Below are 144,179 nucleotides of genomic sequence, written 5' to 3'. Positions count from 1 at the left end.
AATGAGTGTGTAGTTCTATTTAATTGTGATTTTAATTGCATTCTTCCAATGACTAATGATGTTGCACATCTTTTCACATGCTTATTTTCTTTTTGCATATCTTGTTTATTGAAGTGTCTTATTCAAATTCTTTCCCATTTAAAAAAACTTCTATTGTAAGTGTTCTTTTTATATTTTGGATAGAAGTTGTGTGTGGCTTTTCTTTTCATTTTCTCATCTGTCTTTTGAAGAACAGATATTTTAATTTTGATGTTTGATTTTTAAAATTGATTATGGATTACTGTGTTATATATCTATGAACTCTTTGCCCGACTCAAGACTGCAAAGATTTTCTTTTATATTTTCTTCTAGAAATTTTAGAGTTTTAGGTTTTTTATTTAGATCTATGATCCATTTCAGGTTTTTCAACTATGGTGCAGGTATGTATGGATTGAGGTTTACGTTTTTGTGTTTGGGTTATTCCAGTACTCTGTTGCAAAGACTATCTTTTCTCTATTCAATTGTCTTGGCACACTTGTCTTTTTCTGGAATTTCTACTCTGTTCTATTGATCTTTATGTCTGTCCTAACATCAGTACCACAGTGTCTTGATACGGTAGCTTTATAGTAAGTCTTAAAATCAGGTAGTGTGAGTCTCCAACTTTGTTCTTCCTTTCCAAGATTGTTTTGGTTACCTTACAGTCTTTACTTTTTCACTAAATTTAGAATCAACCTGTCAATTTCTATAAAAACACCTTTTGGGATTTTAATTGGGATTGAACTTAATCTATAGATCAATTTGAGGAGAACTGACATCTTAACAATAATTTAACTAAGTCTTTTAGTCCATGAGCACATATTTTCATTTATTTAAGTCTTCTTTAATTTTTCTTCATCAAGCTGATAAGTTTTGGGAGGTTTGTTAAATAGAAGCAAATAACCACAAACATCTGCTCTGTCTACTATTTTATTCTGAGAAATTAGAATAGTTTCTAGAACATTTTTTGGCATATAGTTAATGCTCAGTGAATATTATTGGAATACAGAAAAAGTTGATACACAAGATAAAACTTATTTGGTATTCTGAGAATATGCTAATATCTACTCCACAGGATTGTTAAACGAAAGACATGAATGAAAAAAGTGAGAAACTCTTTGAGTTCTTGACAGTATTGGCACTAAGTAGATATTAATTATGTGAAAAGAAGAGAAAGGGCAGAAAAATAGTTTCATATTGGCTAAGTGATCCTGCATTTTCCAAAGTGAAGAATAAAGATTAACAAGCATTTTGAGATAAGATGAATGATAAAATCTGGGTAAGAAAAGTACCTTGATCCAAATTGGATAAACTAGATATTTGCATATGTCTCCTTGTTGATATCTGGGGAGCCCTTGTCATTGGGTAGATGTTTACACTTTAGACCAAAGCAATTCATCTCTTTTGGTCCAATGGTGGGCAGCTCTGTGAACCTTCTGTGAGGAATGAGTGTTGCAGTAAGTCAGGATTCACCTTATGGGAACTACTTGTCACAGCAGGGCACTTCAGTCCTTCGGGGCCCTCCCACAATGCTCCATTAAAACATTCCAGAGGCTCCTGGGTGGCTCAGTTGCTTAAGTGTCTGACTCTTGATTTTGGCTCAGGTAGTGACCTTACGGTGTGTGAGATCAAGCCCTGCGCTGGGTTCTATGCTGACAACATGGAACCTGCTTCTCTCTCTCTTTCCCTCTCTCTCTGCCTCTCCCCCCCCCCCCAGGGTGCAAGCTCTCTCTCTCAAAATAAACAAACATTTAAAAAAGTAAAACATTCCAGAAAGCTCAGTCAAAGCAGTGCAGTTGGAAAGCAGTAAACAGAGAGTGCAGGCTCTGAAGTTACACATATCTACATCTGAGTCCTGGCTCTACCACTTACTAGGGCTAGTTATTTTCTCTGAACCTCAACTTCCTTACCTGTAAAGTGGGGAAAATGATAACTGCCTTGACCTAAAGGAAGTAATATATGAAAAATGCTTGCAACAGTGTAGCCACTAAATAAATGATAATTATTCCATAAAACTCACTACAGCATTCTATGAAATTCATGCTCAAAGCCCCAAGAACGCCCTGTTCATACAGGCAATCTTTACATTATTAAGATTTCCTAGGTTGTTGATAAATACCTGGTTAAATTTTGTCTGCTGAAAACAAATTTTGGTTTGAGCGAAACTTAAAACAACAAGAAGCTTCTATTCAACCCAGAAACTACAGCACAGGCATCACCCCACCCCTCAAAAAGTCCCAAGCAGCAGCTACATGGGTCTCTAGACTTGATATAGTGACTTTTTTTTAGTGAGGTCCATAAACAAATTCTACTCCCCTCTTAAGTTTTAGTGGCTTTGTTTTTCTGCAGTTTCATGTGGTACCTTTTGCTTCATTCTTGGAAGCATTGTTATTAAATGCCGGAGATGGATAGTTGCTGTGGATGTGCACTTCTGTCCACTTGGCTAAGAATGCTGAGCTGTAAGCACTTCCGTCTTTGGGGCTAGAGACTGGTGAGGGAGGATGGGAAGGTGGGCAGGTCTAGTGATGAATTAGTGAGCACTTTCTGAGTGAATCCTTTCCACTAGAAGGGAAAGCTGGCACATTTCAGTGTTTTCTGAATCGCTCTTAACAGTCCTGGGAGTAGATTTACAAAGAGACATATGTTCTCAGTATTTGACTAAATACAGACAGGCACTAAAATATGGTATGCTCACAAGCTGTTTACAGGTATTGGATTTTAAATAAGTGACACTCTTGGGCGTCTATTCAAAGAAGACTCCAAGCTTTCAAAACTGTAATCTTGTAACATAGGCATGAAAGACCCTCCGTAAATGCTTGTGGAAGGAACAGGGAAGGGGCAGGCAGAGAGGAAGGGATGGAAGACAAGAAAGAAAGAAAGAAACAAAGGGGAAAAGAAAAATTATTAAATTGCACAGTGAAAACTCTATATCTGTTACCCTTAAAAGAACATGTTACAATCATGTACGTGTTCCCAGGATCAACACCCAAAGCCACCACTCATATCCAGAGTGCTTCTGCAGAACTAATCTGGACCTTCCTTTGCCAGATCCATATTCCCCATCTCTCTCTTATGGTGACTTGACCTTAAGTTTGGCTCTGTCCTTTGTCTTTCATTGCTGTTCACCACTCTGACCTCTGAACTTATGGTCTTAGAGACTTATGCTTAGGAAACTCCTCTGGTACTTGGTGGCTGGTCTCTTCCCTGTGGCTTCACATGTGCCTGGCAGGGGAGCTCAGGTCCTGCTGCAGGTTGGCTTCTTCCACAGGGATATTCCCTCATGTTGATTTACTCATGGCCTCATGGGAGATGCTACACCGAGGACCAGCCAGACATCACTCAAGGGCCCACAGGCCCAACAGCTCCTTTTTGATGAGAGAAACTTTCTGGGAGAGGGGCCGGCCATCTGAGAGAGCAGCTAAATGGTCTTCGGTGTGGGTCCATGGAAACGAGTGATGAAGACACATACGAGAATACTTACACTAAAGAACTATCCCCCGGACTTCCACCCCAGACAGCAATCTCTATCACTTTGCAATTTTAGTTCTTTTCCCTTTAAAACACATTTGTGGCAGTTTCAACTACCAGGCATAACAGGCTCAAGGGATGACCCTAATTAGTTAATTGATTTCAAAGTGGTGAATGGCATAACAGCTAAGATTAAATTGGCCTCACTTGTACCAGTTATGAACTCCTGATGGTTCAGAATTGACCATGACCCCCAAGAGCATGAATGGTGACTTTATCACAATTCCCCACCCCCCACTGCAGACAATGCTTTTTCCTCTTCTCTATCTGGGAGCAAACCTTACACATTGGCATAGTCCACCAAGGCCTGTTGATTAAAGCTGTAGCTGAGCATCCAGTGACAGTTGAATCTGCATAGGGTCCTCAGGCAATAAGGATGGAAAAGGCTCTTGAAAGAGCTGTCCATGAAGCCCTGGTGCTCTGGGAAGGAAGTGGCCATCCATATCCCTCTTATGATACTAGTACCTCCTCTCTTTCAGGCAACTGCTTTACTTCCCTGACTCCCACTTTTAACCAAGAGGTTCTGATAGAACTGTACGTTATAGCTTCCCTCCCCAGGCATTCCAAGCAGAGCACTTTTGTGGGAGAATTTGAATTTGAAGTGAGAGACAGACATCATCACCTTTCTGGCAGCAGCACTGGGGAGATGTCAGCTCAGGGATAACCTCAGATTTTGTTCTAGTCTGGCAGAGAAAGCCATGTGGTGAAACAAGGTAGAGGAATCCAAGGCAGAAAGAGAGTCCTTGTTAATTGATTAGAAAATAATTATGCATCAATGCAGAAACCAGTTGTATTAGTTTCCTATTGCTGCTGTAACAAACTAAGACAACTCAGTGGCTTAAAACAACACGAATTTATTATCCACATTGCTGAAGGTCAGAAGTCTGAGATGGGTCTTATGGGCTAAAATTAGGGTGTTGGCAGAGCTGTGCTCCTTCTGAAGGCTCTAGGGGAGAATTTATTTCCTTGTGTTTTCCAGCTTCTAGAAGTTGCCTGCATTTCTTGGCTGGTGGTCCCTTGCTCCATCTTCAAAGTGCATCTCTCCCATCTCTGCTTCTGCCATCACATTTCCTCTCTGAAATTTGTGCCTTCCACTTATAAGGACCCTTGTGATTACATTGGGCCAGGTAATCCAGGATAATCTTCCCATCTTAAGGTCATCTGAAGGTTGATTGGCAATCTCAATCCTTCTACAACCTTAATTCCCTCTTGCCACCTCACATCCTATTCACAGATTCTGGAGATCAGGATGGGGACATCTTTGTGGGGTCGTTATTTTGCCTATCACATTAATAGATAACAATAGAGGCTAAGTTAATATACCTCAGGTTGCAGAGATACAGAGGAAGGGGTGTGGAAGTTACAATGGGCTTAACCAAATAGGGCTTCCAGGGCTGAAAGTATCCTTATTCACAGGTGAATCCATGCTTCAACTGATCACATTTCTTCCCCCACCACACACATGTGCACATTCTGAAATGTGCAGGCTTGTCATCCAGTTCCCCAGGCTGTAGAATCTTTCACAGTCATACTCATCAAAGATCAGGACACTTTTCTCTGTCTTATTTATCAGCACCTCAAAATGTCATAATTCCTCCATCTACTGTCAAGTTTTTCAGCCAATTCTGAAATTCCCTTGTGACCCTGAGATGTCCTTGCTCCAGGCCTAGTGATTGCTTACAACTTCCTTAGCTATTTAGGCTTCATTTCCTTCCAGACTGTGGGTGTTCTGACTGTTTTAAGTGGAACCATGTGGAAGCAAACCTGGGTCCTGTAAAATTAAGGTTGAGTGTGTCCCCTTTCCTTCTGTTTCTTGTTGTATCATCAGCCCCCTGTTTGTTCCTTACAGGTTCATCTTGCTCTAAATATGGTTTTCAAAATCTTCTGTTCTCTAATTCTTCATGTGCAAGTTTTGTTCATGAGAAGAACTCTTCCTGATACTATTTGTTAAGGTTTTTTCCATTCTTTTGTATTTCTTCTTGATTGTATGTTCTTCCTCTTACATTGTGTGTGTGAACCTCTTACAGGTTTCTTTTTCTTTTTCTTTCTTTTTCTTTTTTTTTTTTGCCTCCTGAGTAGCTGGATGAATTGATGGTGGAGGAAGCGGCTTGCCCAGCCCTCCCCAGCCCCCGCCCCCCATTAGCTAGTAGGCACTTGACATGAAGCATTAAAAGAAAGCAGGGACTTACTTACTGAATGCAGAGGATGCTTGATACACATCATAGTTAATATTCTTTGAGTACTGACACCAGGCACCATGCTAAGTGCTTTATGTGTATTATTTCTTTTAAAGTTTCAACAACATTCAGCAATATTAACCTCATTCTATTGACAAGGAAACTGAGGCACAAAGAAATTACTTTGCTGAATGTCACAGAGTTTTAAAGTGACATGGTTCAGGCAGCCTTCCCTGTGCTTAACTGTCCTCTCGCCCCTCAATAAAAGAGAATGTGGGAGAGACACCCATCATCCGTGCCACATATATCCTGTTCTTAGTAGGATGCCCTGAGGTCCAGATGCTCTTCCTGGGGGTGGGTGAGTTTGAGATGCTTGCAGCATTAGTGATTCTTCTCGGTCCATGGCTTGCCTTGAGCTGGGTTCCTGCTAGGGCTGCTTGTTTTGGAGAAAGTCAGGAGGTTGATTTGGTCTCCCAGAATCACCTGCCCAAGCAGGGGGGTGGTGTCAAGGAATCCATAGCTAGGCTGATCTTCTTAAAGAATTTCCCCAATCCATCAGAAATAGGGTCAGCTTGGGGTGCCTGGGTGGCTCAGTTCGTTAAGCATCTGATTCTTGATTTCTGTTCAGTCATGATCTCAGGGTTGTGAGATAGAGCCCTGCATTGAGCTTCATGCTGAGTGTGGAGCCTGCTTGGGATTCTTCTCTCCCTCTCTCTCTGTACCTCCCCTGTTCATTCTCTCTCCCTCTCAAAATAAATAAATAAAAATTAAAAAAAAAAGAAAATTAAAAAAAAGAAATAGGGTCAGCTATTTGCTGATGTATCTTTCCCATCAGAGGTAGGAGCTTGGCTCTTATGGCTTATTTACTTTAAAAATCAACTCATCATTTGTGGGGGCCAAATAATTATTGACTCGACATTTTTATCTTGCTTAGGGGGAAAATTCATTAACATCTGTATTAGTTTCTGCAGATGCTGCAGCAAATAACCACAAACTGGGTGGCTTAAAACAACAGAAATTTATTCTCAGTGTTTTGGAGGCTAAAAACCCAAATTAAAGTGTCAGCAAGGTTGTTTCCTTCTGGAGGCTCTGAGAACCTCTTCCATGCCTTCTCCTCACTGCTTGAGTTTTCTGGCACTCTGGTGTTCCTTGGCTTATAGACATATCACTCCAGTCTCTGCCATCACTGTCCCATGACCCTCTTTCCTCTATGGCTGTTTCTTCATAGCACCTTCTTATATTTTTTAACGTTTATTTATTTATTTTGAGAGAGAGGGTGGTAGGGGCAGAGACAGAGGGAAAAAGAGAGAGTCCCAAACAAGCTCCGTGTTGGTAGCACACAGCCCAAACCATGAGATCATGACCTGAGCCGAAATCAAGAGTCAGATACTTAATCATCTGAGCTACCCAGGCACCCCCATAGGGCCTTCTTATAAGGGTACTGGTCACTGGATTTAGAGTCCATTGTGATCTAGTATGACCACATCTTAACTAATTATATCTGTGAAGACCTTATGTCCAAATAAGGTCACTAAAGGAAAAACTTTCTCTACTCACAACACTTCTGACACCAAATGTTTCCACACCAAGCAATTTTCCAATTCTTTGTGGACACCAACTGAATGTCCTACAATTTAGTTCAGTTTGATGCTAACTACCTGGAATTAGTGTGGACCCTATAGATCGAGGGCTCAGTCTCATAAGACTCCCCTCTCCCCCACTTCAGAAGCCATTTGTAATTCTGTGTCTCCCATATCTGACCAACTGGCTATACATCAGGGGTTCCCACAATGCCCTGCTTGGGTTCAATTATCAGAGGACATAATCAAGAGGATATGACCGCTGGTTGACCCTCAGGCTGGACTTGTGCTATCAGAGGCCCCTTACCCCCTCCCCTGTCCTTGGAGTGTATATTCTGCCTACTATTCCCACAGTGGAAGCTGTTCCAAGGACATAGCCTTGAGAAAGCAAGGTGTTGTTGAGACTCTCTAGACTGAGTACGTGACTAAATCCAGGCAAGGCCTCTACATAAACATTTAAGATTTTTTTTCTCTTTAGATGATTTTTATTTATTTTTTTAAAAACATTTAAGATTCTTATAGGTAGGTGTGGAGACCTACTCCTCTTTCAGATGAACAAAATAAACCTTGTAAGTAAGTTTCCTTGCTTTTTAAAACCTACCAATCTGGATTGGCCTGCCTCTTTCTTTGGTCTTTCCCTACCCTCCAGGTAGCTGGCCTAGTTTTCTAACTAGCATGAATAATTTGCTGGAATGGCTCCAGAACTCAGAAAAACACTTTATTTGCTATTACTGTTTTGTTATAAAGGCTACAATTCAGGAACAGCTAAATGCAAGAGTTGCAGAGGGCGGAGTATGGGAAAGGGGTGTAGAACTAACATGCTGTCTCTACTCACTCCATCCCTAGCACCTCTATGTGTTCACCAACCCAGAAATTCCCAAGCCCCTTTGTCTATGTTTTTTTAAAGAGGCTCCATTACATAGGCATAATTGATTAAATTATTGGTCATTGGCGACTGAACTCAGTCTCAGCCCCTTTTCCCTTCCTGGAGGTCTGGGGTGTGGGCTTGAAGTTCCAGCTCCATAATCACATGGTTGGTTCCTCTGGCAAGCAGTCCCCATTTTGTTTTTTTTTAAAATTTTTTTTTTCAACGTTTTTATTTATTTTTGGGACAGAGAGAGACAGAGCATGAATGGGGGAGGGGCAGAGAGAGAGGGAGACACAGAATCGGAAACAGGCTCCAGGCTCCGAGCCATCAGCCCAGAGCCTGACGAAGCAGTCCCCATTTTGAAGCTATCTAGGGACCCACTGAGTCACCTTATCAGCATAAGCTCAGGTATGGTCGAATGGTGTTTATTGTAAATAACAAGAGATGCTCCTCTCACCCTATCACTCAGAAAATACCAAGGGTTTTAGGAGCTCTGTGGCAAGAACAAGGAACAAAGACCAAATATATACTTCTTATTATATCACAACATCATTGTATGCTCTAATGTGTGTGTGTGTGTGTGTGTGTGTGTGTGTGTGTGTGTTTGTTTTTGAGAGACAGAGAGAGACAGATCATGAATGGGATAGGGGGAGAGAGAGAGAGAGAGAGAGAGAGAGAGAGAGAGAGAAGCAAACAGAATGTGAAGCAGGCTTCAGGTTCTGTGCTGTGTCAGCACAGAACCTGAAGTGGGGCTTGAACCCACGAACCATGAGATCATGACCTGAGCTGAAGCCAGATGCTTAACTGACTGAGCCATCCAGGTGCTTCAACATCATTGTTCTGAGGTTTCAGGGGGATATGAATTTGGCGGGGGAGGGCACACTATTTAACCCAGTACAACATCAAGACTAAACCATTATTTAGGCAATGATTAACAAAAATTGTTACTCATATTTTTCTACAACACTCCTTGATTTGCATGAATAAGCTTTCTCTTTTCCTCATCTCTTAGAATGAAATAATCAAATGAACTTTAAAAATTCCCTAAACATTCCTCTTAAAAGTCCTTATAAGAAGTTTCCTGGACAGGTTTACCATCTGTTTTCTGCTACAACGCTATTCTCTTGGGGTTATTTGTAAGTAGACAATCACTTTAAAAAAATCATTTAATAAAGTATACAACCTCTCACAATCTTTATCCAAGGGACTATAATTATAAATTATTCTATAAAATATACACTTTCTCACATCTCCATCCAAGGAAATGTAATTTTCCCACATTCTCTTTTCCTTCTGCCTTTCTGAAGTCTAATGCAGACAGCTGACTACATGTATGACCCTTCCTCTAAGCTGTCCTATTGCTAACATGATCTGGCCCTTTATCCTAAGATTCTATTACTTCTCTATTACTAACTAGTGTTTCCTTACTGTTAAGAATCAGAATCAGAAAATTTTCTTCTCTTTCTATTTACCTTTTTAGATAGAAAATTATTAGCAAGGAGAGTCAAGAATTAGCCAAAGAAATTTGTATCAAAGTGTTCATGTCCTTTGAATTAAAAGTGTTCATGTCCTTTGACTTGGAAATCCCATTTTAGGAATGCCCCCCCAAGAAAACAATTTAGGCCATATACAGAGAATTAGCCATGACAATGCTCATCAGTGCATTGTTTGAAAGGGAAAAATATTGGAAACTAGACATAAATAATAATAGGAGTTTCATTAACCATATTTCTTTCTTCTTTCTTTAAATGGCTGTTACGCAGATATTAAAATGTTGAAGGAGAGTATTTATTAAAGTGATGCCCATAAAGTTGCTTAAGATTAAAAAGTAGATAAAAAAAAGATATGACAGTGTGATCCTATTTTTAAATAAAACTGAAGAAAGAATATATTTGTGTAGATAAAGCATGAGAGGATGAGGGCACAAGCTTAGAGTGATTATCTCTGGGTAGTGTGATCAAGTATAATTTTTGTTTTCATCCTTTTGACTTTCTCTGACGAACTGTTATTACTGAGTGATAAATTTAAAAAGCACATTAAAAAAGAATGAATACAAAATTTCTAAAACCCCAAGTCTGTATGACTAAAATTGCATATCAGGAAACTATGACTTTAAGCTAAAACAAAAGACGACGCCAGCAGCCCCTTTCTTCTCTGACTTTTTGCCTGAAGCCGCCTCTCTTTCTCACCTTGGAGCAGTCCAAATACAGACTCAGTGCTTGCCCTCAGAAAGCAATCTTCACTTTGCTGAAGTCCTCACAGGGGCAAGAGAAGAGGGGATTTACACTACACATGTGTAAATTCAACTAAATTTCCTTCTTAGAAATTTCTCCTCACCATAGTTCCTGGCTTCATTGGCACTTTCTCCCCCTTTCCCTCCCCACTCCAGATTTCTCTCTCTTCTAATACACAGAACAATTCAGCCTGGGATCATACCCACAGATTCCAACTACAGAGTGGACTGTTTTAATTTGAATCAAAACCCTGCCATTTACTATGTGACCCTGAGCAAATTACTTAATCTCTATTGGCCTTAATTCCTTCATCTGTAAAATCGGGATGATAGTATCTTGGTGTGAGGATTAACTGAAGTAAGTCATATGAAGAGCTTAGTATAATGGTTTCCATACAATAAGCACTCATAAACATCAGTCTTCACAGAACTTCGTTCTTCCCTCTCTTAGGCCACCAGAGCCAGTCCTGCTTCTGTAACCATTCTTTTTTGTCTATGAATCCAGCAGAGACTCCAAAGGTTGAGAATTGAACAGCTGGTGCCAGGAGTCTTATAGCCTAAGTGGGGGAACCAAGCCATTGTGTAAGATAGGACAACAGATTGTGAAACTGGCTTTGTCAGCAGAGATCTCTACCACCTCTGGGCTACATAAGGAAAGGTTAGGAAGTGGGAAAGGTGGGAGAGGGAATATTTGGAGAATGTACCTCAGCTAAGAGGTTTCTGTTGACTACTCAGAGTGGGGGAGGAGATGCTTCCTCCTCACCTCAGACCATGTAAGAGGAAATTTGAGTGCACCATTTAGCAGCATGGCATGTGTCTACTAGAACTGGGGAAATAGGATCTATATTTTGACTTGTATTTGAAGAATCTAAAGGTGAGAGGCTGTGTCATGGATTGAAAGAGCCAATATTGTTCAAATGTCCATACTACCCAAAGCAATCTACAAATGTAATGCAATCCTTATCAAAATACCAACAACATATTTCACAGAACTAGAACAAATAATCCTAAAATTTGTGTGGAAGCACATAAGACCCCAAATAGCCAAAACAATCTTGAAAAAGAACCAAGATGGGAGTTTCCCAATCCCAGATTTCAAGATATACTACAAAGCTGTAATAATCAAAGAAGTATGGTACTGGTACAAAAATAGACACATAGATCAATGGAACAGAATAGAGAGTCCAGAAATAAACTCATGCTTATATGGCCAACCAACCTACAAAAAGAATGCAAGAATATACAATGGGGGAAAAGATAGTCTCTTCAACAAATGGTGTTGGGAAAACTGGACAGCTACATGGAAAAGAATGAAACTGGACCACTTTCTAACACCATACACAAAAATAAACTCAAAATATGAGACCTGAAACCATAAAATTCCTAGAAGTAAACATAGGCAGTAATTTCTTTGACATTAGCTGTAGAAACATTTTTCTAGCTATGTCTCCTCAGGCAAGGGAAACAAAAGCAAAATTAAACTATTGGGACTACACCAAAATGAAAAACTTTTACACTGTGAAAGAAACCACCAACAAAACAAAAAGGCAATGTACTTAATGGGAGAATATATTTGCAAACGATATATCTGATAAGGGGTTAATACCCAAAATCTGTAAAGAACTTATGCAGGTCACATCCCAACCAAAAAACAAATGATCCAATTTAAAAATGGGCAGAGGACCTGAATAAACATTTTTCCAAAGAAGACATACAGATTGCCTAAAGACACATGAAAAGATGCTCAACATCATTAATTATCAGGGAAACAGAAATTAAAACAACAATGAGATATTACCTTACACCTGTCAGAATGGCTAAAATAAAAAACACAAGAATTAACAAGTGTTGGTGAGGATGTGAAGAAAAGGAACCCTCATGCATTGTTGGTGGGAATGCAAACAGGTGCAGCCACTGTGGAAAATAGTATGGAGGTTCCTCCAAATGTTAAACATAGAATTACCATATGATTCAGTAACTACTGGGTATTTACTCAAAGAGGATGAAAACACAAATTTGAAAAGATATCTGTACCCGTATGTTTATTGCAATGTTATTTATAATAGCTGAGATATGGAAGCAGCACAAGTGTCCATCCATAGATGAATGGATAGAAAAGATGTGGTACACACACACACACACACACACACACACACACACACATACTGGAATAGTACCCAACCATAAAAAAACAAAATTTTGCCATTTGCAATATGGATGGACCTAGAGGGAATAATGTTAAGTGAAATAAGTCAGTAAGAGGAAGACAAATACTGTATGATTTCATTCACATTTGAAGTTTAAGGAACAAAACAAATGAACAAAGGAAAAAAGAGATAAGCAAACAAAAAATACAGACTCTTAAATACAGAGAACAAATTGGTGGTTGCCAGAGGGGAGATCGGTGGGGGGATGGGTGAAATAAAGGAAATTAAAAGTACACTTTTCTTGATGAGCACTGAGAAATTTATAGAATTATTGAATCATTTTGTATACCTGAAACTATTATAACACTATATGCTAATTACATACATACTTGAATAATAATAATAAAAAAAAGACTTTTTCAACAAATGAATAAATGAATGAAACTTGCCTGGGAAAAATCAGAAAAAAAATCTAGTCTTAAGTGAAATCAAGTAGAGCAAAGTTGAGATTAGCAGCTATTATCTATAGGAGGAAATGAGATTTTTTTTTTTTTTTTGCTTCAATTTTAGACTTGGAAATTTATCAAGGTGAGGTCATCTTATCCACCAACATGCTACCCATCAGGGCCATCCATCAAAGGGAACTGCCAGTCTTCCTCTTAAAATTCCCTGGAGCCTCCCACCTTCATCCCTCATCTCCATGGCTTCATAACCACAGGCCCACAGATCCTACTCACCATGACCCAGATGTCACCAGGTCTCAGCAGCCTGCAAAGCAACATTCATGTTAGCCCACCATTGGTATTCTTTCCTTCATTTACTCACACAGAATCTCTATTCTGTAAAATCTTCTTGCTCTAATACCTGGGAGTTCCTGAAGAGGAGACTCAAACCTGCCTGTGGCGACAGTCATCACTCATTGCCAGCCATGTTTACTTTGCTCTGGGTGCCCCTGGGGACCTGTGCAATGTCTGATGCCTGTAAACTACTAGTAGGAGCCTCATGAAAGCCAATGTTAATAATTTAGATACCTGGCCTGGCATGAGATCTCTGGATGGTCCCCCAATTTCCATTTCAGTGTTCTACACAGAGATGGCCTACTCTGAATAAAGATGAATTGAATACAATCAGGATAATCTTGTTCCCTTTTGGCAGATACTCAGTTGTCCATCATCATTTGCAGTAAAAGTGAACATGTAGTGCAGTTCAGGACAATGAAACTTTGTTGGAAGAGGTCAAGGTCATCAAAAGGGCAAGGGTGTGACCACAGGTTGGCCCTAGAGCTGGACCCAGGCAATTGGAAGCTCTTCATCCCCTCCCCTGTCCTTGGAATTTACATTCCACCCACCATTCCTACTCTAGGAGCTGTTCCAAGGACATAGCCTTGGGAGAGTAAGGTATTGAGACCATCTGGACTAAATATGTGACTTTATAAACTTTTAAGATCTTGGTGGGCGGGAATTTACTTGTCCTTGTGACTGCCCAAGGCAAACCCTCATATATAAGTATCCTTGCTTATTAAATCTGCCTTCTACCAAAGAAAGAAAAAAAAAAGTGGAAAAAAAAAGTGAGAGGCTGTGGTGGCTCATGCTGCCCCCTGTGGCAGAGAGGAGAGAGTGGTCCACACTGGTTGCAAGCTATACTTTCAGCAGGTTGGGGTCAAAGAGTGAGTGTTGTAGAAACCAAATGTGGACTCTTTGGAGACAGACTCTTAAAAGAAGTCTGTCAAGGGAGATTCCTGGAAGGGTTAAGGGACCCTAGCAGAAGAGCAATGTGTTTTTCCTACTGCTTCTGTAACAAATGACTACAAACTTAGTGGCTTAAAACAACATACAAATTTTTTTTTCTTATAGTTCTAGAGGTCAGAAGTGTCAAATGGGTCCTCAGGACTGAGTTCCTTCTACAAGATCTGGGGGAGAATTCATTTTCTTGTTTGTTTCATTTTCTAGGGGCCACCTCCATCCATGGCTCGTGGCCCCTTTCCTCCACCTTCAAAGCCAATAACATAGCATTTTTCTCCTCTCTGACCTCTGCTTTTGTCCCCACATCTTTTCCCTACATGACCTTCATGTATCCTTTTTATAATGACTCTTACAATAATACTGGGCCCACTCAAATAGTCTGAGATAATCTCTCCATCTCAAGGTCCTTACCTTAATCACGCTATGTAAGGGAACATGTTCACAGGTTGCAGGGCAACCTGCAAAAATGTGGACATCTTTGGGGAGCTATCAGTCAGCCTGCTATACGCAGACTATTGCAAACCAGTCTGGGGTTGAGGTTCAGTTAGCTGTCTGGAGGAGAGGCACTGCCTAAGCCAAAGGAGGCATCTACAGAAGTGCCCCAGAAAGAGAGGGTGGGGGAGGAGGGAAGGCACTTGCTGATAACTGTACTTTGGTCACTCTAAGGGCACGGAACTCAAGTGACAACAGTAAGACATACAAAGTGCCCCTTTTCCATAACCTTCTCTCTCCTTGAACACATATCTGGAAGGGCCAAAATTTCATCTGGCAAGTCGGGGAAGAGGTGTACTAGATGCTAATTTTAAATTATGGAAACAAAATGATGTTGTGATTGAAAAAGCCCCAAAAACCATGAGTCCTGTTTGAGATTTTATTGTGATGTAGAAGAGAATGAATCAGAGCACAAAGAGAGATCCTGAAGTGACTGAGATAAAATGAGGTTGGTTCCTGCTTATACCCTTTCAACTTCCTGGTTTAATAAACAGGCTATGTCTGTATACAATTCTGAATTCCATCATTAGCCCAGAAACCACTTGAAGGCAAGAACTGGCTCCTTTATCCTTCTTCCCTCCAAGCCTGTATGCTAGATCCACCTGACATAAAGCATGGCTCTTGAGAGATGGTCAGGAACCATATGCTACTGGGAGATAGGATCCAAGTCCATTTGCAAATGTTCCACTTCTCTCTCCCAGTGATGTCAAGACCGCTCAGTTCCATGAACAATTTATGCCTTCAGAAGCCACTAAGTGAAGTGATATAGACATTTACCCACAGCACACGCAGGTGATAGAAGGGGCCTCAGAATCCAGAATAAACATGACCACGGTTGCTGACATCAGCTCCCACTTGGTCTGACTCTGTCAGAAATAGTCTGCATCGTGGGTGGTTAGTGAGCCATTCCAGCTTGTCACCAGTGGACAGAATAATGACACCTTGAATTAATTTATATGATGATCCAAGAGGTGCATATATTCACACCTCTGCAGTTCATCTGTACTTGTCCCCACTGAGGAAGTTGCTGTTAGGAACCTTGGGAGGCTGGACAGGTTAATGGTGAAGAGTGCAGAGCCCGTAGCCACACTCACCTGGATGGGAATTCTGGTTTGCCCCACTTATTACCTGTGCAACCTTGGACAAGTTAACACAAGTTAACACACTGAAGCTGGAGCCTCAGTTCCCTCTTCGGTTAAATGGGGAAATAAGAAAATTCATATAAAATACTTATTACAGTGTCTGGCACACAGTCAATACTCAAAATATATGTCATTCTTGCTACTATTTATTGTGTGGCACAGAGTATTCACTTAATAAATGATGATTTGATGAATTAGCAGGTAAAGATGGCTTTCTAACCACACTCCTCTCTCCCTGTTTAAAATCCTTCCAGGGCATCTTACTTTACAGGCTATCATGGGATAGATAGAGCAGCTATTTGTGGGTTCCATGGTCATCTCTGGATGCCACAGCCATCCATCTGCTTCCAGGAGTATGATTGGAGGACAGGGGGGAGATGAACAGGGGGATATTAAGTAAATCAGGAGGGAGGTGTGATGTAGAGAAAGGGAATGTGAAGGGAAAAAGAAGGAGAGGGAAGCTCCCAGGCCTAGCTCAGTCTTTTCCCTCAGGGCCAGATTCCTCCCCCTCCCTGCTCCTCCCTACTTACAACAGGCTCCATACTCAGGATCCAGCCCACCAACCCTCCTTCCTCAGTCACCCTCCCTGGAGAAACCCAACACAGTGGATGGAGGAGCCTCAACTCTCAGAGGTATAGCAGTTGATGTCCAATGGTACAAGAAGATGGTGGCCATCTGTCATTCTGTTCCAGTATTACAATCTTGGTTTCCCGTCCCTAGGCCTCAGTTCTCCCATCTGACAAATGGGACAGTGGGATTATATTGTCTCTTCTAACTTTACCCTGCTATGCTATGATTCTAGGATTTCGCTTCAAAGCTCTCATTGCAGGAAGTCCATTCCTCCCTTCTCTGGCTTCCATAGTGCTTTGCTGGTCATCTGTGCTAGCATTTATTAAAGGCATGAGCTCTAATTGTCCCTCTGTCTCTCCCTGCCCTACTGTTATAGACTGAGTTGTGTCCCCCCACCCAAATTCCTATGTTGAAGCCATATGCCCTAAAGTGACTGACTGTGTTTAGAGGTAGGGCCTTTAGGGAGGTAATTAAGGTTCAATGAAGTCATAGGGTGGGACCCTAGTTCCATAGATTTGTTTTTATAAGAAGAGGAAGAGACAGCAGATCTCTCCCTCTGTCTCTCTCTCTGTCTCTGTCTCTCTCTCTGCATGCACAGAGAAAGCAACCATCCAGAACCTAAGGAAAGGGCTGTCATCAGAAACCTACCCTGAATGGCCCTTTCCGGTCTCCAGAACTGTAAGAAAATAAATTTTTATTGTTTAAGCCCCCTAGTATATGGGATTCTGTCATGGCAGCCAGAACAGACTATACCTGCTTTCCCAGTCTGCCTGCTTCCAGAAGCCTGTGGGCACTACATTCAGTCTATTTAGGGTGTCCCCAGGTGCATGCATGCACCTACACACACCACACATATTCCTCCTTATAGGTTATGGTGGCATGAATGAAAGAAAATACAGCCAGAAGACTGATGTCGGTAAAATAAACGAATAAGCAGGCTTTAGCCAAGACACTTAATAGGCTAAAGGGTAACTCGCAGTTGGGTGTGTAAACCCAGCTGTGAGCTTGGTGGCTGGAATAGGGGAATTGGGAGTGCAGCCAGAGGGCCTGTGTTCAAGCCCTGATTCTTCCCTTACTAGCTGGAGACCTTGGAGCAAGGTCCTTAACTGCCTGGATCTCAATCTTCTCAGTTGTGAAAGAGGCAGACCACCACCTGTCCCCAAGTAGGTATTAAATATTGTGTGGCACTACCATGTGCTCGCACACAGGACTGCTCCACTAATGAGAGCTATCTTATATTAGTATTATTAGTGGTTCCTGTTCCTTCACGTATAGCACCTACTAACTCTCTGAGTCTACGTGACACCGGCATTCAGCGGTGAACTTCACCACCTACGTCCTGCCTTCAGGGAGAGCACAGGGCTGATGACCCAAGCGCTAAGATCCCATTCAATCCTTCAACAACCGATGGGCCCAGCCGGGATCGCTGTCCCGGAGGTGCAGAGAAACAGGCTCTCGCCTGCGCAGCTCCCACTCGGGGTCACAGAGCCAGTGGAAGGATCCTTGAACAGTTCAGGTGCTGGGGCCCAGGAAGGGCTGGCGCGGGCAAAGGCGTGCCTACTGAGCTGTCGCCTCTCCTCCCCGCGGACCTGGGCGGGGGATAGCGCCCCGCGCCTCGAAGCCCCCTGTGCGCGCCCCGAGGCCCAGCGCCAGCCGGCACAGCGCCTCCAAGGCTGCTGCGGGGAGCCGGCGGAGCACGTCTCTGCGGTAAACGAGGCGCCGGACATGCTCGGCGGTGAACTTGGCCGATTTAGACACTCAGCCCTAATTGCGGCGAGCTCCGGCCACCGCATCCACGCGGGGCAGATGTGCCTCGGCGCCGCCCGGTCCAATTGCTCCCACTTATCCCGGCGTCGCCGGCCGGGTGGGGAGCGCGCCTCCAGGAAGCGCCTCTGTCAGCCGGCGGAGCCGCGGGGTGGCCGGATCGATGGAGCCCCCGCGACTCGCCCCCGCCCGCGATCAATTGGCACCCACCCCCGCCATTGCCTCCTAGCCGCAGCTGTGCACACCGGACGGGTCAATGCGTCTCGAGCGCCGGGAACCCGGTCCTCGCGGGTCCCCGCGGCCTCCCTGGGCGCTCCCGTGGGGCAGAGGCCGAGCGGTGCCCCTCCTCCCAGGCCAGCTCCGCGGGACTCGGCGGCAGCCCTCGGGCTGCGGGGGGCTGTGGATGGGGCGAAGGACAGGGCTCCCACTGCTTCGAGAGCTGCCCTCACGGTCTCTGCCCTGTCCCATCCCTTTCCTGCTCTTCGCGCCCTGGGTGCCCGGCCACTCCTGTCCCTCACTTCTCCCAGTCTTCCTCTTCCCCACATTTCTTCTCACCTCTCTGGCCACCTCACTATGCGCCCTCCCCTCTTCTCATTCCATCTTAATAGCACTCCTCTTGTTTCTCTACCACCTGCCCTCACTTTCTTCCCCGCCCCTTCCCCTTCCTCTGCTTTCTATTTGCTTGTGGTCCCTTCCACAACCCATGGCGGTCTCTCTGTCACTGGCTCCCCTGCAAATACATTTCTTTATTCCCCCTGTCCCCATCTTCCTCCCCTCCCCCCCCCATCTCATTTTAATACAGACTGATAGATTTGAAGGCCTTAGCCGGCCCCCAGGCAGGTGCGGGTCCCAGGCACTGGGTAATTGCTTACTAGAGGGCGGGAAGACCCTCTCAACCCTTCAAGTAGAATCAGGATGTTAGCAGAATTAAACTCGGGCCCTCTAATTACCCCCTCGGCTCACTATTAATGTTTTCATTTGAGCTCATGGTGAATGAGTCTTTGTCAGAGAAAATCAGCAACACCCATCTGCAGGCAGCCAGAGAAATACAAAGAAACCACAGGACAGCAGAGAGATTTTTGGTTTAGAGCCCCCAAACCTTTGACAAATTACCCCATGGCTGTCTTCCCTCACTCCTCGATTCTCTTTCTTCTTAAGTTCATAAAATGAGGTCTTCCAATGCGTAGAAGGGGCACCAGAATAGGCCAGCTCACTCTCCTACCTGAGAAGCAATACCTGATTCTCAGCATTATCTTCCAAAGGGTTCTGTCTGCTCCCATCAGAAAGATACTGTCTGTTACAATGGGGTTTTCTGCTCACATTCATTCAGACAATTAAATCCTCAGCTCCTAAGATGCCCCCTTATAAAACCTTAAAGCAGTAGCTAAAGCTGCCTTTCTCTTAGTCCTGGAGAGGAGTGGCTACAAGGCGTCCTCAGCCTCACAGCAAGCTGCTCCATTACCTTCAAACCTTTCAGATTCAGAGAAGCAGGAAGGACACTTCAGATTAGAGTCCTCTACTGTGTTCAGAACCACCTGTGCCTGCTGCTTCCTTACCCGCCCTGGGTTATTTCTGATACGTTGAAAAATTAGCAAAAAAAAAAAAAAAAAAAAAAAAAAAACACAATTTTTGTGGTTAAAAGAACGTGGTTAAAGGGGTGACTGGGTGGCTCAGTTGGTTGAGCGGGTGACTTCGGCTCAGGTCGTGACCTTGCGGTTTGTGAGTTCCAGCCGCATCTGGCTCTGTGCTGACAGTCTGCTTCAGATTCTGTATCTCCCTCTCTCTCTCTGCCCCTCCCCCACTCACATTCTCTCTATCTCTCAAAAATTAAATAAACATTAAACAAAAAGTAGTTAAAAATAAGAACTGCAATAGGTGAACTTCCCAGACATCGCCCTCTTCTTCCCCCCGTTTCCTCCCTGAGTTCTATCTAGTTGGACTTGAGTTTGTGTAAGGATGGGAGCAGTGAGCCATTAGCCTTCTGCCTCGCTTTTACAAAAAAGCCACAATTAGACTTTTGATGTCATCTACTGATGGAGTCTGTTGTAAATTCACATAGTAACTTAGTGTCAATTACAGAAAGGCCTGTGTTCCACATGGCACTTGACTGCCAGCTGCCCGCAAATTGTCATGAAAACCATACAAGTCCACAGTAGCTGTGAGGAGAAGGGTGCCCCCCGGAGGCCGGCCAGCTTACAGTCAGAGGCCCACCCAGAGCACTGTGAAAACACACTCATCCCTCAGGAGGAAACGTGTGCACCGTTCTTGGAGCGCACAGCTGGCAGTGCTGTATGAATTAATGTTTTAAATCAACTCTGTATTTATCTTGTGATTAACATCATTATACTGTATTAGGTTCCTTTGTGTGAAAACATTTGCTTCTTGAAAGTATACATGGAGAATATCTCATTATTTTTATAATTGTCTTTTGGCATTTATTCATTTAGTTCAATATACCAGAACTCTCACATATGGACTTAACCTGACCTCTTCTGGTCTCTCATGGTTCCTTATTTTAGAGAAGCCTAGCATCCATCTCCCCTCCAGTATTTTTGTTGGGAAGCCACTTTTCCCCAAATCTTAGCCCAGGAAGTTCTGCCTGGAGTGCGTGTGGACTAGTTAGCCAATCAGAATATCAGATTCCCCTTGGGAGAACATGTGACCGAATTTTCTCATCGAGATAGAATTTCGGAGCTTTGTTTCAGACTGCTATAGGAGACTCTCTACTGTGTTCTTCTGGGCTGTGGGCTGTTAAGGCCTTGGGTTCCTGGCAGCCATTTTGTCACCATGAAGCAAAAGCCAGGCTGAGAATAGATCCAACACAGAAGATCAAGGGGTGGAGAGGGAGAAGTATCAGTCATTCCTGATGGGGTTTAGGAGTGATGGTGGGAGGTTTGGAGCCGAAGGCCAAGAAAGAATTATTACACCAAGTCTTTGGTGCAAAAAGGTGATTTTATTCAAGCACGGGGACAGAACCTGTGGTCAGAGAGGGCTCTACTGGGGCTGTGATGGGTAACTGATTATATACCCTCAGGTTGGGAGGGGATTAGGGGCAGCGCAAGTTTCTAAGGAATTTTGGAAGCAAGGTTTTCAGGACTTTGATGGGCTAGCTCTTGTCAGGAAAATGCCATTTACTACCATTTAGTAAAACCTCAGTCATGAGACCCTTCAGATATACATCAGGGGGCCATAAGTTTAGAGTATGATTACCAGCATGTATCTTGGAGGAATTGAGATAAAGGAAGTTTCCAAAGGAATTTTTATATGTTAAAGTAGACTTACAGGATCCTGGGGGTGGGGTGTCAGGATAATGTTAGGCCAAGATTCCTTTTGCCCCTAGCAAAGTGTCATCATCAAGGCAGCCAAGCTCCTAGAGGGAGGTAACTCTGCCTGTTTCAAGGATGTAGGCAGTAAAGGAATTTAATTTTTCATTTGCCTTTGTTTCCCACATCACCATGGCAAGCACTTAAAACCCCTTACATCTTGATAAGGGTGATATTAGGGCTCCAGGAAATGGAGTCTATAGGTGCCAGGCACTGGAGATTAGGCTATGGATAAGATTGCCTTTTTCTTGCAGTTTACTAAGTTATCTGTAAACTGAAGGAGACTCCTGTCCTGCATGACTGTGATGTCTATCAGTCAGCCATTTGCTTTCTTTCCTTTCCCTGTTCTTGGGCAGCTAGGAGTGTCTGAGGAATATCACACATATCCCACCTGGCTGGGGTGGGGGGTGCTGTTAATATGTACGTTGCCCTCAGCTTGCCCCATGCTCCCTCATCAATTCCTGCTGTGGATTTAAGCTGGGGAACTGCCCTTCTAGCTTGAATGGGAGTGCTGGAAGGGGATTTAGAAGTCAGAGTTCAATAGTCTCATCTTACAGAAGGGGGAACCAAGGCCTAAAGACCAGGAAGCTGGAATGAGTCAGAGCCAGCCTGAGAATCCAGTGCTCCTGTTCCTTTGTACACAGGAAGTCTGACCTGATGGACATGGTGGAGAAAAAGCAGAGTGTGGTAAAAACTGAAATTCAGACTTTTAATTAAACTAAACCCATCAGACATTTTGTTTTGTTTTGTTTTGAGCAGCTCTTATGTTCATACAGTGCCAGGCACTGTGCTAGGCATTGTGAGTGTCCAAATAGACTTAGGTACAGGGGCTCCTGGGCTGCTGGAAAGGGCTGTGCAGGTAATACACTGCCTAACACGAGGAACATCAATAGACACCCTATAGACACCCTAGCGTCATGCAGTGCACAACAGTATGGCAGCTCTGGTGTGTGGGGGGCATAAGTAGTTATCCCTGAATGTTGTCAGCCCCATATATGGGGATGCAGAAAAAAACGAGACTGTGCCGTGCCCTGTAGGAGTTTGGTCTACCACATGGGCATCTGTCTGTATAGTCCACTCGCAAGGAGAGCCCTTCATAAGCTCTAATTCCCTGACTTTAAAAACAATGATAAGAGTGCCAGGGGCACATGAGGAAAAGCTAGCTCATGCCCTGCTTAATGCCAAGCTTTCTTAATAATTTTCGGTGATTGGAAGAGGGGGATGGTGAGTGGGGAAGCCAGAGGGGAACTGGTGGAAGAGAAATGCTGTGGCCAATTAGCTGAAATGTTGCAGTCAGCGCAGCCCCAGCCTGATGGGCTCATTAAGCCACAGAGCTCCTTGTCAGTTTTTGGTTGTAGTCAAGAGCAGACGTGGACCCTCTGCCTTGCATATATGTCCCGTCGTGTGCTCCTCCGTGTGCAGGTCTGCCTGTTTCTCTCAGGTCCCCTGGTGTCGTCCCCTTCTGCCCCCCCGCCCCCCTGATGGAGGGTCTGTGGCTTGTGCTGACTGTTCCACCCTGAAGTCTTTCCCAAATACCAAATGATTTCTCTGCATGCGCAGATTATATTTTCCCTTTGAAAGTTTAATCTGAATGCTCAATGTTCAGTTGCCAAAGGCTGTGAACTAATTTCTTCTGTCATTGCCACTTGGTGAAAATGTCATCATTAGTGAGGCAGGAGATACTAAAGAAAGGCGAGAAGGGAAGAAGAGGGTGGGTAGGAGGGCCCCGGACCCTCCCGGAGACTCCTAAATGCCACAGCAATTAGAGACCCAGAGCTGGGGTCTGGGGAAGGAGCAGCCCTTATGGGGAGTCCAGGTGTGGGCAATGATGGAGGGACACTCAGGGGGCTGAGAGCTTGGCCCTGCTCCCTAGGTGGAGTGAGCTCTCTCGGCCAGCATGCCCTGGGGACAGGCAGCCAGAGTCCAGGGTGACCTCTATAATGAGAAACATTCCTAAACAAGAGTTCTGCCTTTTGCAAAATCACTGTTCACTCTGTGACCTGGTGTGGCTTATGTAAGGGTCCTTGCAAGTGTGACTCCTTGCAACTGGGCTGGGGAGACTTTGTGGACAAATGTGCCTGCTGCCTGTTACTGGTAAGTTAGAACTCAGCCCACAGCCAGGGTAAACTCAGAGCTAGGTTCCATACTCAAATGCTTTCTGTCCTGTGACGTCTGGGCATGTTCGTTTTGCTATTCCCCTTAAATTGTTTTTGCATCCCTGTCTTACATTTTAAGTAATTTTCTTTGTTTAAAAATATATATGAAATGAGAAATAATTTAATAAAAAGGCACAGAAAACATAAGTGATTCCAAATGACTTCCCCTATCTCCATCCCTGACACACACGGTGTTCTGATTTCTTTGTGCTAAATTTCGTACGTCACCTTGTAATTCCATTTGGATATGAGCGATTTACAAACCTAGCACAGACAAAATATTAGAGTGCTTACAGTGAGTGCCAAGAAATGTGCTAGACACTTCCATAATTTTTTCTTCCATTTAATATTCACAAACAGCCTGATAAGATAGGCACTATGGTCTCTACTTTTTTAGATGAGGCTCCAAAATGGTCAGTGATTTGACCCAGGGTTTGCAGTGTAGAAAATGGCTGAGCCGAAATTTGATCCTGAGAGTTAATCAACTTATAGTATAGTGCTCTTTATGCTATTTATACCATGTTTCCTGTTAGTGAATTGTAATCAGAACTGTTTTTGTTAGCTCTTGCCCTCTCTCTGGTCCTTAGTGCCCTCATCTGTGGAATGGGTATAATGTTCTAGGTCCTGCCTCCCTCACCAGGTGGTTATGAGGAATAAACTGGATAGCACATGGATAGAGTGGTAGCAAATGAGTGTTGGCAGCATGAGGAACATGACTGAGGTATTTAGAATCTTACCAACATCTTCCTAATAGCCCACGCCCTGTTGGCCACCATAATTGTGACCTGGAGCACCAGCCAAGGCTTGGGTTTGGAAGTCCAAATCCAGGACTGAAGAAGGGGTGGTGGATGCTTGGAAACTTCCTTCTCTAGAATTTGTATCCTCTAATCCACTGCATAAAAAGTGGTGATTCCGCTTTCAAAACTTGACTCCCATTCTCCCCCATCCCCTGCCACCTTCAGGAACAGTAACGACATTTCTGCAGCAGAACCTGCCTTCAGACCTTCTGACAGGCACCTTTCCAAGTTCATGGGCTGAGTCCCATCTTGGACCTATAATGGAGGAGGGGAATGAGATCCTTGGTTCCTGGTTGATAAGCACTGTTCAGATGTTCCCCATCACCTGGATCTTGTCGTGGGCCAGGTGGATGGGTGGTCTTCTTGGGGGCTGGCTCAACCATCAGAGCCTGGCCTCAAACTGCTTCCTTGTCAGGGCAGCGATCAACTCCAATTGAACAAGTAGAGCAGTGACCATGATCCTGGGAGCCAGTGGTTGGTTCCAAAGCTGCCCTGGAAAGATGCCAGGAATGTATTTTGAATAATTACCTTAGCCTTTGTTTGCATCTGCTGCTCTGAGCAGCTCCTGAGGCACCTAGTTTAAGGCCCCCATCAAATCAGGACTTTACATTGGCAACAAATTCCTTTCTCCTTCTGGCTCACATCCAGAGACCTAGCAACTTATTTTGCCATGTTGAATGAAGAGTTCAGGGCTGACAAACCTGCCTTCAAACCCAGGGGCCCACCCTGCTGTCTTCCAGTTGCCCCTACTCATCATCTTTGCTTATTTGTTTCTAGAGCACTCACCCCAAATACTCACCCTCCAAAAATGGAGAAAAAAAGAGAGCAAACTGAAGTGGCTACTCATTTGAAATTCCCTAAGATGTCAGACCTTCTCATCTAGACCCAGGCTAGTGTGTGGGATTCCTATGGGCTCTGAGTCACAGTCCTAGACCCTTGTTGTCACCAAGACAACTCCCCCTAGGCACCTTCTGGGTGAGTCCTCGGCTTCTTGTTGCTGGGACAAAGGAAACTTTTCCTTGAATGAGCTCTCAGTTGAACAGACTCCTGAAGAGTCAGGAGTGGGAGGCCCACACTTGGAAGCTAACTTTGTAAAGGAGGAGCAGTTGATAAGCAGGAAAGTAGGATGGCATCCTCTTATGCCAACTTTACAAAGGGTATTTTTCCCCCTCATTACTTCATTCAACCTCTCAATAACTCAGGGAGTCATCATGGGAAGAATTTATCCCCATTTCAGGAAACTGAAGGTCAGAGAGGCCAACTGATCTTTCCAAGGTCATATATTCAACGCAGGAATTGAAGCTGAGACTCAAATGTATTTGTCTGGTTCCAAATTCAACCAGTGGCTGCTTCCAAGGATCAGTGCTTCCCCTGGATATTTTGTGAATGATACATGTTGTTGGAGGTGTTTGGAGGGTAGAGAGAGTGCCTAAGGGCAGGGGTAGTCCAGGCAGGCTTATTGAAGGAGTGGACCGCTCCTGGGCCCTGGGCAAAGGAGAGAATCTGGCCAGGCACAGGGTGGGTGACCTCTCAAGGTTGCTCCCTGCCCAAGGTCTCTCTGATTCTGCAGGATCCAGATGCCTTCTTCGCCCCTATCTCCACCTCTCTCACCAGGGACCAAAAAGCTTGAAATTAAAAAGTCATCATCTGCTGGAACAAGGCAGCTTTGGGCCCTGGGGCCAGGCCGATGAGGACCATACTTGACGGTGCCTGTTCACAGCCTGCCTGGGCTAAGGGGATGGGAAAGTCATTACCATCTGGCTGCTGAACCAGACTGGTCAAAGGAAGGACACAGTGGCTCGGCTGGGGTCATAGACACCCAACTTCGGGCTGGAAGCTGCATCTGAGACTGTCACCCCACTTCATGCTGCTTCTTTCCAGCTGCTCCCAGATCCTTGTCCCAGTCTCAGCCTGGGCCTGGAGAGAATTATCGAGAAAGTCAGTTCCTACATCCTTATTTGTGTAATTTCCTGCTAAGGAAAGGAAGGGGAAAGGCAATACATAGACATTTTCATTTATATCAGAGTAATTTCCATAGCTTTTGCTTTGACCCTCATGTAATGATTGTTTCCTGAGTATCTACTCTGGGCTAGGCACAGCGTCTGTGCTGGATGTACTGAGATAAGTCAGACACTGCCTTTTCCTTTGTAGGAGTGTTGGGAAAAGATGTACAGAGGATGTAAAATTTCTGAAGGGTATAAGTAGAAATTTTTCAGAGTCTTAGGCATGCAAGTGAGAATGCAGGAGAGAGACATCCCAAGCAGAGGGACTGCTGTGTTCAAAGGCCTGAGACGGAAACATATTGACTTATTTGGGAAATGGCATGTCATTTGCTGTGCTTGGTGTTAATTATGGTAGAAAACTCAGGCTGTGGCCAGATTATTCATCCTTTATGCCATGCCAAGAAGTCTGGAATTTTATCCCACAGATCCTATTTGGAAGCAATAGGGGTTGGGTGGGTAATACAATTTTCCAAACTGACCTTCAGAATCCAGCTCAAAAATGTAGGAATGTGGACAAGATGACTTTGAAGGTTCCATCCCCCTCTGTGATCCTAAGCTTTGTTTTCTAGGTCCCCTCTCTTCCAGGAAGCCTTCCAAGTTGTCTATCCCAACAGCTTCTTTCCTTGTATATATGATCATAGTATTTCCTGTATGACTCACACAGCACCTGTCAGACACTCCATTTATTTACTCATTCATTCACTCACCAAATATTTATTTGGTACTTTCTCCATAATGGGTACAATGTTAGGTTTTGTGGATAAAAAAGATGAACAAGATGGACATAACTCCTGTTCCCATGGAGCTTATAGGATAGCAGGAAATTAAATCAGGATATAGGGACAATGTTATCAGTGTTGGAAGGAGACTTATAGGCATTATAAGAACATGTAATGAGGTGACATGATCTCTGCCAGAGGGTAGGGGACCAAAGATAACTTCCCCAAGAGGTGCTTTTTCCCCCAACTGAGAGTAAAAGGTTAAGTAGAAAGTAGGAGTACGGGCTAGCAAGGGTTCCGCAGGCAGAGAGAACAGGGTGGGCCAAAGCCTTGGTGGGAAGGGAGAGGAACTGAGCAAAGGGCAGTGTGGTTGAGGTGTGGTGAGAGCTGAGGACTGCAGAAGCAGGTCGAGTGGCCCCTGGAGGGAATGTGGGATTCATCTTGGGGGCAACAGGAAGTCATTGAAAAGTTTTGACATGATGCATTTTTACAAAGATCACTCTGGTTGTAGTGGGAGAGAGAGTAGGAGAGGCAAGACAGCAGAGTGTGTAGGAGGCCAGTACAAGTCCAGGCTGGAATGATTGTGGCTTGGACTACATGTGTCTGTGGAGATAGACAGAAGTGGACAGATTTGAGAATATTGTTTAATCAGCTCAGGAGATGATGGAGATATGTTTGTAGGACTTTTGGCTGGTGTGTGTATATCACATCCCACCAGGTGTTTAACAACCCCAGTGCCTCCCCATCTATAGAATAATTGATTTAGAATATTATAGGTACCTAATAAATGTTTTTTATAATGACAGCTTAACTGAGATATAATTCATACACCATTCAATTCACCCATTTAAAGTGTATGATTCAATGGTTTTTAGTACATTCCAAGATTTATGCAATCACCATGATCAATTTTAGAACATTTTCATTACCCCAAAAAGAAACCCTGTACCTCTTAGCACCTCTCTGCTCCTTCCCACAGCCCTAGATAGCCACTAATCTATTTGCCATCTCTACGGATTTGCCTATTCCAGATATTTCATATAAATGGAGTCAAAAGTATGTGGCTTTTTCTGTCTAGCTTTGAGTTGGCATAATGTTTTTAAGGCTTACCAACACTGTAGCATGTATTAACATTTCCCTCCTTTTTGCCAAATAATTTCCCATTGTATAGATAGACCAGAGTTTATTTATCCATTCATCAGCTGAGGGACATTTGAGTTGGTTTCATTATTTGACTATTAAAAATGGTGCTGCTATGAATACTTGTGTATAAATTTTCTTGTGGACATATATATATATATTTTAATTTCTGTTGGATGTATACTTGGGAGTGGAATTGTGAGGTCATATGGTAACTCTGTGTTTAACCTTTTGAGGAAATGTCACACTGTTTTCCAAGTGGCTATAACATTTTTCATTTCTATCATCAGGGTATGAGCGTTCAAATTTGTCCACATTTTCATCAACACTTGCTATTTTATATCTTTTTGATTACAGCCTTTCTAGTGGATGTGAAGTATTTCATTGTGGTTTTGATTTTCATTTCTCCAATGGCTAACAATGTTGAGCATATTTTCATGTGTTTTTTGGTCATTTGCATATTTTATTTGGAGAAATGTCTATTCAGATTCTTTGCCCATTTTCAATTAGGTTGTTTGTCCTTTTTTTGAAGTTGTAATAGTTCCTTGTATATTCTAGACGCAAATTCTTTATCATCTATATGATTTATAAACACTTTCTCTCATTCCATGGGTTCCTTCCACTTTCTTAGTTGTGTCCTCAGAAAGCTCAAAAGCTTTTAATTTTGAAGAAGTCCAACTTATCTATTTTTCTTACACTTTTATTGTCATATAAGAAACCATTGCCTAATCTGAGGTCACTATAATTTTTACCTATGCTTTCTTCTAAGACTTTTATAGTTAAACCCTTCTATTTAGGTCTTGACCCATTTAGAGTTAGCTTTTGAATAAGGAGTGATCTAAGGGTTTAACGTCATTATTATTTTTTTTAATGTTTATTTATTTTGGAGAGACAGAGAGACAGACAGAGTATGATTGGGGCAGGGGCAGAGACAGCGGGAGACACATACTCTGAAGCAGGCTCCAGGCTCCAAGCTGTCAGCACAGAGCCTGATGTGGTGCTCAAACTCCCAAACCATTAGGTCATGACCTGAGCCAAAGTCAGATGTTCAACCAACTGAGCCACCCAGATGCCCTGGGTTTAACCTCATTCTTTTGCATGTGGATATCCAGTTGTCCCAGCACCATCTGTTGGAGACTCTTTTTTCCTCGTTGAATGGTCTTGGCACCCTTGTCAAAAATCAGTTGGCCATAGATGTATGGGTTCTTTCAATTCTATGTATATGAATTCCATATGAGAATTCTATATGACTTTCAATTCTATTCCATTGGTCTGTGTATCTACTCTTATGTTAGTACCACACTGTTTTGATTACTGTAACTTTGTAGTAAGTTTTGGAATCAGGAGTGTGGGTCCTCCAAGTTTATTCTTTTTCAAGATTGTTTTGGCTATTTGGAGACCCTTGTAATTCCATATGAATGTGAGGATTGGCTTTTCCATTTCTACAAAAAAGGACCTTGGAATTTTGATAGAGATTATATTGAATCTGTATATTGCTTTGGACAATCTAAACATCTTAATATTGTCTTCTGATCCATGAGTATAGGATGTCTTTCCACTTATTTAGGTCTTCTTTAAACTTTTTCAACGTTTTGTAGTTTTCAGAGTATAAATTTTGTATTCCTTTTATTAAATTTATTCTAAATTATTTTATTTTTTAATGTGATCATAAATGAAACATACCCTATGATCTCTCCATTATGATGTCTAAGAGTTCTAAACAAACACGATACTCATCATAAACCAGGAACCCTATTTCCAGGAAATTCAGTGATGTAAGAGTGGTTTAGAACCTTAACTTTACTTGATCATATCCAACTGTGATCCCTGGGTCTTGGATGTCCTCATTATTGGCAAACATTAGGCATTTCCTCCCCTTTTATGTTTATTTTTATACGCAAGGTTTTGTTGACCTGTACACTTTCCCCTAAGTTTGCTAATTTAATTTATTTTATTTCTATTACCCTTGATAACTTTCTTTACCTGATGCAATAGATTCCCTATGGATCACTACTGTTAACACTTTTCATCAAAGAAAGTGGAGGTTTGCTTAACAAATCCACAGATGATACAAAGGTGCAAAGCAGAGCTTTCCAATTCAAACTGGGGTGTCAGAATCAAAATTTATAATTTATCATAGCTTTGAAAGAGACATCTAAACCAACATATTGAAACAAAACAGAAAGAAATATATAATCATACATTTAGTTTTAAAATAATCAATTGTGTAAAGGAAGGGTGAGACCTTTCATTTTCCAAATGAAAGCCATTTATGTAAGGAAGATCCAGAGGAGTTAGTTGAGCACAGGCTCAATATGAGCCAATTGTGTGATGTGTCTGCTAAAAAGCTCACACAGTTGTAGGCTGCATTAACAGGAGTATATAGTAACTAGACTGAGGGAGGTCATTGTGTTCCAGACCAGTCAGGTTGCATATGGAGTTGTTTTCTGGTGTAGGAGGAAGATAATAAAGTATTTGAAGCACAAAGAATGGCTGAGAAATCTGGGATAGTTGTCCTAGAGAAGAACAGACCAAGGGTAGAAAAATCACTATCTTTGGATACCTGTGGAGCCACTCTGTGGAGGAAATACAGCTCAGGGAAGCCCTGGGGACCAGGGCTGATCAGGTCTTAGCTCACATGAGGAAGCAAAATCAGAGCTGTCAAGCAAAACGAGGAATTGCTCTGAGCTCTCTGGAGTCTTCCTTTTGGAGCAGAGGGAGGATGAACATCTGTCAGGAATGTTCTGGAAAGCATTTCCAAATTCATTTCCTGAATTTGGAAAGAACTTGGACCAGATGAGCTCCTTCCAACCGGCTGACCAACCGATTTTGGTTCTTTGAAGTCCACTCAGGCCTCACATGAATTGTGTGAAGTAGGCAGAGTGGTGATGTGATTTCTGCTCCAAAGATAGGGGTTGAAGTGACTTGTCTAAGAATTGCAGAGGCATGGCTGAGCCAGAAACAAAACTCAGGCTAACTGACTCCTAGCCCATGGCTTTTTTCACAAGACTGAGGTTAGCCCTGGAAGAACCATGTGGAAACCTGTAGAGAGGAAAATTGGTTTTTATTTTATGCCTGCTGTGAAAGTCTTGGCCAAGAACCAGGAACTTCTGCTGAGCCAGGTCTAGGGAAGCCACAGGGGTCTTCTGGGGAGGGAGCTGCCACTCACTCTGACTTTCTGAAATTCAGGTTTGCTCTGCTCATTCTCTGCCTCCATCTTCCTAGCTGTACACACCTGGATGAGCAGTAAAATCAGTGATCTGCTGGGGTGCTGAGTGGATCAGTTGGTCGAGTGTCCAATTCTTGGTTTTGGCTCAGGTTGTGACCTCATGGTTCCATGGGTTCAAATCCCGTGACAGGCTCTGCAGTGCATATGTGCAGAGCCTTCTTGGAATTCTCCCTCTCTCTCTGCCCCTCTCTTGCTCATGCTTTCTCTGTCTCTCTCAAAATAAATTTAAAAAGAACTTAAAAACGTTTAAAAAAAATCAGTGATGTATTTCATGCCATCTTTCTGAGGGATGAAGCACATGAGGAGCCAGACCAAATGGATCAGGTGTTTACTTCTTGCCCAAATTGAATGCATTTCCCACCCTTCTTTATGCTTCTCTGGCTTCATGAGGCAGCAGACCTGACTCAAATGAGTCTTTTTTCCCCCCATCTATCTGGTCAGCTCCTGGTAGGAATCGTCCCTTGCCTGGCTGCAGAAATCTTGACAGAATGGGAACGATGGGTTTCAAGTAGGAGACCTATAGGCAGGGAGACCTTGTGAGGTCTTGGGGATAGCTGCTTGGGGTGTAATGAGTTGAGGGGTAAGGAGAAAGCAGTAGATTTGGGAAACAGTAAAGATGTGTCACCTGGCTGATTCCAGGTAACTTCCTAGGGACTAGAAGGATTGAGTGTTTAAGAGTTGCCCAGGGGAAGAATGTTGGACCCCACTGGTCCACCTGATGGTGGCCACATCCCTAACTTGGCAGTCTTTGGTGTCTCTGCCTCAGTGTCCCTCTGGTTTCTTTTGCAGGAAGGGGTGTCCTTCATGGGAAAGGCTTTGTGACATTTTGTTTCCCAAGAACCAGCTGGCTGAGGATTAGCCTTCATGTTGATTGCATGTGTGTTGACCCAGGTCTTAACCCCTCTGCTTCCCCACAACATGCAGAGATTGTGAAGGTGTATGCAGGAGCTCCCTGGCTTCTCTTTTCTTTCTCTGCTCCTTTTTTCCCCCAAGCAAATATTTCACATTTGACTTCCAGGCAAGGAGGAACCCATCCACCTCTTCCAGAAGAAAACTAAGGGTTGTCACTAGGCTGCAAATGAGCAGTTTCGATTGCTTGGGAAAAGATATTACAATTTTATCTCCTTGTACTGTTCAATAAAACATTAGTATCTCAGCATTTTTATTTAACAATAGGCAACCTTAGGCCAGTAATTATGCAACAATTATAATCATAAAAACTGTCCCCTGCTGCTCACCTAGAAACACGAATATATTAAACCAAGACTAACCATCTAAAAGGCAAGCAGCAAAGCCCCCTCATTTTTAATGTCCCTGCAGTGCACCATGGGAAGCTAATAATTCACCCTCTAATTAGTATCCCTTCTGCTGCTGTTGGTGCAAGGACAGACAAAGAGGGAGAGGCTTCGTTACAAACTCGCCTTGGTAATCTTTAAACGTCGGGATACTCTGCGGGTTGGCTGAGTGGAGGGGGCAAAATGGGGTGTGCAATTAGAGGCAGGCAGGAGTGCACCTTGTCCTGGCTGGGCATTCTTGCCCTAACGAGCTCTCGGCAAGCACCCCACTGGCCCATCCTCAAACCCTTTCCCTTTGGAGTCCTGCCATATTTCTTCTTGCCTGTCCTTTATTAAATCTGGCTCTGGGAAAGGGTTGGGTGGCAGTACTGATGGAGAGCATGGAATGTGAAGAAGTTAACAGCCCTTCTGAGTGCTGCAGTGTGTCAGGTCCCCCAGGTTGGAGCTGTTCATGGCAATGGCTTCCCTGCTGGATGCCGAGGGAGGCCAGTGGGCAGTGCTGGGTAGGCTCTGATGATGGCTGTGTGCCCCAGGGAGGAGAACATGTGCCTCTCCCTAAGCACCTCTAGAGTGATAGCTTGTGATTTACATAACTGTCCCAGTAACTCTGACCCCAGCCCACAGACTTCTGAGGGGTTGTGAGATCAGGTAGGGTTTCTTAAGGACTACAGATTTTGGGTTAGATTCTGGCTAACCCTGTCATTGTACGAATAAAAAGAAAAAAACTCAAAAGCCCAAGTCAGGAAACAGTCATCAACAGTGACAAACACTTGGGGCACCTGGATGGCTCAGTTGGTTGAGTGTCTGACTCTTGGTTTTGGCTCAGATCATGATCCCAAGGTCGTGGAATTGAGCCCTACATCAGACTCCATGTTGAGCATGGAGCCTGCTTAAGATTCTCTCTCTCTCTGACCCTGCCCCCACTTGCTCTCTCCCTCTCTCTCTCTTTCAAATTAAAAAAGGGTGTGATAAACACAAAGGACCCCTGTATTGAGGTTGCAGTAGGGAGTGGTGGGGGCAGAGGTGGGCTAGCACTCACACACTACCTTCACAGCAGCATCTGCTACTGACTTTTAGCAGAGCACAAACACAGAACGGGGCCTAGTATAATTATATTTTGTAAGAGAAACAGAAATCTAAATTTTTTTAGGGGAAATCTTCAGAAAGAAATGTTTTTAACTACCTGGAATTACATAATTAGGTAAAACTGCAGAATTTTTTTTTTTCATGCAATGCACTTCTCCCAGCCCAACATAGCTGCCTGCTTCCTGTATGGGACTTCTGGGTTTTGGGCCAGCATCTGTGGGCCACCTAGCCAGCTGACATGGGTTTCTCTGTGTTGAGTCCGGGGTCTAATTTGGCCAGTAATTGGCCTTCCCTGCACCGTGTCTATGTGGCCAGCCAGTCAGGCCCTCTCACTGGACACTCAAGACCAGGCTGGGACAGAGTCTTGCAACAACTGGGTACAATTAGGCAGCCAGGATTAAGCTCAGGTTTAAAAAGATGGGGCACTTTTCTCTCCATCACCAGCTCATTAAGCTTCCTGCTTTGACAGCTGAAGCATTCCCAAGGCTGGCCAAAGCCAGCTTTTTTTCCTCCAGAGCCAAATGAGAGCACCTAAGATTTGGTAACAAAGTTCTCTGACCTGCTCTGAGAGGGCAGGGAGGGCTGAGTCCTGGGCTCCTGGGGTTTGGACTGATTCTGAGCATCTCCTTCCATCTGGAGAACTGGTCTGGCCAGGGGATAAGGACAACAGAGACATGGGTTAAGAGGTCAGAATGGCTTTGTTTGGAAAGGGAAGAAGCCCCCATGCCTGTGTTAGAGGAGCCATAGCTGCCAAGGCCTTCTTGTGGCAAGTCTCCACTTTCACTGCTGTGAGCGCTGCCTGGGCTGTGACCAATAGGCATGCCTAGATCATCACCCGGGGAAGGAGAACCATGAATGGGGACAGCAGGAACCTCAGCAAGTTGGATTAAGGTTGAGGAGACATCACAAGGGCTTTTCCTGAGCCCCGAAGGAAAATAGATTTGGAATATCTGCCATTTACCCCAGATACAAGGAAACCACTGATTCTCTTTTCCTGGGGACTCCCCAGTATAAGGAGAATGCCATTTATTTGACCCCTTTATTTTTCTCAGATAGCAAAATTGAAAACAGTACTGGAGCTCTCCTCCTGGCTCGGGGAGGAGTTTGTGCCGGGCAGGATCATTTAAGCTGCAGGGGCAGCTGCTGCAGTAATTGGGTGTTAAGAGAACCGCCTGGGCTCTGTGGCTGATCTTTTGGCAGGAAAAGCTGAGCGCTCAGTTCTTGGGGAGCAGGCTGTTTTGTACTTTCTTTTTCTTTTAAAGCATTAAATTAAAAACATTTTGTAATAGGTTTGATTCAGGAAAACAATAGCTATTGGTGACAAAGGAAATATCTATCACATCCTGGACTTCTTGTTTCAAATATCTGTTATCCAAGGGAACAGAGGGTAACTGACATTTGTGTACTCTGCTATTAGGGTTTAAGTCCTGTTTTCTCGTTTGCTTTCGTACATTTTTCTTGTGAGTTATATTTTTTCAAGATGTAGATATAATTATCCCCATTTGCAGATGAGAAAACTGAGGCCCAGAGAGATTAAGTAACTTGAACCAGGTCACATAGTCGGAAAGAGGATGGAGTCAAGCTTTCAATACACGTAGAGAAGATTCTAATCCATGCCCTCCAACCATCCTGGGCTGTCTCCTCTCTTTTCACCTGGAGTATGTGTCTGAATCAGGTTCCTGTCATTCATCCCAGCGTTCCTGAATCATAATAACAATATGCTGGGTTTCAGCTTTGTATTTCCTTGTAAGATGTCACAAGAGCTTCTGATGCACACCTCTGAATGAGATCCACTAGTTTAGAAAGAAGGACACTACATCTGGAATCAGAAGTCCTGGTTTTGAGTTATCTAGCACCCCTTCTCACCTCACCTCAGTTTGTCATCTTGAATCACATGAAAAATGCACTACTGTGGAAGGTTGTCCCAGGAGTCAAATGAGATTCCACACATGTAGGTACTTTGTTAGTTCTAGAGCATCTCTGCAAAGGTTACTCATCTTTCTTGCAGTGAGACTTGGCTCCAATCATTTCCCCCAGAGTTACAGAAGCTCAGGGTCACACTGAAACTCTTAGCCAAGAGCCCATATTTGAAAATCCAACAACTCAGCTTCTTCTCTCCGCATAGTTGTTTGTTGATGATTAGATTATTGTAAATTAGTTTTACTTGTAGTATAATAAATGCCATTAGCATGACTAATCACACACCTGATTAGACAAACCGCCCCTCCTCCCCTAGTGTATTTCCTGGATCCTACACCCAATAAATCCAGCATTGATGCAGCTCTTATTAGGCCTGATGAATGGAGCAAGGGGATATTTGTTGGGTGTGTGCTCTGGTGCTCCCACAATTGGAAAGACCTTTAGAGAGTAGTCACACACCAGGAAAGAGATGCTCAGGCCTCCTGAAGTACCAGGTTAGCTCCTGCTTGTTTGGCTTAGTTTCTAGGCATTACTGTTATTATTGCTATCATTTAGTGACTACTACCACCATTTGTTGTGTTCACTATGTATCAGCCACTGTGTTAAACCCTTTTAAGCCCATTATTTTGTTCATAGATGTATTACTTATTTCTTATGATTTCTTCTGAAGGCAGAAACCTTATGATGTGGAGATTGCTATTCCCATTTTATGGAAAGGAACACTGAGTCAGAGAAGTTAAGTGACTTGCTCACATTACCCATAAGGAAGTGGCAGGAAGGTATGTGCTCAAGTCTGCCTGCTTCAAAAGCTTATGCTCATATCACTTTCCCGTACTGCCTCCCTTGTGTCAAAAGAAATTTAGCTAGACTTGCACCACTGGTAGATTTGTGGAACTCACTTTGCTTGGTAAACGGTGGAGATGGGTAAACCAAAGTTATGGAGAGCTGACAAGTGTGTTTTCCTGGCTGTTAGTGGAGCAGGTGGTGGTGTGGCAATGTTGTTGGTTGTGGTTATCTATCCACAGTGGGTGGGTGGCTACGAAAAGGCAATTCTGTGCTATGCAAAGGACAGGATCTTCATGAGTAGACCTGCGTTCTGGTCCTAGCTCTTCCTCTTACCTTTGGTTTGCCCTTAGGCTTATCACCTAACCTGTCTGGACCTCAGTTTTCTCATCACAGGGCTGTTTTGAGGCTCAAATGAAATTAAGGTTGTGAAAGCAATTTGTAAGCTGTGAAGAGATTTCCATATGCAAAGACTATTTTTAAGCTTCTCTAGTGAATGAGGCCATCCAGAACTTTAAGACCTAAAGCCTTGAGTCTTTATGTAAGTGGAGATTCACTGTCCAACTGAGCAAGTGGGTGTGTATGGGTCTGGGTGAGGGGTGGCAAGGGAGGTGGCCCAAAGCTGGTGTGAGGATGTCAGTTCTGGAGAGCACCCTCACTCCAAGGGCCCTAATTATGACCTTGTTAATGTGACTGTTCTGTGTTGCACAGAAGAGGTATTCTTGAAAGTAGATTTCTATAATGATTGTAGAAATAAACCTCCTCCCCCGCCCCCCCAATTTGAATGCATGGAAATCAGAGTTGTGTTTCTGCTTAGCACTATACCTTCCAGTTCTAAAGACAAGACAACGAGGCCAACTGGGTGGGATGAGTCAAACTGGATGAAAACTGTCCAGAACCTCTACAGTGTCCACTGTCCCAGGACAGCAACCCAGCCTGTCTCAGGCTTTGCATCCTTGTTTTACAACTTAAAAGAACTGCTAGATTTAGGCTGAAGGGCAGAGGGCAAGAAATAAAGGAAGACTGTGGTAGCAAGAGGTCTTCGGAGCTTAGTTTGGTTTGGTGAGATTAACCCCTCTAAACAGGGAGCATGAGAGATTTATAGCACTGAGAGATGCTTAGAGTAGACCTAGACTGGTTTTACAGCTGTGGAGCATATGTGCTGCTCATATATCTCACCCCACCTTTCTCTCCGTCTTTGATCATGGCGGACATCCTAATCAATAACAGCAACCTTTGTTGTTGAGCCACAGAACCCTTCAATTCTTCAGACTGGGCAGAAATCTTCAACTAGAACTGTCATGAGTAAAGAAACTCAGATGCCACTGCTCTGGAGTAAACTGTTAATTTTTAAGAATGGGGTTTCAAGTCCCAGAGATGGAAAGAGATTTGTTTGACATTACCGGCAAGTTAGAGCCGGAAGAACTCTCTTACTTGACATCCTGGGAACTCCAGTGTCTTCTAAATTTGTCTTCATACATACCACTGAATCCAGAGTCATTTGCTTATTAAGTTTTCACAAGCTCCTTAGGAGAAGAAAACACCTATGGTGTAATGAATGGAAAGGTAAGAAGGTGTATTAGTTATCTACCACTGAAGAGCAAACCACCACAAAACATCTTGAAACAATGACCATTTATTATTTCACATGAGTCTGTAGGTCTGTTGGCAGTTCTCCTGGGCTGGGCTGGGCTGGGCTGAGCTGATCTCCACTGGGCTTGCTCATGCTTTATGGTCAGTCAGCAGAACAGTTGGGGGCTAGCCAGTTCAGGATAACCTCAGCTGAGATAGTGTGTCTCACCTTCATGTGTCTCTCACTCTCCCAGGGTGAGAGCAGAGCAGGTTGGCCCAGGCTTGCTCTTGTGGCAATGGCAGTTTCCAAGTTGAGGCCAAGGCTCAGAATTGGCATGATGTCACTTCTGCCACATTCTACTGGCCAAAACAAGTCTCAACTAGGACTGAGACCAGGGTGAGGGAAGCAAGGCACCTGGGACATAACTTTTAAAGAGGCACTCACTATAGGTAATACTCACATGACCCTGATAGCAAGTGTCTCCTAAAATTTGGAGTCCTAGACACCTTTCTGGCTTCACCGTTTGTCACAAGACCAGCTCAGATTTAAGGGATGAAGAAACAGACTTCGCCTTCTAATGAGAGAAATTGCAAAATCACATTACACAGATTATCAATACAAGGAGAGGGAAAAAGCAAGATCTCAGTGCAATCAATTGACAGAAGGGTATTTCAGACCCTCCATCAGCAGGGTGAACCTAAAGTTTCACAGAGTTTGTTGGCAGTTGTGCTGAGCTTGTCTCAATTGGACTTGCTTATACAACTAAGATTTTTATAAACTTCAACTGAAGTTTAGATCCCTTAGCTTCATGATTTTCTCCCATCAACCTGATAGCCAGTTATCTTTTTTTTCAATATATGAAGTTTATTGTCAAATTGGTTTCCATACAACACCCAGTGCTCCTCCCAAAAGGTGCCCTCCTCGATACCCATCACCCACCCTCCCCCTCCCCTCCCTCCCACCCCCCATCAACCCTCAGTTTGTTCTCAGTTTTTTTTCAATATATGAAGTTTATTGTCAAATTGGTTTCCATACAACACCCAGTGCTCCTCCCAAAAGGTGCCCTCCTTGATACCCATCACCCACCCTCCCCCTCCCCTCCCTCCCACCCCCCATCAACCCTCAGTTTGTTCTGTTTGTTTTTTTTTAAGTTTTTTTTAATGTTTATTTCTGAGGCAGAGAGAGACAGAGCACGAGTGGGGGAGGGTCAGAGAGAGAGGGAGACGCAGAATCAGAAGCAGGCTCCAGGCTCTGAGCTGTCAGCACAGAGCCTGACGCGGGGCTCGAACTCACAAACCGTGAGATCATGACCTGAGCCGAAGTCGGTCGCTCAACCCACTGAGCCACCCAGGCGCCCCTCTCAGTTTTTTTTCAATATATGAAGTTTATTGTCAAATTGGTTTCCATACAACACCCAGTGCTCATCCCAAAAGGTGCCCTCCTCGATACCCATCACCCACCCTCCCCTCCCTCCCACCCCCCATCAACCCTCAGTTTGTTCTCAGTTTTTAAGAGTCTCTTATGCTTTGGCTCTCTTCCACTCTAACATCTTTTTTTTTCCTTCCCCTCCCCCATGGGTTTCTGTTAGGAGGTTCCTCAAAAAATTAAAAATAGACCTACCCTATGACCCAGCAATAGCACTGCTAAGAATTTACCCAAGGGATACAGGAGTACTGATGCATAGGGGCACTTGTACCCCAATGTTTATAGCAGCACTCTCAACAATAGCCAAATTATGGAAAGAGCCTAAATGTCCATCAACTGATGAATGGATAGACAGTTATCTTAAAGTCATCTCAAAAAGGCTTTTTTCCCATCTCCATTTCATTGTTCCTACACACTTTTGCCAGTACTGCACTAGTTGGAGTGAACTGGGTATAGTCTAAAGTCAAGGGCAATGGAATCAGTGTGGTGACCAGGACTGCTAAATACAATCATGGATTTTAAGTCTCCAGAAATTATAGGCTTAGCTACCAATTATTTTAAAATTGATTGGCAAAGATACTTTTGCAGAGTCAAAAGTGTGTGTGTGTGTGTGTATGTGCGCGCGCGTGTGTTTCTTTTCTTTTTTTTTTTTTTGGTTTGTTTGTTTGTTTGTTTGTCTCTTTTTTACGGTATATGTGGCCTCAATGTATTTGCTAAAATTTAGGCTGTGTGCATTCTCCAATAGGAACCTAGGAATCTAAAGCATTTATGGGTTTCAGTTGAGGAGATTTCCAAAAGATCCAGGTATCTGAATGCATGTTTATATCTAGACTTGAAACACATGGGTCCTTTGGGGAGAGAGGTGTTGTCAATAGAATCAGCATTTGGATTCATGATTAAGCAAGTAGAAGGTGTTTGGTGCATGATGATGGAAATTCAATGACAATGCATTGTTATTACAGTCAAATCTAAAGTCACTTTTAAGCCAAGAGAGTCAGGCTAAGTCAGTAAGGAGTGAAACTGATCAAGCTACTTGCTTGAGCAATGGCATCAGCTATGGTATGTTGTCTAGGATCTGGGTCCAGCATCTAACTCTGATCTATTTGTTTTGGAGGCCTATACTTGGCCTTTAAGGTTTTGTCTTCCTTTGTCAACCCATCCCTACTTTCTGACATATAAGCTGGGCCTGGGAGAAAGTTTGTCCCAAACTAAGCTCTAATCAGGTCATTTCACCAGTGCTCTGTTGCATCCTTATAGTTGGCCCAGATCCTTTTCTTTGGCCACATTTCCTCATGCTTCCTTTATATAGAACATGCTCCAGCCTAATTGAACTTCCCTTTTATATATGCCCATGGTTTCTCCTTGCCATACTTCTACTCATTCTATTTGCTTTCCTTGGAAAAGGAAATGTTCCTTTCTATAAACTTAAGTCCAGATTCTATCCATTTGTTAAAACATAGATTAGTTTCCACTTCTTCCACGAAGTTTTCCTGGATCTCTTTCTAGAAGTGATCACTTCCTCCTCTGAGCTCCTAAGACATTTCAGGGGTATTAAGAATATGATTAAGGGGGGAAGGGCGCGTAGGTGGCTGAGTCAGTTAGGTGTCCGACTTCAGCTCAGGTCATAACCTCATGGTTCGTGGGTCCAAGCCCTGCATCAGGCTCTGTGCTGACAGCTCAGAGCCTAGAGCCTGCTTTGGTTTCTGTGTCTCCCTCTCTCTCTGCCCCTCCCCCACTCACACTCTGTTTCTTTCTCTTAAAAATAAATAAACATTAAAAAAAATTTTTAAAGAATATGGTTAAGGGATAAGTCTTTGGAAATGGCTTAGAATAAAACACCAGTTCCATCACTTAGTTGCTGTGCGACCTTGGACAGTATTCTTAACTCTTCTGTGCCTTAGCTAGAAAATGGGATATAATAATATATAATCACTTCATAGGTTGTGGTAAGAATTAAATGCTTCATGACATGTGGGCTTCCAATAGATTCTGGTACATAATAAGTATGATGTTTTACTATTGCTATTTTAAAGTACCCAACAAACAGTTATTGAGCACCTACTATGTGTTCATCTACTAGGTATCAGGTAAGGCAACAGAAATATATAGTGAATGACAGAGGGCATCCTTGCCTAATGTTGCTTCCATTCTGACAGGTGAGTAACACAAATTGAACCCTATATTGTGATGGTTGGTCTATTGATTTCACCTTATTTCCTAGACTATGAAGGCATATATTCTCCTGAAAGTTTTGTGTATTTCATGCTTAGTAATTGGTATATCAACAAATAAAACATGACTAAAAACAGAATCAGTCACCAATGTAGGCTGGAGCTTTCCCCACCAAGAATTGTTTGGTATGGACTCTAGCTAACATGGAAAAAGTATTGAACAGAACATTTTGGCTGAAATCTTGGGCCATGATTAATGGATGTCATGTGGAACTGGTTAGAAGTAGGGACCAAAAGTAGGAGTCCTTTGTGATTTTTTTTTTCAGACATACTGCCCCAAATTCTCCTTGCCACTATGAAGTAAATATTTATTTTAAAAATCTAAAATGTGTAAAGCTGATGCAATTAGAAAGCTTTAGTTTAGGAGTCAGAATGTCGAGATTTCAATACAGGCTCTGTTTTGTACAGCATTTGTGTGACATGGGGCAAATCTTTCCCACCTTCTGAGCCTCAGTTTCCCCATTGGAAGAATGAGGAAATTGAATGAAATCCATAGGTTTTAAACTTAGCTTCTTTCTCTGTTCTTTTATTTGTTCTCCTCTTTATCTTCTTCCTATTCCTATTGTAGCCTAACCCATTTTAAAATCAATTCATATTCAGACATGTTCTGTTTGAAGTGAGATTGGAAAACCTGGTGCCCCTGACAATCAGCTCTCTGTCTCCCCATTTCCTACAGTGGTCTGAACAGCACTTCTAAAGATCCGCGGGGTTTCAGCTAACCTTGAGTATGCAAACTCTTGGTCTCTTAGTTCTTAGGGCCCTATGCTTCAGCATTCTATGATTCAGGGCAACAGAATCTAAATGCCTTTAATTAAAATCATTTCAACTTATCCCCATTAACTATGATTGATGCACCAACCAGAGAATAAGTGCATTAATGCCATAATTATCTGTTGAGGATGTTTTATTGATTCTGCAATGATATTTTAGTCAGTTTGTATTATTTAGTTTCTGACTTAAATCAGGAAGAAATGGCTATTGGTGAAGAAATTAATCATCTAAATCAAATTGTCATCGATGCTTTTAGAAATAAAAGTCTATCATAAGCCTAGCTGAGTCTCTTACTGGCTAATGTTGGTTGCTATGATGATTTATGATGTTGGCTGAGGGGAAGGCTTCAGGTGAAATATCAAGTCCCCTTTGGGCTTTTATAAAGTCTTTTCTCCAGCTCGGTCTTCTGGAATCCATTCTGGTCAGTAGATAGCTCCAAAGCAGGGCTTATTCTAACATTTGTAAGTTTTCAGGTCCTCAGGCGCTTTTCTGTCTAAAAAGCAACAGTACCTTTGCTCCTGATGTCTGGCCTCCTTCATCTCTTGAGGGAGTAATGGGGAAGGTCTGGGAGAATAAGAACTTCAGATTTTGAATCTGTTTCAGTGAGAATTCTTTTAGTTGCAAGTGACAGAAAAACCAATGCAAACAAACCTGAGCAAAGAGGAATCTGACTCTCATAACTGAAATGTTCAGGGAAGGATCCATCCGCTTGCAAAGTAGTTCGTTCCAAGCTCAAGTGGTGCCATAGGTCTGGCCTCTCTGTATGTTAGGTTGGTTTTTCTAGACATCTGGGCCTTATTTTCTAGCTTTGTTGTCGCAAGTAAAGAGCAGTAACTCCATCTTGTTTGAACTAGCTTCATACTGTGGGGGAAGGTTTCCGCTTTCTCTCTTAGGCCCCCAGGAGAAGGTGTACCACACCACACTGGCTTTGCTAAGCATTTCCCTCTCTTGTTAAATGTTGGTGGCTGTGGGTTGGCTGCAACTGCTGTGTGGTTCTTCTTGGTTGTTCTGAGCCCCCACCATGTCTTCTCATTCAGGCTGCAGAGACAGCCCCTGTATGTATAAGACCATTTTTTTTGAGGCAGAGGGGAAGAGCAGAAAACTGAGCTGAACCATACGATCAATTTGAAGCTTCCGTTCAGATGTGATATGTCATGATCATTTATATTGACCAAAGTCAGTCACATGGCTAAGATGGTACCATTGCGGCTGGGAGGTATGCTCTTCCAATGGAAAGAAAGGTGGGTGAGTACTTGCAAACAGTATTAGGATCTACCATAACTCCCAACCTCTACAGGCTGAGAGGGGAACAGGAGCTTTCCTACAGAAAAACCAGGGTGCAACTTTTCTAGGAGAATAGTAAAGATTAGTCACCTTCCTTTGATATATTATAATCCCCCCATCTAATCCTTGATGTTTCTCTACTGCCTGAAGTACCACACAAGGTACCACTCCCCCAAGAAAGAGGAACTCAACTTGTAACCTGCAGAGGAAACCTAGTCTATATTTTGACCACTCTGCCATTCCTCCAGGGGGAAAAAAAACCTTTCTTTAGCTCAAACTACTACTGTGGGCTTATATGAGAGGAGGGTGGGGAGAAAGATGGAAAAATAAAGACTTCTGTATGACTCATTTTAGGGGCAAGGAAAAAAAAGCAGGGTGTTGAAGGAGAAAAGCAAGATAGAAACCATTCTCTTAAGAGCTCTTTATAATATAATGCAAAACAGTGACAATGCCCTGCCACCCTCATAGATTTCTTAGACCAGAGTGATGGATTTGTAGTTCTGAGCAAAGGCAAAAGTCCTGGTCAGGGCAGAGGTCAAGTCCTTGATCAATGGGAACATGACTTCCTTCTATTTGATGTGTCTTTGGATGAACTATTTACTTGTACTTGCTTTTAATTTACTGGCCAACAATTAGAGATGGCTAACAGGCCAAAAAGCTGGCATGATGCACCCAATTATCTTCTGAAAATGTATTTCTGTGATTGGGGCTTTTAATTGCAGCTTAAATCAAATGCTCATGAACCCAGTTGCCATCGAGGGAATGAGACCAGCTAATGAAATAATGAGAGCTTTGACTCCAATTCAGGTATAGGGACACGGGGAAAGGAAATTATTTCTTTTTAAAATTTCTTACCCCCGCCTTTGTAAAAAATTGCCTTTGAAGACATTGATGTCATAAATTCCACCACAAGGCAGCAATGTTACAAAATGGGCAGCTTGTTCCAGTCAGACCACAAATGGAACATGAGCCTGTTTTGTTTCCCAGGATTCACTCTCACATTTTTGCCTGTTTGGGTTTGTGAGGGTGCCAAGGTTCTTACTCCAGATCAAACAGCTATGGCTTTGGAATTCAAATTTGCCAAATGGGCTCCCTTCTCTGAATGCCTTCAACCACTGATCTCAGATATGAAGTGGTGCTGCAGGGTCACAGGGGGAGGGAGCCTGTGTCCCTGACACTGACTCATTTATGCAGATGTGGCATATGCCCAGAGCCCAGAGCCATAGGCACCTCTCCTCGCTAACTCATGGTGCTTAATTCAGATTACTTCCCTCTTATGAAGAGCCAATTTGCCAATTATCCCTGAAATTTTTGATTAGGTGCCTTTTACCTAAGACACTGTGCCATGGGCTATGGACTTCTGAGGTTCATTTAGTTCCTGCTGAAAGATGATAGGGGCTTGGCTGAGAACCACAAGCACTCCACCATTTTCAGATACAAGCAAGTGCTTTTTTTTCTTAGATGTCTTGTAGCTTTAGGTTTGCATTTGGACAATGTGGATTAAAAACAGCAGCAGCAACAACATTAATAGCTACCATTTATCTAGCGAAGTGGCTGTCTTTCTAGCTGCAAATTAGAATCACCTAGGGAGTCCTAAAAAGTACTGATGCCCAGGCTCCCACCCTGAGAGGTTACAATTTCATGGGTCTGAGTTAGGGTTCAGACATCAATATTTTTAAAAGCTGCCTGGTGATTCTAATGAACACCCAGGGTTGAGAACCACCGATTGCATGCCTCCAACATGCCAGGAACTATGTGAAGAGCTTTGCACATACTCACAAGAACTTGAAGTATTATTATTCCCATTTTACAGACAGAGAAATGATGCCCAGAAGGGTTTAGAAACTTACCCAAGATCAACTAGCTAACAGGTGGTGCTGACAGGTTAATAGGATTAGATACTCTAAAGTGCTGTATTTAGGTATGTGTTTGAATAGTTGGAGGATTAAAAGCCAGAGGAGTTGAGACAGCATAAAAACTGATGGCAGAAACTGGTGAGTGGCAGCATTTTTCTTTGCCAGAGGTAGGTGTGAAAGTCCTCTGTGAAAGGGCACATACCCAGCACAATGAAAATATACATTGTGCTTTTGGCTCAGTATAAAGCAAGGGATTTTACCTGGTTTCTTTTTTTTTTTAATATGAAATTTATTGTCAAATTGGTTTTCATACAACACCCAGTGTTCATCCCAACAGGTGCCCTCCTCAATGCCTATCATCCACTTTCCCCTGCCTCCACCCCCACCCCCCATCAACCCTCAGTTTATTCTCAGTTCTAAAGAGTCTCTTATGGTTTGGCTCCCTCCCTCTCTTTTTTTTTCCTTCCCCTCCCCCATGGTCTTCTGTAAAGTTTCTTAGGATCCATATAAGAGTGAAAATATATGGTATTTGTCTTTCTCTGCTTGACTTATTTCCATGAAGCAAAGCTTACCCAAGAACTGGAGAGATGCCTAAAGAGAAAGCTACCAGCCACTTTGTTCCAGCCCAGTGTCCACCATCTCTACTTCCAAGAGAGCTGATTTTTGTCAGATAGGTAACACTTTTCTTCCTCTACCCTACTGGGGAAGAAGTCCTCCTTTTCCTGCTATTATGATCCAAAAGAGAAGCATCCAATGGCAACACGGAGATGACACAAGTTGGGAGAAGGAAGGCTGATGTGTGGCCCAGGAAATGGGTTGGGACAGAATGTGATGGAAAGTGGCTGGAGGATGGAACAAAGGGATGCTTCAGGTTCGCATGGTTGCAAAGGGGGTAAGAATGCTTTGAACCTGAACTGTTCCAAAAACCAGTTATAGAGTCTAGTCACCAACTTTGGCCACAGAGATTGACTACTGGAGTATCCTACCTCCTATGGACAAAGGGGCCAGCCCTGGTGCTGGCTAAGACCTTGATTTTTGTCTTATGATATTTGTGTTCAATGCTCCTCACTGCTGTTTCTTACCCACTTGTCTCCCTGCCATGTTCTCGTGGTTAGGAGATTGGCATATGTTTTAGAAGTCCTAGACCATGGAAATGGGGATTGAGCAGAAAATAGACAGGAATTATTGTTTTGCTAGTCTCTCTGCTGTATTCTTCTTGTTCCACATGCCAAGGATTATTTCTTGGTGGGATGCCAACAGTTCTAGACTCTTTTATCTGTTTTGTATACATAGTATATCTATCTATCTATATAGTATATATATATAGATAGATAGATAGATATAGATATATACACTATATCTATATATCTATATATCTATCTATCTATATATATACACACACACACTATATACTATATATACTATATACTATATATACTATAGTATAGTATACTATATATACTATATATTATATATAGTATAGTGACTAACCCACAGTAGGTACTCAATAAATGTATTTGAATGAATTGAATGTATTTGAATGAATTGAATGAATAAAGGAGGTGCAAAGAACCTAAAAAAAGTCCCAGAATCATCAACCCAGGGCTATAAATACCACAAGCCATTGAAAGCAAATTCTCCTAAGACTTCTCGTATTATGGAGCCATGTTGGGGTGGGATACAGGATTGTCATGAAATTTCCCAGATTTTATCCTCCATAATTTCCCATATCTACTTAGAAGTGAAGAATATTTGTGCTGGATCAATGTGATTCAATGTCTTCATGTGTAACAAGGAAATAATACCTTTCCCAAAGAGTTTGGGGAGGATTAAAAGAGTTAATACATATAAATTGCTTACCATAGTGCTCAGTGAATGCATTGAGTGTTTTAAATGCTTAATGAATGATAGTTAATAATTATTATCAAGAAGCAAGGTATGACAAGATGCCTGTTGGCCCTGCATATTAAGGATCATTAATTTGACCTTTTGGTTAGGTAATTGTGTTCTCCTAAGCGTCTTTCCTCCTGTTGACCATTCATTTTCTTATTTAACCAACTATACAGAGTATCTACTTTGTGCCATACTCTGAGCTAGATTCTGGGAAAGTAATAGTAAACAAGGCAGAGTATTCCCTGATGGTAGCATCCTTGATGCTTCCTGCAGAGACAACATACCCCCATCCCAGGATCTTCCCTTCTAGATCTTTCCCCTTTTCTCTGGTCATGGGAAGATCTAATCTTTCTGTTACACGATCTATAATGGCAGAAACTTGACCAGCTTGATTGGTGGCATCCACAACAGGGAAGATGGAGAGCCACTGTTCTTCCTGCTGAAATGCTATTTCCCTAGAACCTTGTTTGGCTCACTCCTCTTCACTTAGAATTCCACTCAAATGATGCTTCCTGGGGAAGACTCTGCATTCCCAGTCCCCTCTACCCAGTCACTATGTGCATCACCCTGTTTTATTTTCTTCATAGAGTTCAATGTCCAACATTATTTTATTCATTTAATTCTTTATATGTTTATAGTCTGTCTCCTTTTCTATAATATAATTCTGTAAGGTGGGGGGAAAATAAATGTCCTTTTAATAGTTGGTACAATTACACTTAGAATGGAACCTGGTGTATCATGGTTATTTTATACATGTTTGTGACTAAATGTTTTTATAGTCTGTCTCCAGACTCCCAGAGGCTCCTTTGGGCATCTCCCAGAGCTTCTGGAAGGTGGAATTTTCTATTGCAAGTTGATAAGGGATTCATCTGACAATAGAGTCAAAGAAATCAGCCATAACCAGCAGAGTTGACAGTGTCCTTTTAAGAGCTGGCATGGAACATTTGATAAAAATACAGTGAGAGATCAGAGCACAATGAATCATATTTAGGAGAAAATCTCTTTTGAAAAGCCCAGGGTAGGTCATGTTTTTTTCATGCTTGTCAACTTGGCTGAATAATTTGCTTAAAATAAATGGATGAGAGTGGTAAGTTGCTATGTAAGGAGAATGAAATAGAATCCTTGCTTCATATGCAACATGTCTCAGCCTCTGAAGGGTCTGGCTTGGGTGGTGGTGAGCTTTGCGTGTGGGGAGGTGGTTCATGCATTAAAACAGGTTCAATGTATTCTTGGCTTTAGCAGATTTCTGGAGCATCAGCACATTAGCCATTTCCAATGCAAAAAGATTTGATCCATCACTGTGGTTGAAAAAAAGCTCTACCTCTTAGATCTGTCAGTTTCTAAAACATGAACCAAATGAGTTAATATCTTCTCATTGTTGTCTTTATTAAGCCTTTGTTAAACCAATCTTAGATAATGATGTGTTTCCATCAGAGGTCTTTTTAATAAAGTAAGTGTTCCTTTATATAACCTCTCCAGGGAGAATGCTGTGGCTTTGGAAATACAGAGAGCCACGATGTTGAAACTGCAAGCAATAAGGCTAATCCCTACAGTACTAGGCCTGGGAATAACTAAAAATTTGTGGCACAATATTCAGAGGCAACATGCACAGGAAACTAGAGTTGGGTGTCCTTTAGGCCATAGGAGAGTATGGATGCTTTGGTGACTGGGACAATGGGACAACGCAGGCTTAGTGCCAGCTTTACCACTATGGGACATTCAGTTATCACTTAGTGGCAAAGCCATGGCCCAGAAACAAATGGAGAAAAACCACATGTACTGGCCCAGTTCTTTCTGTCTCCACCTGTCTACAAATGGGGATGCAAGGCTCTGGGAAGCCCACATTTGGTTTATTAGCTTGTTCACAGCTTGTTCACCAGAACTACCCTGCTAGGGTAGAGTCTAGACTCCAAAATTATCCCTCCTCCCTCTTTTAAAAAAATCTCCTTGCTATCACCTAACCATTTTGCTGCAAAGAGCTAAAAACTAATTCATACTAATGTAGTAATGACTTATGTAGTAAGTAGCTATTAAGATGGCCCTAATGATCCTTGCTTGCTGGTATTCACAGCTGGTGTAATCCTGTTCCTTGGAGTATGTCACTGCTAGCCAATAGAACCAATGTTGAGGGGATGCCAGTTCCATGATTAGATTAGAAAAGATTGCTGTAACTTCTGTCTGACTAGAAGACTCTCTCTGTTGCTTTCTCAGCTGGCAAACTTTTGGTAGAACAAGATGTCATGTTGAAGAAGCCCATTGGACAAGGAACTGAGGATGGTTTCTGGATAATACTCAGCAGCAAATATAAGCTCCCAGTCCAACAACCCACAGAGAACTGAAGCCTAACAATAACCGTTTGAGTTTGGAAGTGGATCCTTCCCCAGCTGAGCTTCCAGATGAGATCCTACCCCTGGACAACATCTTGACTATAGACTTGTGAGACCCTGAACAGAGGACCCTGCTAAGCTGTGCCCAGATTCTTGACCCATAGAAACTGTGAGATAAGAAATGTGTGTCTTTTTAAAGCTACTAAATTTGTGGTAATTTATTGTATAGCAATAGAGAACTGTACAACTGACACATGTACCTGTACTGAGCTAGAGTATATGTCAACAGGCACCTTAACCACAGGTGTACATCTCTGATGGTGAGGCATGGTGGTGGCAGGTTGGATAGTCCATGGAATACTGACAGGGAGAGATTATGGGAGTTTCTGGAGCTTGTTTTTGAGGTTTGCTGAAAGAGAACCACTTCACTCAGTTGTATGGAATCTCTGTTTCTTTATTTTTCTCTTCTGATGAAGGCCTCTCCGATTGGACCAATGTCCACCATGCCATTCTACAGAGGCAGATGTGATCTGCCTTCTTGGGTTTTCATGCTGACAGGGATTCGAATGCTCCCCGCTCAGTTGTTTGGCATTTGCTAATCCATGACCTCTCCCTCTTTTCCTCATCCATCAATACTCCTCCTTCTTTAAAATGGAAAGGAATGCTTGGGAAAAACCACATGCTAGAGCAGTTAGGAGGATGATCTTTGGAGCTGCATTCCCTGCTTTGGTCACTCATGTCCCTCCTGAGACACCTTCTCGGTATCTCAGTTTCAGAATTACAAAATAGGGTGAAAATCATACCTATCTCCATAGGGTCATTATAAAAATTAAATGTAAATCTCTTAGAACTCAGTATGTAGTACTTAGTAAATACTAAATAATCAGTAAATACTCCATAAGTGTTAGAGATTATTGTGGCTTTAACAGATCTTCCCCTGAATGTTTGCCTATTGCCAAGGCTCTGATGATAGAATACAGGCCTCCCCTCCAGAGGTGATCTTTGTCTCAAACTCATAAGTTTTTCACAGAGATGAGGATGTACCTGTGTCCCTGGGTTGCTGTCCCCTTCTAGAACACCCCCTTTACATTGTCCATGGATATTAGGAGAAACTAGGGTCTCATCCAAGGGCTGTTGCTTACCCCTGTGACTTGGGTATATCATTCTCCTTTCCAGACTTCAGTGTCCTCATCTGTGAGTTAGGACTAGCAGCCTGATATTCCTCCAGGGATTCTGGTGAGACTTACAGGGTGAGCATTTGAAGAGGACTAAGAGGTTCTCTGAGACTCTGAAATGGCATTAGCAAAATTGGAAAAGGAGGCCAGAGGTCAGGGGGAGCCTGAAGCGGGGAGACAGGAAGCACGGAAGAAGACCCCCAGTTTGTATGGGTCCTGGTCATCTCATCCTGGTCCCCAGAAAGAATGGTGATGTCTACCATCTCTCCATCAGGATGGTGGCTGCTTGAAGTAAAGGCTGTATCTCACCCATTTCTGGACCTAGAATGCAGGAAGCCCTTGGCCGATGCTTGTTGAGTGAATGTCCGAGTGAGTGAGGTTGTACATTTTCCGAGTACCTATGGCCCACCCAGGACAAACACATCCCTGGAAGCTTACAGACTGCTGAGAAATAAAGACCTGGACTGTAGGCTTTCTAGTCTGGACTCAGGTTTATTCCTGCCTTATTGAGGGCACACCATGATTTTCATTCTGGCAGTGAGCTTGTGGCTGTCTGAGCCCCTATTCCAGAAGGCAGTGGGTGAACCAGAGAATTTCATCCACTCCTGCTCCTGGGCAGAGAGGAAGGGAGTCATTCTGGCTAACCAGATGCCAAGGCCATTCTCAGTCTGATCAGGGTGTGTTCACCTGCTCAGGTGGATGTTTTGATGGTGATATCTGCTTTAACTAGTTACCCAGTACATGAGAACCTGAGATTTCCAAGTGACAGTCCAAGGTCAAAAGTAAGGGTGTCCCAAAAAGCCTGAGAGAGGTCTCCAGTGCCTCTGGAATCCCAGGAAGAAAGCCTGTGATCCTGCCCAGACCTGGTCACACTGAACACCACCTCCCATAGTTACACCAATGGTCCTGGGGGAACATGGTATGTTGGTTCATCTGTGTTCCTGATGCCTGGGGCAAGAGTGAGTCAGTGCTGAATGTGGAAATAAGTCAGTGAATTACTAACTGCATAGAAAGGTGTGTGGAGGAAAAGAACTTGTGTGTTCTGGGAGAATCCATAGCCTGGAAGTTGGGAGACCCTGCATTCTGCATGACCCAAGTCAATTACTTCTCTTCCTCTGATTATTGATTTCATTCTCCATAAAGAAGGGAACCAGCCTAGACTGGGTCACAAACTGGGGACTCACGGTGCCTTCAGGTACTTAATGTGTTCTGTTTCCAGCATTTGGATTTTTTTTTTTAACGTTTATTTATTTTTGGGACAGAGAGAGACAGAGCATGAACGGGGAGGGGCAGAGAGAGAGGGAGACACAGAATCGGAAACAGGCTCCAGGCTCTGAGCCATCAGCCCAGAGCCTGACGCGGGGCTCGAACTCACGGACCGCGAGATCGTGACCTGGCTGAAGCCGGACGCTTAACCGACTGCGCCACCCAGGCGCCCCGCATTTGGATTTTTAAAATATGAAACTTGTGTGCATTTAGGTATGGGACACATGCTCTCCCCCTGTCCACAGTAGTACTTGATGCCTTGCCTGCTTTACATGTTTATGTGACCTGCTTGGTCCCCAAGGGCATCTGAGTTTGCTACCCCTGGTGCCAGGAGCCCCTAAGGCATTTTTGCTTTGGCATGCTAGAATTCTATTAAAATAAGAGGGACAGCAAATGGAGTAAAGCAGAAAAGATGGGGGGCAGAGGGAGAGACAGGGAGAGAGAGAGAAGAAAAAGGAGAAAGTGGGTTGGGGCAGGAGAAATCTGAAGTGGAGGTAGATGGGAAGGAAGTTCTGTTCAAGACTTCCCCCAACCTGTCCCTTGGGTCAAAAGAAAACCCAAGGCTCAGAAGGAAACGGCATCAAAAGAAACAAGCAAATTCTGGAGTGGGAGAGACCTCCATTCCCCAAGCTCTCAGACACTACCCAGGGGGTCTGACCATAGGTTGGGTTTGGGGGATCCACTCATTTCTGCTGCACAAGGACTTCTTCTCCCTTGGGGGTCACACAACCCCTCAGATTTGACTAACCTTGGGAAATGGCACAGACCCTGTCTTTGGAGCTACTCATGGCTGTGGGGGTCCAGGCTGTTTCCAGAGCCAAACACTGGAGGAGCCCAAGCCTGGGACGGCCAGGGCCCAGAGGTTCTGCAACCCTGGCTGTGGTGCTGAATTATTAATGTTCATTTCAGTTATCCTTTGGTTCAGCAGAAATATGACAAAGCAATCTCAGATAATGAAATCACCCACATTTTCTGCTGTTCACAGCAGGGTTTCGGGGGCAAATTCTGCTCCCACCTTCACAGCACTGATTGAATTATACATTTGTGGTTGGGGGCGTAACTCCGTGTTATTGATTGGTGTGTAGTACATAGATTAAAGTGACCTGAGACCCTTCTTTCAGCTGGTCAGCAACTGCTCATGGTCAGCAGGTGGAAGAGGAACCTTTACAGAACAAGCTACTGTCACTTCAAAGATGGCTTCTGGAGGGGGGGTGGTGGGTGTCTGGAGGCCAAGCAGCCCTGGTCTAGTCTGAAAAATCTTCATTGTTCTCCCTGCCCCTCTCTCTCAATTTACCTGTCACTGAACCCTCACCGTCTGAACTGTGCCCTTTCACAGCATCCTAGGACTCATCTAAGATTCATATAAGCACTTTTATAGGAGGAGAAGGGACTCAGGTTAGAGTTCTGTTGCTTTCTTTTTACTGTTCCCTTCTTTCCCCTCTACTATCTCTTCATGACCCTTTGATGTTAATTTTTAAAAAATTTTTATTATTTTTTTAAAGTTTATTTATTTGAGAGAGAGAGAGAGAGAGAGAGAGAGTGAGTAGGGGAGGGGCAGAGAGAAAGGGAAACACAGAATCCGAAGCAGGCTCCAGGCTCTGAACTGTCAGCACAGAGCCTGACGCGGGGCTCGAACTCATGAACTGTGAGATCATGACCTGAGCCGAAGTCAGATGCTTAACCAAATGAGTGCCCCCATTTTTTTTAAGATCCCAAATCCAAAAACCAGAAAACTAAAACTACCATCATTCACCCAAAGACTCCAGGACCCCAAATCATGTGTAGCAGATTTTGCTACACATAATGGAATGAATCTGGCACTCAGTCATATTTTATTTCTTCAAATAAGGTAATCAAGTAACCTCTTTCAGGATTGAACATATCACCTGTAGTTGAATGTATTTTAAAGTTAGGAATATCACATAATGATCTAGAGGGATGGTTTCTCCTGCAATATCAGATTATCTGATAATAAAACTTAATGTCAGTATGTTTTACTTTTTTTCCAGTTCTTTGAACATTGGCAATGTATGCAACTTTAGAAAACTGCTTAACTAGCACCCATCATTCCCCAAAACCAAAAGGAAGGCAGAAGAACTTGGTGGGGTTTTCCATAAATATAAAGGGAATTCATACAATACTGTCTCTTGAGGTGGTTGTCTTCAAAGTGTTATTTCCTTTTGAAATATTAATAGCTGGTTAACCATTGTTCATAGACCTTAAATTACTCAATTTTAAACCTCTATAGGAGATAAGAATATCACAACCCAAAGAATAAAAATATTTTCCAGATCTAGATCAATGTCATCCTGGAGTGAGGAGCGTATTAGTCAGGGTTATCCAGAGAAACAGAACAAACAGACTAGAAATATTTATTATAAGGAATTAGCTTGCATAGTTATGGTAGCTGAAAAGTTCCATGATCTGCTGCTTGCGAGCTGGAGGCCCAGGAAAGCCAGTGGTATAATATCAATTCAAGCCCGAAAGCCTGAGAACTGGGGAAGCCAATAGTGTCAGCCCTGGAGCAAATGCAAGGGAAAACCAAAGGTCAAGTGGCCAGGCAGGGCAAATTCTTCCTTCTCCTTTTGCTCTATTCAGGCACTCAACAGATTGGATGAGACCCAGCCATACTGGCAATGGCAATCTGCTTTATGCAATCTGATTCAAATACAAATCTCATCTGGAAACACTCTCACAGACTCACCTGGAATAATGTTTATTCAAATATCTGGGTACCCAGTGCACATAAAATTAACCATCAGAGGGGGTAAAATCAAACTGAGGAAAGGTGTGGTGTGAAGCAGACGTATCTACTCAGAAAAGCTGCCATGGGTCAGTCTCATGGTGCTTTTGTTCTCCTGTTGGCATTGGGTGATACTTGGTAATTGTTTGCTATGCCATTCATATTGACTTTGGAGATTTTCTCAATTTTCCTTTGTGTCTTAACAAATCCTGATTCCTTAGTCTTGAGACTCTCTCTTTCTCAGGCTCCCTTGGTCCTGTAAGGCTAGAGACACCTTTGTGGGTATGGGTCCCGTAAGGCTAGAGACACCTTTGTGGGATGGAGTGGTTTGAGCTCCATCATGTCTCTGGCCAGAGTCAGGGCTGAGCAAATTGTTTTACACTGAGGCCAGGCTTGTGGCTTACAGTATCCACCCTACCTCATGAAATGGGAAGACAAAACAAGAACAAATACACAGAACATCATCCTTTTAAAAACTCAGGACTAGATCTTTGGCTCCCTGACATTTTGTGCCCCAAAACACCCTGGCAAAGACTCACACACCCAGAAAACAAGGAAAGACAACTACCACAAAAATTTGGGAGCACAGCTCTCTTGGAAGAATCTCTTTAGAGGTCATCTTGTCCAGCCTTCTGTCTACAGACAGATTGGCCCTGGCCCCACCTCAGAATGGTAGAAACCTTCCCACTTCACTTGGCCTGGACCCCTGCCTCCTCTACCAGTGCCCTCAGAGGTCATGGGGTAACACATCCTTCTGACAGCAAAGCCCTGTGGTTTGCCTTTAGGCTATGAGTTGCAGGACTAGTCCCTCAGAAGCCCCTCTCCTGCTTCTCCCTCCCTGGCAAATGTCTCTTTATCAGTTGTCCATGATCAGCTTCTCAGAGCACCTCTGGCTTTTATTTTCTCCCCACGAGCATTGTCTATTTGTCCAATTCATCCCAAAATAGCCCAGCCCAGCCATCCCATAATACCTCCAACCTGTGTCACTCAAAACAGGAGCCCTGCAGGAGCTCTGAGCTCTTCTTCCTGTCCTTTCTCTGCTTTAATAAGCACACCCCGGGCTTTAGTCAATGCCTTTCCTCCAGATTCATGAGTTGGCTGATTCTGCAGTGGGCCCTACATCCTGGCAGATAAATCTCCCCCAGACCTGTCGGTGCAGATGGAGGGAAGCGGCTCAGCCAGGCCCTCAGAGAGGTGACTGTGGAGATGCCAGATTTATCACCCATTCTGTCCCCTAGGGAGTGACCTCCTTGACCTTCGTATAAAGTGGGGGCCAGAGTGTGTTTTCTGCTGCAAGGACCTAGATGCCAAAGGCACTGCCTCCAAAAATGCCCTCCGCACTTGTCCTTGGTGACAAATGAAGAGCCTGGTTCATGGAAGATGGGAGGTGAGGGGCTCTTTAGCTCAGCAAGGAAGGAAATACTTTGCTGGCCTTGTGGGGGACTTGCTGGCCTTGCGGGGGACTTGCTGCCATTGAAGGGAAACATGCTGATTTCCAGCCCCACTCTCCAGGGTCACTCTGGGTTAATTTTAGCTGCTTCCATGCCCCTGGATGGACCACACATTTTTCCTCCTTAGCCATGTCCAAGGCTCTCTTCTCACGCAGCCCCAGAGCCTGCCCAAGCAAAATTGAGACATGTGCTTATGACAGTGTGTTTCCATGAAGACAGATCGCTCTCTCTCCAAGGTCAAAGCTCCCGCTGGCCAGGCTCTTTGGCAAACGATTCGTCAAACAGGGCAGCGGGCAGCAGACAGCCAGCTCACAGGCCCCTGGCCGGTCGACTCGTCAAAACCTTTCAGAGGATTATTGTGCCCTGTAGAACTTTTCTCCTTCCACTGTCTGTGCTTCCCCTGCCGGCCCCCCAACACAGAGGGATGAGTTGGCACAATATCGGAAATTATGACAGGGACCCAGAAGGCAAAACAAATCCTTCTGCAGAAATTGGGAAACTTTCTCAGTCATTTTGCAAGGCAAGAGCCACGGTCCCTTGTGAGGTTTAAAAAGGCAGAAAAGCGAAGACATCACCTGCTGTGCCTGTCCATTTACTTCTCCATCTCACACACCTGCAAGGGGGCCTGACTCTTGTTCTCCACAAGCCCATAGCACAGTGCTGGCTTTTGTTAATTTGTTTATTGACTATTAAACTACTATTCATCTGGCACTGAGCACATGATTCCTACCTTCATTGAGCTTGCCATCTTGTGGAAGGTGTCACACTCTAAGGAGGAGAACGACATAAATGAAAGATAAGGAATTGGTAGAGTGTTAATAAGGTTATTCTTGTAGGTAGCCTCCAAAATGGAACCCAATGATCCTGCCTTCTCTAATACCCTCCCCTCAAGCGTGGCCTGGGCCTAGTGACTCACTTCAAAGTGAAGTGATGTCACTTCAAAGATTATAAAATGACCATGACTTCTGTCATGCTTGTCACCAATCTCTCTCTCTCCCTCTCTGAGCCTGAACTCTGATAGGACCAGCTGCCTTGTGAGTGGAGCCCACATGGTAGGGAAATGACATCTGTGGCCAACAGCCAGTGAGGATCCATGTCCCCTCAACAGCCTTGTGAGTGAGCCTGGAGGTTGTTCCTTCTCTAGTCAACCCTTGAGATGATCATGACCTCAGTCAACACCTTGATGTCAGCCTGTGAGAGACCCTGAGCCAGAGGACCCACCTAAGCACGGCCGGATCTCTGAACCACACAAGCTATGAGATACTGAATATCTGTTGTTTTAAGCCACTAAGTTTTGGTGTGATGTTTTACCCAGCAATACTATCTAGTAGAGTTTTGGAATAGCGATTTATAGAGGAAGTCCTATTGAAGTGGGATGAACAGGAAAGGCTGCTCTGAAGACATCACATTTAAGGTAAGAATTGAAGGATAGGGAGCACCAGCCATACGAGGAGCTGGAAGAATAGCATTCCAGGCAGAGGGAACAGCATGTGCAAAGGCTCTTAGGCAGGAAAGGGCTTAGATTATTTTCAGAGCTTTGGTAACAAAGTAGTGCCTGGATGTTAAACTAACCCCTTTATTTTTCACTATCTTTCTTTCTCAGCTCCACCTTGAAAGTGGACAGTATCTTCCCTGCCACATTGCTGGGGAGACTGAGGCACAATGAGGTGCAGTCACCAGTCTAAATTCACACAGCTAGAAAGGGGCAGGGTTTGGAGTCAAGCCTGAGTTTTCCTGAATCTAGAACCCATGTGGTCATTCTACCTCTCATTACTATGTGACTTCACCCAGATACTTCTCAGACATTCCCCATTCTCCTGTTGTTCTTGGGACATGTGGTTCTTGTCCTGACGTAGCTTACAATTTGGAGGGAAAGACAGATGATGAGAAATACCATTTTTTCCAGGGCTTTACTCCTTTGTTCCTCACACAAACCTTGCGAAGCAGCTGGGGGTGGGGAAGGGCACCATGATTGTACCCATTTACAGACACGGAGAGTGATATTCAGAGGTTATGAATGGTCAGCAAAAGGCAAAATGAGATCTTGACCCCAGGGCCTCTGACTCAGAATCTCATATTCTTTCTTCTATCCCCCACCATTGTGATGTACACAGGAGCTTTTGAGAAGGGTGGAGAGTCCTTTCTAAGGCCTAGAGCACCCTGTTTGTAACCCTGCTCTAATATTGGACCTGATTGTGGGTTGCTCCAATTATGGTGCCTGTGTGTATGACAATTCTCACAAAGCTACTGAATGTGGAATAATTATGTATGTCATGTGAATGTCCTTATCTTTACAATTTTCACCACGGGCTCCCTTTAAATAAATAGACTTTCTGGTTCATTACTCTTCAGAACTCAAAGAATAATCAAAATTTGCAGGACTGCGTGCTTATGGCTCTCAAGGGCCCTTCACCTTTTCCCAACTACCTGCCCACTACCCTTTTAATCTTAATGTAATCATGACTCTCTTGGAAAGGCCTAGCTGGATTCCCAGTTGGAATTAGGGTTCCCCTATTAATCTCTCCCACAGCACCTACGCATCTCCTTTTCGATCTTACCACCATCCGTAAGTCTGTATCAACTCTGGTGTTCATTCACTCATTTTTGTCTCCTACATTCAGCCGCAAGCCTCATGCAGGTAAAGCCAGTATATTTGGAGCTTACAGTAGCCTAGCATAGTGTTTGCAGACCCAGTGAATTTTGTTAAATTAAAGATGCCATTGGACTCACCACAAACACTGTCTGTGCCACACTGCCGAGTTGTGAGCACAGGAGGGTGGAAGGAATATTATTGGAGTAGAGGTAACATTGCTCATGAACGCCTGAGTGTAACAACAAAAGTGATTATTGTAGCTGGTATTTATTGAGTGCTTAGTGTGTAAGTGTTTCACAGGTATCACCTGTTAAGTGGTTTCAAGGAATAAGTTAGAGACAGCTATTTTGCACACAGATATTCTCATGTGTAAGTGATAAGATGACTGACTTGTTCTCATTTGTCCATGACTGCCTCATTTTTAAAACTGAAAGTCCAGCCTCCTAGGGAGCACCTCAGGTTCAGGCAAAACAAGACGGTCGGTCAACCTAGTGAGGGAAAATAGTCACTGGACTGTTGCCAGCAAAATAGGATTTATAACAGAGAAGGGAGAGAGGAGAGCGAGAGAGAAAAAAAAAACTGTGGGTTTGGGAACAGTGAATCTTCTTTGCATTTGGCAGGGGGTGTTTGTGTCAGGGGAAGGAAGTAGTAAATGGGTTAGTTAGCAGGTAGAAAAGAGGCCAGGCTGGGCATCCCGTCCTTGAGCAGGACAGAGAGGGATATTAAAGAAAACAATTTTAATTGTTTAGCATTTCTGCAGAAAACCTGAGCAGTGAATGTGGTGGGCCACTCTGGGTCCTTCATCAGTACCCTCACCTAAGTTAGCCAGCTCCTCAGCATTTCCCTTCTGAGAGGTGCTCAGTAGTGTGTGCTGAGTACCATAGTGCAGCATAGTCACCAGGCTTTGGGAATGCAGAGCCAGGGAGGCCTCAATTCCAAGACTGGGGAGAGGAATTGGCCTTTGGGGAAGAGGTGTGTTTATTCCCCTGTGTTTTGTGTGGAAAGCCTCACCTGTCAGTTACTTGACCCAAAAAGATGTTGCTTTTGGTCATCAAAGCATTCCTGGGGGCTCTAGGTGGTATTTCTGGAACTTGTGGTCCCTTGGGGGAAGTTCTGTTCATTCACATCATGGCACTGGCAGGTGAGGGTTGTTTGGTTCTGAATGAAAATTCTAGACACCTGTAATGGTTGGGTGCAGAAACATTCCATGCTTTCAGGCAGCAGATAAAGAAGTGTGAAAATGAATTTCTCAATGACTTGAAAAACATCCTGAGTCCTTAAGGATGAGGGGTATTCTTACATATAATGAAAATTGATCCCATTCTTGTGTGGTTCTCAGGGAAACCAGGAGGCAAGGGAGAATGTTTTCTAATGGGTGGGCATGGACAGGAAGGTAGAGCGCTCCACTTGACTGGAATCCCTCACTCATCTTTGCTCATTAAAATCCACTCTTGGAGGACCTGGTTGGCTCAGTTGGTTAAACATCCGACTCCTGATCTCAGCTCAGGTCATGATCTCATAGATCGTGGGATCGAGCCCTACATCCGGCTCTGCAGTGACAACAAGGAGCCTCCTTGGGATTCTCCCTTTCTCTCTGTCCCTCCTCCACCCCTGAACTCTTTCTCAAAATAAATAAATAAACTTTAAAAAATCCACTCCTTTCTGCATTCTTTCATTTCTGTCCATTCATTCATTTATTAGTTCCTTTATTGCTCCATATTCATGGCTACACTTTTTCATTTGTGCTCTTCACATCCCCTTCTTGTAAGTTTTTACTGAGCACTTACTATGTGTTCACAGTTGTGCTGGGGGTTCTGGGTCAGAAGGGGTTGCTGTCTCAGGGCACTCTGCTTCTCCCTGGGGTGATAGATAGATCCCTCATAACCTCATAACCCTAATCCAAGGTCAGAGTTCTGGTGGCGGATGTTAGACCATGCCCACTTGGGAACATTGGTCACCAGAGATCCATAGAGGACTCCTGGATGCTCCCAGAGTCATGGGGAGCCTCAGTACAGTCCATGGGCCTTTTGAATGTGCCTCTGGGAATTGGGCCCTGGAGAGTAACCAGTAAGGTTGTCCTGGCCCCAAAATGGATTTTCTCTTGGCTGAGTTGTGTGGAGAAGGCCAGGTTTCCATTTCTTGGGTTTATTGGCCATGTTTACAAAGTAATGATAGGATCTAATTATATGGGTGGCCCAGGCCTCCTTTGCGTGTCTGCACAGCCCAAAGAATCCAAAGGCTCCAGAGATAGTATTTTACTTCTCTCACATTTCTCAAAATACAGGGAACCAAACCAAGTGGGAACTCAGAGACCAGGCATCAGAATTCCAAGGCAGGTGGGCCAAGGCCAGGTGTCCCATTTCTCTGTGCCCTGCTGAGCACTCAGCTGTGCTACAAACCAGTCCTAGGTTGACCATCATGGGGGACCTACTAGAGAAGCAACAATTCAGCCCTTCCTCTTAAAAGATGCAGGAAAATAACATGAAACACAAACATAACCCATGCCTATATACTGTATACAAAGTGCTTTATTATTTACCAAAAGCTTTTAAGATCGTTGTTCTCATTTGAGCTTCACTTGGGCTGTATCAGGAGGTGGAATATTATTTTCACCCTACATGTGAGGAGAGTACTTGGATTATGCAAACTCACACAGCTAGATGGCAGAGTCACAATTTGAACCCAGGCTTGTTTGTGTCTGTGCCATGAGCCCACACCACAGTGTGTATGTAACAGTTGAGAGCAGGGGCATAGCCTTCTTAGGGGAATTTGGAGAAAGGAGAGGTCATTGCAGCTAGGTGTAGTCAGGGGAGGCCTCTTGGAGGGCGGGCATTTTCCTTAGGTTGAGGAGTTAGCACTGGTCATGAATTTGTCTTTCCTGTTACCTCCCAGCCTCTTTAATGAAACAGGGAATGGAATTCACCTGCTGACTCCAACCTCTGGGGAATGGAAAACTTTTATTCCTCAGTGATTTTGAGACCCAGGCATGAGACCTGAATGGCTCAGAGATTTTAATCATTCAACAGGCAGCTTTGCCTAAGAGCAGAAATAAGAACTGATGCAGAGTCCTCTTTATGGGTAAATATAATTAGCCTGGCTATTATATTCCAAATCCTCCCTAAGCCCACATGCTCAGGCAGCAAAAGGAACCTGCTGGCTTTTGGTGACTCTGAAAACCAAGAATCTTTGCTGGGGACGCAGTAATTTGATTTATCCCAGAAACAGGCCAACATTACAAGGCTGGGCTTGCAATTTCAATATGCAGAGATTAATTTACATGCAGAGCTAATTAAGCAACTGAAACACCCACTAATTGATTATTACATGAAAACGAACATGTCAATTTGGAGAAGTACACTCTACAAGGTTGCACAATATTTGCAAACTTAATTGCCAAGTGGAAATTCCTCTTCTAGTGGCTAATAAATTTAACCAATTAACCTTTGCTGGGATATTCTTTAATTCCTGGAGTCCAGCAGCACTTGTCAGGAAAGCTTTGGTCTTCGTCTTTTCAAACTCAAAGTCAGAAGGGACAGCAGCTCTAGGCTGGCTTCGGCACTGAGCATGGGCGTGGAGCATATTGGGAGCTCATGACAGATGCCTCAATACACATCCAAAGAGTCTACAGCAGTTATTTCCCATTTTGTATTATAAGAATTTTGCTGGATGATATTCATGGAAGATAATATTATTACTCATCTACCACCTCCAATTCTTTTTAAAGCTACATAGCATTCATAGAAGTACAATAAATTAGTCCAGTCGCAAAGCTAGCAAGGAGTGGAGTTGGGTCTTGAATTCAGGTCTTCTGTCCCAGGTTCAATGCTTTTTCTCCATGTCAGGCTCTTTGCTGTGTGCAGGACCCAACCAAGGCTGTCTGCAAAGGTGGAACCAAATAGGCATGGGGAATGATGGGATCCACAAGTCCTCCAGCTTCAGAGCATCACCACCCTGGTTTGCCAGTGCCTGACTCCGCTCGCAGAGAGCTACCCCTCCTCACTCAGGAAGGGACGGATATAGGGTTGAGTCCTGTGTTAAAATGCAAAGGTCTCTTAAAGCAGTCACCATCAACCTCTCCCAGTAATTATTGCCCTAGCCCAGATTCACTTTTTAGAGGACAGCACAAACTACAAGGATCCAAGGGACAGATAGGTCTTGGCAAGTCAGATTGTATAATCATCTGGGTCTGTGGCCCAATGGAGTCAGGGTCCTGAGTTGCTAGGGTCTGCCCAAGGGCATGGTACATATAAGATTTTGAAACACAAAGGTTAGAAATTATGGGCAAAGGGACATATTCTTATGTCCAATACTGATGCTTTACTACGTCTGATGTGTGAGAAAGTTGTACAATGCCTCCAAGTTCTCCATTTCCTCATCTGCAAAATGGAACTCATGAGGCCGCCCTTCTGGCACATGTCAGGCTTAAATGAGCCAACACACAGAAAGCTCTTAGTGCAATATCAGGCGGGCAGGCTCTGGCCAGCACATGGTGGCTCTTATTGCAACTGTTATGGGCAGCTTATTGACCCAACACTGGACAAAGACTTGAGAGGACTGCATTCCAGTCCAGAGTCATTGACTAACTCAATGTGGATCCTTCATCAATAAGCTCCTCCTTCAAGCCTCAATTCTTCCCTTTATAAAAGATAGTAGTAGAACTGGATGCTTTCTAAGGGCTTCCGTATCCTATTTATCTTTTTATTGATTTGCTCAGTATTTATGTTTAGAGAGCCTACTGTGTGCCAGGGCAGTGCTAGGCACTGGAGATATAGCTTGAAGAAACAAAGTCTCTGCTCTAAGAGGGCTAACATTCCAGTAAAGGATCATATGATAAACAAGTAAGTGAGATATTTTCAGATGGTGATCAGTTCCATAAAGAAAAGCAAGCTTTTGTCTTCTTCCTCCACAAGATATAAGAACCAACTCTGACAAGTTTAAGGACAAAAAAAAAAGTCAGGGACAGGTGTGCATTGGCTCTATTATGGGTTCTCACAAACTCCAAAAAGCTGAACACTCAAACCTCAGGAAACATAAGAATCAGACAAGCTCTGGAACCCCACAGCTAGATTCTATGGAGCTTCCTTTCTGGAAAGCTCCTAACAGCTCACCCCACCATCTCTTTCCTTTGGTCTGCCCTGTACTTTAGCTTTGATCTTCCCTTTTCTTGGGGATTCTGTTTCCCATTCCTTGTAGAAGATATGGTGAAGGTCACATGCTACATCCCTCCAGAAAGAACCTGTCCTTCCTTTCTCAGTCACAATCCTAAATTCTCAGGGCAGGACTTGGGGGATTGGTTTGCTTGGGTCAGGTGCCTATGATGGACCAATCAGCTATAGGGTGAGCAATGTGTATGCTGTTGCACAAACATGGCTGCTGTAACTATATGGAAAGAAGCCAGAAGGAGTTTGCAGAAAGTGGGGTGGTGGGGGGAGCTGCCGATCCAGGAGACAGATTAGACAGACTGTGATTAATGGAGAAGTTCTTGGATCAAATTTGCTTTGGAGTTTGAAGTCAATTTCCAAATAAAAAATAGTGATGGGGTGCCTGGGTGGCTCAGTTAGTTAAGTGTCTGATTCTTGACTTTGGCTCAGGTCATGATCTCATTGTTTGTGAGTTCAACCCTGAGTTGGGGTCTGCAATGAGAGGGCAGAGCCTGCTTGGAATTCTCTCTCCCTCTCTCTCTGCCCCTCCCCTGCTGGTGCTCTCTCTCTCTGTCTAAAAATAAATGAATAAACTTAAAAAAAAATAGTGATGAGGCATGTGGAAAGGTTATTCTGGATGTGGAATCCAGAGACCTGATTTTTGATCCCAAGTCTACCACTGACCTAATACATGACCCAGACAAGTCATTTATCCTCTCTAGATCTTCAGTGGAAAGGTGAAATAACAATACCAGGGTTTTTGTAAAGTTCAGAAAAAAGCAAGGATAAGAAGAGGCTTTGAGAATCCTGAAGTCAGGTATAGTATTTGAGGCCTTCAGGGAAGGTGGATGCTACAGAGATGAGAGGAAGGGAAATTACCAGAGAAATCTGCAGGAATTCTTCCCCATAGTGGCAGCCAGTTCTTTCATGGCCTCAAGATCTTGGGAGCTGACACTGGGCTGGTCAGGATACACTGGAACCCCCTTTTCAGGGGGAAGACTTGAAGTATTTTCTCTAATTTTTTTTCAGAAGCCAGTGCCTTGGCACACAGCCCACCCAAGAACATACTAAACACAAGCCTCAAATATGATGCAAAATGGCAGCTTCTAATTAGCATTCCCATTTCTTGGTATTCATTATTTTATCTGGTGCTTCAAAACTGGCCACTTCACCTTGAGTTCTAAGAACAACTGGAATCAACACAAGACAACTTTCCAAACTCATCAGTAATTTAGAAAAAAAGAAGTTAATTTATCCCCAAGAAGGAGGCAGCATTTGGATGTTTGGTGAGGTTTTCTGCTTCCCTACTGTTCCACATTTGGGGTTCTTTGTCTGATTCACTATCAGGACATATGCATTCATGTTTACAACCGGCACAGGTCACTCCCAGAATGAGGGCTGTTGGCTGGTTTATAATTCTGCCAACACAGGCTGGCAAATAGACACGTCTTCCCCCACAGAGTGGGATGTAAATTTTCCTGCATAAATGGAGCCAAGCTGTTTGGTGCAATTATCTGCACAAGGCTTCTCCCCAGCAGGGAAGAGAGGCTGCTCCTCTCCCCACTGACCCACCCCAGCCCTTCACAGTGAAATTCCCACTTCCTCTCTGTGTGGGGTTTTGGGGTCTTGAGGAGTCATTCTAGATTCCTTTCCACAACCCCAAGTCCTGATGATTCTTCTCCAGAATCTCTCTCCCTACACTTCATTTTTATAGCCATCACCTTGTCCAGGCCACCAATGTCTCTTGTCTATATCACTGCATCACTATCCTAAATGGTTTCCTTGCCTTTAATTTTTCTCCCTGATTTGATCATGTCACTCTTTTGCTTAATATATCTTGGGCAAACCACTAGAATCTTATTAGAATTGCTGACACAAAAACCACATTCAAGAGCTGATGGTGAGGTGGAGCAACCGGAACTCTTATATGCTATTGGTGAGAATGCAAAGTATACAATTTTGGAAAGCAGTTTGGGAATTTCTTGAAAAGTTAAACATACTCTTAACATATAATACAATGATCCCACTCCTAGGTATTTTCCCTAGAGACATAAAAGCTTATGTTCTACAAAGACTTGTGCACAAATGTTTATAATGGCTCCATTCATAATTGCCCCAAATTAGAAATGACCCAAATGACCCTCAACAAGTGAATAGACATCTATATGATGGAATACTACTCAGCAGTAACAAAACAGGTAAACTATGATACAGGAAAAACTACTTGGATGAGAATGGTTGAGTGAGTGCAGCCAGTCTCAAAGATTACATATGATATAATTCCATTTATTTGCAGAAAGAGAGAAATATATGGAGAACAGATATGAAATTGCCAGGGGTAAGAATCAGGGTGAGGATCTGACCATGAAGGGAGATTTTTGAAGCCATGAAACTATTTTGTATCCTAGATTATGGTGGCAGTTACATGAATCTCTACATGTGTTAAAATACATAGAACTGTACAACCAAGGAAAAAAAATCAATTTTACCATATGATGTTTTAAAAATAAAATTAAGAAAATCCTTTGGGCAAAAATGAAAATTTTTGGAGTGGTATTAGAGCATATCTAGCTCCTGCCTCCCTCACGAGTCTGTCTTTGGTCCCTCTCTTCCTGATATTTATGCCAAGAGACATTAAAATGCTTACAGCACTCCAAACACACTGTGCAACCTTGCCTCCAGGTTGAGCCTTCTACCTTACTGATGTAATGAATTCTTATTCATCCTTCAAAACTTTGCTCAGAGCTAGCCTCCTTTGTGTAGCTTTCTTTCTGATTTCTTTCTACTACCAGACCTAAAATCTCTCTCTTATCTATAGTACTTCTGTGTCTAGCAAATAATTTAATTATTGAGTGTTATACTTCATTATAATGGCCTATTGCCAGTTTCTCTGTGCAAGGCATGGCTTTACACTTTTGTCCCTAGGACCTTCTTTGAGAAGGTGGGAATGAGCTTGGCCCATGCTCAAGCAGAGCCCAGCAGTGTGTGGTTACCATTTGGGGGCAACCTCATTTACTGGAGGCAGAAGACATCCTTCAGGTGGATAGTTCTGGGAGACAGTCTGGACACTACTCAGAGATCCTGATGGACTCTAGTCCTGGTTGTCTATGGTAGCAGTTGTAACAATATATCATTTTATTGGTTTTTATTCCTCTACTGTGCCATTCTCCCTGTTCCCTCACTCCTGCTTCCTGGGATCACTTCCCAAATTAATCATTTGCACTCAAATCCTTGTCTTTCTCTTGGACTGGGCTCTACTTTTGAGAGAAATCAATAAAATATACTTTTTTTCCCCTATGACATCTTTTCTGTCAACATACCTTCTTTTGTATCGCAAGGGTAGAGGGGAGGGTGGGTCTGGAGTGATTTGCAAAAGGAAACTTCCCAAGGTTCTATTCTCAGAATCAGGAGATCATGGTTTCACCCCTTCCTGTTTAGTAGAAGATGGAAAAACCTGCCCCTTTCTAAGCATCAGTTTAGTTCTGTATTTCAGGTTAGGTTTTCCAGAAGCTGATACTGAGATGGAGTTTGGGGTAAAATATTAATTAGGGACCAATCCCTTGGAAGTGAAGGGGGAAAAGCAGGGTTGAGCAAGGGAAGAATTCAAATTGTATTAGAGGCTTAAGCAGAGGCCAACTCCACCCAAGAGGCACGTGTTGCCTTTCACACTTGTCTGGCCTTTCTGACCCCCGCATCACTTAATCACTAGATATGGCCAGCCCTGGAGTGTGAGGCAGCTCCCCATAGCTGAGGCAGATGCTGAAGAAGCGACAGGTTGAGGCTGTCTACTGGCCACTCTGCAGTTGGGCAACAAGTCCCTTCTTGTGGGGACATCTGGGCAGCACATCTCCGTATCTCCTTTAGGATCCAAACTAAAATGTCTTTAGGCTCCAGACAGATAATGCCAATGAATGAGATAGGCTGAGTAAGATCAATGTGGAGTAGTGGGGACTGTGGTGACCTGGGATCAACCACTACTCAACTCCAGTTGACTTGTGCCAAGGAGGCATATTGTTACCCAAATTCAAAAGACTCTGGACATTTCAAGTTTTTTTTTCAATATATGAAATTTATTGTCAAATTGGTTTCCATACAACACCCAGTGCTCATCCCAAAAGGTGCCCTCCTCAATACCCATCACCCACCCTCCCCTCCCTCTCACCCCCCATGTCTGGTTCTTAAGCCACCATTGTAGTTAACCAGTTATAACATCTTTGAATGCCCCTGGTTGACATACGGGCTAGCATTCATCCTGGATAGTCCTAAGTCCAAGAGAAAGCTTGAGGTTTCTCTGGGTGAGTCCAGGGCCATCTCACAGACCTGGGGAGCTCTTGGGTGGGGGAAATGTCTGGGAAGGGCCTCAAAGGGGCATAAGGTTTCCCTGCTGTGCACATCTGCCACCTCCAGGTATTTCCCATTCAATACATGTGATTGAGGTCGGAAGCTTGGGTGCTTGCTTTGGAAGTTAACCAGTCTCAAAAGAGGAATTCAGTCCCTGTTGGGTCCCCAGATGCTTGGCTTCTAAGGCTTTGGAATCAGTGGACTGTGCAAAATGAGGCCACATTTGCTCCTGTGTACCTTAACTTTTAATTTGTGGCTGGTGCAGCCAGGATTGCATGTGTTTGAGGCAGCATCTCAGGTTCTGTCCACTCACCCTTGCTAAGGTTTAGGTTTTTAATTCCATGGAGTCAGGATGCTAGAGTATGATTTCCCTTGTGAGTACTGTCAGCAGATTTCTCTTTGGAAGAAGGGAGCAGCATGAATCTAGGGGACTGAGGGAGAAATGCAAGGCAGGTCTCAACAAAACACAGCAGTGCCCTCTGGGTGGGGGCTTTGGAAGCCATAGAACACATTGAAGGCTGAGTCAGTCTCAGAGCATACAGGCCAGGGGCTCATGCTGCTGAAGCTGCCTTCCTCCCCAACCCTGCCCTGGGCCTCTTTTACTCCCTCTTGGAAAAGACATATGGATTTCCTGGCTAGGGTCTCCTGAGAGAGTCCAGGAGAAAATCCCTCCCCCATTACTGTTCTAGGTGGGCAGAGTGAATGTGAAGCAACCCTGGTTATTTTCCAAAGGTCAGATTGGGTAGTAGATGTGGTTTCTGGGAAATAATTTGCTTTACCTGGCACAAGGACTTGTGGGGTTGGGGACTCACAAAGGGGAATGTGGGCTTTGTCGAATCCTCTGGACTCTTGAGCCTGAATATTGAGAAGAATAAGAGAGAAATATTATTTGGTAATTATTTTGTGGAATATCTTATACCGGGAGGATGGAAGGAACAAAAGTGTTATGTGCTGTAACAGTTATCTCTTGCTGCATAAGAAACTACTCAGTGGCTTAAAACTATAGCCATTTATTTGCTTATAATTCTGCACTTTGCCAATTTGATATGGGTTTCCCCTGTAGCTCCCATCAGCTAGTAGCTTGGCTGGGGCTGGATAATCTGAGATGTCCTCATCATGTATCTGGTGATGTACTAGCTGTCAGCTGAGTCACACTTTCACAGCAAGTTATCCTGAACTTTTTAATTTAATGGCTGTATTCCAAGAGCAGCAAGAAAGAAGATAGCTCCAACATATAAGCTTATGCTTGGGTCATTCTTGCTACTGTCCCGTCAGCCAAGGCAAGTCACATGGTCAAGCCCAGATTCAAAGTGGGAGGGGCCTATTCAAGGTTGAGAATACAGTGAGACATGTTTCATTGGGACCATTACTATAATAATCCACTACAATGTTTTCAGGAAAAAGTTGGGTTCAATTCCTACTTCCTTCCTTCCTTCCTTCATTCATTCATTCATTCACTCATTCATCCATCCATCCATTTTTAACAAATATTTATTAAGCATCAACGAGATAGATGGCAGGCACTCACAGGTACAGGGAATTTCATAGTAAACCAGAAAAACATCTCTGCCCTTATGGACCTTACTTTGTGGCTGGGGAGTCAGACAATAAACAAAATGAATAAACACAATATAGTCATATGGTGATTAGGACTGTACACAAGAATAAGGTAGAGGAAGATGTGGAGTCTCGGCTCCCTGGGTCTGGAAGTTGTAGAGAAAGATTCCAGGAGAGCATGAAGTTGGCAGAAGGGAAAGGACCCTGAGGTCCTCTGGGAAATGTTGGCCCAAGCGGTGGAATGCCTAACCCCCAAAAAGGATTTGAGGGTGTTTCTACTGACAAGGCCACAGGGAGATGTTGCAGTTTCTTTGAGGGAGATCATCTATTGTCTAGAGGCTAGGGTAGAGTTGAACACAATTCTATGAACACTTATATAGAATCCACAGCCAGATAAAACTGGCTTGAACAGGACTCCTCCCCTACACCCATATATCAGCACACCTGTGAGGGGGAAAATACCTGCTATCATGTTTATTCTTTGTCCCCCAAAGAATAGAAGATATAGAAGAGGAAAGAAGAGTACAAATCTAAGATCTTGCACTCCCTTCTCCTCTCTAAGTAGCCTTGAGGCTGGCTGGGGGAGTGAAGAAGAGAAGCTTTGGATTAATTTTGAGATTGAGGGGAATAAAATCACTGTGTGTCCCTACACTACTAGAACATTATATGAGTAACTGGAACGGCTGAAAAGTTATGGAAATGGACCAAGATACCATTGGTGCCTCTCTGAATTCAGAATGTGAAAGATTCAATGTCTATATACTCTATCTTTTTACCCATTACTGTGGAGAATCACCTGCAAGAAACCAATTCCTCCAGGTGTGCACTAGATCCCATCCCTTCTTGCCTTTGTAGAGACATCACTGCAGCAATTATCCCCTTTATCTCTTGTTGCATCTGAACTTTCCCTAAAATGCACAAACAATGCTGTAATTTCTCCTCATTCAAAATGGTGTCTTGACCCCATTTACTGTGCTAGCTACAACTGCATTTCTCTTCTCACCTGTGGATCACAACTGCTCATAGAGTTATCTATGTTTGCTGTCTCCAGTTCCTTTCCCCCCTTCCCATTAAACCAAGCCCAGTCTGACTTGTGCTCCCACTACTTCACCAAATTTGCACTGACAGGGTCATCAATGAATTCCATGTTGCCAAATCTGAGAGTCAACTCTTGGTCCTCATCCTGGTTGAATTGTCAGCAGCATCAGTCACAGTCTCTCCTCCTATTTGGTACATTTTCTTCCCTCTCTTCTCAGGACCCCACACACTTGGTTTTTCTCCTTCTCATGTTAATTCCTTCACAGTTTTCTTTTCTTCCTACTCCTCCCCTCACCATCGTTGAATATTGGAGGCCCCAGGACTCAGGTCTTGGTCCTCTTTTCTTATCTGTTTTCCCTTAGCTTTACCAAGTCTTATGGATCCAATTGCCATCTATATGTCAATGTTTTCCCAATTTATATCTCCAGCTTGGACCTCTCCCTTTCACTCAAGGCCAGTATACCTAGTTGCCCACTTGACATTCCACTAGGAATGCTGTATCAGACAGGAGAGACTCAGTTATGCTTTGCTAAAGACGACCTCAAATCTCAGCAGCATATCGCAAAAAGGTTTGTTTCTCATTCACACTATATGCCTCTGATGCTCTGCACTGTGTCATCATCACTCCAGGACTTGGGCTGATGGAGCAGCTCTCGTCTGGAACATTGCTGATCACAGTGCAAGGGGAAAATAGAAAGCATAGCAAACCGTAAACTGGTTCTTAAAACTTTTACTCACATTTTATTGGCCAAATCAAGTCCTAAGGTCAATCCTAACATGAATGAAGTGGGGGAAATATAGCAAACATTTGTCATGAATAGCACAGTCTGTCAGATATGCCCAATGGACATCTCAAATCCATCTTATCTCAAACTGAACTCCTTCTCCCACCAACCTGCTCTTCTCAGTCTTTTACATCTCAGTTGATGTCAACTCAATACTTTTAGTTACTTAGGCTGAAATCTTGGTGTCATTCTTGACTTCTCTGTTTTAGATCCCATTCACACCACACCACACATTTCACACCACATTTTCACAATATATCCAGAATCTGACCTCTGGGTCCCAAACACTCTATCCACCCACCACCATCTCACTACTGGATTGCTTTGGCAGTCTCTTGGTGACAGACCCGCCCCCCCTGCTTCCATTTCTGACCACCCCTACCTTAGTCTATCTTGAGCAGAGCAGCCCTAGTCATTCTTTTCAAATGTAAGGTAGATCATTTCTTGCCTCTTCTTGAAACTGCTTAATGAACCCCAATTTACCACAAAGTAAAGCCCAAATTCTCTCACTGGCCCATAAAGTCCTTCTAGTCTTGTCCCCACCACCTCTCTCATCTCTTTTCCTGATATTCTCAATAATATGCATACTGGAATCCTTGCTTTTCCTTCACCTAGGACCTTTTCAATGGCTGTTCTCCATGCCTGGAATCCTCTTCTCCCAGAGGCCACATGCCTCCTTCTCTCACTTCCTCCCCATCTCACCTTCTCAATGAGGCCCACTCTGACCATCTATTTAGGTTTCCATTCTTTCAGAATCTTGTAATCCTATAGCAGTTCTTACTTTCTTATACTATATCATTTCCTTATTTATTATGTTTATTTGTCTGTTTTTCCCATTAAAATTTAAGCTCCAGGAAGTCAGAAATGTTTTAGTCTGTTTCACTCACTATAGTGTGCTAACAGTGGTAGTTTCTTGATATTTATCTGTAGAATGAATAAATGAACCAAAAGCAATACAGTGTGGTGAGATTATGATAGGGAAGATCTCAGTTCCAAAAGGATCTCAGGCCTTGAAAGTCATAGTGAGGTGAGTTCAGGTTAATCCAGGACCAGTTTTCACCATAGAACCTCAAGGTGGGATGGGGGTCACTGTGAATGTGCAAGATTTTAGGTGGTACATGAGGAATGAGCTTTAATAACAATGTGCTTATTTTAATGAATTATGATAAATCAAATTGGGACAAAAATTTAAATAACTAATAGGCACAGATGCTAAGTGGATGTAGCAAAACATGTGAAGATGCCATGTAGGTGAGTGACATTTGGAAAACTCCAGACCTTACAGAGGAGTGAGGAGCTGGGGAGGGAGGAGATGGTGATGGTGGAGGTGGCAGAGTCAGTACAGGCCCTGGGCAGGTGACTTTGATCCACTTACCCCAAGGCTTTCCACCTGCTGCCCGAGTCTGGTGTCCAGGAGGCTGCGAGGCTCCTGGAGAAGGTAGGCCCAGGAAGCAACACTGTTTGTAGGGGTGCAGCAGCAGCAATGGCACCTCCAATCTGTTACCGTCAAGTTATAATTGCCATTTTCCCGAAGTGTGGTTTGCCTCATTAGGCTTGAAATAAACATCTTATATTTTTGTCGCAATTTCCATTCTGGCTTTGTTTCTGCTGACCTCATTTCCTCTGCCTGCTTCGTCCTCTCCTGCTTTGCAGAATGTGGTGGGGCCAATGAGCAGAGGGACTGTGGTCCAAGAGGGCCGTTACCATTATGCCTGATATTTATATGGAACCATCAACTCAAAAGTCCATCTAGGGGAGATGCTAGACCCAACCCAAAAAGACACTGTGAGGGAGAGAGAGATAGAGAGACAAAGAGACATAATGAGAGAAGCCACTGCAGTGCAGAAGTCTCCACACCTCTCAAAAATTATTTTAAATCTTCAATATCCCAAAATTGTCCCTATCCCTCACCTCAGGGAAAGGAGAGGAGCCATGATTCCTACTGTTATTATAATCCTTACTCTTGCTATCAAAGCCCCATACCAGTCACTCTGTGTCCTTTTCACATGGGAAGGACAACATTAAGAAGGAAAATGACCTACTCTAGCTTCTTGGCCTAAGTAGGGCATCTCTCTAATTTCTCCTAGTTTCTCTTAAGACCCTTCCCTTAAATTTTCTGCCTTTAGGAAGCCACCTTAAAACATTTTGAGTTTATTAAGCTCCATCCATCCATCCATTCATCCATCCAATCTATTTAATAATGGCTACTGGGGTCTTTGCTATGCACACATCTTGCTATATTGGGTAGGTTAGTGTAGAGGAAGTGTTGAAATAGTTGTATGAAATAGTTGCCAATATTCACAGTCTCACAGTCATCCTATGAGGAAGGTAAGATAAAGGTAGTTTTCTCTTATTATATGAAGAAAAAATGAAGCTGAAGGAAGATGAAGATGTGTCAATGTCACAGAGCAAGTGAGTGCTGTGGCCAGTTCAGAACCCAGGTCTCCAGTGTTCCAAAGCATCAACCTGAATGGGTGAGTTTAAGTTGGGAAAGACATTGGGAGCAGACTGTTGGCTTTCTGCTTCCAGAGGAACCTTTGGTACATTTCTTCTGTCCTAAAGTTGGGTTGTCTTATGCTATATCTTAATAGCAGCCTAATTCTGTGAACTTTCAGACAAATTGACTATTTAGCCACACATGGGTGCACTTTAAGCCCCTCCTACTTCCACTGGAGGGAAAATCCTTAGCTCTGATATAGGACTTTGAAATTACAGGTAAATCCTTAATTATTTTTAAATTACCCACATGTGGCCTGGACAGTAGAAGGGGCAGGTCACTTGGGTCCCCATATCTGCTGTGGGCATTTTCTGGCCTTGCATCTATCACAAGTATTTCAGATACACTAGAAATTTAAAGTGCATTAAACAGACCCAAGGTCCAACCATGACCCTGACCAAGGCTGGCAGGGATCATATTTTTTCGTTCAATTCCTTGCTCTGATGGGTATAGTCTGGTCTATTGGGCTATTGCAAAGGATAAATTTAAGCAGAAGGGGTGGCTTAAAAGTTGGCTGTGAAGCAGGAGAGGTGCTTAAGAGGATTTTTCTGGCCATAGGGAAGGCAAAGATAGCACAATGATGTGCAAAGACCTTATTGATAAGAGACATTTCACCTTTACCACTCTGCCACGTCACTCTAATTACTTTGTTTTCACAGCACTTTCCTGCTCACATTTCTTTTTCATTGTTTTCATACTTGTTATCTGTCTTCTCACTAAAACGTAAGCCCCATGAGAGCAGGAACCTGGTGTCCCTTGACTATGTCTTCTGTGCCTGACCCAGAGGTGTCTGATAGATATTCACTGAAAGTACAAAGAAGTGATCACTTAAATGGGGGTGCTCAGGGGTCCTGGGAATCAAGGCAGATAATGGACATGGCTGTGGACGTGGCTGACCTTAGCAAGAAACCAAAGGAACTCTGAGAACAGCATGGAGTGGTGCCTAAGCTTATGGACCTTGAATTATACCTGGTATCAAATCCCAGCTCCTCCTCTCAATTTCCCTGTGCCAGGCCCTATGCTGGGGTTTGGACTACAGTGGTAATCTAGAGAAATCTACTGGCTTTGTTAGACCTTAAGAAGATGCCCATCCCTCCAAGTAAACAAATGAGCACGTGCTCTGTAAGAACTAAAAAAGAGTAGAAGAATAACAAGGGTGACTCTTCTGGATCGTCAGAGAAGATTGGAAGGAATTGCTGGAGCCTGTCTGGGAAGGTGAATCAAGGAAGGAAGCTAGGAGCTCCAGCATCAGAGCAACTGTGACTAGATGTCAAATGTATATGGAATGTCATGGGGCCAGAGGCAAGAGGTGAGTGTGGAGAGACAGGCACAGGCCAGATATGTTTCATAGCATTGTGAGGATTACAGGAGATCATTCAGTCATTCATTTATTCAACAAGTTATTTATTGAGTGCCTTCTATAGTTTAAGAATTATTCTCAGCAGTGGGGATACAGTGGTAGAGAAACAGACAAATTCCCTGCCCTTAAGAGCATCTATTCTACTAGGGCTGTAATGTACAACATGATGACTATAGATAGCATTGCTGTATGAAGTATAGGAAGGCTGTTAAGGGAGTAAATCCTAAGAGTTCTCATTACAAGGAGAAAATGTTTTTTTTCTTTTTTTTCCTATTTCTTTCTATTGTATCTATATGAGATGATGGATGCTAACTAAAAACCTATTGTAATCATTTCAAAATATATGTAAGTCAAACCTTTATGCTGTACACCTGAAACTCATACAGTGATGTATGTCGATTATATCTCAATAACACTGGAAAAAAAGAGGCTCTATTCTAGATGGGTAAGACAGATGATAAAACAGTAATCAGAATAAGTGAATTATTGAGTATGTTAGAAGGTGATAAAAGCTATGGAGAAAAATAAGACAAAGGAGAGAGCATGGAAAATGCCATGGGGAGAAGGTTTGCAATCTAACATAGTGTGGGGCCAGCACAGGCCTGAGTGAGACTTAAAGGAAGTAGTTCCTGAAAAGATATACAGATTTTCGCGTAGTGCTGGTACAGAGTAAGGCCTCAGTGAGCCAATTAGTCAAGTAACAATGATGATGGCTGTGATGGCAGCGCTGATGTTGATGATGATAATAATGATGATGATGATGGTTGTGGTGATGGTGATGATAATGATTATGATAATGATGATGGTGGTGATAGTGAAGATGATGATTGCATTGATGGTGATGATGATAATGATGATGATGGTGATGGTGATGATGGTGATAATGATGATGCTAGTGATGGTGATAATGATAATGATGATGATGGTGATGGTGATGATGGTGGTAATGATGGGGATGATGATGGTGATAATGGTGATGGAGAAGACGAAGTAGAAGGACAAAGAGAAGAAGGGGGGTCAGCAGTGGGAAGTCCTTTGTAAAGAACCCTTACCTAACTAGCTCATCACCAGGATACCCTTCTTTCTTTTTTGTCCACTAGTGCTTCCTGCAGCCCTTGGGCCTGGCAGGGTCTCAGGCAGCAATTTCCAGCACCAGGAGAGGTGCACAAATGGTGGCCAATTCTTTCAGAAATTCATCTTCCAAAAATTGCTTTCCATCCATTTTGCTCCAATTCCGTTTTATTTATTACCTAGCAGTGAGCAGATGGAGCCATTTTTCCTCAGAGCTGCTTGAAAGAGACGCATGGCAATTGTGCAGCAGGCTCGGGGGCTGATTTATGGGCTGTGTGCCACAGGAGCCAGGCTGATGCCCCTGCCGTAGCTGCAGCTGGCAGAATGTGATGCTGTCTGGCCTACCTCCCTGTAGGCTGCCATTTGGGGATAGAGGGGATAGGTGCTGACATGTTATCCAGTCAAAGATGCCTCATCCGCTTCCATCTCATGCCTGCATGGAGTCTCTCCCACCAGGCCTCCAACCCTGACCTCACCCCAGTGAGCAGGAGGGACAGAAAATGTTTCTCAAGCAAAGGCAATTTCCTACTGCCAAAGGAAACACTAGACTATGTCTTTAATCATCTGAATTTTCAAAAAGCTGCTGAGTTGGGCCATTTCAAAGTTATAGAAGCTAATTTCTTCTTTGACATTTTCTATTGAATTTTCAGTTCCCTCATTCAAAATTGAAAACATTATGACCCCCATAATGTGGCCTGTAAACCCACATTATGACTACAATTGGACCAAATCTTTATCTTTCCTCCTTACTTGCTATGTGACTATGGGAAAGTTGTTGAAATTATCTGAGCCTTAGTTTCCACATCTGTAAAATGGGGTGGCTCTTTATGTCTGTCTCATAAGGGCATGGTGAGGATTAAATGAGGTAATGAATGCATTGGGTACATAATGAATGCTCAAGAAATGTTGCCTTTTAATAGTAATATTTGAAATATTATTATTGCCTTTCAGAACTAAATTTCCTCTGTTAATTTGGAAGCTGATGGGTATTTTATTCAAATTGATCCTCATATTTTATAACCATGAAATAGGGATAGCAACTACTTCTCCAGGGCTCTTGAAAGAAATGAAACACTATGTGTAGACGTTTCTTGTAAAAGCTAAGTCCCTGAATAAAGGCTGGGTATTTTCATTGTTTTATAAACAGGGTCTATGTTTGTTTTTCAGGCAGATCTATTTCAGAGTAGAGACACACACAAACCTCCTGCTGCCTAACATCACCCAGGGGCTTTTTGCCTCTCTTCCAGATGCCTGGAACTTTTGGGTGACAGGGACAGAATGAGTCTCCTCCCATGCCTGGATGCCTCCCCCAAAATGGATTCTACAGGAGTTGAGTCAGGGTCTCTCCTTGGTTCAAATGACTTCAGCATATTTTAGGGGCTTATAGGGACTCTGAACTTAATGGTCAGAGTCTGGAATCTTGACTACTCCAAGTTTAAGATGAAGTGAACTTCCTACCTTATTTCCTTTATGTGGTCTCCTGGCTTTTCTCTCAGCTGAAATCTAGGCTCTGTTCTGGTATTTGGTTACTGACTGAATGATGCTGGATGCTACTAAACTCTATATCTTTAGTGTTGTGGGGGATGCTAACAAGTGTATATGCCTCGAGCTCCCAGGATAGGAGGAAAAGGTTATGGGGGCAAAGGGAGAAATACAGCGGGAGTCACTCATACTGGCCCTCTTTATGGAATTCCCTTCTTCTTCCTCTTCTTCCTGCCATCTCCCATCTTAACATGTCACACTGAGGGGGAACTAGATTAGGAAATTACAACATCTTTGTGTAAACCCTGGTCCCCGAATCAGTCCTTACCTGTGACATTTAGGTAACTCCTAAGGCGTGGAAGGCATTCTGGATCAATATCATCTCCTAAGATTCTTCTGGGCCAGTTGTGCCCTATATCTCAGGCTCAGGAACCCAAGGTCCTGCTGTTACAGCTTCAAGAGGATGGGTCCTGGTCTAATTACCCCCTTTCTTTTTATATGCTCTAGATTAGCACAACCCAATAAACTTTCTGCAATGATGGAAATGCTTCATATTGGTGCCATGCAATATAGTAACCACTAGTCACAAGTGTCTATTGAGCACACATGCCTCATGTGATGGAGGAACAGAATTTTTAATTTAATTTGTATTCATTTAAATAGCCACACTGTGCCTAGTGGCTACCATATTGGACAACACAGCCCTCCACAGTCTCTCCTTTACTTTATGGAGGAATATTTGCCTGAGAGGAATTACTTGAGGATCTCTGAGGTGCCAGCCCCTGTGCCAGGCTCATAAGGCACACATGAGAAAAGAGAGCTTAGCTTTGGAAAAGTTCCACTTCTCACTTGGGAGGGGAGATGTTGGTGAAAAAAATTGAAGGCAGAAGCAAGTGCTGGGCAAAGGATCTGCAGATGCCATTAGTCTTATCCACCAAGGAGAACAATTTTCTGGCTTGGTCAGGGCTGGGTGCATGGTGGTTGTATTGATAAGGACAGATGTGTTAACAGATACATTCTTTAGTCAGGTGCCCACTCAGTACTGTTGGGGCAGCTTGGCATGGCTGAGGGTGTGTGGAAGGTACTAATTCCTTGGTCCTGTCTCAGGGGAAAAGACAGAGCTCTGCAGAGATACTGGATAATCCTCAGGAAAAACTCCAGGGCTTCCCCCTCCACCCCACCCAGCTGTACCAGTTCTGGTTCTCATGAGGAATGATAAGTAACATCCAAACTTAGTTGCTTTTCATGACTTTCTGGAAGGATGATCTGGTCGAAATCTCTGGCAGAGACCAAGGGTACACCCTAGCCTCCTTGTCTGACAGCTGAATACATGATGAAAACACTGGGGACAGCTAGCTTGCTGAATTTCTGTGCAGGGCAGGTGGGTTCTGTCTGGAATAAGTGGTTTCCCTGAGTCACACACAGCTCTGTCTTTCTCTGGGAGCTGTGCATCCTTCCGCTTTCACCCAAAGTAGCTTGGAGATAGTCTCCTCTCTCACTCAGGACACTGTCTATTGCCCAAAGGATGTCATGGTAGATTTTTTTTTTGTAAATAATTATTTTGAGAAATTTTCCCAACTTGAGCAGGGAACAAATGACAGTAGCATTTATTTAATAAACACTCATGGTGCTTTCTATGTGCCAAGATTGTTCAATGTGCATTACAAATATGAATGTGCTTCAAATTTACAACAATGCTAGGAGGAAACTCCTGTTTTAAACACTGAGGAAGCTGAGGCACATGTAACTTAAATAACTTGCCCAAGGTGACAAGCTGGTGTCTTGGTTGGTTGGGCAATCAACTTGGTTGATTGTCTTATGTATTTATTTTTAATGTTTGTTTATTCTGAGAGAGAGACAGACAAAGTGCAAGCAGGGGAGGGACAGAGAGAGAGAGAGAGAGAGAGAGAGAGAGAGAGAGAGATAGAATCCTAAGCAGGCTCTGAGCTGTCAGCACACAGCCCAATGAGAGGCTTGAACCCACAGACCGTGAGATCATGACCTGAGCCAAAGTCAGACACTCAACCAACTGAACCACCTAGGCTTATTTTAAGAAATTACTGTTGTCTTATTTTAAGAAATTACCACAGCCACCCAACCTTCAGCAACCACCACCTCATCAGTCAGCAGCCACCAACAGAAAGGTAAAGTGGATAGCAATTTTAGCAATAAAGTATTTTCTAATTAAGGTATGTACAATTTTTTTTTTGCATGTAATCCTGTTGCACATTTAACAGACCACAGTACAGTGTAACCTACACTTTTGCACTAGGAAACAAAAACTCATTTGACTCACTTTACTGCAGTGGTGTGGAACCAAACCCACAATATTCTCCAAGGTAATGCCTGCACGTGGCCTCAGAATCCTTTTTACCATAGTGTTCCAGGCAGTTAAATCAAGAAGACACATGAACCTTGTCTAAGGTGACAAGCTAGTAAGTGGGAAGCTTGTAGGTGAACCTGTAAGGTGACCAACCATCCTGGGACTGAGGCGTTGCCTGGGTCATGGGAATTTCAGTGCTAAAATCAGGAAAGTCCCAGGTAAACCAGGACGTTGGTCATCCTGTATACCCTGGGGAAGTTAAGCTTCGAAATTCTGGCTCTTAATCTCCATGCTGTCTGCTCAGTTGTGGGTACTGAGGGCACCTGGAAAAGGACTAGTGGATCAGAGTTAACTTTGCCCCATACCCTCATTATATAGAGGAGAGAGCTGAGACCTGGCTAATTCTCACCCAGACCTCAGGGAAGCCAAACACAGGGCTTGGTCAGTCTACCACATCCCAGCCTCTGCTCAGTCTATGGGTTCCTGGATATTTCTTTATTCATTTAAACCCCATCTTTATGGAAAAGGATTCAAAGTAACCTATAGGAAAAGGCATGACAACAAGATACAGACAGCAGAAGAAAATCAGGACCAAATTTTAATACAACTACTCCAGCTTTAATAGATAACTTGGGCTTGAGCTTCTTGGTACTCCTAGCAAAAAAGGAAAGCCTTCAGAGTTTTCTCAGAGGAGATATAAATTTTTATTTTTCCCTTAACTGTATTATTATCTGTTCAAGGTCTTTAGATAGGGACTACTTCCTAGGAGAAGGTGCTTAATGCTAGCTTCCTGTGAAGGCACAAGCATGTTTCCATGGCTGCTCTTTATAACAGCCCTTCATCCAAGCCAGAGCATCTTGCTGCAGCACAAGTCAGGAGAGTGACCCAGAAAGGGTCTAAGTTAAGATGGTCTGGGTTTGACATCCTCTGAGGGCTCAAACAGATCTCAATAAACTCTGGGTGTAGAGGTACACCTTATAGCACAGTTACAACTGAGGGTCTAGGAACCTGGAACCCTGTCTGATCCTTTCCCCCTACCCTCAATTCCCGGAATATTCTGGGGCCACAAAGACGCTGGAGTGAACTCTCCACCCTGGTCCTGCCAGAAGACAGAGCCAGGCCTTTGGAAGCTTGCATGGCATTTTTCTGGCCTTGATGGGACCCTGAGCTTTAGGGCGATGTCCACCTGCACTGCTCCATCCCACTCTGTGCTGGAGAGGCCAGGTCCCAGCTGAACAAAAGTGGGCATTTCCTTTTTCTTTGCCTGTGGTAGGGCATACGGGTGGCAGACACCATTGCATTCTTCCTTGTCAGCTTTTCACTAGGATTTTTGTTGGCTTCTCTTTTAAACAACTTCTTGGGTTGTTTGGGTTTCTTTCAAGGTCGAGGAGGAGGATGCCACTGAAGGAAGGGGGGAGAACCCCACCCTAATCAAATTTGAGTGGAGACAGGATAAAAATTAACCTTCATTTGAATATGTAAACAAACACAGTGTTTGGTAACTTCCAGTCGTCCTTGGCTTGGGTCGCTGAGGAACAGCATAAAGTGATTCATCTGCCAGGTCTCTTCGCGGCAGGAAAAACTTTATTCTTAAAGGCTTTTTACACTTGAATAAGTGCTAAATAATAATAATAGGCCAAGACTGAAAGAAACTCTTTCCACTGGAAGAGTGTCAACACAGGCAGGATGAAGAACTGGGAGTTCTTCTAGGGAGTGAGGGGGTGACAAAATCTGGGTTGATGAATGCTGACGTTCTGAATAAAATCACTCCATGCCTTCACCTAGGTCAAGAAACGACATTGTTTTCCTGAGCCGCGGTGACAGCGAGGTGACAGAGATTAATAGCTTGGTATTGACTGAGCAACTTTGAGTTCCTTATCTCTGTCAAGTCAAGGCTGTGTCCAAGGGCTGAAAGTGTTATTAGACTTATAATTGCAAAGACATTTAAAGGGTTTCCCCTTAAGGGACTATGAAATCCAATAAACCTTTCACAAAACCTCAAGCGCTGGAGTGCAAAGCCCCCGTCTGGGAGAACTGCGCGCTCCCAGCCAAGCGCCAGGGAAACCTTGAAGCCGCCAACATTGAATAATGTTTGATTTATGAAGTTGGTTTTGAATTTGTATCAGTTGTTTTATTAAAAATATATGAAAGGAAGTTTTAAATATGAGCAAGCCCTGTAGGCGCTTGTCTGCACCGGAGCTGCCTGTCTGGCTGAGCTTCCTCCTTGCTGGGGCTCTGGATGAAGGAGGAACGAGGAGGGAGGAACTGGGTGGCTAATTTGCAGGGTTAATTTGGTTTGCCAGGGGTTAGGTCTCAATTTCTCTCCCAGGTTTACAGAGAAAGGTGGAGGGGCTAGTGAATGCTGGAGTGGGTGGGTTTGATTTGTCATCTGTAAGGTGGCCCCGGGACATCATTGGTGAGCAGGGCTGCTTTTCTTGTCAGCAGCAACACCAAGAAGTACATCAACTTCTGGAAAAGGCATTCCTGCTTCCATCCAGGAAAGTTCTAGCACCAGAGGCTGTAGGCAGGGTTGTGGTTTGTTTGTAGGAGACCTGCTTAAGGGTGCTGCTTATGGGGTGCAGAGCAGGTTAGGACTTGACCTCGGTTTTTCCATCTGTCAAATGACGGGACTGGACTACATCCCCCAGCCCATTACCGCTGATCCTAAGGTTCCTCAAAGTTCACTCAACAGGGCAACACCCACAGAGGAACACCCACAGAGAAGAGCTCTGTGAGGAAGGCAAGGGTGCTGTAGCCCAGCAGGTGGGGCAGCTCCTGGCACTGGGAATGAGCCCATGGTTTATTGAAGCATATTGGTAAAGGGGGGCCTCTGTTTCCAGGGCCAGCCCAGGGTGACAGTACACGGACTGTGCTGGAGGGGCTATAGACATCTGTAGAGATTTGGGAGGGCATTTATTTTATGTTCTACCTGGGAACTTCCCAACAGATGGATGCTACTTTAGGCATGAAGTACCCTCAGCTTCTTCCCTGCCATGGGCCTTCCACGAGAACCCTGGGGCAATCAGAGGTGCAAGGTATGAGGTGTGAAGGAAGCTGGGGTCAGCCTCAGTCCTTCCCAGAGGACACCATTCATTCTCTCTGCCCCATCCTGGAGTGGGGCTTCCACAGCCCTGCCTACCACTGCCTCACTGTGTCAGGCACATAGCAGATGTATAATAAATACTGATGCAGTATTCATTGCATCCCCTCAACCACTATCAATGCTAGTCAAAGGTCACCAGCCAGCTTGACAATTCTGCCAGATGGCTACGGGCACTTGCCAAAACTGGGCGAGTGGGGCTGATTTCAGGTTTGACTTGGGAACTTGCCAACATGTGGTTGATTTTGAAGGTATTGAAGTACTCTCTAGTGCTCTAAGGCTGTACCCCTATGAGGAGGCTGGGAGAGTGGGAGCCCCAAGAGCCCTTCGTAGGGGTGGTCTTGCCCTCTCTCTACCTCCTTCCTGTGGTGAGGAGAAAGTCTGGACATACTTGGGGCCCCACAGCCACTCTTACATCACTGCTCCATCACCCTCACACTGCTGCTCTGTGCCTGGCACATTGTAGATAAATGTGTGTTGAGTGGATCAGTGAATGAATGAAGCCATCCATCAACTCAAACTCCACCCCACCCCATTAATGCCACCCAAGCATGACTGACCAACACACTGACTTTGCCAGGGAGCTGTGGGGATTGCAGAAGCTGCCCTGCTCTGGACCATGGTGTAGTAATCCTCCATCTTCCTAAATTCCATCTGTAGGTGTTATATCTCAGACCTTCTAATAGCTTGACCTCCAAGTACCTTGAACTTATCCTCAAGACAGTTTAGCACCCTTCTCTGAACCTCTTCCATGTGCCAGGTAGAGCAGAACAGGCCATGGCAGACACCAGAGAGGGCAGAAGCCAGACAGACCTGGCTTCAAGTCATGACTCTGCCACTTTTCAGCTTGGGCAAGTGATTTCACCTCTCTGAGCCTCAGTGCTCTCATCCATAAGATGGGGATAAATATTAAGATCTGCCTTAAATGGTTCTCTTGGAAATGAAAGATACTAAAGCACCAAACATATTTTGATCATTAGCATCATGCTGAGTTCTCAATGTTTAATGCTCTGAGGTACTATCATGCCAAGAATCCCCACTTGATAGGGAAGGACACCAAGTCTTAGGTTAAATGGTTTTACCATTTAGTGGTGCAGCTCACAAGTGGCTATGCAGGGCTTGGCCAGGTCTGGCAGAACTTGAATCTGATTCCAAAGCCCATAGTCATCACCAACTTGCTTCAAACTCCAAATACCTGCCATGGATGTTTTGGGATGGCCCCTTGATATGAAGAAGGTGGGGGTTATTTCTTAATGCTCAGTGATGGCTACAGATTGGGCATATCCTTTGTGAGCACTTATCATCTGGAAATCCATAATATTGGGGCTGGGAATACAGGTTTGATTCAGATAGACCCACAGTCAGTAACACGCCTTCTCCAAGGTATTTCTCCAAACTATGGAGGACTGACTTGATGGAGGACTTCCTGGGTGGTAGAGAAGTGCCCAGGTGGTAGAAGAGTACCCAAGTGATGGAAGAATACCCTGGGTGGGGAGAAGAGCCCCTGGATGGTAGAGGACTGCCCTCGGAAGTGGAGGACTGTCCCAGGTGGTGGAAAATTGCCTCTGGTGGTGAGGTGCCCCAAGTAGTCAAGGACTGCCCAGTTAGTGGAGGAGTGCCATATATGGTGGAGTAGTGCCCTGGGAGGTAGAGGAGTGTCCCACCACGTAGGACTGCCCCAGATAGAGGAGGAGTGCCCCTTGTGGGTAGAGGAGTACCCTGGATGTTGGAGGAGTGCCCAGTGGTGGAGGAGAGATCTGTTGGTGGAGGATTGCCACAGGTGGTAGGTGACTGTGTCAGGTGGTGGAGGACTATCCCAGGTGGTAGAGCACTGCCCTGATGATAGAGGATTGCCCTAGGAGGTAGATGGCTGCTCTGGTTGGTGGAAGATTGTCCTAGGTTGTTGAGGACTACCCCAGCTGGTAGAGGACTGCCTTGGGTGGTGGAGCATTGCCATGGTGATGGAAGATTTCCCCAAGTGGTAGATGGGTGCCTGGGTTGGTGGCACCATGTGGTAGAGAAGTGCCCAGTGGTGGTAGACTGCCCAGGTGGTAGAGGACTGACTTAGGTTGTGGAGAACTGTCTCTGGCAGTAGAGGAATGCTCTGGGTGATAGGGTGCAGAATGCCTAGCCAGCTGACCTGCTGGTTTGGAAACCAAGGCCTGGACTTTTTTCCACCATGACCCTGTGGGTCCCTAGAACTCCCCACTTTTTTAAGGCTCAGTCATCTGAGAGTGTGTCTCCCTGGGGCAAAGCCAGGCCAAGACAGTAGTCACATTGCACTTGAACCAAGGCCTATAAGCCCATGTGGCTGGGTCCCAGCTGAGAAACCACATACAACACATGGATTTCAAGGCACAGCTAGTCCTCTTGAGCTAAAACAGCCCTCAAGGAGGCAGGAGTGAGGGACAGCTTATCTCTTGCCCTTCCTCTGAGTCTGGGAATTGCCTCCTCTGTCCAGGTAGGGACCAGGTCAGTCAGTAAATGCTGGTCTTCAGGACAGATGAAAAGGAGAAAACCTCATCCTGCTGAGGTTGTGAGGCCTTTCAGAGACTCTCCACCCTTGTCATGGCCCCTCCATTCCTGAAACAGATAGCCCCAAGGGTTCATCTCATCCCTCTTCTTGATCCCTGCTCCCCTCACTGTGCATACTTACTTGTTCTGTGATGTCCACCATGACATTTAATGGCTCCTCAGCTCCCTGTATTTCTCATTAGTCCCCCTGTGCTCTCAGGCTCACCTCATGTCTTCCTATATCAGCTAAGACCTGGGGCCCCACACCTCAAGTAAACATAGTCTTGGGAGGCATCACTGAAGAGGTGTCACTTCTCAGCATGCAGGACCCATCTGCCAACCTTTGTTCAGACAGCCTTGTTACTTGTGAACTTTGGGCCCTGCCTACTGGATGGTGGCTTTTGGATCTTGTAATTTGCGAAACTCTTTGTTCTTCCCTGCCTATTAGCTGTTTCAGACAGACTCACTCCTTTGCAGAGTTGAGCTCTTGTGATATTGAATCTGTGGGGCTATGGACTGTTTGGAAGTTTGTCTTGAAGGTTGGCCTTCAACAGTCTGTCATGCTTTGTGCTTTCCACCTGCTTTTCATTAAATTTGAGTAGAAATTTTCAGTCATATGGGATTTTAGTCACTGGAAACACCAAGGATTAGGAAGAGCAGAGAGAGCTGTAAAGGAGACAGAAAGGGCTCTATAAACAGCTCCCCTTGAAAGGGCTCTCACACTGCCCAGTGGCTTCCACACTGGCCGTATGTATACTCACATCACCTGGCCTCCTTTGCCCCAAGTGAACTCTAGACTGGTGCTAGGAGATAGGTACAAAGCGCTCTGGCCATCAGGCCCTTTGGAGGGTAAGTCTGGCTGGTGGGGGTTTCACTCTCCTGTGTGTCTTCCCCATGGGATATTACAGGGAGTGGTCAACTTTTCTGGCGAATTAGCCCACTCAGATGTACCAGTGGGGGGAAGATGATGAGGTGTCCTTCTCCTCCCAGAGAACTGGGATGTCCTTTAATTGGGGTGAGACAGTCAGGCTTCTTTGAAAGCAAATAACAGAAAGCCCAACCAGGTTGATTGGATCCAAAAGAATTGATTGTCCCCTGCAACCAAAAAGCAATTGTGGGACCAACAGCAGAACTCAGGGCTCAAACACTGATTTTGGAACTTGGTCTCTCTCTATCTCTCAGCATTCTTTTCCTCTGGGTTCACTCTTCTCAAGCGAGCTGGTCCCAAGTAGTGCCACCAGCAGTCCCTGATTTACACCACTTTCTTAGTTGCTATGAAGAAATTCTGGAGACTGAAAAATCTGGGCCAGTGCCCATTCCTGCACCAATCACTGGGCAGCAACAAGCTGATTGGCCAAAGCCAGGTCATGTGCTTAATCCTGGAGTTTGGTCAATGTCAGGTGAAGACATGTGAATTCAGAGTGGGATACAGGCGGGGGAGTAAAACTAATGCCCATTAAAGGAGTCATTGCAGACTTTTGAACTTTCCAGCTGTCTTTTGCTAATACCATTTTTTTTCTACATGAAGCAAATCACCCATCTTCTCTGCTCTGCATCCCTGCCCTTCACTTTCCTACCTCCTCATGTCCAGTTAGTTGTAATCTGATGTCAGTATGCTACTTGGAGAGATTCTTTTCTTGTTCCATGCCTCAGTTTATGCAAAAAAGAGGGATTAGAATAGTTCAGCTGCATGACTTCTTCCAGCCCCTTCAATACTAATCTTAGCTTCTTCCTTCGGGGCTCAACTGAAGTGCTGCCTCCTCCAAGCAGGCTTCCAGTATGTCTCCCACCTGCCCAGGTCTGATTTTGCCTTGAGTCATGGCTATTCTGTATCCATTTCATCTTCCTTCTACCCCATGAGTTCCTTGAGGGTAGGATCATGTGTGATTCATCCCTGATTCCCAGACAACACCTCACACATAAAGGTGCTCACAATACTTGAGAAGTAGAGAGACCTGGGTACTGTCCATATTTTTATTCTTCTTCTATATTAAACAGTGAAGAAATGTCAAAACAGGGTAATGAAAATTGTGTATTTTAAATACTTTCTTTGAACAAATTAATGCTTTCACACTAAAGCAAATGCAACAGAATAATTTACTACTCTGCTCCCATAAAATACATGACTGAATAATTTGTGACTAATGCAAAATGTCAAAACATTATGGAAAATAATGACACTTCAGAAATTTTGATATGGCAGGCAGCATTACACCCAATTATAGATCTGAATGACAGCTACATGTCACTCCTAATCCCGGACTTAATTCTGTCTTCAGTGTTCTACCACAGGTGGCAATGTTCTACAATGCAATTGCTATTCACAAGATAATACAGGATTTATTTTTAAGAAACTTAATTCGCAGTGCCCACCAGGTGGTGGGGTCCATTGAGGGGACCCACGTTTAAAGCTGGAGGTATGAGGGTCTTCAATCAATGCTGTTGTACATTCCGTGACTTTATTTATAACGTCATTTGGTGACAGTCTGGGATCTAGGCTTGAGGCCTTCTGTGGACTATGTGGCCACCCCTTCTTCCTCCCATCCACAATCTCCAAGATCAGCTGTGTTTGGACTGGGCTCGTGGAGCTGCCTCGAGGCACTAATCCAGAGGCCTGACAGTGTAGGGGAGATCAGGGGACAGGTGGGAAGGGAGCGTGGTGCTGGGGCAGGCTCGCGCAGACACTTTGGCAACAGGCTGTGATCACACTGCGGGTGGTTGGACAGTCTCTTGGCCCATGCATATGCATCATGCCAGCCTAGGGAGGCTGGGGACTTGGCCGGCCTCCAGGAGGGCACCATATGGAAAGTGTGTGAGGTTTTTAATTTTTTTCAAGACCTTACCAAACAAAAGAAGTAAAAAAAGAAAAAAGGAGACAGGAAAAAGAAAAGTGAAAGATTGGGATCATACAAGGTTAATGATTAAAGACTCATAAACATCAGCAAACTGCTCTAGCCCTGACATGGCCTGGATGGAGAAACTGAGGCACAGAGGGTCAAGGGGGGCATGCTCAGGTCCAAACAAAGGTAGAAGGAGAAGCCAAGAGTCTAGCACAGTCCCCTGGAGAAGCATGACCTTTGGTTCCTGTTTCCTCCTGGGATTTTCCTCTTGGGATTGATTTCCTGACAGGACAGGATAGCAATCTATGGTTTTGTGTTTCTAGATCCTTCTAAGAGTCAAACAATTTCTTAGCAGGTGGTGTTTTTACATGATCTGTTCTTCAAATCTATTACCCAAGATCATTCTTTTTAACTACATCAGGCTTTAAGTCTTCTTTTGGCTTAAACAACAACAAAAAAGTTAATTGTGATAGAATAAGCATAACAAAATTTATCATCGTAATCATTTTGGGAGATGATGTAGTATTTATTGACATGGGAATATTTACACAATATATTCTTTTTTATTGTGGCTATAAAACAATAAAATTTACTTTCCCCAACAATTTCCCAAGTACACAGCTTAATATTGTCAAACCACAGGCATCATTGTACCACAGACCCCCAGGACACCCTCCTACCCACCTCACATGACTGGAACTGTACACCCGCTAAAGAACATTTTCCCCATATTTCTCTCCCCCAGCCCCTGGCAACCACTATCCTTCTTTCTGCCTATGAGTTTGACTACTTTAGATACTTCATATAAATGGAATCATACAGCATTTGTCTTTTGTGACTGAGTTATTGCACTTAGCATCATGTCCTCAAGTTTCACCCCATGTTGTAGCAGACGACAGGACTTTCCTTACTTTTTAAGGCTGAATAATATTCCATTGTGTGTATATATCACATTTTATTTACATCTATTCATCTGTGGATAGGACATTTAGTTTGCTTCCACCTCTTGGCTATTGGATTATGTTTCAATGAATGCAAGGATGCAAATATTTCTTCAAGATCCTGTTTTCAATTCTTTTGGATATATTCCCCAGAAGTAGATTGCAGAATCATAAGGTAGTTCCATTTTTTTTATTTGTTTAAGGAACCTCGATTTTTGAGGAAGCTCGATTTTCATGGAAACCTGTTTTCCATTGCAGCTGTGCCATTTTACATTCCTACCAATGGTGCACAGGGTGTCCACTTTATCCCCATCCTCACTCCATCTTAACCATTTCTGAGTGTACAGTTCAGTAGTACTAAGTATATTCACATTATTGTGCAACAAATCTCCAGAACTTTCTTATCTTGCAAGGGCTTCAACCATTAGGGTTGTTTTTTTTCTATTGCTTGTGGTGAAAAAGCCCTAATTTATATAACCCCTAGTATGGTGCATCCCAGTTCCCTGGTTCATCAACATGTCAGACCATTCTTGGGTTTGTATCAGTGGGTGGATGTTAGGATGGCAGGAGAAAACATTGCCCTAGAATTCCTGATGGACAGGGTGACAATGCTCCTGAGAAACTTGAGGAAGACACTTGAGGTTCTTCCTCAAATCCTTGGAAGGAAGGATGAGAAGCCAGCATGCTCAGATAGTGAGGATAGGTCACATACCTAGATCGGTTCTTCCCTGACTGTCATGAAGAACTGTGTTTTTGTCTACAGAACAAATGTTCATTCTTAGCCACACTCCAAATTTAGCCACCCCTGGGGCACTAGTTCAAAACATCAGTGCCCAGGCCTTGCCTCTTCTCTCAGGATGGGAGATTCTTCAAGGATGTGCCTCAGGTCCAGGTAAATAATCCCCCAATTCAGAGGTTGAAGCAAATGTTTGCCTTTGAGATAGGAACCACTGATACCCCTCATAGACTTCACAGGCCAGGAAAAGGACGGCTTTGAGAACACCCAGCATACTATTCCCATAGAATTTTCTTGTCTTTTTCTTATAGAAGGGCTGTTGAAGGTCATGTCACAAACCGGATGTGTATCATAACAGATGGAGTTCTTCCCTGATGAAAGAGGTAGTTTGGGGGAACAAGTGCTTGGCTTGGTGATTTCGGAAGTCCTGATTTGTCAAAGCCAAGAATAGCCTTGTAATAATAAAGGGGAAAAATTGCTTGAGATTCCAAGGGAGTCATGATTTAGTGATAGTCCCAAAGGAAAACTAGGGTATTATGGCTCCTCTCCTTCCTACTGCCTCCTGAGAGATGATGACTCATTTGTAATTTATTAGCTAATTATGCACAGGCAAAGGAGTATGAATCACTTCATTCAGATGATATCAATTAATGAGGGCTTGTTGGAGTTCTTTCTGTCGGGGTTCTGAGTGTGTTTAGACAACACAGGTGCTGCCGAGGCCAGGCTACCTCTGGGGAGGACGTACTCCATTTCCCCCTCCTCCTGCCCAGCTAGCTAGCTGGTTCCATTCTGATTCTGACTGCATCACCTTCTGATTTATCTGTCCTTCATCTCTTGCAGGCTCTAACAATGTGGGCAAATCACCTTACTTCTCTGGACCCTATCTGTAAAATGGAATCATTTACTCTTCCTGCTCCCATGTGAGAGGCTGGCTGGATGCCTGGAAACTTTAGACCAGGAATTTAGAACTATTGGCTGTTTGGTTTGCTCCCAACCCCTGAGAGAGTTGGGAGGATGCCATCCCTTAGAACCCAGAGACTTCCCTGCTTCATGCTCACTGCACATATACTCACAGATACAGGCTCCAGGATGCCCTTTGCACCATGGCATTTATCATCAATGAGCAGCAGATACCTCAGTGTCCAAGAATAGGGGAACAGCAATATAAAATGTCGTATGTTCAGGTGATGAAATACTACCAGGCAGGTACAAGGACTGGCCTAGATCTCTATGTCCATATGGATAATGGCAAATGGCTAAACAATATATATAGTAGGATCTCATTTATGCTAAGAAATCAATACAAAATAATGTTACACATTTTCTGTGGAAAAGTATATATATATATATACATATATATATATATATATATATATATATCATCACTATTTCCCACATATTTAGTGATACAAGATTGAATGTGCTTTATTATAGTGGGATCATGGTACATATTTCTCCTTCTTGATTCCGTTCCCCCCAAATATTTCGTAATGTGCTGATATATATATATATATATATATATATATATATCACTCAATCAAGCCATCATCTATATATTTGTATTTGGGTAAAGGATAAAACGAGTCCAGAAAAACACATCAAATTAATGGCTTAAGAGCATGAGAATTTTATAAAGTCCCTTTTGTCACCTCACTCTCTGATTCCAACTATTTATTTTCATGGGCAGTGGGACCTATGCTTGGAAGGATGACAAAGGAGACTTTATCTGAATGTTCTAATTAAAATAATTGTTTATTAGGCAATTATAAACACCTGATGCCCCACCTTGTATTATATTCTGTTCTGGACCCCAGAAGCTCCTTCCAGGCCATGACCACCCCTGCCTCAGCCCTCCACCCACTCAGATCCGCTCCTCTCTTTATACTAAGACAGATTTTAATAAAGTTGCTACATGTGGAAGAGGATTATGGGTTCATCTGATTTCTGCTATTTGAAGTCCTAGGGGAAGGAAAGCCTTGTTTAACTCAATTCATAACACTATTAATCCAACCATAAACCTTCTGATGACTTGAAAAGAGAGAGGAGAATTCATTATAGCTCATCTCTAAGCAGCAAATCCTTCCTCTCACATACCAGCAGGTGAGGCTCTGGGGGCCAGAGCCCCCTCTGTCTCTCAGAAGGTCATTCTCAAAGCCCACTTACAAGAGCTCTTGTCTCAATCCTTCCCTGTCCTTCCACACTTTCTACATGGGATAATTGGAGCCCAAAGAGGTTCTATGAGTTGTCCAAGATCACAAAGCTAAAAAGAAGGAAACCTAGTAACTCAGCTCTCCTGATTTTGTGTCAAGGGGTTCATCCATCTCAAGGACAGATTTTCTAAGTGTTTATTTATTTATAGAGAGCGATCATGTGCCTATGAGTTGGGGAGGGGAAGAGGGAGAGAGGGAGAGAGAGAGAATCCCAAGTAGGCTCCACACTGTCAGCGAAGAGCCCCATGTGGGGCTCTATCTTATGACTGCAAGATCGTGACCTGAGTTGAAATCAAGAGTCGGCTGCTTAACTGACTGAGCCACCCAGGTGCTCCGTAAAAACAGTTTTAAATGTGCCTTTATAGGTTTACATACAATCATTCTACTTCTGGAAGTCTAGTCCAAGGAAGCCATTCTAAACATGTAAAAAAACATACCCTGAAATATTCATCACAGTATAATTCATAATTCAAACTTCTGAATAAGGATATGTATATCATTAGGGAAACAGTTCACTAACAGTCACCCATTACTCAATAAGTTATTATACCACCATCAAAAATGTTCAAAAGACTCAAATAAAGAACATCTATGTGGCTCAGTCCATTGGGCATCCGACTCTTGGTTTCAGCTCAGGTCATGATCTCATGGTCATGAGAATGAGCTCTGCGTCAGGCTCCACACTAAGTGTGGAACCTGCTTGAGATTCTCTCTCCCTCAGCCCCTCTGCCCAATTCGTGATCCTTCTCTGTCTCTCTCTCTCTCTCTCTCTCAAAAAGAATAAAATAATATAGATAATACTCCTATTATGTTGAATTTAAAAAGGCAGGATAAAAATGGTGTATACAAAGTTGTTTATAATTTCATGAAAAATGTGTGTATAGAAAAGAAGACTGGAAGAAACAGCAAATTGCTACATGAGGGCTCGTCACCTATTTCCCACATATTTAGTGATACAAGATTGAATGTGCTTTATTATAGTGGGATCATGGTACATATTTCTCCTTCTTGATTCCGTTCCCCCCAAATATTTCGTAATGTGCTGATATTGTTTTTTTAATTAAGTTTTAATTTTGAACAAGTGGTTTCACCTATTGTCTTAGGTCACTGTTTCTTCAAAACATACTTTGAGTGAGAAATTTACATGCAGAAGTTTGATGGGAACAGCTCTGAGGACCAAAACCTGGGTGGGGCAAGGGAGGCAGGATTGGGCAGAGGGGGACATTGGGCTGCAGTGCAGTCACAGTTAAGTTCTCAACTGATCCCATGGAAGCTCCACAGCTGGGATGGGCTTTATGATGACTGTAATTGAGATAGCTTATCTCACAAGGACAGGAATTAGATGGGGACTGCCCCAATGGAGAAGGTGCAACCTTGGGAAAGGCAGCTTCTCTTAGCTGCAGGGAGTTTCTGGGAAGGGACTCAGCTCTGAGTCAGCAGGAGCCAATGCTCTGGCAGCTGAGAGAAGGAGTACTTTGGTTCGAAAGGAGGGATCTGGGAAGTGCATCACAGCATCTACTAACCCTGTAATAATGCACGTGTACCTAGCAACAAAGCAATGATTTAGAGCACATTGAAAAGGATCCATTTCACAGATGGTGAAACTGAGGGATAGAGTCACCTATGTGACTTTTTCCAGGTCACAGAGAATGTGTTTGTTTAAGAATCATGGTAGCAATCCCAGCACAAGAAGCCACAATACCCAGATTGTCTACTGCCTGAGGCATAGCCTGAGAATTCTGTCCAAAAGAGTCAGGGTGTAGGGCCAGAGAAAATGGAGAAGCTGAGCTGTGCCCCGGGAGTCTGCAGCAGAGAGCAGGGCTTCCTTCAGGTGAGAATGAGATCTCTTCCAGCCTCTGGTGAGCCACCTGGAAAGAATGAGGGAATGGAGCCTACCCAGGAGGCATAAGTCCTGGTGCCATCAGGCCAAGGCACTGACAGCAGACTGCTTGCCAATCCCACCCCACAGGAGCTTCCTCAAGAAACTGGGGATGGGAGCAGGGGAGGTCAATGAAGCAATTTGATCCTTAGTTTTACTGGCAAACATTTTATATGGTACTGGGGACATAGCAGTGAATGAGGCAGATGAGGAGGTGCCTGCCTACATGAGGCTAGAGTTTTGTTTTGCTTTTAAATGTTTATTTATTTTTGAGAGAGAGACAGAGCATGTACACATGTGAGCAGGGGAGGGGCAGAGAGAGGGGGGACAGAGGATCTGAAGCAGGATCTGTCTGACAGCAAGACAGCCCAATATGGGGCCCTGAACTCATGAACAGTGAAATCATGGACCTGTAGCCAGGGTTGGATGCTTAACTGACTGAGCCACCCAGGTGCTCCATGGGGCTAGAATCTGTAGGGCACTCCTAGAGAGGCAGCAATATATGGCCTCAAACAAAGCCCGGGTTGGGGGCCAGATTCCTAAGTTTGAATCCTGGTTCCCCCATCATGATACCATGAGAGCAGGGGCATGCTCCCCTCACCCTGCCTCATTTTCCTGATCTGTAAAATGGTAGCAGTACTTACTATTTCCTTTCCAATCCACATTCATGCACTTTACCTCATTCAGTCCTTAAAACACCCCTGTGGGGTAAACACTCAGAAATCTACCCCCACTGGAGGTGCTCATGGTGACAAAACCTATGATGAATCTATCCTATCCTCAGGGGCTGCTTGCCCTGGGGAGTCTAGAAGTTCCGCCAACCAATGCCTCATTAATCCCCGAGCAGAGCCGCTCATGCATCACCACACCACCGCAGCTCAGTGGCCCGGATAAAACCCCTCATGTTCTCATGCACAAGGCCTCTGGCTGCCCCTCATCACTGGGGGTGTCCCCTACGCCCTGGGAGAAGCCAGTTTTGGCAGGGCTGGGGGCTCTCCTTGGCCAGATGTGTTCCCTCTCCCCATCCCAGGAAGATGCTTGAGATCCAGTTCCTAGACTCTCCAAGTTGTTAACAGCTGCTCCTGTGTGGTCAAGAAATTACCACTCCCTAAAATTTTGAAATACATTCTAAATATAGATGCACACTGGGGCTCCTGGGTGGCTCAGTTGGTTAAGTATCCGACTCCAGCTTGGGTCATGATCTCGCAGTTTGTAGGTTTGAGCTCCGCGTTGGGCTCTGTGCTGACAGCTCAGAGCCTGGAGCCTGTTTCAGATTCTATGTCTCCCTCTCTCTCTCTCTCTGCCCTCCCCTGCTCCAGGTCTGTCTCTCTCTCCTTTCCCTCTCAAAAATAAATAAACATTAAATGTAACACAGACATATGATAAAAATGCAGATGGCAGGAGACGGTGAATCATCTTCTTCCTCCTTCCCTTACCACGCAAACCCACCCCTTTGGAATTAGATTCTCCAGGGAAATTGTTAATTCCCCGCACTCTGTACCAGCCCACATATGCATACATTCTTAAGATGTATACAAATGGGGTTATACTACAGGTACAGCTCTGCCTTGTGTCCCTTCACTTAATAATATTTGATGGAGGAAACATATTAGAGCTATTTGGTCTGTTTTTTTAAGTTTTTAAATTTATTTTGAGAAAGGGAGAGAGAGGGAAAGGGAGAGAGCAGGAGGGAGAGAGAGAATCCCAAGCAGGTTCTGTGTTGTTCAGCACAGAGCTGGACATGGGGCTTGGACACACAAACCGTGAGATCATGACCTGAGCCAGCCAACTAAGCCACCCAGGTGCCCCTGATTTATTTTGATGTACATAGTATTAATTCTAATTCTTGTAATGACTACCATTAATTTTGAAATGACTTAATTTTTTCCATTTGATCCTAATTCTTTTTAACGAATCCATTATGCCTTATTTAACCATATAGCTCTTGACTGCAGTTCCAGCTTTTGGCTGCACAAACAATGCTGTGATGAACATTTTGAACATGCATCCTGGAAAGCAGCATATCCTTAGGATATATTCCTAGAGATAATTATTTTAAAGTTCCACATGGGGATTAAAAAAAATGAATTTCCTTTATCACATGCTTCTGTGTTTACTCTCAAGATCAGGAAATGTTTTGTTGGAGACAAAGTGGCCTGTTGAGGGGGTGGGCCAAGAGTTTTGGTCATATCTTGTGTTGTGAGGAAATGCTTGCAGTGGGACTAGAGATGCAGAAGCAGAAATGGTGTGGTCAACCCAAAGAGTTGGCCATTTTATGATGTAAGTTGATTTCTGGTCCTCTACCCTAGACTTGGAAGGATCTAAGTGCTGGTGGTGGCTGAATTGCAAACCCATCCCGTGGTTTTTAATCAAGTTACAAATTGGCCTGTGTGCCCCTTGTTGCTTATGTCTGGCAGTAAGATGTGACCTGGACATACTTTCTCTAATTGTTTCGTAGACAGGTCACTCAGTAGCAGTGTAAGTCTCTTCTCACACAGGGTGTGTGCATATGTGTGAGACCCAGGAGCAGGGGGCACAGCACATATTATTAACTACAAATAACATTCATTGAACACTTACTGTGTGTGGATACTGTGTGTGCGTGTGTGTGTGTGTGTGTGTGTGTAGGTGTATGTGTGCCAACACTGTTTTAAGTGCTTTCTGTGATTTAATTTATTTAATTGTTAGAACAAACCTAGTGTAGGTGCAATTATTATTTATATTTTACATATAAGGAAACTGTAGTGGTTATTGGCACTGTTCAGATGGTATTTTTAGTTTCTCTTGTAAATATATGATGAGTTTGCATTTGCCAGCCCACTTTGAAGTTAGGTGTGGCCATGTGAATTGTTTTGATTAAAGAAAAATGTGAACACAAGCATCATGAATCTCTTCCAGGTAGAAGCTTTAAGAACCAGCATGTGATTGGTCCCTTCCTGGCTGTCACAGAGACTGGCAATGCTCTGTATGTCAGGTACTCTGTCAGTCGGGGGCCCAAAATGAAAATAATATATAGAAAAACCCTCAGGCAATCTATGATAGATGAGAAGTATAAGTGCAAAATAAATTATATATTTTTTATTTTATTTTATTTTTTAATTTATTTTGCTGAGAGAGAGAGAGAGAGAGAGAGCACAAATCGGGGAGAGGGGAAGAGAGAGAGAGAATTCCAAGCAGGCCCCACACTGTGATTCCCACACTGGGGCTCAGTGCCACGAACCATGAGATCATTACCTGAGCCAAAATCAAAAGCCAGACACAACTGACTGAGCCACCCAGATGCCCCAGATTGTACTATCTTTAACCACTATGCTCCTGGGATTTTTTTTTTTATCATAGTATAACCTACCCTATCCTGATTGACACAGGCAAAGAGGTTAAGTTAGTTTCTCAAGGTCACACAGCTAATAAGTGGAAAAGCCAGGGTTTGAACCCAGATGCTCCGGCTTCAGAGTTTGCCTGTCCTTCCCACTCTGGTATATGGCATATATACTTAAGTTGGAACTTAAGGGGCAGAATCAAAAGCTCTTTCTAAAATTCTGAGTGTCTTTGGGAGTAAGGATCCAGAATGTCAGGTTGACAGGGACTTCATCATCAGATGCTCAATGCAAATTGAAGATATATATATATTGGGGCAGGTGCATATGTCTAAATAGTCTATGGGTAGAATTGGCTCAAGAACCAAGGGCCCAGACAAATCCTGAGGACACTGGCTCCCCATCACTTCAGTCTCCTTTCATCTGTGTTGGCTTCGATCTTAGGCAGCCTCTTGCATTAGGGAAGCAAAAACTTCATCCACCAGTTTAGTGCCCTAGTAGGGATGTGTTTTCATCCTGCCCACCTCAAAGGGCAGTGTTAAGAACTGGGTGAAATAATGTGTGTGAATGTGATTATGGCAAAAATGAGAACATAAACATCAATGTTTTTGGTGGTCATGTTAGCTAATGAGAGTTTAAATGCTTCTCCTTTCATTGGAGAGGGGAGGGATTTAACAATATGAGGATAGGTCCAGCTGCGGAGATCATACTTGAGGTTCCAGCACACAAAACCCAAGGACTATTTCATTCCAGCCAGAGAGTCAGGAACCAGCACCCATGGAACAAGCTTGTAGCGGGAGGCATGGCAGTGAGGGTGTGGCAGCACCTGTGAATTTGAGTTATGCCTCCTTTGTATGGCAAACACTAGTCAGGGGTTCCTTGGGTTAGGATCTTCCTTCTCCAGAACTTGTACTCAATCCTCATGGGGAAGCCTTCAGTGGGTATATCTGTATGACATGATGCTAATTGGTCTGGGGAAGGGGATACGTGGCCAAGCTAAGATAATCGATTTTTCTCTCCTGGTAATACAACATCAGGACAGAGACTCAGAAGCTTGGGCATGGTCATTCTTTTACTTGTAAAATTTTATTGAGCACCTACTAAATGCCTGATATTGTCCTACGTACTGGGGATTCAGAGCATTCCATGTCAACATAGATTTTACAACAGAGATTTACAACCGCACACACACACACACACACATATATAAAGATAATTTCAAATGATAACTGCTATAAAGAAAAGAAAACAGGGAAATGTGGCAAATAATGACTAGGTAATCAGGGAACGCTTCTCTGAGAAGGATCATTGAAGCTGAGTCCTGAATGAGAACTTATTCTTGGGAAGATGTGGGGAAGGGGATTCCTAGAAGGAAGGACAGAAAATACCCTGAGGGAGAAAAAAAGTTGTCATTATATGGGGTCAGAAGGAAGCTGTGTGGCTTGGAGGGTGCCAAGGGAGGGGAGGTCTGGAGAGTAGGTTAGGTCTGAGTCAGGTAAGGCCTTGGCAACCATAGTAGAGAGCTTGGCTTTAATCCTACATACTGTAAACAATTGCAGTTGAGTCCCCACCCTTTTTAAATTAAGGTATAGTTAACATACCCTGTTGCCTTTTAAGGCCAGAGACCTACAGAGAAGACCTCCCATTATGTTGAGATCCCTGGAGCTGGCCATTGTCCTGCCCTCCCAGAAGTTTGGCTCCTCAGCACTGCCTGCCAGACTGACCCAGGCCCCTCACCTGCCTCTCAACATCCTCTGCCACACTATTTTCATTTAGGAAAAACGTCAGCCAGGCCTGGCTTCTGCAGGATTCTGCTTATCCTTCCTTCTGCTCAAAGCATTTTGTCTACTGCATGAGGGTATAGTTTACCTTTGGTCAGCTTCCCTAAAACCAGAGCCTGGGATGGGAGTTCTTGTTCAAGTGATCTGTTGAGGGAGTGTACTCAGAAGAAACTTGTGATGAAGTGAGGAAGGCAAGGTATGGTGAAGCAATAAGCAAAGGTGGGGTTTCAGTTGACATGTAGCCTCAGCCAGATTCCTCAGAAGTTCTCAGAGCATGAATGGCTCCACAGAGTTGAATCATCTTGAGGCAAGGTGACCAGGCTTTTATACCCTGTGTAGTTACTGCCTGCAGGCTCCCAAGTGTCTCTGGGCAAGGTGGTTCTCATTAGTCAAGGGCAATTCTCTGGATGAGGGTCAGCTGTGAGCCCTTAGCCACCCAAATGTGCATGTACATGATTTGTAACAAGTCCAGTGATGGGAACTTGGGTGGAGCACCAACAGCACCTTGTATAAAGGGCATGGGATATTTCCTAGAAGGAAGCTTGAAGTGGACCAAAGACCCAGGCTGATATGGAAGAGATAGTCCAGACCCTGACTGCAGAGGCCAGCCAATCTCTGGACACTATCCATTGGTGAACTGGGGAATCTGCCCTAGTAACACTGGAATAAAGAAAATGGGCAATCTGAAGGTGCCCATTCTGGGCCATGACCTGTGCTGAAAACTCTGCAAGTGAGCTCATTTGTGTTTTTGGCCAGTCAGCTACAGTGTGAGGATCATTCTCCCCATTTTACAGATGGGGTAATGGAAGGTTATGTGGCTTGCTTCAAGTCATATAATCAGTTAGTTGGTGGGAGAACCAGAACTTGGATTTGATGGACTCTGGGTCTGGACCATGCCTGTGTCTAAAGGAGTGGGGCTAGGAAAAGGCAAGAAGGAAGAGCAGTCTCCTTTAGTGACATTCTTTGGAGCTGGCCTTGGGTTGGGGCATCTCCATCCCATCTGTAAAGCATTCCAGGCTGCAGTTTCTCATCATGTTCTTATTCATCTTCCTCTCAGGCTGAGGCACCAAAATTACATTTCTTTCCAGCTTCCACAGATGCCACATTTCTCTTCTCTGCCCATTGCTCATCCCCCTTCCTCCCTCCAGCAACTGCAGAGCCCAGTGTCAGCATGTAAGGTGCATGATAATGGCTACAGTGGGATCTCTGGCTCATGGCTCATTTCCACCAGGGCCCTCCAAGACCTTAGCTCTGACCGTAAAGCCATTGGCATGGAAGGGTTGGGCTGGTGGGCAGTCAGGGGTAGCCTGAGTTTTATTAGTATACTAACCCTACAAATTTTGCCATCTCTTCATAAAACTTGGGGTATCCTTTTTTACTTAAAAACTGATTCATATTTAGAACCTAAAGACATTTAATTTATAAAGAAACTTTAAGACGACTACCATAAGTAGAAAATAGTACTCACTTATTATTAACCATATAACTTGAAAAACTATTAAAATGCCTGACAATTAAAATCATTTTGTGGACAACTGTGGTATATGTGTGGCATCTTAGGGAACACTGGCATATTTGGAAAAGTACAGGATTGGATGTCAAAAAATTGTATCCTGGTTCAAGCTCCTTTATCAACATCACAAAAGCAACAATAAGAATAATATTCAACATATATCAAGGATACATAATGACTCAAGCATTGTGTTAAATACTTTCTACAAATTATTTCATTCAAGTCTTATACTCTTAGTTTGGGTCCCAAGACCCGAAATGAGGATTTATGTGCAAGTGATATTTTAAGAGACTGCTCTCAGGAGAGGCAGTAAGGAATAGTAAACTCTGGGGTATAATTTAGTTTTAGGGAGTTTGGTGGGGAAAGTATGGTTCTCTATGTTTCTCAGGTTATAGTAAAAAGGCATCTCCATTAGTCAGGCATCTTTTGGTTGTGTCACAGACCCAAGTCAATATGGTTTGATCTAGAGGAGTTTATTGCCTCTGTTTAACAAAAAATTCCAAGAGTAGCTTCAGGCAAGGCTGCATCCAGTGGTCAAACAGTGTCCTCAGAGTTCTGTTTTCCATCTCTGATCTTGGTTGTTGTCATGTCTAGTTCTCCATGACTCAGACCCTCCCCACATTTTGGCTCCAGGCTTACATCATGTCTGATCATAACCACAGAGGAAAGAGAGAACCTCTTTCTCATAGTTCCTTCAGAAGCCCTAGGGAAGGCTCTTGCTGGCCCAGTGTAAGTCACACAACTATCACTGAAGTAATGACTCTGGCCAGGAGATGTTCTCTGATTGTCTAGACTTGGCCACATGCCTATTCCTGGATGTTGAGGAGTGGGACGGAGTCAGACTCACCTGAACCTCATGCACTGAAATTGCGGGATGGAGATATACCTGAAAGAGAAGTTGGCCAGAAAAAAAAATGGCTAGCTCCACCTGCCTCCATGTCAGGTTTGCTCTGCAGGTCAGGGGAGAAGTGCAAAGGACAGCAACGAACTGCACACTTTTAAATGTGCTGACGGTGTTCTGGGAGGGGGTTCCCACTGGCAGCCTGGAATGCAATCAACTTGCTGCTTTTGCTAACCCCAGCACCTGTCATATTTCATCTTCTTTTAAATAACTTCAAGGATATGAAAGTCATAAAAGCAAGCCCAGGTAGGGTCAGAAGTCACCGGCTCCTCTGGGTGGAGGGCTGTCACTTTTTGGCTCTTCACCCTGCTGCACATTTGCGTGGCCCCACTGGATGTGAGCACAATCCCAGTAAATATTCAAATGAGGCTTGTGGGTCTGAGTGGAAATAAATCACAACTGCTTGCTTGCCCCCAGGATGTACTCAAAATAAAAAAAGTATGGTGGACATTACGTTCATCATAATTGTTATATATTTCTTTGACCTCGCAGCAGCTAAAGTTGGCCTTCCAAAAAAAAAATGTTGTTGCTGAGCAGCACAGAAACATTTTAATGAATACCACAGGGTTTACTGATCACTGTTAATGAGTGAGGAATGAGGGTCCTGCAGGAACCTTCTGTCTATCTTTAGAAAGCAGACCTGGATGATGGAGGGGTGGAAGGTGATGGAGCTATACGCGTGTCTGCAAACTAGAAAACAAATACATCATGTCTTCCACACCGTCTGCAATGGACACTTCAGAAACCAGCCAAAACTCGTTTGCACCTTTGTTTGTGCCCTCCCCAATCAATAGCGGCAGTTAAACTGAGATTTACGGACTTCTATAAAGAGTTGCAGCAGCAATATTCAAAGAAATGGAACTCAACAGAATCATTTCAATCTCTCTGGGGCTCTTCACCTGCTATTGTGGTTTGGAGGATACTTGATGGGAAAGGCCCATTTGTGCCAGTATACATTGTGTGTGAGTGTGTGTGTGTGTGTGTGCACGCATGTGTGCACATGTGCCCACATTCTTGGTACCAACACATGAACAGACAGACCTACAGTGTTCACCAGAGCTGCTGAACAGTTTTGCTATCAAAAGTCACCGATCTCCACTCCTGAAATCAATTGGAAGCCCAAGGATGTAAGAAGCAATTTAATGTAGCCAGCATATGTGCTTCTAGAAATGGGAATGTTCTCCTTGTTAGCTTATTAAAATTAAAAGCAGGGAAAAGAACAGTCTATTAACTACACATAATAAATGACACAAAATATGCTTCAGTTTTATTTTAGAACTGAAACAAATAAGGGTGACAGAGACAGATAGGAAAAGATACACAGAGATGCATTTAAAATAAACAAAGGACTCCAAGGACAGGTGTGGCCGAAGTACACAATGATTCATCAAATGCTTGTGGAGGGGAAGGGGCTTTAAATGACTCACCTTGTTAATGTGTCTCCTGACCCAGGGGCAGGTACTATTCATATCCCCCCTTTGTGCAGATTGGGACAATGAGGTTTGGAAGGTTAAGATGTCTACTCAATGACCACAGTGTTAGTGGGGCACCTGGGTGGCTCAGTCAGTTAAGTGTCCGACTTCGGCTCAGGTCATATCTCACAGTTTGTGGGTCGAGCCCGGTGTCAGGCTCTGTGCTGACATCTCAGAGCCTGGAGCCTGCTTCGGATTCTGTGTCTCCCTCTGTCTCTGCCCCTCCCCTGTTCACTCTCTGTCTCAAAATAAATAACATAAAAAAAAAAAGAACACAGTGTTAGAAATGGAAGGGTGTGATCCAACCCAGGCAGCTCAAACCCCAAGGCCTTGCTCTGTACCATGTATGGACCACTTGGTTGTTTTGAATATTGTTTGTCCAAGAGATTGTGTGTGTGTGTGTGTGTGTGTGTGTGTGAGAGAGAGAGAGAAAGAGAGAAAGAAGAAAGAAAGAATTAAATATATAACCTTTGTTTGAATGGGTAATATATTCACATGGCACAACAATCAAAACAGTATAACAAGATTGCAGTGAAAAAGGTCTGTATTGTTTCTAGACATACCTATACCACTAGTGCCAATGGTCTCTCCTGCTCCATGACCCCATCTCCCTATAGCCTCCAGCAAGCCTGCACCCCCTTTGCTATGCTCTTTCCAGTCCTGGAGTCCTCAAGTCCCTTGTTGGGAGGGAAAGCCTACCCTCTCTCACGCGTCTCTAGTCAGGACAGAGTTTCCTTGGGGGATAACCATGTCTTAATGCCTGAAAATACTTGTTAATCTCTTCTTTACTACAAAGAGGAAGCAGATCTTAGGTGCAGAGCTTTTGGCCACCAACATTTAACAATTTAAACAATTTTGGAGTGTTAAAAAATATATTTTTATGATTGCCTTTTTGTTTGTTTGTGGCCTGCAATATCAGTTTTTCCATATAATTTCCATATAATTCCAAAGTTATCTTTGGAAACAAATTTATTTAAAACAAGACCACTTAACAGAAAAATATGAAGTAGATAATTGCACAGGTGGTACAAGGAAATGCCATAATTGTGAACTTGGGAAGCCAATAGCTGAAGGTGGGGAAGCCACTGCCTTCAGCTTTTACAGTTTAGAGCCAGTTTAATGGCACCTCATTCCGAAGGTTTCCCAGATATCTTTTCCCTCTGGCCACCTCTCCCTCTGGTGTCTTAAGAACCATTTAGCTCACAATGTGAGTATTATCATTGGCTCTATATCCTTCAGCCTAAATCTGAGGGTTTTGTTTTGTTCGTTTTGTTTATTCCACTTAGGAAAACTCTCAGTTCTGGCAGTTCAAATGACATTGTTTTAGGTTTTCCCCATTTTAGTCCCCCGCTTCTGGATGAAGATTCTCTTGTCATGTTTTTCTGAAAGCTGGTATTTTAATGTAGATCTTATGGTCTGGTACGTCATCTCATTGATGTAACATGTGTGCATTGTGTATTGATGTGCATGTATGTTTTCCCCATTAAAATGAAATCATGCTGTACACACTGTTTTGTAACCTACTTTTGTCCCACTTACCAATATCACAAACATCTTTTTAAAGCAGTAAATGTACATCTGCTCTATCATTGCTAATGGCTGCCTAATAGTCTATTGAATGGATATGCCATGATTTACTTAAGCTGTCCTTTTATTCCCAAATTTTTCCAAAATCGTCCCAAGTACAAACCACATTATAATGAACTCCAGCCAAAATTTCTGACCAACCATTGTCATTATCTTTTGAAGAGATTTCCTTGGTATCCCTTTCTTCGTGAAATTGGCTAACATTTCCTGAGCATCTCTCTTTGTGCCAGGCACTGCTGTAGATCCACAATAATTGCAGTGGTGGGGTCCTGGAGGGTACTCACTGAGGTATATGTGAAGTGATCTGTGAGCAGGGAGGGAATACTGGCTAGGTCTGTATCAAAAAGGTTGAGGATGGTTTCATACAGTCAGGGGCCACTCAATTCAGGCTTTGAAGAATAAGTGAGAACACAGTTTTGGAAGACTAATTCAACTGCTGGCCCTGTTGAAGCTGCTCTGGAGATCCCACCAACCTAGGACATAACTCAAGCAACTCAGGCCACGTGGAAGAGCTCAGTCCTTGGACCACAGTCCCTTGGCCATCTTACCTCTTCTGAAAACCATGATCCTGACCTTCCAGTGAACAAGGATCTTGGGGGAAATTAAAACCCTGAGCAGCATGGAGGTAATTATTGAACCTTCCTCACAGTGAACCAGGGGATATAGAACAGGTTTTTATTAACCCCATCCCACTCCCAGCCTGTTAACTGTGTATGATCTCTCCCCAAGTCCTTCTGATTGGTTCTGGCTGGTTAGGATGATTGACAGGTCACTTATTACTCCTGTCTGCCCCTGCCTGGCCCTTCTGGAGGCTTTTATTAGCCCCCTACCTGGGTGAACTTGGGCTTGGAAAATACCTCTCCTTGAGGCAGTCTCAAGATTATGTTTTCTCACCTGAAATAACTGGAACATTTATTGTTTTTGAAGGAAAGAAAAACCTCATAATTGAAGTAAAAGAGGAATATACTTTGGGTTTTTTAAAAGTGTATCTAAGAGGCAGGGAGACAATTTTCCCACCTCAGGGACTGTATTTCTGAATAAGAATGTAGAATTCTGCAGCTATAACTCACTTCTGGAAAACTCACACCACAGCCCCTGTTTGTTAAAATGTCCACCTAATGGTTATGGAAAACACACTTGCAAATTGACGCCTCATTGGGTTGAAAAGCTCTTAAAATTCTGGAACATCATCAAAAGCTCTCACTTCTTCTAATGCGATAATGCTTCCCTGGAAAAAAAACATCCTCCATGAGCCCCTTCACTACAAAGCAAGAAAGTCAGATGGAGATGGTTTTCAGCAAATTGACAAAACTGAGCTAAACTTTATTTAATTTAATTTCAGAAAGGATGGATCTGGAAATAACATCGCTGGGTTCACGTGCTAGAAAAATCGATGCTATGATTTTTTATCTTCTTCCTTTCTACTCCCTTGCTAGGGGCTGGTATAATAAGTCATTTGGACTGGCCAAACAAATAACCTGCCTGCTGGCCCCTCTGGCTCATCATCACCACCCCTTAGGGCTCCAGTGATGGACAGACCTGAGGACTCCAGTTCTTCCTTTACTGTTTTCCCACCAAAAATCAAAACAGCATTTTTTTTTTCAATAGAGAAGACCTGGTGTGCTTGAGGGAAAACTCACTCGTTTACAGAAACAATAGGATTAGAAGCCAATTATAATTTCCCCTCAACAATACCTCCATGAATTCAGTAAGTTGGCACTTTGATGAGTTGAGGTAGACCATTTTGTCGTATCTATGGCATGGCCCGAAGTTCTGGTGCCTGAACTCTGACCCAGAAGTTCCCCTTCTGAACCCCCTGCTGGGAGGGAGCTTGAGAGGGATTTGGTGGCACACAGCCTGAGCCCCAAAGCAATGACCTGAGTGCAAGGTGGTGTAGAGGCACTTTCTCCAGGCTCCATGTTTTTCAGATGTAAAATTGGGGAATGAGGAGGTCCTGTAAATGATGGCCTGTTTACATTCTATGATTGTTAATTCTTTGATTCCAGTTCTGTGACTCCAAATTCTTTCTATAGCTTGTTAAGCAAGAAAACAATTACAAAGTGAGACAAGTACTTTGGGAGCTAAAACCACTGGGTAAACCTATGCTATTTATATTAGCTATGGTGTAGAGCAGGGCTTGGCAAATTTTTTCTATAAAGGGATGGATAATAAATATTTTAGGTTTTGTGTTGAAACCACTCAACCCTGCTGTTGTAGCAAAAGCAGACACAGGCAATATGTAAGTGATGAGCAATGCTGTGTTAACTGTTGTTTTACTAAACTTTATAGATTTTATAGATGCTGAAATTTAAATTTGAGATAATTTTTATGTGTCATGATGTATTTTATTTTTCTCTTGATATTTTTCAACTATTTAAAAATATCACAGCATTCTTAGTTTGCAGGGTGTACAAAAACATGCAGTGGGCCAGATTTGGCCCATGGGTCACAGTTGGCCAAGCTGACCCTTGGTGTAGAAGTCTTAGTCAGAGCAGAAGATATCCTAGGTTCTCAGCCTTTGGAAGTCTGATGTCATTGACCATTCACATGGCCCCTGCTTGGCAGGTAGCAATTGCCTTTTGTAGCAGTGAAGTGCAGTTCCCAGGTGGTGAATGCCCATACTCTCCTAGTTCCAGCTGGTGTATTCTCTTCCCCAGGGTCACCCCACTGGTGATTCACCTTCAATATGGAGAAGGCTCTCTTTGACCCTCATCTTTCCAGTTTTGATCTTGTCCAATTTATAAGGGATATTTTTTTTTCATTGGAATTCTTGACCTTCTGAGTTCTTTTGGGATCAAAAAGGTAAAAAGCAAAAACAAAAACAAAAATAAAACAGGAAAAAGTACAGAAAAAAATGCAGGCACCTGAGACCAAGCTGTATGCAGCCCCCCAGAAGGCGTCCCAGAGCTACAGAGTCTCAGCAAGGACCCAGCTGCCTCCCTAGTCACCTGCAGAAAGCTCCTTCTTGATCTCTTTGACTTGAGAACCCCAGTGACAGTGAACTCACCACCCAAACTGTTAGGGGCTCTGATGTTTAGGAAGCACTTCCCCAAATCTGCTGATACTCATCCCCCAGGAGTTTATGTACATTGCTCAGAGTTTTGCCTTTAGGGGTCATGCAACTTTTTATATGTGAGAAGTCATCTGAGGGCCCAGAATGAAATAGCATAAAAATAATTAATCTTTACCCAAGTAATATCTGCATAGCTAACAATAATTGAACCATCATCTGGGCTGATCATGAGAATAACATACTGTCCCTCCCCTCACTTCACTTAGTCCTGCTCCCCAGAGGCAGCCATTTTTATTAAGGAACATTTTAGTTGAAATAGACTCTACAAACAGAAAAAAAATCACACATATTATAAGTATCTAACTAACGTTTTTCATGAAATGAACCCTCTTGGAACTGGCACCCAGATCAAGAAATAGAAAATGATCAGCACCCCAAAAGCCACTATCCATCTTTCTCCAAGGATAGTAACTACCTTGACTTCTAACACCAGAGAATAAATTGAAGCAAACACTTTAATCGTTTTTATTTTTATTTCTTCTGGTAGTTTCTTCCATATGTCTAAATAATATAATTATACAGAGTTTTTTGATTGATCCATTCTAAACATTGTTTTTTGACTTCCTCCCATAATAAACGACTGGGCTTCCCTATCCCAGCTCCCCACATACAATTAAATCACTTCCTTCATTTACTGGACATCTATGCAACTTTGGCCACATTCTAAGATTTCCATTCCCTCTAGCCCCTCCACTCACTCAGGTGTGTTGTATCTACTTTTATATTATTACTTTGGGTAACATTTATATTTTATTCTGTAACCATAGCTAAGCCTATGTGGTTTGTCTATGGATTGATGGGACATTTGAAGCCCAATAAATAGTATTTAGGTGATTTTTGCAATATTGTTTATTGCAGAATCACTCTGTGCCCTAGGATTATAATCCTTCTCCACAGGTTCAATGTCATGCCTCCTGAACCACTTTAAGAAGAATATTTCCAGACTCTGCAGTGCCATATTACTTATTCTCACATTTATTCCATGATGAATTGAAGAGAGAGAGAGCATGATATTAGGGGCCTATGAACGTCAAAGAGACAGCCTGAAGACTTTGGTTTTAGTGATACCAGCATACAACACATACAGATTTTCAGGTTGGTGGTGGTCTTGTGTTCTGTTGTTAGCAGAGCCAGTTCAGAGTGTTTGCTTTTACTGAGAAACTTCTGAAGGGCTGGTGCTCCCAATGAGAGGCAGCATTTACCTTTAAGATGACTTAACTACTTGGAAGGGTGGTGTCAAAAGCCCATGTGTTCTTAAATGCAGGTAGTCATAAAATCAGTATCTAATTGATTTATGTTAGCACTCAGTTTTAGAAGAAGGGTGGCTCTGAGTGAAAAATACAATACGGGAAGAGGTTTAATTTTTTTTGGATTACCCTTTACCAGGTAGCGTGTAATTGCATTAGTAATCGGAGTCCTTCGAGCAGAATCTCAAACAAAGGATTAGCAGGAAGGAAAATGGAAGAATGCTGACTTCACAATAACTCACCGCCTTCCTAACGTGATTATATAAATAAATTCAAGCAATATTTTCCAAGACGCTGGAGCCTGATCGTAAAGGCGTGAGGGGGCCCAGGGCCTCCGCATGGCCCCTGGTTGGCAGGCAGTAACTGATTGCTGTAGTAGTGAAGGGCAGTCCCCAGGTGGTGAAATATCCAATATCTCTGAATTATCTGTCAGCACTCAGAAATTATTGAAGCTGGGCTGACTTCTCCAGTGGGGAGCAGGAGCATCTTGGCTTGATTTGGCTAAACAATGGGGTTAAAATGGAAACTCCCTTGCTGTGGTCTCCCACCAGCCCATGTGGGTCATTCAGCTAGCAGTCAGTGGTGGGAGCCATGCAGGGCTGGCTCTGGACACTGCAAACTCCTCGACCCCCGGAGTCAAGGAGTCCACAGAGCTGAATTTCATCCTCCCATCTCACCACCAGCAGGGGATTAGCTAATCCATCCTGTTTTGTTCTTCCATCCATACCAGCAAAGGCAGCAGGCACAATCCTCCCTGGGCTGAATGGATGGAGGTCTGGATGACACATCAGAGAGCAATGACATGCTGGCTGCATTGTTTGTCAGAGAGTCCTTGAATTGCTGTTTTCACTTAAGCCGAACACTGCCTTGGAGGCCTTAGTTATTCCATTTGCCAGACTGGGCAAGAAGCCAAGAGTAATGGAACAAGCCACTCTTCTCCTGGTCCCCCTAGAACTCTTTCCAGTTGCTTGAGAGAAGGATTTCAATCCCAGATACTTTAAGCCTCTCAAATCCAGGTCACAAGAAGCTCCAGTCCCATTAATGCTCCATGGGAGGTGTAATGTGACATAAGGTGTAGGATACTTGGACAATGTGTATCACTACCAGGTTTTGAGGGTGGGAAATGCCAAGTAGACAAGCAAGGTCTCAAATCCAACCTTACTATCTGTGTGCCTTGAGCAAGCCACTTGATTTCTTAGCCTTAGTTCCTTCATTATTAAAATGGGAGTAATTATAAGTTTTTTTTCTTCTGTAGAGGTCAAGTGAAGCAAAGATGGGAAAATACTTAACAGACTTTATGCAAAGGCAAGGGGTTGTTGTTATCTCTTTGGTGGTGCTCATTGATGTACAGGCTGGTTTCTAATCAGATGAGTTTCTGATGAATTGGGCATTCTTCTGGTTTTCTTCATTCACTTCTCTTCCTGGAATATTCTTGTCTCCCTCTCTGCCTGTCTGACGTCAACCCACCCCCAACGGGTTGCCTATTACACTTCCCTGGTCATCATGAGCACCCTTTCCTCTCACAGTCTGGCTCATTGGTGGCCAGATGTCATAGTGTCAGATGATGGGAGTGGTCCCAGAGAGGAGCCCAAAGAAAGCTGATAGGTGTGGCTCTGTCAGTCCTTGATGATGAATATAAATCATCATGAGTCTGAGAGCTCCTTGAGGACAGAGATGGAGATTTATAACCCAAGTGTTGGACTAATCATCAATTTATGTCACATATCATGAATGGAGAACTTTCTGAGCCCACCCTGCACTTACACCAACCTGAGTTGAAGGCTCCTTACATCTTGCCCCTAGATACCTCACTTGGATCACCCTAGTCCTAGGTCAGCTTTTATGGGCCAGGCATAGTAGGGAATTCAGAGACAAATAATAAGGCATGGCTATCGCCTTCAAGACACTTGCCATCTATTAGAAGGGACAAGGAAAGAATATAAGTATCAATAAAAAGAAATTTTCGTTTGTTCATACAGAAAATATTTATTGACTTATTCCAGGTACCTTGCAAGACACTGTGCATTCAAGATGGGAGGAACTCACTGTCATGACCCTTGCAGATCATCCAGCCTAGAGGAAGACATGTCCATGGACAGTTACAGCCGAGTATGATAAGGAACATGGTACGAAGGTGCAGGCTATGGGAGAACTCTAAAGAGACAGTGCAGAATGGGAAAGCTGGGAAGTCTTCTTAGAGGAGGCAACACTTATCTGAGACCGGAGAGGTGAGAAGGAGCTGGCCAGATTCAGAGGGTAAATAACACACCAGTCAGAGGAAACAGAGATATACAAAGCACATGTGGGAAACAGGATAATTTGGTGTTACTGGAACTCAGAGTAGGATGGTCACTGGGAGTTGAAAGCACTGGGATCATCTAATTGAACCCTCAAGTATCTTATAAGATATGCACTATTGTCCTCATCTCCATATGACAGAGGAGGAAAATGAGGATCAGAGAGGCTGGGTAACTTGTCCAAGACACAGAGCTAGAATTAAAATTTCATCTTGATTGATCTATTTCCAAAGCTCTTGCCTTTAGCCATTGGAACTATGGGAAGGGTTCTCTGTGAGGGGTAGTATAACATGGTGGCCAGAATGCCTACTTCTACCTCTGATGAACTGTGTGACTTTGGGCCAGTTATTTAACTGCTCTGCCCTTCAGATTCTTCAGCTTAAAAATGGAGATACTAATAATATCTACCCCATAAGCCTGGGTTTTCTGAGGATAAAATGAGTTAATACTTGTAAAGTATCTTGTATATAGTCTAGCATATAATGAGTGCCCCATAAACATCAGTTACTATTATTAGACTGGATTAGAAAGGAGAGAGACTAAAACAAATATCACATCTCAGTTGGGAGGCCATTGCAGCTGTGGGGCTGAGAGGTGTTGGTGGTGAGGGGGAGGGAGAGGGACAGTGAGAGATGAAATGCCATATTCCCTTTAGGCTAATGGTCTAGAGACTGAGGCTTAGCCACCTTCTGGGCTGGATTTCTGTGTCCCTTTAAGCTTCCCACAGACTGCCGGGGACATGCTGCCTGCAGAAAGGTTGGTTGCTCCTGAGAATGATATAGATTTCTTTTGTGAGCTTCAGGAAACCACATCCTAGTGAGCGTTGTGGTATTGGCTCGACCTGCTGGGACGTGTGGTTGCCAGGGGCAATGCAATCAGCTTCTGGGCCCATTCCTTCTTCCTGTGGCTCCCAATGACTTTGTTTCCAACTGAGTGGTTAGGACCCTGTCACTTCTAGATCTCTCTGTTTTCCTTCCCTGAAGGTGGGGAGCCAGATGTTAGCTCAGAGGTTGAATGGTTGGAGGGGCAAGCTAGAAACTCCCCAATCTAGGGTCAGAAGGGGTTAGTTCATCAACTGCCCTGGGCCATCCATGAGTGAGGCAGCTCCAGCTTCAGTGGGATTTGTGGGGTGCCATGAAGGAGCATCATGCCAATCATCCCCTAGTCCCTCCTCTTCTGAGCCATGTATCCCTTGTCCCTAGCTGGCCACTCCCATGGGTGACTTGTCCAACTTCTATTCACGTGTTGGGTTCTGTGGCAGAAGGAATTCAGGATACAGAGGAAAGTCAGTGATGGTTGGAGTAGTCAGCAGAGGTATTTGGGAAGAGGGGGCATCTGGATGGGTCAGGGGGAGGATGGGAGGATGGTTTTTAGGTAGAGAGAGAGGGACAGTGTCATGATAGAAAGAGCACTGGATTGCATCTGAGCCCTCTGAAAGCAGAGTGTTCATCTGGTTTTCTCACTGCTGTATTCCCAGAACGTAGCCCTGGCTCACAGCAGGAGTTCACCAGACAGATGTAAAGTGAGTGAATCATGCCCAAGATTAGGAGACTTTGGTCTGGGTCTGACTTTATCATTACCTTGTTTTGTGACCTAGACCCATTATAGCTACTCCTAGAACTTGGGGTGTGGTCGATGCCACCCAAACCACAACACCTGAGAGTGGGGTTGGGAGCTGGTCCCCCAAAGAAAAATTGGAGAGCCATTACCAGAAACAAGAGAATGGGTCATGAGAAGGCCAACATACATGTACACACACGCATAAATACATACATGCACACACACATACAGACACACACAAGCACACACACACAGACACGAGCACAAAAACATGGATATTTGTTTCAGTGGTACATTTCTTCCTGTAATTTTTTCCCCAAACCCTTCATAATTGCCAATTTGCTTATAGTAATAACCATGAATTGGTACATTTTATTTTATTTTTTGTGTGTTTTTAAATGCTGATTTATTTATTTTGAGAGAGAGAGAGAAAGAGAGAGCAGGGGATGGGCAGAGAAACAGGGAAAGAGAGAAAATCCCAACCAGTCTCCACTCTCTGTCAGCACAGAGCCCAATGCAAGGCTCAATCCCACAAACTGTGAGAACATGACCTGAGCCAAAATCAAGAGTCAGACACTCAAGTGACTAAGCCACCCAGGCACCCCTGGATCATTGCATTTCAGTAGGTTATGAGAATGATCCAGAATTCAAGCTTCTCAGCTCAGGGCTGGCTCTTCGTGCTCACACCACACAGGGAGAGATCCTTGAAGTCCCTCAGAAGTCTGGAGGTGATTCTCCAGGATCAGATAATCAGATAATACTCCAGAGAAGAAAGGGAAGATTTATTGGAAGACTCCTATATTTATTCACTGTCAAGCATTTGCAGAGTGTCTGCTCCAGGCCAGACTCTGGGATTGGTGAAGGGAAGTGTATGAGTCAGAATGGGGTATGTTATGCTGGAATAACAAACAGTCCCCAATCTTCATGACTTGAATAACAAAGTGTTTTTCTTGTTCATGCTGTGTTCTCACTGTAGATCAGACTGTTCATCCTTCCCATGGGATCAAGCTGAGAGAACAGCTGTTCTCTGTGGCAGGGGGAAATGGAGCTGGTAAGACACACTCTGGAGTTTAGGGTTAGAGGTGAGTGGTGTGGGGGGTGAAAAGCTGGTAGCATCTCAAAGGTGAAAGCCCTTGAGTGGCATTATAAGGACGTTGCACTTCAACTTCTAGGCCTTTCTCAGAACTGGCCTCGCCTTAGGATTGAATCTGAACCTTTCCTCTTGGTGTCCAGGATCACAGTGGGCACTTGTTCATAACAGGTCTGTGGTCCTGGGAAGTTTCCGGTCGGCAATCGCCCAGGTCATCAGCTCGTGCCTCAGCGCAGCCTGACCTGGAGAATCTATGACACGGAGGAGAAGCCATTTAGAAGAGATAACTGGAATGCACACTTAGTTTAGATTTAAGCTCTCACCATCTCACTATAATTAAGTGCCGAGTGGTTATTAAACAATACATTTACAGAATTCTGACAACTGTGTAGGAACCATTCCTCTCCTACAGTGAATATTCCCCCGTAAATACACTTGTAATACTCCACTGGCTTTTAATTAACCCGACTCGCCTATAAACCCATTTATCTTTTAAAAAGAAGGTTGTTCCATGTGCAATATGTGTCAATAGATAATTAAAATGTTTTTCTTAGAGAATGAACAGGGAGATGTGATCTATGCATTTCAGAACCTTATTATTAAAAATGTTATTTATTGAGGTTTAAACACTTGTTACTTGGTAACTAATAGAGACCGTGTCTTTAATACCAAAATTAAACAGGCACCGCAGACAGAATGTGCATGTTAGCAAACCTCTTGGGTCATAATTAAATAGCACAAGTGACAAACGTTCAATTCTTGTTTAGGAAACAAACACCACGATCTGGCTTCCTTTCAATCAAGAGTTGGGAGGGTGTGTCCTTGTTCCTTTAGAAGCAGCCTGGCCGTGTCGCTGTTTCAAATGCAGACACTATAGATTTTCAGAGCACAGTCTCTTCTACAAATAACAGCTACTGTGTTGGGAACCTCAGAATAGAAGATAGCATGAGGCTGCTTTGGTGAATGGAGACTTTTGCAGAAGTAGTGGCTGACCAGAGCCCCATGCCCATGAGTAGACCTGCAGCCTGGTGATCTCAACTCTCAGATATAGGCCATTCTGCCCACTGGTAGAAGGCAGCTTGGCAAAGAGGACTCTTTCCTGCTTCTCACGGCTGTCCCAACTTGCCCACCCCGGAGAAGCTTCATGCCCACAACTCAGTGTAAAGGCCCTGGCTTGTTATCCAATTTACCATTAGCCCCTTGTCATGGATTAAATTGTGTCCCCCTCCTCACTGTGCCTGTGTTAGTCTGCTAGGGCTAATGCAATGAAATAGCACAGACTGGCAGGACTAAACAAGAGGAATTTATCCTCATGTTTCTGGAGGCTACAAGTCCAAGATCAAGGGGTTAGCAGGACTGGTTCCTTCTGAGGCTTCTCTCTTTAGCTTGCAGGTGACCACCTTCTCACTGTGTCCTCACATGGCCTTTCCTCTGTATCTGCACTCTTGGCGTCTCTTCCTCTTCTTGTGAGGACACCCGTCATACTGGACGAGTGCCCAACTAATCATAGCCTCGCTTAACCTTACTTATTTAAAGTCCATATCTTCAATACAGTCACATTGGGAGTTAGGGCTTCAACATGCAGATTTTCAGAAGGACATAATTTATTCTACAACAGTAAGCTTATTTGGAAATTAGATGTAAGTCAGGATCATCAAGTTAAGAGGAGATCATTAAAGTAGGCTTTCCTCCAGTATACCTGCAGCCTTGTAAAAAAGGGAGATTTGGACATAGAGACAGGCATGTACCCAGAGAGAATGTCATGTGAGGATGGGAGGCAGAGCACAGGGTGATGCACCCACAAGTCAGGGAATGCCAAAACTGGCCCACAAACCACCAGAAGCTGGGAAAGAGGCATGTAACAGGTTATACATCTCAGCCATCAGAGGAAATCAAACCTTCCAACACCTTGACCTCAGACTTCCAGGCTCCAAAACCATGAAACAAAGCACTTCTGTTGTTACAGCTGCCCAGTCTGTGGTCCTTTGTCACAGCTGCCTCAGGAAATGAATACCCTCCCTGACAAAGAAATTCTATCATGTTCTGGTCCTTCAACAATCTTCCCTAGGTTCTCTGGGAACCCTAAATCACTGACATAAGAGGCAAAGCAAGGTTCTCAGTTATCAAAAGGGACTGAGTAGGCAACATGGGGTGTACAGACAGTCCCTTAGGGTGGCCCAAGAAGATATAACATATTACTTCCTTTTAGATATATCACTTCCTTTTATTTTTTTTACTTCCTTTCAAATTCCCCTTTTGGTGTATATTTATCATGCACAAAATATTAGTACAGTAGTACATGTATGTGCTTTATAAATACATACGTGCACTTATACTAGGAGGTACACGTTTGAAATATTTTGATCGATAAGGGTGTGTGATCAAAGCAGTTCAGACACCACACTGTTCTAAGGAAGGGAGTCAATGCTGAAAAATTAGAAAAGGCAGTTCCTGTGGAGCAGGATTTAACATAGGAATCAGAAGAAAAGATTTTAAAACTCTATGGAGAATTCTTAAGGTTGTAAAATAAGATTCAATCAGCAAAGGATTGGAGACAAAAAGGTAGGTTTCTCTATTGCTCCTGAGGACTGCACTGGGATTATGACATCATCGCATATATCACAGTTTGTAATGTTTGGGCCTCCTTCAAGCCTCACCCCAAGGTGCCCCACATAAGGCCTGTCTATGGTGAGGTTGCCGAGAGTAAACACGGCGTTCTATACAGAGTGGACTGCAGGGGCTGAGCCGGCACCAGAACACAGGGCATCTTTCTCTTTAAGCCACTCCATCCTGAGAGTGACAGGTGAACTGCAGGTCAGAAGGAAGGAGGAGGGAGAGTGAGACAGAAAGAAGCAGGACTGCAGCCTCAGAGGGAGAGGCAGGTAAGCAGAGAAAAATACAGGGATAGGGCACCTGACAAGCAGAGATAGAGACCGTGGGGTGGGAGGCACTGAACAAGGAGGCAGAGAAGCAGGGCGAAATCAGAGATAAATCCAACACTGTTAAAGATTGTGCAAACACTTGGTAATTTTGTCATACATCATAATTTCAAATATGCTTAGGGCTTTGCTTATACATGATCCCAATCTCTATTTTGTTCACTCACTTGAATAGACATCTATGCATCCCTTACATCTGGTATTTACACATTATATTATAAGTTCTAGAGAGGGCTGAGCCTCAGTCCTGGGAAAGCACATTGTTTTGGGGGGCCCTGGGGCACCAGTCTTCAAGTTGGGGAATGGGAAGCTCTGAGTGTCAGCTATTAAGCCACCCATGTGGGTGTCCTGGTGCTCTCTCCCAGGAAGCTGAGAACAGATGTTCTCTCTGCCCTGGTAACTGCCTTGATTCCAGGAGAGAGGAGAGAGAGTGAGCAAGGACTCTGGATGCCTCCCTTTCTCTCCTCCCAGTGTTACCATAGTATCTTGTTTCCTTGGTTACCAGTGGCCAAGGAAAGGACACTGGGCAAATGCAGGATTTTGATGGAGCTCTCTAAAGAGAGATGTCAGCAAGGACCTTGTCTCTTTTAAAAGAACACTCATTCTGAGAGGTTGCTAAGGAATGGGGGTGGGGAGGGGATTGGTGGGTCTCTGTGAAGTTGGAATTTAGAGATTTCATCTCACCCAACAGAAATGAGGGGCTTAAAAGATAAACTTGAGGAATCAAAGCCTGGGAGGCCTTACCCAGCTTTGTACATCGCTGGAGATCTGAAATGGGCAGGAAGGCCATGATGTTAATTAAGAAATGATTTCTGCAAATGCCCCTTTTAACTGCACCCAGCTTGGACTAGCTTTGTAACTGTCCTACTATTTCCCCTTATAACTAAACACCCTTGGGGTATATGGGGATGTGCCACTTCTGCTGTGAGCATATGGCATCAGCCTTTAAGTGTCCCAAGAGGCCACAATAGACCTATAAACTCTTTTTCTGGATCTTCTTTTTGGACAGCTAAATGATGTGGAAGACAGCAGCCCTCAATTCTACTCTTCTGTTAAGAGTCAATCAAGATATCTCTTCCTCCAATAAGTTTGTCCTGACCTTTCCACCCAAGTTAGGTACCCTTCTTCAAGAGCCCAAAAAGCTACATCAACATTTTATCATTGCATTTACTGTTATTCACTAATGTATGATTACTAGTCTGTCTCCACTACCTGATTTTGAGTTTTCTCATTTTTATTTCTTTTTTCAAAGTGTTTTATTTTTGGAATGAGAGGTAGGTAACATGTAAAGGACTGGAAACCCCACCCTTTTAGACTAGAGTGAGGAGTTCAGACTCTAGTGCTGTGACGCAAATGCTCTGGAGGGCTAAGAGGCAGGACATTGACGTATCTGATGGGCCAGACTATGATGTTCATGTTGCTTCCTCTCATGTCTTTTTGTCACATTCTTAACAATTAGTCATGACAACCCCATACCTTAAATTTGTTACAAATTCACCACTAATAGAGAATGCTCCTGAGGAGCAGCCTTTCTCCTGTGTCCCCTCTTTCCCTTCACCACCCCATGCCATGGTCCAGAGGCAAGATCATGGGGCCATTGCCAGGGCTGGGTCTTGTGAGCTGCCCTGAGGATGTAGGCATCTGACTCCTTCCTCAGTCCTCAACTTTCCCTTGAGCAGCTCTCATGTGTCCAGCACCCACCTGGAGGCTGGGTAGATGATGAGTAGACAATGAGGTCACTGCTGCCTGCTAGAGGGAGTTTGGTCTAGTTATGAAGTTAAGACTTGCTGAAATAATTAATTAAGTGGTTTAAATAAAGATCAAAATTTGCTGTCAGATTGGATGGCTTATAGGCAGCTAATGGCTATCGGAGCTCAGAGACCTGGTGATGTAGCAGACATGGATTTAGAGTTCCCACAGAGACCCAAAGCAGCTAGCTCCCTTGACAGAAGATTCCCAAATACACTGTAGTCCTGCCAAACCTGCTTGGAGAGAACAGACACTCTGGAGTAAACCCAGAAGAGGGTGTGATAGCAGCTGCCTCACTCAGAGCCAGCTGCCCCCATCACACATGCGTGATCACACATACACACATGCACACACACATGCAGACACACACACCTGCTTCTTTAATGCCTATGATCCTGGTAGAAGTGAAAAGTTCATGGCTGAACATTACCACCCTGACCTTTAAATGTCTGCAAGTAAATAGCAGAGAGGCAGGTGTAAGAGCGGGAACCCTCAGCCAGAATTTTGAAGTCCTGAAGACTGGCCCTGCACATTGTGCTACTGACCTGATTTTAGCATGTTCACAAAGCAACCTACCAGCCATTTAGCTGACCAGCATTTAAAAATGATTTTTAATTTTTTAGTTTTAATTTTTTCCAGTTTTATAGAGATAATTAACATACATCAGTGTATAAATTTAAGGTGTACAGCACAATGGTCTGACTTACATATGTTTTTAAATTATTACCACCATACATTTAGTTAACATCCATCACCTCAAATAGACATAATAAAAAGAAAAAGCAAGAAGAAGAAAAAATATTCCTTGTGATGAGGGCTCTTAGGATTTACTCTCCTAACAATTTTCATATGTACCATACAGCTGTGATAACTACAGTTGTTGTGTTGTACATGACCTCCTCATACTTATTTATCTTATAGCTGGAAGTTTGTTCTTTTACACCACATTCCTCTTATTCTTCCTCCCTGCAACTCCTGCCTTTGGTAACCACAAATTTGATCACCTTTTCTAGGGCTTTGTTTTTTTTCTTTTTTTACATCTAATATATAAGTGAGATTATACAGTCTTTGTGTTTCTCTGTCTGACTTATTTCATTTAGCAAAATGCCCTTAAGTTCCATCCGCATTGTTGCAAATGGCAGGATTTCCTTCTTCCTTACAGCTGAGTACTATTCTATTGTATATAAACACTACAACTTCTTTATCCATTCATCCATCAATGGACACTTACCAACCAGCATTTATTGAGTACCTGCTGTCTGCCTGGTGACACAGTCTTCACCTGATATGTGTCTTCAAAGATCTTACAGCTAAGAAAGGTGATGTGTATATAGAATAATCACCAAGTGACAGTGAGGTGGTTAAGAGCTTGGCTCCAGAACTTGAAGCCCTGAATAAGAATCCCAACCCCACCTTTTACTTATAAGGTGTGAAAAACATAACAAAAACTTTCACCTCTCTATCTGGTAAATGAGTATAATAATAAAATCTTTCTTTTATGTTTATGTGAGGAAGAAATAGAGGTCCTGGCACTCAACAAATGTTAGCTTTTTTTTACAGTATTGCTCAGTAACTTATTGCCATTCTTATTTATATTAGTAATAATAATTGTGTCTTTAAGAGACTGGGCCCCTAAAAAGTTGGAGAAATGTGTGTGGAAGGATTTTTGGGCAGTGTTCTTAGGAGATAATACCTATAAGGAGGTGAGGGAAACAGGAGGGGGCAGGGGTGAAGCTGGTCTTATAGGGAGCTCTGGAGTAGGGTGATCCTTCAGAGTTGTCCCAATTAGAGGCAAGGAGGTGCCTTTGTACCACTGCATCAGCCAGTCACTGGCCATGGGACAGGCTTAACCCTGGGTGAGGCAGTTCTCTGCAGTTGAGGATGATCCCCAAAAGGGTACACCAGGAGTCTGCAGAAGCTGGGATTCCCAGCAGTCAAGGGTTGGATGTGTCCGTCCCAACAATGGGATCTGGGCTAGGCACATAGAGTGTACTCAGCATAAAAGGGACCTTCTGTGTGACATACTGTGTTCCTTTTGGAGACTATAGCTTCCCCAAGATAAAATGAAAGTGTTTGAAGTTACTTCCAAGTCCAGCATTCTGTGGGCTGAAGGAGTCAGCGAAGGCTTCATGGAGGAGGAATGACTTGAACTTGGACTAAAGGATTGCCAGAGTTTGGCTAAGCAAAGCAAAGAAATGAGGGAAGATATCTGGGTAGAGTGGATTAGAGGGAGGACCCAGCCTGTGTTCTGTGTGGGGCAGCCCAGGTCACCTCAGTAAATTATTTTTGAATAAACAAAATGAATAAAACTACAGACATGTTAAATGCTATAGAGGAAACAGAAAAATAAGACAAAACAAAACAAAATAGACCTTGGAGTCTGAAGACTCCAGTTCAAGTCCTAAATCTTCTACTTACTACCTGTGTGATCTTGATCTTGAGTCTTGATCTTTCTGTGCCTCAGTTTTCCTTGATGTAAATGGGGATAACAATATTTAGCCAATTACTGGGTTGTTGTAAGGCTCAAATGAGGCAAGATAAGATGATAGATGTGAACATGCTTTATGTCAGTGATGTTAGGGGAGACCAGGTGAGTCAACCTTTCTGTCTGGGAGGGTCAGGAAGGCTTTCACAGAAGGAGGCGTCTGAGTTGGGTCTTGAAAAAGAATATGTTGAGAAGTAGAGATTAATTTTAGGCAGAGAATAGAGTGAACAAAAAGACAGGGATATTTGGCAACATAGAAAGAAATTTTATGAAGATCTTGGGAATTATTTTCTGGCAGGCCTGGCTTACAGATATCTTGGGGTTCCCCAGTTTCTGGTGGTCCTATCTTACCCCAATTCACTTTTAAATTATAACCCAGTTTTATTTCCTCACCTGCAGAATACATATCACAGGCAGCTTTCTGAGAGGGTCCTCAGTGATCCCCTCCTAGATTGTACAATCTTGTGTCATCCCCCACTCTAGAGTGTGGGCTGAACCTAGGGACTTCTTAATCAATAGAACACAGCAAATGTGATTGGGTGTCACTTCCAAGATTAGGGTTGATACCACACTCTCACTCTCTGCTTGGCTCTTCCTGCTCGTTGCTCTGGCAAAACCAGCTGCTATATTGTGAGCCTCCCTGGGTAGAGGCCCACATGCTGGTGGGCAGGCAACAAGAAACCAAAGCCCCTGGTCCAACAGCCTAGCAGAATCCTGCCAACAACTACATGGGTGAGCTTGGAAGTGGATCCTTCCAAATAGAACCTTGAGATGACCACAGTCCTGGACTGACACCTGGATGTCAGCTTATGAGAGGCCCTGAGCCAGACTCAACACAGCTGTGTGTGATTCCTGACCCACAGACTGTGGGATAAGAAATGTTTGTGTTTCAAGCCACTATGATAATAGGTAACTACCATACCAAGGAAAGGCAGAGAGTACGTCACAGTTGGAGATCAGAAAGTGATATTCCTTTCAGTCCCTGGGAAAAAGAGAGATAGGAAAATGGTAGTTACCCAGAGGACATCACAAGACATCCTAAAACCAGTGGGGAGGGGGCTTGCTCAAACACAGTGGGTAACCACCAGCTTAGGTTGCTAATTATGAACCACACTCAGAAGTAGATGAGTTTTGCTTTGCATACATAATGTTTGGAAATGGTTTTTGAGATGGTTGCTATGTTCAAGTTGTAGATTTCATATAAAAATCTAGATTTACAGCTTTTCTTGCAAAATGAGAAGAATTGACAACACTGTTCTGGGCAATACAATAGGGTGTGGCCTTGTTACAGGAACAGGTAAGTGATTAGACAGGGTATATAGATAGATTCAGGTAAAGGCATGGGTATAGTGTCAGGGAAACCAGCAAGGGGCGGTACTGCACTCCAGGGCAGTGGGGAGCTATAAGCACCCCAAGGTTGAAGGCACAAAGGGAGGGAGCAGTAACGGCAAGCCAGAGAGAATAGTTGTAGGAAAGGGCTCCCTGGTAAGGGATGTGGCCTCAACAGAACCACAACCAGCCTCAGGCAACCTGGCAGGAAAGAAGCTGGGGAACAGACATCTTATCTATTCCCCTCTAACCTTCTATATCGACTCCTGGGGCTTCTCATGTCTGAACCAGTGCTGCCCAATAGAACTTTCTGTGATGATGGTAACACTATATATCTGCACTGTTCAAAACCATAGCAACCAATCATTTGTGGCTATCGAGCACTTGAAATGTGACTAGCGTGACAGAGGAACTGAAATGTAAAATTTTAATTTCAAGTAATTTGAAATTAAATTTAAATAGCTACTTGTGATGCTTAATTTTGAGTCAGCTTGACCAGGCTAAGAGATGCCCTGATAGCTGGTAAAACATTATTTCTGGGTGTGTCAATGAGAGTGTTTCCAAAGAGATTAACATTTGAATCAGTATCCTGAGTAGAGAATACCACCTCCCACCCTGTGCAGGTGAGCTTGAATAGAACAAAAAGGCAGAGAAAGAGTGAATTCACTCTTTGCATGTGATGGGGCATCCATCTTCTGCCCTTGGATATTGATGTGCCTGGCTTTTGGACTTAGCCTAGAACTTACACCATTGGCTCCCCTCGTTCTCAGGCCTTTGGACTTGGACTGAACTGCACCACTATCTTTCCTAGGTCTCCAGCTTGCAGATGGCAGATCATAGGACTTCTTGGCCTCCATAACTGTGTGAGCCAATTCCTATAATAAATCTCTGCTTATGTATATTTGTATATATCCTGCTGGGTCTTTTTCTCTGGAGGACTCTAATATGCAACACAGTGGCTGCTATGTTCTACAGCATTGGCCGAACCTTCTGAAAGAAAGAAACAGGGCCAGGGAGCCTTCAGATGCAGCCCATAAAAGCTAGACTGCTGGGCACAGAATAGAGTGGAGAAAGGTGAGGAGGGGGCTGGAGGGGCAAACAGAAGTTGCCCAACAGTTACCTTTACCAGGGGCTGACACTGTGCCTGTCTGATGTTTTTTTGACACAAGTTCCCACCTGTGTGGGGATCACTCATTTATGTTACCTTCATAGCTCCTGTTGTGACCCCCCCAAACTTGAAGAATGGAGTTACAGGTTGAATTATTTCCCCCCAGAACTCATATATCTTAACCCCTTCAGAATATGACTTTATTTGGTGATAGGGTCTTTATTGTGGTAACCAAGTTAAGATAACATCATCATGACTGGTGACCTTATAAAAATGGGAAACTTGGAAACAGACACACACAGAGGAAGACACGGGGAGAAGGCCATCTACAAATCAGACAGAGGTCAGGAACAGACCCTTCCCTCATGGTGCTCAGAAGGAAACAGCCCAGGGGACACCTTGACATCAGACTTCCAGCTTCCAGAATTGTGAGACAATACATTTCTGTTGTCGAAACCATCCAGTCTGTGGTCCTCTGTTGTGGCAGCTCTAGCAAACTCATATGCACATGAAGGTCCTTTCCCAAACCCTGGGATTGCAGGATTCTCTGTGCCCATTCCCCTAGGGCCAGGTGCGGAGGACTGTGGTGCTTGCTCATGGAGCAGAGGTCTGAAAATGCCAAGGGCAGGACATTTGAGGTGCCAGATCTCAGAAAGGTGTCATGCGACAACATGTCTGTGACAAGTTTTCAGGGCCCTATGATCCCCTGGAGACCACCATCTGGGCTGCATTCAGAGCCCCAGAGCTTTGCAAAGGCCATTGGCTGTGAGGTGCAGCTCTGTGGGCTGTGCCAGACTTGGCCATGAGGGAGGGGTGCCATGGTGCCTCTAGTTACTGTGGTGTTGCTTTCATAAGGTCTGACAAGTCCCCTCATAAGTACTCAACCTCCTGTCTGCCTAGATTAATTGGTCAGTAGTTGTGAGCTGCATGTACCAGCACGACTTACACCAAATTAGCATTTGAAAAATATTATTAAAATGGCAAGCAGACCACAGAAGAATATAAAGATGTGTATGCGTATTTGACTCCCCTTGGAAGCTATCTTCCCATCCCCTTCCCTCGTCCCACCCAGAGTCAGACAAGATTCTCCCTCCTGTAACAATGTTCACTAGACAGTGCTGGGGAGCTGGAGGTGTCCTCGCCCCACAACAACACTTCTGCTCACTGGGGTTCCTGCAGGAGGGAGGTGTGCACACAGGAACAATGCTGGACCGACTGTGTGGTCTTATTTCATTAACAGCTGAGTGAGCTTCTGAAGGGCACTTTCTGAGACTTGTAACAGGGCACAGACTTAACAGCTCTGGAGCAAGGCAGAGCAAGTGTTTCCCTCACTTATGAAAGGAGTCTGGACATGGGCAGTCTAGGGCTAGTGTGGCGGCTGTGCCATCACTAAGGTAACAGGCTCCGGGCTCTTTCTCTTCCACCAGCCTCTGCAGTGTGGTTTTCATCAAGATTGCCTTCAGTCCAGAAGGGTCCTGGGGCCCCCACATTACCACCAGGAAGCAGAAGGGGAGGGTGGCAAAAGGGCATTTTGTCAGCTGTCACCTGCTCAAAGGAGGGGGGGTGTCTCTACACCCCACATGACATGTCTGTGGGAAGCCCACTGGCCATTGCAATCTGCAAGGAAGGTTAGGAAATAAGGGTCCTGCTGGCTGGGCACATTGACTCCAGAATAAAATTGGAGTCTCCTACTAAGGCAGCAGGGAGAATAGATATTGGGTGGGCAACTGGCCATCTGTGCCACAACCTAAACCAGCCCTGACTAGGTCAGCTGACCACATGGAGATAGGAGTTTAGGACGAGAGGAAGTAACTTTTGGATTTCTGATTATAAAAGTTTACTGTGGTCAACAGGGCTTATCTGGGCAGGCAGATTATGGCTGCTTTTGTTTCTGTCTCTGTGCCTTTTTGTTCTGCCTCAATTACATGTTTTTATAAAGACAGATTATCCAAAAATTATTCAAAGGAAAGCCTCTTTTTAGGTAATAAAGTAGAATAGATGTCATTTCCCATGCACCCCCAAATATTTCCTTGTAGTAAATTTAGAACATACAGAAAAGTAGAAAGAAAAGAAAAAAACACTCAATAGTGCCACAGTGCAGAAATTAGCATTGCTAAAAGCTTGGTATATTTTAACTTGATCTTTTTCTTTGTATTTGCTTTTTAAATATCTATTATGCACTATGATATACTCAGAAGAACAATTCACACTGTATAATGAGAATTTTCCCACATCCATAGATATACCTCTATAACACAGCACACAAGGTTGTATGTAGAGGGTTTCCTTATGTAGATCAACCACAATTGTTTAACTTAACTCTACTATTGTTGGAAAATTATTTGACCATAATTCTTTTTTGTTATTGTTGAAAACAATACTGCCTAGACTGTCCTCAAACACAAATCTTGGGGGACAGCATCAATTAATGTGCAAATACATTTCTAGAAGAAAAATCATAGTCAAAGTCATGTACATTTCCAAGGCAGGTGTAGCTGAAGCATCAAATTCTCCTTCAGAAAAGCCAGGCCAGTATTCATTCCCAAGACTGGTGTATGAGAATGCTAGGTTCTCTTAAGTTTGGGCTAAGCTATAAAAACAATCGACCAGTGTTTCAATTTAATAGGTTGGTTTAGTTAAGCCAAGGGTCAAGAAGAGAGTGAGAAGGTAGGCCTCCTGGAGGAACATTGTGCTCTGGGTCAGTCATCTGCAATAGCAAGTTGGTCATTCATGGGACTCCACAAAAGACATATCTGGCATAGGCCCTGCCCTCTGGCTCATGGCAAGGTGGGGAGGATGACAGTGCTCCAAAAATTGCAGGGGAGACCTAAGTCATTCAGGAGTGTGATTGAGGTGACCCAGGAGGGACAAAAGGGGGGGCTTAAGATAATTCTTGGTCATATCTTGATCAGTTGCAGCTACTAAGAAAGAATACCATAGCATGTGTGCCTTAAACATTTCAAAAACAACAAACATCTGTCTTTCACAGTTCTGGAGGCTGGAAGTCTGAGGTCAAGGTGCCATCATGTTCAGGTTCTTAACAAGAACCCTCTTTCTGGTTTTCAGATGGCCATCTCTCTTGTATCCTCTCATGGCATAAGGAGAGAGAGAGAGAGAGAGAATAAGATCTCTTGTGTGTCTTCTCATAAGGGCACTAATCTCATGTGGGGGCTTCATCTCATGACCTAATTACTTCCCCAAAACTTCATCTCCAAAATCTATCACACTGGAGATTTAAGTTTTAACATATAGATTTAGGGAGGTCAAAAACATTTAGCTCATAGCAGGTCATAAGGATGCAGCTAGGGCCAGGTGAGTGTGTATGCACATGAGCTAGTGAATGAGGTCTGGGAAGAGGGAGCAGCAGGTGCAGGGTTCAGGAAGAAAGGTGTAGAGTCCTGATGTTGCCAGCATGGGAAGGTGTCATTACCCTGGGTGCCATTTCCTGATCATGTTTCTTATTAGCTATTAATTTGCATATCTCTGGACCTCTCATTATTAACCTGAAAAATGGGTACACTTGAAGAGAGCAGGCCTTCTCTGACTTCATTATGAGAGCAGATTGATATCCTGGAGGGAACATAAAGCAGGAGTTTAGACACACATGTGTTTCAGCCCCAGTAGCACATTTCAGTTTTGTGTCCCCACAAAGCCACTTAGTCTCTCCCTTCCTGTTTACTTTTCCATAAACTGGCTAAAAACAATACCAACTGCAGACCTCTTGTGTGCTAGAGATAATGTGCATATGGTGGTTGTAGTTTATCCCTGTCCCCACAAACATTTTCTGAGCACCTACGTGCCTGGTGCCATCTGCAAAAAGACATAGCCTCTGTTCTTAGCTCTGCTCTAATGGAGAGAAAGGACACACAGGAGCAGCTGAGATGCAAAGTCATACATGCAGAAATTGTTAGGACAGAGACACCAGAGGCATCTCCCTTTGGGGAGGTGCTTGCCTGAAGGAGTCAGTGGAAGTTTCAATAGCTCTCAAAGAACTTTGAAAAGGTAATCTTCAGTATTAGTCTATGGAAGTCTTAAAAAAAAAGACTATTAAATTATTTTATTTGTATGACTGCCAATATCTTGATGGACCTTTCAAAAGTGGCAGTGAAATAAACCAGTCACAGAAGGACAAATCCTGCATGGTTTCACTTATACATAAGGGATATCTAACATAGTCAAATTCATAAAAGCAGAGAATAGAATGGTGATTGCCAGAGGCTGCAGACAAGGGGAAATGGGGAGATGTTCAATGACTATAAAATTTGAGTTAAACAAGATGAATAAGTTCTAGATATCTGTTGTACAACACAATGTCTATAGGTAATAATACAATATTATGCACTTCAAAATTTGTTGAGAGGGTAGATCTCATGTTAAATGTTCATACCACAAATCAAAAACAAAAACAAAAATAAACCCACAAAAGGACAAAAGGACACTTTTGAGGTATTGGGTATGCCTATTCCCTTCATTGTGGTGGTGGTAACATAGATGTTTGCATATTTACAAACTCATCAAATTGTGCATATTAAATATGTGTGGCTCTTTGTAAAACAATTATACCTCAATATAACCTTTTTTAGATAATTTTTATACATATATTTTTCTTTTTTTTTCAATATATGAAACTTATTGTCAAATTGGTTTCCATACAACACCCAGTGCTCATCCCAAAAGGTGCCCTCCTCAATACCCATCACCCACCCTCCCCTCCCTCCCACCCCCCATCAACCCTCAGTTTGTTCTCAGTTTTTAACAGTCTCTTATGCTTTGGCTCTCTCCCACTCTAACCTCTTTTTTTTTCCTTCCCCTCCCCCATGGGTTTCTATTAAGTTTCTCAAGATCCACATAAGAGTGAACACATAAGGTATCCGTCTTTCTCTCTATGGCTTATTTCACTTAGCATCACACTCTCCAGTTCCATCCATGTTGCTACAAAAGGCCATATTTCGTTCTTTCTCATTGCCATGTAGTATTCCATTGTGTATATAAACCATAACTTCTTTATCCATTCATCAGTTGATGGACATTTAGGCTCTTTCCATAATTTGGCTATTGTTGAGAGTGCTGAATATAGCCTTTTTTTTTTTTTTAAACAGAGAGTGAAAGAGAGAGCACGAGAGTGAGAGATGGAGAAGGAGAGAGAGAATCTTAAGCAAACTCCATGCCCAGTATGGAGCCTATTGTGAGGCTTAATCTCACGACCTTCAGATCATGACCTGAGCTGAAATCAAGAGTCAGTTGCATGGGGCGCCTGGGTGGCGCAGTCGGTTAAGCGTCCGACTTCAGCCAGGTCACGATCTCGCGTTCCGTGAGTTCGAGCCCCGCGTCAGGCTCTGGGCTGATGGCTCAGAGCCTGGAGCCTGTTTCCGATTCTGTGTCTCCCTCTCTCTCTGCCCCTCGCCCGTTCATGCTCTGTCTCTCTCTCTGTCTCAAAAATAAATAAACGTTGAAAAAAAAAAAAAAAAGTCAGTTGCTTAACTGACTAAGCCACCCAGGTGCCCCAAAGTTATTTTTTTTAATTTTTAAATTTTTTAAGTTTATTTATTTATTTATTTATTTAGAAAGAGAGAGAGACAGAGACAGAGACAGAGAGAGAATGGGAGAGGGGCAGAGAGAGAGGGAGAAAGAGAGAATCCCAAGCATGCTCCACACTGTCTGCATAGAACCCAATGGAGGACTCACACTCATGAAACATGAGATCATGACCTGAGCCAAAATCAGGAGTCAGACACTAAACCTACTGAGTCACCCAGTCACCCCATCCAAAAGCTGTTTTTCTTTTTCTTTTTTTAATTTTTGTTAATTTGTTTATTTTGTTTATTTATTTTTGGCGTGTCCAATATTTTATTTATTTATTTACTTATTTATCCTTATATTAAATATAATTTATTGTCAGATTGGTTTCTATACAATACCCAATGCTTATCCCAACAGATGCCTTCCTCAATGCCCATTATCCACTTTCCCCTCTCCCCTACCCCCCATCAACCCTCAGTTTTTTCTCAGTATTTAAGTCTCTTATGGTTTGCCTCCCTCCCTCTCTGTAACTTTTCTCCCCTTCCCCTCCCCCATGGTTCTCTGTTAAGTTTCTCAGGATCCACATATGAGTGAAAACATATGGTAACTGTCTTTCTCTGCCTGACTTGTTTCACTTAGCATAATACCATCCAGTTCAATCTATGTTGCTGCAAATGGCCAGATTTCATTCTTTCTCATTGCCAGGTAGTATTCCCTTGTATATATAAACCACATCTTCTTTATCCATTCATCAGTTGATGGACATTTAGGCTCTTTCCATAATTTGGCTATTGTTGAAAGTGCTGCTATAAACATAGGGGTACCAGCTACTCTGGAAAACAGTGTGCAGGTTCCTCAAAAAATTAAAAATAGATCTACCCTATGACCCAGCAATAGCACTGCTAGGAATTTACCCAAGGGATACAGGAGTGCTGATGCATAGGGCCAAAGCTGTTTTTCAAAACAAGTAATCTCAGTAAGACATTGTCCCTGCACCACATCTGGGACAATTCTCAGTCTGAAGCAATGTTCCCTTCTGCTGCTCACACTGTTCCATGTGAGCCATCCTAAGATTTTCAGTCTTTTTTTTTTTTATGAGAAGAGGCTTTCCTTACACCCTGAGTGTCAGGAGTTCATAACTCTGACACTCTGGAAGAAATGCTAAGTGAATGCTAACTGTAAGTTAAGTGTAAAGGGACAGGTGTTACCTCTACCGAAGACAGTGGGGAGCCCAGAACAAAAGGGACAGAGAGCCAGAAGAATGCCCCAGGCCACTTGGATAATTCAAGGGTTTTCTCAGGCTTTGCTTTTACCTGAGCCAGGAACCAACGTTTCTTCCATTACTAATGCACTTAAATAGTTATGAACACACAAGGGAAGGAAAGGGTCTTGTAATTTTCTTGAGGGTCAAGCTGTTTGCTCGGGTCCCTGGTTGTGGCTCCTGGGTGAATCCTTTCTGTTTCCTTCAGTTGTTGGGATAGACTCCTGGCCTGGATGTGGATGGATGTGGCTCAAATAAATGTATTTCAGTCAATTAAGGCAAAAACAGTGGATGTCTTCAGGACATAGATCTGAGCCTACTGGTCACAAGATGCAAACTCTTAGCCATGGATGGCTAGTAAGTTGGGATAATGTGGTCATATTGCCAAGGAAACCTGTTGGAGGTCACTTTTGGAAAGATGCCTGCGGCTTAGGCTTGGGGGAGAAGGTTGTTGCTCCTGGCTTTCTTGGCAATGGGCAGAGCTCTGAGCACTTACTATGTGTCAGGCATTGGTTAAGCAATAGGAAGTAGGTACTCTTACTGCAAACTAGGCTGAGTGATTTGTCTCAGGAGATGGAGGAGGCAGGATTGGAACTCAGCTCTGTATATTTTCAAAGCCTATGCTGCTAAGTACAGCCCCAGGAGAACTCAGTTCTGGCTGGGATTCCCTGACTCTTGAATCAGAAGGAACCTCAAAGAAAATTTGGTTTTTGTTATGTGGGTCCCTTTGAGAGGCAGCCTGGCACCATGTGTGGGGTCTGGAGCCAAGCTGGTGGTGTGGAAGTCCTGACTGTGCCAGCTGAGGATTCCTGGGTCTGAGTGTGGCGGCATAAAGCCCAAATGGGCTGGCACAGAGGCCATAAGCTATTTTATTTACTCTAGTGTGGTAGGTTTCAGTCAAGCAGATCTGACTTGCAGGTACCAGCTGAGTGATGTGGGGCAGGTGTCTCCACATCCAGCCATCATCTGTAACATAGGTCTACTGATACAGCCCTGCCTCAGAGGGGATGAAAATTAAACTAGTCTATTCTTATCAAGTACTTAGAAAAAAATCTGGTGCCCAAACCTGTCAACATTACTTATCATATGGAAATATATGAATTCCCTAGTTTTCCAATTTTGGGACAGCTTAAAAGTCATTCCTTAAGCTTAGTTGACATGTCCAGCTTGATTGTGTAAGGGGCTTCTTGTTGGAGAGGGTTGGAGTGTGGTCAGAGGGAGGCTACAGACAAATGGTAGCCTTGCAGCCATGCAGTCAGCTCACACAGGAGACTGGGCTTCCAGAGTGTTCCTCCTGCTCCTGAGCCATGCCTGAGACTCAGGAGGCCGTGGTGGGGCTCTAACCCCACTCCCCAAACTGTGGGAGGCACCTATGACATTTCCCAGGTGCTGTCAGGATGCCTATGCCTTGCTGCTTCCTCCTGCCCAGCCAGCCTGAGGCTCTTTCTGCTTTTCTTTCTGTCTTTGATGATCTAAACTTTGGGGACCTGGGACCAGCTGAGTATCTGACTTCAGCCCCTACTTTGCTCTCCGTTTCACTGTTCTTTTTTTTTAATTTAAAAAAAAATTTTAATGTTTGTTTATTTTTGAGAGAGACAGACAGTGTGAGTGGGGGATAGGCAGAGTGAAAAGGAGACAGAATCCGGAGCAGCCTCCAGGCTCTGAGCAAGCTATAAACACAGAGCCTGACGCAGGGCTCGAACTCACAAACCGGGAGATCATAACCTGAACTGAAGTCAGATGCTTAACCAACTGAGCCACCCAGGGGCCCCTTAATTTTTTTTTTAATCTTTACTTATTTTTGAGAGAGAGAGAGAAAGAGACAGAGTGTGAGCAGGGGAGGAACAGAGGGAGAGGAAGACACTGAATCCAAAGCAGGTTCCAGGCTCTGAGCTGCCAGCACAGAGCCTGTTGTGGGGCTCGAACCCACAACCGCAAGTTCATGACCTGAGCCCAAGTCAATTGCTCAACTGACTGAGCCATCTAGGTGCCCCTTAGTTTCACTGTTCTTATATGAAGTCATTCTGTTACTGATTATGACAATAATTTTTTAAATAATAATTCAATGATGTTAACTAGCCCATATTGAAAATGTTCAGTAAGTCGGGCACCATGCTACACAGTCTGTGTGTCTTATCTCAGGCAACTCCCCCAAAAACACTGGTGATATTGTAATCCCCACTTTCCAGATGAGGAACTGGACTCAGAGAAGAAACTTGCCCCAGATCACATGTGAGATTCAAACCCAAGTCCTTTGGACTGTGTGGTAGCTCTTAGCCACTATACTTAGCTACTTGGGGGTAGAAATTTGGAGACAGTCTTGCAGTGGGGAGTGAAGTGAGAGGTCAGGGTGGATTGAGGGGAAGTCAGGTACATGTTACTTATTCTTAATTTGAGGATGCTTTGATGGGCACCAGTGACAAAGGTCCCAGGGCAGTTTTGTTGACCTAGCAGGGTCCTGTCACTAATGCTTTGCTAACTACTGAGACCCCCGGATCAAGTCAGGGCCTAGCCAGCATCCAGCAAGTCAGCCAGGCATCTGGACCTGTGGTGCTTGGGAGAAGAGATGGGACAGACAGGCCTGGGTTTAGGAGTCTGAAGCATGTACCATCTCCACCCAGGAAGAGACCCTGAAATCCAGATGGGCTGCCTCCCTCCAAGTGTGCAAACTCCCCACCCAAATTCTACAGGAAGGGACCTTTCAAGACATTTGCTCCATTTCTTTAGTTATAGACTCTGTGACCCAAGAAAAGGAAGGAACTTACCATTACTCGGCACAAGAGAGCTGAGGCCACCATTTATTGAGTGCTTCCTATATGCAAGACCTTTTCTCTGTGTTCTCCCTCCTTCTCCCATTTAACCCCTGCCATAGTGCTAAGTGGTTTTCCCCAGAACCTGGCATCATGACATCCAGATTAGGGTGGTTCACACTGTACCTCAGTGACTCCCTAACAACTGCTGCTTAAGGGCATGGGGCTGCTCCACCCCCACCTAAGAGGAGACCCTGCTTAACCAACATTCCTTGTCCATCAGAGGCAGCTGGCCACCCTTCCTTCTGGTGTCTACTCCAGCCACACTGGCTGGCTCCCAGGGCCTTGAACAGACCAAGATCTGTCTTTCCTCAGGGATTTCACACACGTGTCCCCCTCTGGAAAGCTCTCCTCACCATGCACATCCCCCTCCTCCCGCCTTGCTTGTCCATCTCCTGCACATCCTCAGGTCTCAGCTTACATGTCTTGCTCAAATAAATTTTTTCTAACCTCTCCTCCTCAAATGGGATCATTTTGTTTCTTCATAACACATATCCCAATTTGAGAATTTAATTTTATTTGTGGGCCTATTTGCTGAACTCCTCCCCTCTGCTGATTGATGAAGTAATGGAGGTTAGTGGAATGGCTATTTTGTCCACTATAGAACACTTCTCACCAGCATGGTGTCGGGCACAAAGCAGAGCTCACCAGACATTTGTTGAATGATGGATGGTCAGAATGGGCTGAACATGAGTCACTTAAAAATCTCCATCTCTACCACTAGTTTTTGGAGTTCAGACTTTAAATACAAAGGTTATGGAAGAAAACTGCTGAACTTTCTAAAATATTGATCAAAGTAGCTAGAAATCAAAATCAGATTTGGGGGTCTAAATGGTACATTGACTTGTAGCTGTCAAAGGCTATCAGGGATGCAGAATTTGATGCGAGAGAATGTGAGTGACAGCTCAATGAGAAACAGGCAAACTGGGGCTGCCTCCAAGTTTGAGATCATCTTCGGGGGAAAAAAGTTGTGCTTCTAAGTTGTGTTAATTGGTAGAAAAACTCAATCTGCGAACAAGATTTGAAGGGCGGGCACACCATTTTTTTTTGCTGGGTGAAGGGACAGTTGTGTAAGTTTGCAGGGATACAGCTACACTGGACCATCGGGAGCTGTTGGCAAGCTCCTGCACAATGGAAAGCTGTGTAGTGCAGCCATTAGCTCCGTTATGATCCTCATTTATGATTTTATTTACTTAATAATTCAGTCTTTTGTGTCATGAATTTTTGAGAGAGACATTCAATTAGGAATTATGACTGCAGTTTAGAGAAATATATCTCCTTATTGGTGAGGTGGGCGCCAACTTTCTTTTATGGGTGCACCTGGATGCATTCCAGAACATTTGGAAGAAACAAATTTTAGCACTTCTCCCTTTCTCCCTCAAAGCTTGGGAGTTGTGCCAGTTAGAAAAACCTTCCTGTGTCCTCTCAATTCTAGGTGTAGTGTTACATTGGTAGCAGACAGAAAGGGCAGGGGTGCTCTGGTGACATCTCCCAACTAGTTCACCTGGACAGATATTTCCTAAAATCCTACCACATCCAACTTCTTCCTTGGACCACATGCAGGTGTGAATTTTTCTCCACTTAATGAGTCTTTCTCCCAAATGACACTCTCATTTTGATGTTTGCTTCTAATACTTCCCATCTCATCAGACTCAGAGTTCATCCTAAACTTTCCCACAGGAATACTCACAACCTCCTCCAAAACCCCCAATTTTCCATCTGGAATGTGTTACATTAGTGTTCCTTGGTTATAAGTAATGGGAATGTACTCTGTCTAACAAGCAGAAAAAGAATTTGTTACTGACACATTGTCATTGAAAAGCTGAAGACATAGGTTGAGAAGGTGAAAAAGTAAGGCACTGAGGTGGCAAGAAAGCTGGACCATCTCTCCAGTCAAGGCAAATGAGCACCAACTTTTGTATCACTCAGCTTAACATGGAAGATTGAGGGGAGAACATCTGATTGGCTAAGCCTAAGAAGCAGAAACCAGGGCACTTTTATTGATAGTCCCATCAGACTGTGTACAATGGGAGAGGTGGTTTCCCTCAAACAGAATAGGATGTCATTGTCTAAAGAAGAAGGAACACATCTAGGAAGGCAGGCAAAGTCAACACAAGTCTGGTAAAATTGGGAGGGATTTGGACACTAGGCCACCCAAAGAGTGGCTAGAGGAGTTGAAGCCCATTAGCCTAGAGACAAGAAGATTTGGTATTGGAATTCAGCTTTGAATTCTTGAAGAGTGCTTGAAAAAAATATTTTTTCTCCTTCCTTATAATGCTGTCATGGAGGTAGGGTTATTATCCCCATTTTATTGATGAGGAGACTAATAATCACAAAAATTGAGTAGTTTGCACAAAGTCACATTATAAGAGGGCAAAGCTGGTTCAAACCCAAATTTTTTTGACTCTCAAACCCATGCTGAATGCTTCTTTTTGACTCATTGAGGACAGATTAAAAGGAGTGGATAGAATAGATAGAAAAATCAGGCAAAACTTGGGTAAATATCAGGGAGAACTTCTCTTGTGTTGTTATTGTTTTAAACAGAGTTTTCTAGCAGTGTTCTTTAGAAATAGTGATCTTACTGGGATGGATAATTGCCATTTTTGTTTCTCAGTTCTATCCTTTCCTTCTTTTGGTAATCATGGGCCAGTTTTACTTTGCAGATGTCTTCAGGAATCTCCTTGCTGGGTGGGCATTTGAGTTTGTATCCCTCATGGGGGTTTACAGTAGCTAATGTTTTTAAGCACTTATTTTCCAGGCACTACTTCTGAGTTTTTTCATCAGTCAACTCATATAATACTTGCACCATTTTTATGAGATAGAAACAATTTTTATTCCACTTTTACAGAGGAGGAACCTGAGACAGAACATGTCCAAATTTACACATGCGGTACACAATAGAGCGGGAATCTGAACCAGGTAGTCTGCTTCTGAGTCTGCATTACCTCAGTTATGGTGGCACAGAACTTAAACTGACAGGTAAGCCAATCCACCCTTGTAGCCGACATTTTGGAAGAGCAGAGAGGTCACATGCCAGCATAAAATGGCATGTAAGCAACTAGAAGATGGAGCGGATGTTTGAGGAGAGGAGGTATGAGAGAGAAGCACAGCTTTGGACACTGGCCACCCAGTGCCAGGCCCCATGTGGCCCAGCTGTCCTCTGTTTCCTGTCCTTGGCCAGTCATATCCTTCCCAGTTCCCCATTACCTGAGCTAGTTTGAATGAACATGTTTCTCATCTCTGCTTTCCCTACTGACAACTCTTCCACAATGTACACTTCTGCCCAGGGGAGTCAACAGTGTCTTCTCTGCACTCAAGTCTAGAGCAAACCAACAAGAGGGTAGGAAACAAGGCACCCCAAGATTCCTGGAAACTCCACAAGGGAGAATCATAGAATGTTTTAAGCATCTTTGACTGTGAAACAGCTCTCAAAATATCCCCTTGGCAATGGCATTTTTGTTTGGTGAAAATTTACAGGTACTTACCATGTTTTTGAAAAATCAAGGCCTTGCTTCTACCCATACGCTTGGTAGAGAAAGCAAGGTCACTAACCCCCACCTGCCTCCAGACAGAGCAAGCCCCAGACTACTTGCTGGGAGCCCAGCCAAGTGCCATCTGAGGTATTGTGGGATTGTCCATGCTGCTGTCCCATCCCAAGGCAGTTTGAGAATGTAGCCAATTGACTCCTCTCCCCAGCACACTCTGTTCAACAGAAGAAAAAGTCTTTGTGTCTCTCTCATAACTTGATCCTCTGACCTGTGACATAGGATCCTTGTGGACCTGGGAGGAAGGTGGTTTCCATGACACAGAAGGTCAGAGAGAAAAGATTTCTCATAGTCTGCTCCTTTGAAAGAAGGATCCAAGTTCAGCATCTCAATCTGGTGGAAGTTAAGAGGCTTGCCTGCTAGGAAGACTTACTTAGGTTTATGGTCAGTGCATTTTGGAAATGCCCATTAGTGTTGCAAACCAGTAAAGAATACAGGGGGTCGCTGGCACCTAATGGTTGCCTTTGTGCAAGAATAATCCTGTGAACTATTTGAGTGGACTAGAATGGGTTCTGTGTCTCTATGCTAAGCCCAAGAGTGCTAAAGAGATTTCTTTCCCCAGCATCTTCCCAAGGTAGATCTTTTCTTATGCCAGGGGCTCAGAAAGACTCCAGAGAAGCTGCCGTAGAATCGCAGCTTCTGCCACAAGAAAAACAACTACCTGCCAGGCCCTGTGCCATGCTCTTACCTACGCCATCTCTCTAAATCCTCAGCCCAGCCCTAAGAGGTAGAACTGTTGTTACCCTGTCTCACAGATGTGGAAAATGAGGCTCAAAAAACTTGATTTATTGCCCCAGAAGTAGAGCTGGAACTTGAGGTGGTGAGTCTAACCCCAAAGAGATGGAACCTGCCCCCAATCTTCATTTTGGAGAATTTACTTTCCTTTCCTGGTTCACTGATTCCCTTCCTCTTGGCTCTTCCTTCTGCTTGTGCTCCTAACAATTCCAGCCACACCCTGCTACATGTACCCTGAGCCACCTCCCACCTCTTTATCCCACAACCCCATTGTCACTGGGTGGCCCAAGCAAGAAACTAGAGCAAAACAGTTCAGGCCCTTGAAGACCCTCAGTTTTGTCACATCCCTTCTCTCCTGCCTGAGCCACTGACTACAGTTCCCTCTCCTCATCTGCTTTGTAACACCCCTGGATAGAATTCTGGATTCTTGACTCATCCATCCATCCATCCACTCATTCAGTTGAACAAATATTGAGCACCTTTAATGGATCAGGCACTGTTCCATGTCTTGGAAACACAAAAACACATAGACTAGAGTCCCTGCCTTCTTTAACACAATTTTGGGTGGCAGACCATGGACAAGACTACAAATAAATGAAAAAGATAAATAAGCAAGACTATGGCAAGTGTCTTCACGGACAGTCCCAGCAGGAGGACATGGAGGAGGTAAGGGCAACTTTAGACAGCAAGCTGGGCTACATCTTTCTGTGGGATGACTTGGTTTCAGGGGGCTGAATGGACTTCTGGCGCCACATTAATGGGGCCCAAGTATGGTATGAGTTTCCTGGGTGCTTCTGCCCTGCAGATACTTCTTTCTCCCCTAGGCCTGTCAGTCAGGAATCCTTAGGAAGGGAGTTAGCAGCCAAGCTTAGTAAAACCTAGTGGAATAGGCAAGGCTGCTAATTTAGCTCCATCTGTTCCTGCCCAGGATGGAGTGCTGGCTCATTCTACCCTTCCTGAGGGACCTTACTCTCTGGTTCCAGGAATTGTCCTTGGCACCTGCCTACCAGGTCTGTTGTCAATGAAGCAAAAGATTAGCCTCCAACTTCATTGTGTCACCTGTCCAAGTGAGCCTCATACCTCTCCTTCCCCCGAGATTCATCTATGTGTTTCTTTCTTTTTTTTTTTTTACTGTATATTTGTTTTTGAAAGACAGTGAGAGAGAAAGAGCAGGGGAGGGACAGAGAGAGGGGACAGAGGATCTGCAGCAGGCTCTACACTGACAGCAAAGAGCCTAACACAGACTCGAACACACAAACCATGAGATCATGACCTGAGTGGAAGTCAAGAGTTGGACGTTTAACTGAGCCACTCATCTTTTGTTTCCAGGCCTCATTTTGTAACTGTCTCTGCTGACCTTTTACTAGGATGTATTTGTGAGCACATTTTGTTTATCCCCTGGGGCCCTGGGATCCAAAGGGATTTGGGGGTGGCTCTGTCACAGAGGGAAGTTCTCTGGGGTTCTTGTTGCTTTTACCTTTTTTGGAAACCTGTGAAATAATAAGAAATGAATACAGGCATACTTTGGAGATATTGTGGGTTCAGTTCCAGATACCACAGTAAAGTAAATATCACAATAAAGTAAGCCAAATGAATTTTTTGGTTTCCCAGCTCACATAAAAGTTACATTTACACTATATAGTAGCCTATTAAGTGTGCAATAGCATTATGTCTAAAATAACAATATATATTCTTGAATTCAAGAATACTTTATATAAAGCACTTATATAACTCAACACCAAAATATCAATCTGATTAAAAAATGGGCAAAGGATATGAATAGACATTTTTTCCAAAGAAGGCATGCAGATGGTCAACAGACACATGAGAAGATGCTCAACATCACTAATCACCAGGGAAATGATCATAAAAACCACAATGACATATCACCTTACACCTGTCAGAATGGCTAAACTGAAAGAGACAAGAAATAAAAAGTGTTGACAAGAATGTAGAGAAAAAGGAACACTTGTGCTCTATTGGTGAGAATGTAAATTGGTGAAATCACTGGGGAGAACAGTATGGAGGTTCATCAATAATAAAAATTAGAAATACTATATGATCCAAAAATTTCACTACTGGGTATTTACCCAAAGAAAATAAAAACACTTTCAGCAAGTTGTAATTATTTTTCTGGTAGATTTTGCCTCGGTGTTGATGGCTGCTGACTGATCAGGGTGGTGGCTACTGAAGGTTGAGGTGACTGTGATAACTTCTTAAAAGAAGACAAGAATGAAGTTTGCCACATTGTTTAACTCTTCCTTTCACAAATGATTTCTCTGTAACCTGTGATGCTGATTGGTAGCATTTTACCCACAGTAGAACTTCTTTCAGAGTTGGAGTCAATTCTCTCAAACTCTGGTGCTGCTTTATCAATTAAGTTTATGTAGTATTCTGAATCCTCTGTTGTCTTTTCAACAATCAATATTCACAGGATCTTTGCCAGGAGTAGATGCTATCTCAAGAAACTACTTTCTTGCTCATTTAAGAAGCAACTTCTCATCCATTAAAGATTGATCATGAAATTTCAGTGATTCAGTCCCACCTCTGAACTCCACTTTTTTTCTTTAATGTTTATTTATTCTTGAGGAAGAGAGAGAGAAAGAGAGATGGAGTGTGAGTGGGTGAGGGTCAGAGAGAGAGAGAGAGAGAGAGAGAGAGAGAGAGAGGGAGACACAGAATCCAAAGCAGGCTCCAGGCTCTGAGCTGTCAGCACAGAGCCTGACGCGGGGCTCAAACTCACGAACCGCATGAGATCATGGCCTGAGCCAAAGTCAGACGCTTAACCGACTGAGCCACCCAGGTGACCCTGAGCTCCACTTCTGATTCTAGTTCTCTCGCTGTTTCCACCACATCTGCAGATACTTCCTCCCCTGAAGTCTTGAACCCCTCAAAGTTATCTGTGAGGGTTGGAATCAACTGCTTCCAAACACCTGTTAATGTTGATATTTTGACCGCTTCCCATGAATCATGAATGCTCTTGATGGCATTTAGAATGGTGAATCTTTTCCAGAAGGTTTTCAACATACTTTGCCCAGACCCATCAGAGGAATCACTATCTATGGCCTCTATAGCCTTAAGAAATGTATTTCTTTTTTTTTTAACATTTATTTATTATTGAGAGACAGAGAGACACAGAGTATGAGCAAGGGAGGGACAGAGAGAGTAGGAGAGACACAGAATCTGAAGCAGGCACCAGGCTCTGAGCTGTCAGCAGAGAACCCGATGCGGGGCTCGAACTCACAAACTGTGAGATCATGACCTGAGCTGAAGTTGGACGCTTGACTGAGCCACCCAGGTGCCCCTGTATTCCTTAAATAATAAGGCTTGGAAGTTGAAATTACTCTTTGATCCATGGGCTGCAGAACGGATGTTGTGTTAGCAGACATGAAAACAACATTAATTTCATTGTCCGTCTCCACCAAAGCTCTTGGATGACCAGATGCATGGTCAAAGAGCAGTTATATTTGAAAAGGAATCATTTTTTCTGAACATCAGTTCTCAACAGAGGGCTTAAAATATTCAGTAAACCATGTTGTAAACAGATGTGCTGTCATCCAGGCTTTGTTGTTCCATTTATACAGTACAGGCAGAATAGATTCAGCATAATTCTTAAGGGCCCTAGGATTTTTGAAATGATAAATGAGCACTGACTTCAACTTATAGTCACCAGCTGCATTAGCTTCTAACAAGAGAGTCAGCCTGTCTTTGAAGCTTTAAAGCCAGGCATTGACTTATCCTCTCTAGCTATGAAAGTTCTAGATGGCATCTTCTTCCAATAGAAGGCTGTTTTGTCTACATTGAAAACCTGTTGTTTACTGTACCCACCTTCATTAATTATCTTAGATCTTCTGGACAACTTGCTACAGCTTCTATATTAGCACTTGCTGCTTCACCTTGTCCTTTGATATTATGGAGAAGGCCTCTTTCCTTAAACCATATGAACCAGCCTCTTCTAGCTTCTAACATTTCTTTTGCAGCTTCCTCACCTCTCTCAGCCTTCACAGAATTGAAGAGAGTCAGGGTTTTGCTCTGGATTAGACTTTGGCTTCAGGGAATGTTGTAACTTGTTTGATCTTCTATCCAGACCAAGAAAACTTACCTCATATCAGCAATACAGCTGTTTCTCTTTCTGATCATTCATGCGTCCACTGGGGTAGCACTTTTCATTTCCTCCAAGAACTTTTCCTTTGCATTCATTTACAATTTGGCTAACTGGACAAGAGGCCCAGGTTTCAGCCTGTCTGGGCTTTAGACACACCTCCCTCACTAAGCTTAATCATTTTTAATTTTAGACTTAAAGTGAGAGACATGTGACTTTTCCTTTCATTTGAACACTTAGATGCCATTGTAGGGTTATTAAATTGGCCTAATTTCAATGATATTGTGTTTGGGAACAGGGAGCCCCAGGGACAGGGAGAGATACAGGAATGGTCAGCTGGTAGATCAGTCAGAACACACACAAAATTCATTGCTTAAATTCATGGTCTTACATGGTTGTCCCAAAACAATTACAATAGTAACATCAAAGATCACTGACCACAGATCACCATAGCAAATATAATAACAATAAAAACGTTTGGAATATTGTGACAATTACCAAAATGTGACACAGAGACATTAGGTGAGCAAATGCTGTTGGAAAAATGGTGCTGATAGACTTGCACAATGCCACAAAGCTTCCATTAGTAAAAAATGCAGTATTTCCAAAGAGCGATAAAGTGAGGCCAATAAAATGAGATATGCGTATATATTGGCCTCTGTCCCCAGTTTCTGACACAGGACTCCTAAACCCTTGCAAAGAGAGATGTTAGGAAAATCTTTTGTTCTTACATTTAGTCTTTGGCTCCAGTTCCTGACACAGAGCTCCTAAATCCCTTGGAACTTCCTGAGTGATAAGAGTGTCATTTGTTCTAATAGGTGACTCTTGTTGAACTCCTGGATGTAAGGGGTCAGAGGTAAGCCATGATTAGAAGCTTGAAATGTTCAATCTTCCCTCACACACCCCATGCCCAATTCTCCAGTGAGGACAGAGGAAAGGAGGGCTGGAAACAGAGTTAATGATCAATCATGCCTGCATGTTGAAGCCTCCATAAAAATCCCAACAGTATGGGGTTCAGAGAGCTCATGTGTTGGTGAACCATTTTCCTGCCTGGAGGGTGATGTACCTCAACTCTACAGAAATGAAAGCTCCCATGCTCAGGACCCTCCTAGACTTTGCCCTATATATCTCTTCATCTGGTTGTTCAGCTATGTCCTTTATCATACCCTTTGTTATATTATAAACTGGCAAATGTGTTTCCTTGAGTTCTGTGAGTTGTTCTAGTAAATAATTGAATCCAAGGTGAGGGGGTTGGTTTATGGGACTTTGAATTAGTAGCCAAATTGGACAGAAGCTGTGGGTAATCTAGGGACATACCACTGGTCATTTGCATCTGAAGTCAGGGGCATCCTTGTGGGACTGAATCCTTAGCCCGTAGGGTCTGCTCTGCACGAACTTCAGTTAATGTCTGAATTGAATTGAATTGTATTGTAGGATACTCAGCTGGTGACAATTGCTTAGTGGGGGACCCCCACCCCCACCCCGCACTGCCAACTGGTGACCAGAAGTGTCAGAAATGAAGTGTTCTGTATGAGTAGTAAAGGTGAGACACAGGGGAGAAATGAATTCTCCTTTACAGAAACTTCCCCACCTTCCACAAAATGTTCTTCACTCTGTGGGTCCAAGTTAATGGATGCTGCCGTCTC

General features: G+C 43.6%; 1 pseudogene; it reads right to left on the bottom strand.

Moving 5' to 3' along the window:
- Positions 1–24,621: 24,621 nt before the first annotated feature.
- LOC115502103 lies at positions 24,622–142,780 on the bottom strand (annotated as a pseudogene).
- Between the last annotated feature and the right edge of the window lie 1,399 nt (positions 142,781–144,179).

The sequence above is a fragment of the Lynx canadensis genome, chromosome E2 (assembly GCF_007474595.2).
Source record: "Lynx canadensis isolate LIC74 chromosome E2, mLynCan4.pri.v2, whole genome shotgun sequence".
Lineage (NCBI taxonomy): Eukaryota > Metazoa > Chordata > Mammalia > Carnivora > Felidae > Lynx > Lynx canadensis.
The sequence above is the reverse complement of the archived record's forward strand: the minus strand, read 5'-3'. Positions and strand labels throughout refer to the sequence as shown.